Source organism: Phragmites australis, chromosome 5 (genome assembly GCF_958298935.1).
Source record: "Phragmites australis chromosome 5, lpPhrAust1.1, whole genome shotgun sequence".
In the NCBI taxonomy this organism is placed as follows: domain Eukaryota; kingdom Viridiplantae; phylum Streptophyta; class Magnoliopsida; order Poales; family Poaceae; genus Phragmites; species Phragmites australis.
In genome coordinates this window covers 36,107,353-36,251,531 of record NC_084925.1, presented here as the reverse complement: position 1 = coordinate 36,251,531, position 144,179 = coordinate 36,107,353, and the positions used below count along the sequence as shown (strand labels likewise).

Here is a 144,179-nt window from a genome sequence, read left to right as displayed (position 1 = left end):
AACCAACTCTACTTTGTAGAGTAGTACAATCTGTTTTTCTTACCAAAACAGATTGAAATACGATCCATAGTATAGTCGGTTTGTTACTGGAACCAGTTGTAATATTGTCCATATTTACAATCGGTTGTTCAAATCGACTAACTCTACTTTGTGAAGTTGTACAATCGGTTGCTTACCCAAACAGACTAAAATTCGATCCATAGTGTAGTTCGTTCGTTACCGGAACCAACCGTAATGATTTCTGTATTTCAATCGGTTGTTCATATCAATCGATTGTAATATGTGGAGTAGTAAAGTTGGTTCTTTATCGGAATCGGTTGTAACATTGTTCGTATTGCAGTCGATTGTTCATATCAATCGACTGTACTATTTTGAGTAGCACAGTAGGTTCATTACCTATTTTCACAGTAGACTTGTTACTGTTGTTATCATAGTCGACTTATAACCGATCTTGTCACAGTTGGCTTGTACCGTCATTTTCACAGTCAACTTATGACATTAACCAATTATAATAGGCTATTAGGACAATCGTTTCTTTGCCAGACGACCAGTTTCAGTCGGTTTGAGCTAAGGAACTGACTGCAATACCACAAAGTCATTTTTGTGGTAGTGAGTAGTGGAGTTTTTTTTTTTTTTTTTTTTTTTTTTTTTTTTTTTTTGCTTTGGAGATGGAGGCAAATACTCCAATACAGGAACCCAATCTTCCGATAATAATGTCATTGCGTGCTATTAAACTGCCTATCGCGCCATTTGCTAAGAAAATTACCAAGCAAACCATTCCTAAACTTTATGCCAATGTTCCAACAATTTATGCATGTAAACATTCTTGCGGGGACTACATGGTTTCGTGTGAAATTTTCGCAACATCCTTGTGAAACTCCTACGTCCAATGAATCCATAAAATTATCTAGTACATACAGCAAACTAGAAGTGGGAGGCATCCATGAATTGCATGAAATGGCTAGCTGCCAAATAAAAGCACGAATATTATGACATGGAGGGATTAACTAATAATAGAAGTAACATCTGTTCGCACTGCCGGCTTGGGTGATCTCCATCCACATTTTAAGCAACATGCATGGTTGCTGTCCACGATTTGTAATACAATTATGCAAAAAAATTATTTAAAGTTGGGATATATAGTCATTAACTATACATAACAAAAAGGAGGATACAATATTTTATACATGTTCAAGCATCCCTTATAATAATCACCATAAAACATGTTTCGTCTTTATTAATATTAGGAAAATACAATTAAAATGAAGATATATCTAAATCTAATTCTTAGGATTATGGTGAATTCTCTCGTATTCTAGATCCCGAAGTCATTGTCAGATGAATCTAATCGTGGTGCGGTCCTGTTGTGAATCTCAATAGATTTTTTCTGCTCCTATCCGACTAGACTTCGCTTCCCTTGGTTCAATGGCTATCTCTCACCTAGAATTCGATTGTCGGGCTTGAAATCAGATTGCCTTGTTTCACCCCACATTTTGGACGTACTTGTTCCCCTCCTTATATAGTTAGGATAGGGAGACATATTGTACTCAGAGTTTCCAAGTGTAACATTTCTGTATTATATTACTTCCAAATATTTAGAATTTTTTTTTCTAATCTGAGGATGGTTTCTGTGTAAAACACTATGAATTATCTAAAATATTAGCACATGCCTTGTTCTGCATCTCGCTCTACTTGGAATCTCTCTTTGACTCTTGTAACTAACCATGTCGCCTGGGAATCTATATTTCTAACCCATCATCCCAACACCTTGTGTGCGACTACCGTATTCCTTATTTTCCAGTGCCAAGGTGTGCTTTGGAAAAAGGACGTTCAGTGTTGGCGCCGTAGTACTAGTTTGCTTGATCTCTTTTTTCCTGATCACCTCCAAGAGAAGAACAAGCATACATGGAGATGCCAAAACACATGGAGGAAAAAGAACTTGCTTGATAAGAAGGGGAAGACGAGGAAAAATAGACAAAGCAAAACCATATTAGAAGCGAATAAATCAGATGTATGTTGTCAGAGAATAATTGCATTATGGTATTATATTGAGTACTACGTTTATCTGAATATTTTGATTTCCTTCTCTTGCCAGATACAAGAGGCTGGGAATTATGGTGTACAAGCACAACTTTTGTATTTGGCAATCCCATTCCGAAGCTTGTGTTCTAGACTTCTGTACTGATAACACTATTCTGGAGCTTGTCTTTTGGATGTTGTTACTTGAAAATCAATATGTGTGTTTAGTAATTTTTTAGAAGAAGTCGAGCTCATTATGCTCGAATTCTAGTTATTTTAGTCTCAGCAGTTCAGGTTTCAACTACTTCCGCTCTGCCAGACTGCGACACGCTCATGTAGAAAGCAAGGGAAGTAGGCTTATTGGGCTTCAGTGGGATTGGTTGGGACTCAAAGAATCGTAGTGAGCTTCTGTGTGATTGGATAGCTATAAAGTTAGAGGCAGGAGCAGCGTCCGATATAATGGACGGCTGATGGTAGCACCGACTGCACGCTATGCCCGACGTCAGAGGATCTGTCCATCGAGTAGCTCCTCCATCCCAGTAGAGGCGAAGTAGATCCGCAACGGGGCAAGAACTCGAGCGCGAGATGCACAATCACAACTCGGCTTTGAAACGAAAATATAGCTTAGATGAAACCGGGCACGCGAACTTGGATCCATAGCCATGTGTTCATAGGATGCTAAAACCGGAACCTAAAAGCTGTAACCGATTTGAACTCCTAAACATAGACGAGGAAGAAATCGAAGCCATATGCATTATCTCGGCCGGAACGAAGAAGGAATGAAAAGGAATCCAAATAACAATGCCTGGCAGTGGTATGTATTGGAGAAGTGATCGCACACAGGCTTTCCATTCAAACGTATGGAGAACTGAACGAGAGAGAGAGAGAGAGAGAGAGAGAGAGAGAGAGAGAGAGAGAGAGAGAGAGAGAGAGAGAGAGAGAGAGATCCAAGCCTCGAGGCTCCGCATTCAGAAACGTCACGGTGGAATTTTTATCCCCAAGTAACGACTAGAGAGCCACTTTATTCAGTTTCGGACAATCTCAATTGACAAAATTAAAGAAGCAGATAGCATATACAATACTAACATAATCATCAACGCGTGTTACCAAATCGTTTGTCACTATCATTATCACATAAAGGGCATTCGCAATTGTACTCAACAGATACTCCATCCTTCCATGTTTTTATCAAAGGATATCAAAGACATTAATTCAAAACTTGGAAAATTCTAATATAGCCAATATTGTAGGTGGCGTAAAAAGAGTAGTGCTGCAGATATTCATTGAGTTTACTACTCTACAAAAATCAATTCAGCCCAATAGCACGACATGAGCAGATCTTCCAGCATTTTATCACCTTCGAACAGACTGACCCATCTCTATATAAAACAAAGAAATAAAGCATACATCAGAAGAGTGGACATCTAACCAGAGTAATCATTATTCAATTATAAGTGTGAAACGTACAGTGTTGCATGTTAGCCCTGACAGTAGAAGAAGAGTTCTACAAGTTCGACTCTAAAGCATAAAATCTATGACTACAACGGTTGTAGCAGTAATAAGTGTGCATCGTTGCCCCAATATCCAAGCACCCACCTTAAGACATTGTGTAAATGTTTCACGTACCATCATTTTCATCTGACAAAAGAAGAATGATCATTGCGTAAACTACAACGGCACCAAGATTTATAGAACTTTTGTCGATTAAAATTTCAAGCAAGCATGTAACTGTCTGAAGATGCAAACAGGATAGTCTCAAACAAAAAATACTAAAGAGGAGAGAAAATTGCATAATGATAATTAAACATTGCACAGACATATAGATTTAAAAAAACCATCAACTATTGAGTAAAACATTGGAAAAAGAAGTAACTTTATTCCATGAAGCTATTAGTCATCAGAGGCTGCTAATAATTCTAGATAGTCTTCAGCTAAAATTTGACACGTTTAGGCACTCATTCTTGATGATTGTGTGAAGCAAAACAGCAAGCTCCAAGCAAAACCTTTCAAGAACTAGCAAAGTCATGTGCCTGCAGAAACCAAATGTCTTACTTAATTGACCTCAATTCACGAAAGAATATTTTTTTAATAATTGACCTCAATTCACGAAAAATATTCCTAAGCAAGTAAATGGATCGGGGTAAACCCAACACACCACACAAAGTTTCATCATGGGAACACAACTAGCAAATTATTAAGCCACAATGTTGTTCTATGCGCCATTATTTCATACGTAATCAATTAAACATAGCCAGGATCACATTTCGCTGTTAGAGCAGAGTAAACAATGCCTCCTTTTAGCACAGATCAAAAGGCAGCACCAGTTCATTCAAACATGGACAACACGTAACTAAATCAACCCGCGAATGAAAGAAAAATGCATGGAGACCGTTCTCACCCAAACGAAATCACAGACAAGAGCATAATCTTACGATGTTAAAGCCCGGGATAGGTGCGACAGAGGATACCCTGAGAGAGAGCGCTGCAGCTCCGGGATGCTGTGCTCAGCCGCGACGTCAGCCTCGCCGCCGCCACCGCGCTGTGCAGCGGCAGCAGCGACATTCCAGCGCAGCACCCGAGCTCCACCGGCAACCTGCAATCCAGCACAAGCCACCACCAGAAACTCATCCATCACAGGTCCAGCAACACTACCACTAATGCACCGACATCAAGAGAAGAGCGGAACGGCGACTGACACCTGGAGAAACACGGGGCGCGGCGGGCGGCGGTGCGGCCGGTGGGGACAGAGCGAGCGGCGGCCACCGAGCGGCTGGCGGCGGAGGCCACGCGGGCGGCGGCGCGGAAGCAGGTCGATGCCATCTCGCCGCGGGGTCGGGGGTAAGGAGAGGTGGAAGGGAGAGGAGGAGGAGGAGCTAGGTTTCTGCGTCGGGGAGAATGCGGTGGGGCGGCGGCGCCACGGGTTGGATCTGGATGGCTTCCTTTCCTTGGAGAAGGGGGTGGGAGTGTTGGGCCCTGGATCCCATTATAACGTGTCCTGTTAAGCATGATGGATGGGCCTAGGGGAACCTTGTTGGGAGTGTGTTTGGGCCTCTTCGAGTCCGGCATTTTTTGTTGGGCCTATGGGATCTTTCGTGGGCTGCAGCCTATCGCAACGGAGGAACCTTATGGTTCGACGTTTAGGGGATTTGCCTTCGGGCTCCGATCAATCTTTATGTTGCGGGACGTCAAGCGCCGGCGGTTTCAATCGGTGGTGGTGACCACGACCTTGCGGACCCTGTTGAAAATGACTCTGGAAGATTTGGATGTAAAATTTCTTTTTTACAGGATCTTTGTTGCAATATGAGGATGTATTGTGCTACTGTTTTAATATAATTTCATCTCTTCTAAAAAAACTTACAATTTCGACCGTATGAGAAAATACAGGATTTCCGATCCTAGCAGAAAAATGAGAGAAACTGATACTAAGTTTAAAGTGGGTAAACATAATTCCATATTATATCTTATAGATCTCTATAAAATTATGTGAAAAATCATATTCCATGAAAGTCATGTCTACGATTTAAAGAGAGATCTTTTCTATCATTCGAGATCCACGCCCCTCTTTTTTTTTCTTTTTTCTTTTTTGCATGTTCCAAAAAGCGCTGAAGCCCAAACTAAGCTGGTTAGGTTCATCAGTTGCGCACGGCGAAAAGAGATGGACTCGTCAGTCGTGGGAGTATTTGTTTATCCCATTATCTTGTTCCAGACTTGCGTGATGCCCTGGTACTCACTGCTGCAAAAGGCCCTCCCGTCTCCCACAAGCTTTTCTTCCTACAAAGCCGAACCTCCATGCAGCAGCAGAGCACGCCAGCTGCGAGTCTGTGACCGGCAAGAATATCTTCCAGCAATCGATCCCTGGCCTGATCGAGAGGCCGAGACGTGGCAGAGTCTACCGCGAGACCATCTAGAAATCAAGAGAACGACTAGCGGCAGCGGTATGATGGACTACGTTCCAGGGATCGATATCGCTGCTTGGAGCAGATGCATTGGCTTTTGGCACGGCCGGCCGGAAGCAGGCACCGCAGCGTGCAGTCAGGCCGCGAGCGCTCTCGTCGTTGGATTTAGCGGTCGGCAAATCGGGCGAAATCGACCGACATGCTCGTCATTATTAGTTTGTGTGCGCTGCATGCATCAACTAAATGAGGCGGTGCACCGCAGCACATGCTGTTACAGTAGCTGGCGGCGCGGCGCGGCGCCAAAGCCACACCCATCACCTGCATGCGCTGCGGGATTCAGTGGATCGGACCGCCGTGCGTGCGTGCTCATGCTACATCGATCGACCAGCCGGTGGCACATCGCTGTTCTCTCTCTATATATATAAACTACTATTTATTTATTGATTATATCGAGGGACAAATCTATCAAATTTTTTACCGTAGGATCAATTTAGAGATTCGTGAGGTCATCTTCTTCGGTGAGCTCCTCCCATCGGCGACGGTGAGATTAGTATTAGAGTTAGGGTTTCGTGGTTTCGAGATTTTAAGAGTTAAAGGCTATAGAGAGAGCTCCGAGGGAGACCGTCGACCCGACGATGATGGCAGGCGGTGGGTGGAACGGTGAGGCGGTGGGGGCACTATCCACCGTAGGTGACGGAGGACCGTCGGTTGGGCCGGCGATGGTGGCGGAGGCATCGGGATTGAAGAGGTTAGGGGTGATAGCGATCAAGGGAGGCGGATCCAACGACGATGGCGTCGTTAGAGCCGGGTGGAGAGGCGGTGGCAATGGGGGAGCACGGGGAGAAGCGGTGGCAACAGAGGAGGGAAATAGCAGCGAAGGAGAGCAGGCCGTGACGGTGAGACGAATGCGGTGGAGGTGACGCACAGGTCGGGCGGAGTGGATAAGTTTAAGTGGTGGGACGCTCGGGAGTAGTTAAACAGGTGAGGGGTGTTTGGGACCATTGGATGAGATCAAAGACTCAAAATTAGATAGATTTTATTTTTAAAAATCTGTTAATAGATAAATAGACACCGACGCGATAAACAGACAGAACAGAAGAAATGAAAAGCGAGTAACGTTACACCGACGCGCATGCATGCATGTTTCTCTCAGGTTATCAGGTATACTGCTACCGAATATCCATCGTCCATAAGCTCGATCGAGGCGTCTTCTCTAAGCAAGAGGATCGGAGGGGAACCCCTATAATCCTTCCCGTCCAAGGTTGTACGTACGTATTAAACACCGCGCGCGCAACCTTGCGTGCGTTGCATCTTAATTAAGTCCTCATGTTCGTGTATCATGCATGTGCAACCTGCTTGTCGATGGATTGTTGTTTTCGTCCTCCTGAAGGTACGTACGGGACTAAATAATGCCGAGCTGACGTGCCGTTGCTCCACTTCTTTGACGGAATTCCATTATGTACGATGCATGTGCCACTACTCCGATTATAAATACATATAGTTTTAAATAAGATAATCTTTAATATATAATTTTAATCACTATTTTTATATAATATATTTATAAAATTCATTAAATTCGTGATAATAAAAATAGTTTTTAAACTAAATATAAATATATAATTTTAAGATTTTCAAACTAAATATTTTGAAACGTATTGCTAGTTAAAGCCTTCAAAGTTTAATTCAATTTTTTTTAAAATAACATGTATTTATAACCGAATAAGTGTATAGAGAGAGTAGCATGGGCACGTCTATTTTGATTTCTCGATATCTCACAAGTAATGCATGCCTAGCTTGCAGATTGATCTCTCCAGTACTCACTCATGCTTACAGTTTATTCGATCAACAAGCGTTAGCACAGTTCAATAAATCACCAGATTAATCACTGGGTCCTGCTGAATGGTAAGTGTAACCGGCCCGGCGACTCGCGCCACGCCCTTTTTTCTTGCTCTACACGCGCCTATAGATGCGGGACACGTGGACCGTCTCCCGCCCTGCCTGTCTTCCCGGCCCCGCAACTCCACCAGCGACCTCACACCTGGGTGCCGGGGGGCCTCCGCCTCATCTCTTCCTCGATCGACATCTCGCTCTCGCGTCAGTATTTAAAACCTTCTTGTCCTTGCTCGACTCCAGCTCTTGCATTGCCACACTGTTGCTTCTTCCCCGGCCTCCGGCCGCCTGCTGCCTCTTCATTTCTCATACTAGCAGTACCCCACCTCTCTCCGACCAGCAGGCCGGCTACGTACACCATCCGTTCCACGTACGCGCGCGCGCGGCTCCATCATATCTATCGATGGCCGGCACCGTGTGCTCCATGTGCGGGGACGTCGGCTTCCCGGACAAACTCTTCCGCTGTGCCCGCTGCCGCCGCCGCTCCCAGCACTCGTACGTATGCACGCGCGCGAGAGCGCGGCCACCTTTTCCTGGGACCGAGTCCCAGTATTTGGTACGACGGCTAACCCTGTGTCGCTTGCATGCACGCAGCTACTGCACGAACTACTACGGCAACGCGGCCCCTGCGGAGGCTGGCGCCGGCGTCTGCGACTGGTGCCTCAGCGACGACGTGGGAGGGAAGAAGAGGCAGTTCTCTTCGGCGTCGGGATGCAGCAAGCAGCAGCAGCAGCAGCAGGCGGCAGAAGGCAGGAGCGAGCAGCAGCCGTTCCTCACCAACGGATGCGGCAAGGGTGCCGGCAAGGTCACCGGCGGCGAGCAGGAAGGAGGCCGGAGAGTCCGCAGGTACAAGCTCCTCAAGGACGTGATGTGCTAGCTAGGTGCTCTGTAAGATCCTGGTGAACGGTGGACCCCATGTGGCCGGCCGTGATGTACAAAGCAATGCTAATTAGACAGATAAACCTAGATCAGCTATCTAGCTCGATCGCTAGCGTGTTACTTCGATGCATGGTTCAAACCTTGCCCGGGGCGGACAAGGGTACAAACCCCGTTCAAATTCTTGTTTTCTAATAGATTTCAGGGGACTTAAGTCTCTTTCATGAAGTTGCAAAAGCCTAGACATCGGTATGCTTCTGTATCCCGATCTATCCTTATCTGTATGATTGTTTCTGTGTTATGAGGAGAGAGACTTTGGTTACGCATGTCAATAACGCTGCTGGCTGCTTCCGTGCTTTGTCGTAAGTTAACTAGAGAGTAGAGACTTTTTTCAATCACATGAGTGTTGTGTTTGAGTAATTGAATTGATTAGTATATATCTATTCGTCAAATGCACCTTGATCTAGCTTGCGTATCATGGTCAGCCGGCGCGAACGTCATTTGCTTTCGTAAGATCTCTCCTGGGAAACGATTTGTTCTTTTGACTAATCGGTCGATGTGACGATCGATGTTTAGGCCCTAATCAATCCACTCTCGATCACCTACTAAAGAAAAGATGGATATCTTAATTGAAACATAGGAGCGTTGCAGTAGAAGTACTAGTAAACCATGACATGAATATATATGATGTAAAGATTCTTTTATTCGAGAACAAGAATACTGCAATATTTCTGTCACACTGTTTCAGTACTTGTAGAGTATATGTGAAGTCCTCCACGCTGATGCAGTTTGGAAAGCTCTAGAAGACGATGCGTTGCATGCTACTCCAGCTCCCTTGCATCTGGTCGTACTTGTTCATGATTGTTGAACGGATGGAATCGAGAATTCTCGTACACAAAAACTTCTGCTGTAGTTGTGCCTTAACCTAGCTCGGATAATATCGCAGATCCGAGCTGTAAAGTGGCCAACACACCCCATGTTAAAGCATGTCGTCTGATGGCCCACTTCTGCTGTAGTTGTGGCTTAGCCTAGCTCGGATTCGCAGATCTTTGTGGGCGCTTGAAATTAACAACCCATCCATGGGCGCCACTCGCACTGTTTTCCTTGTCCATGAGTCCATCTGACAGGTCGTATGGTCAATAGTATCATGATAATAGTGGTCTAGGCTGTTCTTATGCACCATGGCATCCGGAATCAACGAACGGATTGTGCGCTGGGATGTAGGCCCTCGATCTCTGCAACTCCTTGCGGCCTTGATCGAGGTACGCACACGTGAAACCTTGTTTGATTAAGTACGGATTAGATATAATTAATCTCTTATTTTGTTAAGATGGGGACACGGAATTTAATTTCTCTCAGTCTGAATGATTGAGTTTAGTCCTTGCCAATCCAAAATTCCATATAAGGTCGATAAATGGGAACTGAACTAGTTTTAAGCAAATCATTGGCGATCTCGAATCGACTGAAATTACGAACTGGTCATCAACGATTCAACGCTCTTCACAATTGACGGATTTTTAAAAAGTGAGGATCATGCATGGTTCAAACCCCACTTGCTAGTTATTTGTCTTTCACCTTCGTTTCGCTGGATTCTGGTTCCATGATCTATGGTGTCCACATCTTTGAGACATATGATCTATAATCAGCTCGATTAGTAAAGTTTGTGTGCATGAGATCCGAGCAGGTCCGTCTCAGCTGGTGTTTGCAATGAAAGACTTAAAATTTGAGAATATATATAGGTACTTTTAGGATGGAAAGAGTCTATCCGATGCATGCACGCTATACATGACATGCGTACGTGTACCGTACCAAAGCATCTGGTCACAATAGGGCACCATCATGAGTTGACCCTACCATGTTTTACTATATTAAAAAAAACTATTTTTAGAGGTGGTTTATAATCTATTTTCACATACAGACTCGTCTGTGATCGAAGACTTGTAGAAATAGACGATTTCTACGAGCGTAAAATAGATCATCTGTGAAAATACATTTCTACATGTGGTTCACTTAAGAAACCGCTTGTAAAAATCGGTTTTTATAGACAGTTCCTTAAGTGAACCGCATGTAATAATCCGTTTATTACCCGAGGAACCTCACGGCCGCACCTTTGCAAGTCAACGGCCGCGTTATATTTTTGCATTGTTTTCCGTTTTTGCGTTTCATAGGAATCGAACCCACGACATCCCTTCCCTCTACTCTCGCGCGCGAACCGCCTTACCACCTCACCTATCAAGTAGCTGTGATTGGAATGGGATATTTTATTAGTTTAACATTTTATGCCGAAGGGAACCGCCTATATAAACCAATTTTTACAGGCGGTTCCTTAAATGAGCCACATGTGATAATTATTATGAACCGCCTTCAGTAAAACGGTCATAAATTTTGCATACAGACTTCGATTTAGACGTTTTTTTTTACTCTACGGACATCTACATAAAAATTTACATCCGTTTCTCCCTTACTTTGTCAGGTTCGGTGATTTTTTTAGGCCAAAAATGGATTCGAAGATTGAGTTCTCGCCCTTAAAAGTTTCTGCATTATTTTCAGAACGCGCGTTTGTGTACATAGCCATCATCCTTTATATCAAACTTGAGCAGAAATATACCATAGTTCATATTCTAGTGTTGCTGAGGTGAGTAAAAATAAATAAAATAAAAAAATATTTATGGTCGCGCTGACGCTTGATGACACTTGATACTATTGTTATAACTAGTACTTTTGTAAACATAGTCTTATCATTGATAGTGGTGGTCTTTGATATTCTTCTAGTTGATCTTGATGGAGATTTAAAGTTGGTAATATTCTTTATTTTCTCTAATTTTACTTGTATTAATAGGACTTATGGTAACAATAGCATATGTGTGATCAAAACTTATGTGTAAAACTTCAGTTGATTACCTTAAATAAAAAAAAATCAACTATAAAGTTGTAGATCTCGTCGAGAACTACAATTTTTATATAAAATTTGCTCCATTCAAGTTTGTATGAAAAAGTTATGAATTTTTTAAGATAAGCTAACATTCATTTTTATAATCGGTTCCTTATGTGAACCACATTTGAAAATAGCTCTCTATTTTCACAGGCAGTTCACATAAGCAACTGCATATAAAAATAACTATTACACAGTCGGTTTCTTATGTGAACTGTCTATGTTAATCATTCTATTTTCACATGTGATTTACATAAGAAATCGTCTGTGAAAATGATCCATTTTCACGTACGATTTCTTATATGAACCGACTGTTGAAATCGTATCATTTTCACATGCGGTTCGTATAAGAAACCACCTGAAAAAATAATCATTTTCAGATACAGTTACTTATATAAACCCCATATGAAAATGATATAATTTTCAAGTACGATTCACATAAAGAACCACATACAAAAATAATCTTTATACATGCGATTTCTTCTATCGTTTATCTTTAAAAATCACTCAGTCAGTTTATCATATAACTCGTTTATAAAAAGACACTCTAAGCGTCTTCAAAATAGTTTTCGTAGTAGGTTTACTACGAAGATCCAGTCCTTCGTAGATGCCATGTAGCCAAAAGATCAGGCACTGAGCGCAGGCCGGCCGGCGCGCTTTTCATGCCTCGAAATCGGCGATGCATGTGCTCCGGTCCGGGCATCATGTGTGGAGATGCGCTATTGCGGCACCCGGCCGGCCGGCCGGCGATGCCGTTCCGGCTGGCCCCGTCGTGGTTCATGCAACAACGCGCCAAAGAAGAGCACTCTCCACCGAACGAATGTTTGCTGCTGAAGCGTTGTACCGTACACAGAAGACGTTGCCCATGTTTGCTACTGAAACGTGCTTTTGATCAGGATCAAATATTCAGAACATCAGCAACGCAAATACGAGTAATTATTTCTCAGATTTCTTTAGTATAACAAACAGAAGAGATTTACAGCCCGTTCTCTTTAGAATCATCTTGTCGAAGATGAAGTGCGGACATGACGACGTTCGCATCTGCGCGGCCACCCACAAGCTGCTAGAACTCTCCAGCTATATCCGTCACTCGAAGACACCATCAGTCTATCAGGCAGATGCATGCATGCATGCACGGTTCATGCATGCATGCACGGTTCATGCATGTGCACGCGTACATGCACCAAGCCACTAATCAATACTATATACTAAGCAGGGAGGAATCGGTGCGCTCTCAGCACACCGAGCATTATAGCTCCTGTAGTCAATACTAGATACTATGTGGGCTTGTGCATCACAAGCGTCCGTACACGCTTTTGGACTCCTCTCTGCGGAGGGTATTGGGACGCACACACGATTACTTCGATACCTATGCTCGCTGCCATATACTCGGCAATGGCTAACTGATGCAAGAGTAATGCATGCTATGGTACATCAATCAACCAATCAAAACTGCTCATTGTATACATATATACATATATATATATATATATATATATATATATATATATATACATGTTCACTGTACATATATATATACACACACAAAATTATCCCATTCTAAAAAACAATAAAATATCTCGCTCATTTATTTCCTCATACATATACACCAGATAAAATCCAGTGTTTCCGTCCAGAAACTTTAGTTGCCGGCGGAAACTTTAGCCGCCAACAAAAAAACACAACCTCATTTTTAAATTAATACTTCTCTCATTTATTTCCTCATACACAATTATCCCATTCTAAAAAAACAACAAAATATCTCGCTCATTTATTTTCTCGTACACGTACGCCCAGATAAAATCCAGTATTTCCGTTCAAAAACTTTAGTTGCCGGCGGAAACTTTAGCCGCCAGCAAAAAAAACACAACCTCATTTTTAAATTAATACTTCTCTCATTTATTTCCTCATACACATGGGACCAGATAAAATCAATACTATATACTAAGCAGGGAGGAATCGGTGCGCTCTCAGCACACCAAGCATTGTCAATACTATATACTAAGCAGGGAGGAATCGGTGCGCTCTCAGCACACCGAGCATTATAGCTCCTGTAGTCAATACTAGATACTATGTGGGCTTGTGCATCACAAGCGTCCGTACACGCTTTTGGACTCCTCTCTGCGGAGGGTATTGGGACGCACACACGATTACTTCGATACCTATGCTCGCTGCCATATACTCGGCAATGGCTAACTGATGCAAGAGTAATGCATGCTATGGTACATCAATCAACCAATCAAAACTGCTCATTGTATACATATATACATATACATACATACATATATATATACATGTTCACTGTACATATATATATACACACACAAAATTATCCCATTCTAAAAACAATAAAATATCTCGCTCATTTATTTCCTCATACATATACGCCCAGATAAAATCCAGTGTTTCCGTCCAGAAACTTTAGTTGCCGGTGGAAACTTTAGCCGCCAACAAAAAAAAACACAACCTCATTTTTAAATTAATACTTCTCTCATTTATTTCCTCATACACAATTATCCCATTCTAAAAAAACAACAAAATATCTCGCTCATTTATTTTCTCGTACACGTACGCCCAGATAAAATCCAGTGTTTCCGTTCAGAAACTTTAGTTGCCGGCGGAAACTTTAGCCGCCAGCAAAAAAAAACACAACCTCATTTTTAAATTAATATTTCTCTCATTTATTTCCTCATACACATGGGACCAGATAAAATCAATACTTACTATATACTAAGCAGGGAGGAATCGGTGCGCTCTCAGCGCACCGAGCATTGTAGCTCCTGTAGTCAATACTATATACATGAGCCGGCGTTGGAACCCTTCTCCTGCTCGCGGCCGGCTGAGAAAGAATATGTGCTGCGTGCGGGAGAAGGGCCGGCGCCGAGTCTGTATAGCCCTCGGTCACGCCAAAGGGCTTAACGTGACTGGAGTCACGCCAGAGCGCCTGTATGCGCCTCTGTCGCGCTATTAAGCCTGGCGTGACTCCAGTCGCGCCACGCCCTCTGGCGTGACTCGGGCTGCCACGTCGGCACGGCCACGTGGCACGAGCCGGACCGCCCCCCGACGTGGCACGGGAGTCACACCAGAGTCTTTGGCGTGACGGTGTGGTGAGTCACGCCAAAGCCTTTGACACGACAAAAAGGGTCAGTTCCTGAAAATATAAGTCCCGGCAGACTATTATTAAAATATTAATTTAAAAAGGGCTAAAAAAATCCAAGATGGTTGAGGAGATAGGAAGGATTCGGTGCAGGCCCCGACGCCTCCCTTCTCCCTCTAGCTCTCACGTGGCGCACCATCCTGTCACATGCTGCCCCGCCTCCTCTTTCTCGGCCGCTGAAGCCAAGCCCAGCTGCAGCTTGCTCAGCTTGCTCCCCTTCCCTAGCTCTAACTCCGTCACCGCCTTGTATGTACATTTTGCTTTCTTTCGCACGGGAAGCGCAAGCCCTTGCTTGTTGTACTGAAACTGTACCGAACAGTTAGTTTTTCCATCTCTGCGGCATCAATGCATGGAGGTGATTGATACCTATGCACATGTCCTTGCAAAACGTGTCAGGGTCGCACTTGCACATGCACGCCCGTCAAGTAAACTCTCATTCATGCATGGGCTACACATTAGCGAGTGATTTACGAAATGTCTACGGTGACATCCATACATCACATCACTCTTAGAACTGGAAAAGAATATTAGTGTCAAAAGACCATGCATCTATTACATATATTAAAGGATTAATAATTGGAGTAATCCTAGGGTGTCAAGTACTATAGTTACTGTTTATATGGGTCTGCATATGTACCATATATGTACAGATACATATACATATATATATGTATATATATGTATATATACGTATGTGTGTATATACATATTCAAAATTTTAGAAAAATAGCGAAAGGATAGTCATATTGATAAATCGTCTGAAATAATCTAAAATGCATAGCAAAATATCTGGAACTAAAAAAATATGAAACAAACTTAGTTAGATTCGTGTTACTATCGTCTACATATTAAAATTATGTGCATACATAAGAGTAACAATGTTTTCCTCATAATTAAATGAATGTGTTAAATATTGATAAATTCATAAATAAATATTGAGATGTCTAAAAATAGTGAATCTAATTTTTTTAGTCTTTTTTTATCATGCTTTGTGCAAAAAAAATAGGTGCCACGTAGGTGTGCCAATCTGCATAGTACCTCTAGTATAGCCTAGGATTTCTCACCAAGGAATCAAGCACTGAACTGTTCAGTTGGGAGCGAAGCTGGCCAACTGGACCATGTTTACTTGGTCAGACCCGTCACTATAGGCACCACCTAGGTATGTCATGACCTGAAGCTAGGTGGGTCGGGCCAGCATGACACGCCTCGTCAGGTCATGCCTAGGCTGACACCATGGCGCGCTATGTCGACACAAGCACGTCACAGCGCGGTGATGTGCTGCTAGAGCGAAGTGTTGGTGATGGACCAAATCCTTGGTGAGCTCGACACCCACGCTGCCCTCCTCATCCTCCAGTTGAACAACGACATTGTAGGTGGCTGAAAAGACCGATAACGTCCTAAGACGGGGGTGAATTAGGACACTTAGAACTATTTCGGCTCCAAAAATAACACAATATAAACCTATATCAAATTCTATTCAAATGTGCTCTAGGTTTATCTAGTGTATCTACTCTACCAATCAAAGCGCTTCAACCTATTTAAGAAGATAAATTGTAAGAATGTAAATGTAGAAACGTAAATAAGATAGAGAGAGCAAACTCTGCACAAAGATTTTTCCCCCTGTGATATTAATGGTATGAATGTCACCCCTAGTCCACGGTAGAGCTCTACCAAGAATATGCTCCCAGTCAACACCCGGTCATGGCTATTGAGCCATCAAGTCACAAAGAAAAGTTCTCAATCTGGATGAGCCATCAAGCCACCAAGGTAAGACCTCACCACAAGCCTCTTTTCTGGTCCCTTGTCACCATGATCTCTTCGGAGCTTGAGCCACCAAGGTAAGGACCTCCACGTCCCTGTACACATGTCTTGGCGCCGCTCCACGCTAAGTCGGAGGGTCAACAAGCTTACTAGCGAGTCACCAAGACTATAATATGCAGGCGTACTAAGATGTACAAGCTTGGATCACTCCTTGATCGAATATCTATACAGCAATCACCCAGCAACATACTCTCTAGACCTATAAACACTAATCACTCTCTAATAGTATGCTTAATCATTTTGAATGATCACTTTAAGCATTTTGGTAATAGTACACTCTCACAAACTAGCCGTTGAAACCCCACTCAAGTCTCTATGAATACCAGATATTTTAGTGTATACTTTATCTCCATCACCGGACTATCTGGTAAGCTATCCTAAGCCATCTGAGCATCCTCTCTGTGTAAATTACTCCGATAAAAGTATCCGATGCACATCACTTCATCATCGGACTATCCGGTGAGTTGACTTTAGCCAACCGAACCAACGCAACCATCTCTAGAAATAATACTCCAATGTACACAACATCTATCCGGACCATCCGATGCGTTGAACTTTGTTCTGCCTCTTTGCACTGTTCATTATCCGGTGTGTGTAACACATTGATCACCGGACAATCTGATGCTTTGATCTTCAACTTCAATAGTTGTAATCTTCTTTGGACAAAATACTCCGGTGTGTATCTTCTCTGATCACCGGACCATCCAGTGAGGTTTTCAGACATCTCTCCCCTTTATCAAATATGCTCCGGTGAGTTCAACACCCAGAGCACCGGACAATCCGGTGAGGCAAATCTTTCCTGAAACTTCTCTAATTCAGTTTAACTTTATCCCGGCTACGGTGACTTCTTCATGTATTGTATCCATGAGATCTACTAACATATATTCTTAGCTAACATGTTAGTCCTATTAACTATATTATCATTAATCATTAAAATCACAGTCATAATCTAATAATCTAATAGATATTTTCTTATAACGACGACCACATAATGGTGCGTCCGCAGCGTGAGTAACATCTCGTACTTGGCGTCGACACGTTGTGTGAGGATGTAGTTCACTAGTGCCGCCGCGCTGTCGACCCGAAAGATGCAGTTGGTGACTAGCATATGTTTGTTCTCACTGAAGTACCGGTTGAGGCTCGTGTTCTCTATCACCACCACCAACTCGTACTCCAGCCTTCTCCCCGCCCGCAGCGACTGCACCGCCGTATCGCTGCCTGTCATGCCCGCGCTGCACCCCATCCTGACGACGTTGTATGACTTGACGTCGGGGCACATCTTGAACCAACACACGATCATGGACTCCAGCGACGACATCGGAGAGAACATGGAGCATGAGACGACGAGGATGCTGATGTCGCTCGGCTTGACATCAGACTTGGCGAGGAGTTGCACCATGACAGCGAAGAGGCCCTCCTCAGCCTCCTAGATGGCGAATGCTAGAGTCTTCTCGAACTTGCCGGAGAAGATGAAGGGTGTCGTGGAGGTTTCCTAGCCGCCCAGGCTGAACTTACGGTAGATGAGGCGCAGGAAGTCAGCGGCGGCATCAGAGTAGCGGCGACATCAAAGGCCGAAGTACTGGCGCACCTCCAGGTCGAATGATTGTTTCACAACTGGGCTGACTGTGCCATTAGGCCGTAACCATGCTTGAGCCGGATCTGCACGACGCAATCACACATGTGTCGTATCGTGGGTCATGCCTCTGGCACGTGAGCTGGTACGGTATGGTCCGTTAATTTAACTAGGCTTGACGGGCAGTAAAGTAAGGCCTATTTGGACAGGTCTGTTTGAGAGTGAGATTGGGTGCTGTCGAGCACCCACTTGCCCAATCTTGAATCTTTTTTTTTTGAAATAACATTATTTTATTAGAATTTTGGAAAATAATATTTAAAATAGAAAAGTCATAGAAATAGATGCTAGTCGGCACCGACTAGGCAACTATCGGCAATCGAAGTGCCGACTAGTCCCTTGTCGACAATCGGAAATCCAATATGCAATTCCCTAGAGATCTATCGGCACATCAATTGCCGACATGTCCTGTGTCTCGTAGATGATATTCAATGAAAAATTTATAAACTTTTCATATGATTTCAAGTGGAGATGATCTTTATATAAAAATTGCATCTACCGACTATATTTACAGCTTTGTTGTTGAACACTTTCTCATTTGAATCCGTTTAGATGAACAAAAGGTGGTTATAAATTTTAGATAAAAACTAGATCTTGACTTTCTAGCCATTTTCTGGGCATCTAAATGGATTCAAATGGAAAAGTGTTAAACGAGATATCATCTACATGTACAATTTTTATTTAAAGATCATCTTCATTTAAGATCATATACAAAAGTTATGAATTTTTCATTGAATGTCATCTGCGGGACAGAGGACATGTTGGTAGTTGGTGTATCGACATGCCTCCATATATGTGCTAAATGGGAGATTGGCACTCTGATTGCTGATAAGTAGCTAGTCGATAATTGAAGTGCCTACTATCAACCTATTTCTACAAATTTCTCATTTAAAATAACATTTTTTACAATTTTCAATAAAATAATATTATTAAAAAATTGATTCCGGGTGCCCTATCTCGTTAACGATCAGTCAGTACTGCTCCTGGCATAATTTCAAACAACAAAACCACTTCTCATCTTTCAAAGCATTTAATTAGAAACAAAGGGTGAAAAATGTCTTACGTGGATAAATATTTTGAAACAGATACTCCCAACACTATAACATACTACCTCCGTTTATATTTACTTATCACCAATAAATTATTGTAGCAATTTTGATTGTGCATTTTTTTAAAAAATATTATGAATACTTTAAAGTATACCATATTGATGAAGTATATTTATTGACGAAACTAATGATACAAAATTTTATATATCTATAAACTTTCTACAATAAATCATTGGTGAAATAAACGAAAACAAAGTTAGTATATTACAGAATTGAGGAAGCAGCGTTTCAAAGTTGAAGCACGGTTGAAAGAGATATATTGCAGAGTTTGGCAGATTTTTTAAAGGTATACACGCACCCCACACTCATACATACACATGTGCGTCCATATACACATTAGAATACAATTAAGAGGCATGAAAACTTTACTGTGCAAAAATGCATAGTAATATTAAACACGCTATTATATATATATATATAATAGCCTAACCTAAATTAATCCTAAACTCTATAACTAATGGGAAAAACCCGTGAACACGGGCGGGCTTGGGCGCACTTCGGCGCAGTCTCTGCGGAGTTTGACAGATAGCTCTAGAACTGTACGAGAGTGAGAGAACGCGGTACGGCTCTGCGTAGTTTCTCGTTTGGGCCAAATGCTTGTGAACTCCACACCATGGTAACCGCAGGCAGGCTCGAATTGTCATGACAGACCCTCTCGCTTGAGTCCAGATAACTGGGCTGATCAAACGGGCCGCAGTCAACACGGACTAGACCCGAGCTGCAAATTCGGGCCACAGGTAAACCATGCTCAGGATGATTACACTCGAGTTGTAGAATTATTCTGAGTTTTTTTTATATTTTTTCGAGTTTAAATTTAAATAAATAGATTCCCGGCGAAAAGAATTGCAAAAGTAGGCGCTCACCGCTCTCTCAGAGGGCTGCAGCCCTCTCAGAGGGCGGGTACGGGTGCTAACCGCCTCCTGAGAGGGCGGTAGGCCTAACTGCCCCCTCAGAGGGCGGCAAGAGGGGCTAACCGCCCTCTCAGGGGGCGGTTAGGCCCTGGGGGGCGGTTAGCCACTAGCCGCCCTCTAAGAGGGCGGTTAGGGGCTTTTTTCATGTAAAATTAATTTTTTTTCCATTTTATCCTATAAAAATGTATTATTTTTGTAATTGAAGAAAAAAAAAGAAGGGGTGTAAGGAAATTAAGAAATTAAATTTGGAGTAGGTTATGTAATAACGGGAGAAAAAAATCAGTAATTAGTAGTTGCAGCATTTTACGTGTGTATGGGGTGCGAACGAGGACAAACATAGTATTGAACACATGGTGAAAACATTACAATACATTGTAACCGCGACGACACGATGAGGAAACAAAGGTGGCATATACGGTTCGCACTAAGACCTTATTAGTACGCCGATCCTAATCATAAAATGCCTTAGGGAAGGAAAGTATGTCGGGTTACATTAGGTACTCTCTACTGCGTGCATCTAAGATACTTTCCCTTTCGGAGGGCATCGGGACTTGCCGCCTTAGCACGGCGGGCTCTCTCCCGCTTCCTTTCCCTCTCAGCCTCTCGAGCTTGAGCCACGGTACGGTCGTGCGCCGTCTTCCTCATGCACTCTTCTTCCTCCCGCTTGAGACGAAGTTCATCTTGTTGTTGCTCGTACTCCGGACGTGCGTACGCTTCCCTTCTCCACCTCATGTTCATGTCGACCCACAGCTTCTGTGAGTCATTTTTCTCATTGTCGAGCCACTGAATAAAATCACAGAGCGGTGGAGGGGACTGAACAAATGGAACAAGATGAGCTGTTAGTAAAAGAGGGTGCGTAATCGGAAGAGATGAGGCGGACATCTGTTACCGTACCGGTCGATAACCAGTTGTTGCATTGCGAGGCTTGTCATACTCGTAGTTGGCACACATGAAGAAGCGTAGTCCATAGGTGTACGAGATGTCCTGCGACTCGCGGAGCTTATAAAGGTCACCACAGAAGCACATTGGTGGTTCGAGACCTTCAGGTACAGTAGTCCCCCAATGTTTCTTTGGTGGGCTCGATGGAGCTGAGGAAGACATTGCACTTGAGAGATATGAGAAATGAGCGATGCTTCTCCGTAAGGAGGTTTGGCTACTTATAGTTGGGGGAGGCAGGGGCATTGGATTCGCTCTTAAAGAAAGGAATTAGGGCATGGGCGTAGCTGGCGGGAGGAGCATCGTATTCCATCTTGAAGAATGTGACAGTTTTGTCGTTGCTCATGGTCAGAGATTCCACGTTTATTGGTACCCGTGTTGTCATTTACTGATTTGAAAAAGCTGGGTAGTGTTGTCACATCTTGTTTAAAGCCTGCGGCAGGAGGCATGTGTTGTCAAGTCATGGTTAAAGTTTAGTGGTGTGGTCACTTGTTCATTGACCGTGTCTGAATATGAAATGCATTTACGAAATGCTAAGTCGACCATACAAAGTAAACGTGTCTTAATACATATGAGCACATCACGAAGCGAATACGCATATGTTAGTTAAAAAAAATGTAAAATGCTACTCATGCCTCCCTCGTTGCCGTCGTCCGTGCGCCCCATCGTGGTCCCGATGCCGCTGGTTAACCCTCACGTGACCCCTGGAGTAGGTGAGGGGGTCAGGTGGGACGACGTGTCTGGTAGGCCTAGTAGGGACCACCGGTGTCGAGGGCTCGTCGTGCGTGGGCTGGGTCCAAAGCGGTGCACTGGAAACCTGGGACCGCTGAAGGACGTCGTAGTCAGGTGTGCCCCCGAAGAAGTCACGGACGATGTCGTATGCGGTGTCGGGGCCAGCCTCATCCTCCTGACTAGGGTAGGAGGACTGTGAAGGCTCGGCAGGCGTCCATGTGTATTGGCTGGAGGGGCCTGTGAACAAATAATCACGTTAGATACGAACAATACGGTATTGAAAGTAGTAGTAAAAAATGTATAATTGTACCTGCGTGGTACGACGGTGCAGCAGAAGAAGGCCACGCTGACGTGCCGTAGTACGTTGCGGGGGGGGGGGGGGTAGGGTGTGGGACCGCCGAAGACGGACCGGCCTCGTCACCGAAGTAACCTGAGCACAGTTGTAACTTATTTTGCTGAAAGTACTAGAAATTAGGAAGAAGGGTTTCCGGAGTACCTGACAGTGGACGTACAGGGCTCAATCTGCGAGGCTGCGTCGAGACTTGTGCAGACGGACCTAATGAATGTTTAATAACAATAAGTAAAGGATATTGATCAATAATTTTCAAAAGTATAATTCGTACCATGTTGCTCGGACCCTCCAAGACGTGATAGAAGGGGTCGTGTGGGTGCCGACACTGAAGAACGTCGGTGCACGTCTGATGGCCGAGACGACTCGGCGTGTACACCACTCGTCCTGGGAGGCGGCCCTGCTATATCTGTGGTAGATCGGCAGGAGGTGAGTTTCAGGGCGCCCGTCGTCTTGTCGAAAACCCGTCTAATGAAGCTCGCAACATCCGACGCACTTAGGTGATGCCCTTGCCGGACGCGGTCCATGGTGGCAGCTGCATCCCTATTTACATCATAAATGATATCTGTCTGCAGATACGAACAATAGTGAACAATTAAAGTATACGGTTATGTTCATTCAATATGGAGTACGGACTTCAAAAAATGACTTACTGCTAAAGCGGTGTTCTCGTCCCAATGCACCGGGTATGTCTCCGTTGTCAATGCGATGTGGCCCCGGACATCATCAGGGGTGTAGGTGACACGAGTCCGCGTACGAGGTACGTACCACCGTAGGTACTCCCTAAAGTTTCCCTCGGTGTGGGGACGCGCCTCATCAACGACGTCTTGTAGCGCTTGGGCCCATGTTGCCACGTAAGGGGCCAAGCGGTCCGCCCAGAGGTGGCCAGCTGGCTGGCCTTTCCGCGTGTACCTGCATTGAAACCACGGTAAATGTAAGTCAAACTGAAACGAAGGTTGCTCAAACTAAAATTTATCAAATGTACCTATGGACGTGCAAGGGGACTGTACGGATGGGGACGAGTGGGAATGCCTGGTGACGGCCAAACTGCCGCATGACGTGCTGCGGTGAGTACTCTTCGACGTAGATGTCGAAGACAAGGGGCGCCTTGGTGAGCCAGTACTCCTTGTCACGGGTGCACAAGGGTGACAATCCCAACCCTGCACGTGTATGAACGGACGGAGTGTTATATGGCTCCCATACCACATCGTTAGGACGTAGCATGTCAAACTGGGTACGAAAATGCTCGTACGCGCTGCGAGGTTGCTCATGGTTCCAGTGTGGCTGAGTAACAAATATCAATACAGATATTTAGAGAGTAACATAGTACGAACAAAACTGTTAATGTAAATTACGTACCCGTCGACGACACCACAGCGAGGCCATTATCAGCGCGTCCTCGTCCATCTCGCCGTACCACTCCTCTGGGTACGGGGAGCGATCCACCACCGGCCTACCTATGACGAAATGCTCGTACGACCATAGATGAAGAAGAAGTGGACACCCGGCAAAAGTGGCTAGCGCCTCCTTTTTCGTGCATGCGTCGCAGAGCGCCCGATACGTCGCAGCAAGAACAACTGATGCCCAGCTGAACTGCGGTACATCCTCTGCATGCGCGTCCGCTATCGACCGGGCGTACGGCACAAGGGTCCTCGTAACCAGGTGGCCTTGGCCACTAGTGAACATCACCCACCCAAACAACCAAAGGAGGTAGGCCTCCAAATGTCTCGAGACCGCGTATGCGTTGGCTTGTGGGTGGATGTACGCCGACTGCATATATGACTGGTGTCAGAAATAATCATTACGATATAATTTGTTAGTAATCGATAGGTTGCATGTTACCGTACCTGGAACTGTAGGATCCACTTCTTCGTTGGCCCTCGTGCATCGGCTAAGAACTCAGGCACGTACGGGGGTGCATACGCTTTTCGCTCCACCGGCCCAAATCGCTGATGCATGTCGTTCATCCAGTCAGCCTGCATATCGATCACCCCAACCGCAGCTCATGCGCAAGGAAGGCCTAAGAGGTAGGAGACGTCCTGCAGGGTCGGGGTCATCTCTCCGCACGGTAGGTGGGCCTTCCTATTTGCCTTCTCCATATACTCACATAGCATCCGGCCATAAAGCATACGATTGTCCTCCATTACAACCTTAGCAGCTGCAAACCGATCAATGAAGTACTTGCAGGTGCTATGCAAAATGCCTTCTACAATTCCAACTAGTGGTAGGGACCTCATTCCTCGCATGACCCAGTTATAAACCTCTGCAAGGTTTGTAGTCATTACTCCATACCTGGCACCACCACTGTCGTACAGCAGAGCCCATTTTTCATTCGGCTCATTGCGTATCCACTGTGAAAAGCTCCTAATAGATGAGCCCGATCTCCTTACAATCTGCGGAGTATCGGTTGAGAGCCGACCGAGAGCTATTGGTTCCTCACGGTTAGGTGCGGCCTCCGCAGTTTGTTTAAGAGTCAGTTCATCAAGTCTTGCTCATAATGCATTGAACTTACGTTGCTGGTTCTGACTGCACAACTTCTTGAAGAGCTTCATTAACTCTTTATTTTTAAACTGTCTGTAGAAGTTCGCACCCATATGGTGCATGCACCACCTGCTTTTGAGATCTGGCCACTGTACTGGTACACCCCATCGCACGCTACCGTGTTGCATATCCAGCAAAGCCTGCAACAATCCTGCATGTCTATCATGAATGAGACACACATCTGGTCGGTCAAGAACAATTGCATGCTTCACCCGCTCTAGGAACCAATACCAGCTGTCCCCATTCTCACTCTCCACGAACGCAAACCCTAGTGGTAGCACTTGGTTGTTACCGTCGACCCCTATTGCAGACAATATCTGCCCTTTGTACTTTCCAGTTAGGAATGTTCCATCTAGGCATATGATGGGTCGGCAATATCTAAATACTTTGATAGTTGCACCGAATGCAAAGAAAGCACGCTGCAACACTCTTTTTTCGCTGTACTCCACATCAGTAGAGGGGTAATGCTTGATATCATAGTAGCTGCCTGGATTTCTTGCACAAATTGTGGCTAATTGACGAGGTAGATTGTGATACGAATCTTCATATGTACCGAACCTAATCTCAATAGCCTTTTGTTTCGCCCTCCATGCCTTCGCATAATTTATTGTGTACTGGAACCTTTGCTCAATAGCACGGATTATTGATCGTGGCTCATACATTAGGTTGTCCACAATCTCTCCGTACATAACATTTGCAATGAAAACAGAAGACAGGTTCCGATGGGCGAACTCTATTTCCTCAATATGACAATTATATTCCTTAACTATTGAGCAATGCCAATAGTCTGCCCATTTCCCTCTAAATGCGTGCACCCGCCAAGGGCACTCAGGAACTAAGCACTTCACATCGTACTCTCTTTTACTTGATTTAACAACCTTGAATTGCCTACGAAGAGACAACGACCAGAATTTCACAGCATCAATAACTACCTTTTTTAGGGTACATAGCACCCTGTGACACCTCATTCTCATGGTATGGACACGGTGTCTGGTCAGCCTCGCTAACCACCAACTTCGAAAATTCTTGATCCCGCCACTCTGCAGGAACTGCAGCATTACCCTCCTCATCAGAAGAATCCCCATCGGCAAGGCCTTCCTCCAACTCTTCATCCTCCAAATACATATCTTCAATGATGCTAGGGATGTGCTCTCCTTCATCAGCTACACCCATTGGCTGCAGGTCTGGAACATCACTAACCTCCTCTCTGGACCCTACATTAGCCGCCTCTGACTCATCTTCCACTGCCTCACTTGGTCCTGCTACTGCTTCTTCAGAGTTCACCTCATTTTGATCTTTCAGGTACGCCGCAGCTAATAAAACAAGCGGTATGCCACGTTCACAGCATATATCTACATACTGCCTCCAAGTTGATGTAGTTTCGATGGGAACAAGCTCACCAAAGTATCCATGACTAGCACGGCTCAGAACACCTTTCAACTTCAGCTCATATTGCTGCGGATCCAGTTGGAAAAACCGCATGAGCCATTTGTACACCCCCACAATAGTCCTCTCATTAGCCTTACTAAGCCCCTTCATAACATGGCAAAATCCAGAGAGATCTACACCGTTGGGACCGTACATAATTTCACCCTCACCATAATATATCTGAAAAATTAATTTATCTCACATTCCTGGAAACACCCGCAAACATAACACATGTTAAGACAACAAACTATATTTCTGATTATCGGATAAAATAGTTTTTAAATGCTACCCTAGGTTCGCAAATTATCATCTACTGTTGACTCATACGTCCGCATGTACAAGTAATATACTATAAACTATATACTACAAACAACATACTAAAAATAATATACTAAAAATAATATACTACAGGTAACAAATTGAAAATAATATACTAAAATAATATTCTATATTCAACTATTATCGTGCAATTTTCTAACTAAATTTTACAATTTTCTAAACCCTAGATCTAAATATCTAAAATCTATGTCATATACTACTACTGCACTAATTAACAACAATAAAAAGGATAAAAAGATTGACCTAATTTTTTTTCCAAATCTGCAGCCCAAATGCAGCAGGGCTTCGCCGATCTCTCTTCCTCCCCTCTCCTCTCCTCTCTTCTCCTCTCTCTTCTCAACTTTTCTTTTTTTCTGAATTTTATGGTTTTTTCTCCATTTTTCGGGGTTTTTATAGACTCAGGGCGCAGGGGGCCGGCGCGGGGTGGCGGGCGAGAGGAGCCCTTACCGCCCCCTGAGAGGGCGGTAAGGACCTCTACCCGCCCCCTCAGGGGGCGGTAAGCTGTGGGGCCCGGGCGGGAAGGCCTACCGCCATCTCGAGGGCGGTTAGCACCCGTACCCACCCTTTGAGAGGGCGGTGGGCGCCTACTTTTACAAATCTTTTCGCCGGGAATCTATTTATTTAAATTTAAATTTGAAAAAATATAAAAAAAACTCGAATTATTCTCCACCCTCGCCCAGCCGCGTTGGCCCAATCACGCACCAGGCTCACGCGAGCCTCACCACGTGGTTATGGAGCTTTTTTATTTTTATATTTTCCTATTAAAAATTTAAATAAATAGATTTCTCATAAAAAAAATTACAAAAATAGACAGCTACCGCTCTCTCATAAGACGGTTAGACCCTTACCGTCCTCTGAAAGAGCGGTAAGCAGTCCCACATACTCTTACCGCTCTTTCACGGGGGCGGATAGGCTTACAGCCCTTTGAAAGACGTTGAGCTACAGAACGTACATGAACAGTAAATTTAGGTGAACAATACTCTAAAGTTCAATTTCACTCCTAATTTCTCTATTCAAAACAGTGGTGTTCTATTGCTCCAAAAATCCTAAAACTTTTTGTATGTGTTACATAATCTATGTGCAATCCATTTTAATTGAATTCACTAATAATCTTGTGTAGAATTTAAACTAAAATTCTCAAAAAAGACTACTTTTATAACTTCTAGCAATTGTTAGGGCCTCAAATAAATTTTTAAAAATCTGGTAAATTCACTAATATTCTTATTATGTGATGTGATAATTTCTAAAATTATTTTCAGCCCTAGACTATATGGTAAAAAAGTGGATTCCTTTGTAATGCACCATTTATATGTATTTTTATAATTTCTTGTGATATTCTTCTTTTAACTTAATTTGAATTCAAACATATATAAACCTAGTGCTAAAAATAATTTTAGAAATTATCACATCACATAAGAAGAATATTAGTAAATTTTACCAGTTTTTTAGAAATTTATTTAAGGCGCTAACAATTGCTAGAAGTTATAAAAGTAGCCTTTTTTGGAGAATTTTAGTTTAAATTCTACATAGGATTTTTGGGTGAATTCAATTAAAATTGGTTGAACATGAACTATGGAACACGTACAAAAAGTTTTAGAATTTTTGGAGCAACAGAACATCACTGTTTTGAATAGAGAACCATTGTTCATAGAGATTTACTGTTTACGTAATGTAGCTTACCGCTCCTTCAGAGTGCTGTAAGCCTACCCACTATATGAAAGGACGGTAAGAGTCTGTGAGACTACTTTGTAATTTTTTCATGAGAAATCTATTTATTTAATTTTTTAATTAAAAAATATAAAAATAAAAAATTCCATGGTTGTGCCCAGCTCACACGGCCCCATGCCCATGTGCCTGACGTGTTCTTACATGTCACTCGTCCTGTATCACAGTGCTAAGTATTATGTAGTTTTCAGTCATTTTTCAGTAGTTCCTTCTCAATAGCGTTCAATAGTTTGTCAGTAATAGTTATTGTTCAGTAAATATTTAGTAATTTTTATGATTCAAATGTTTATAGTAGTTTGTTCAGTAGTCACGCTAAATAGTATTCAGTAGTTTTTCAATATATTAATAGTTTTAAGTTTTGAAAAATTGTTCAATAGTATCAGTAGTCGTCGCTATTTAAGTAGTGTCGGTAGTTCCAATTTATATTAAATTATCCAGTAGTATGTTATTAGTTGTCAGTAGCTTTTTCAATAGTGTCAGTAGTTGTTTAATAGTTTGAAGTCATAGCAAAATTGTCCAGTAGTTTATGTCAGTAGTATTAATAGTATCAGTAGTTTTTACTTAGTAGTTGTCAATAGTTTCAAATTATTCATTAGCTCCAGCAACTTTTTAGTACCTGATGCGAGCGGAGGAGGGGTAGGGTGCGTCGGTGGCACGTGAGCACGAAAACGGTGGTGACACATGGCGGGAGGGTGCGTGGGGGGCCCATGCAGCACCAGGGCACGCGTGGCGTGAGAGGGCGTGTGGGGCGAGGCTCACGCTGCGTGGGCGCGAGGGTGGGGCTTACAGGGGCGCGAGGGCGGGGCTTACGGGGACATGTGCAGGCTACGAGATGGGGGCGCACACTATCGTGTGGGCTAGGTTGGCGGGCGGGTGTGCTGCCGATGTGCTGGAGGAGGTTCGGTCGGGTTGTCCTAGGTCCTAGGCATAAAATAGTACTACTGTGTGTATTAACGTTTGAAAATTTTCTAACAAAAGGCTACCGTCATCCATTTGTCGCAAGAGAGCAAAGTCTTATCCGATGAACGGGTGACACCTTTTGTCCGATTAGAATAAAAAAATGGCAGTGACATGGTATGTGTCGCGTGTTCACTGAACAAGATCTTGCTGTCACCCGGTGAACGGACGGCACATTGGTCTCACCCAATGAACGAGCGGCAACAAGGTGTCAACCGTGCGCCAAATTTATTTATTTTTTTGCCAAAATAAGCATACGTGCGTCGCTATTTTTCCTTATTGATTTGTCCAGTGCCATTAGATATTTATGCGATATTTTAGATACCCGAATTTGACGAAAACGGAAAATTGAACACGATGATTTTAATGAGAACTGTGACATACACAGTAGCATGTATGGTACATAATCATTCTAATCTAAATAAATACCGTGTTTAAACCTAACATGTTTTGAGGAATTTAAACAACACAATCACAACATCTGGTCTATTGAGTGCAACGTGAGTATTTTATCTTTCTTGCCAGTTCTGATCCTGCCTCACGCGCCCGACGTGCCCTCTCGTGCTTTTTCTCCCTCTCCGCCTCACAGTCCTCCGTTATTATGCGGTTATGCTCCTCCCTCATCTTCTGCTTTTCCTCCTAAATGTGCTTGCGCGTAGCCTCCCTCATCTCATTGGTTTTCATCTCATGAAAGTATCTCCAAGCGACACTGTACTCAATGTGAAGGAGAAACACATCCGCTTTCGATTATTCAGTATCCAGTAACTGTAAGAAGTCACATAGTGGTGGTGACGACTGCAAGTAAAACCGGCGAGATCCCATGCCATCACCAGTTTTTAATTCTGCCCAGAGAGGCCCACAAGGTATCATCCGTTTATGGAGTGAGAGCTTGCTCTCGCCCGACAGATGGGCAACGGTAACCTATTAGTACAAATTTTTGAAACAACAGTATAATTTGCAAATATAAATAATTTGCTTAACAAAATAGTTCCTTCCCTAGATTTTTTATTTATATATTTTCTGTTTTTAAAATTAGTAGAAATGCACGACCATTTTTAAAAATTACAAAATATATTCTTCCCATCCGTTAAATGAACAGAAGATACTTATCATCCATTGAACATGCTATATGTACTTATCTCCCGTAGGAAATAGTATAATTTTGCAAAATATACTATTGAGAAAACATATCGTTCAGCCAGAGGGTGAGTTTTAAACATATCACCTGCTTAGTGGGATATGTTTATCTCAATAAAAAATAGTATAATTTTGCAAAATATAAAATAGCCAAAATAGAAAATATATAAATAAAAAATTCCTCCTCTCCCGCCCTCTGTCGTGGGCCACTGGGCTAGTTCTTAGCCTTCCATGCAAAAAGCGCCCCAGTAACTGCCGTTGTGGCTACGGGCTAAAAGCCCATCTTCATTGGCGCCCTGATTTGTGCTGTCCTCCTTTTTTTTGGTCTTTCGCGAGGGGTCCTCTTTGTTCCCCGTCCTTCCATCTCTGTGCTTCCTTGCTAGTGCTAGACATGTTCTAGTCTCCAAATAAAATAAAAGAAGTGCCCAAGCGACTACGCCCTGGACTTCTCTTCCAACTTGAGATCTATCACGAACTCTGGATCCATACATATCAACTGTGAAGAAGGCAGTATACTCACTAAGGGCAACTGAGCAAGTGAGATGAGACAGTCAGAGCCAAGGCTTCAGGCAACAGCAGTGGTGGCTGGCAGTCGTGCAAGAAATTCCAAATTCGCAACGCAAACGTGCTTTCTCAATCATTTGTGTAAATCGATAAGGTAAAGAACCATTGGAGCGTTGTTAATTGTTATACAATAGCATGGCATAGCAGAATGTGTCATCTGAATAATGCTGAGGGCATGACAGTAGGACAGGACACCTAATCTCTGAAAATTAGTGGCTGATCAGGGCCCAAAAGTGCTAACCACTGCACTACAAAAATGTGCCCGTTGCGAGTTAGTACAAATTGGCTGTTGTCACAAAAATAGTATGGCAACTTAGAAGATTCTCGCAGTTTTGTTAAGATTGTAAATTATGGTGACTTATGCATGACAAGAGCACAAACCTTACATATTTGGCGAGACTTTGACTTGAAGAAAAGATTAGAGGAAGGCTAAGATGCTAGCTAAAAAAGAAATAAAGGAAGAAAAAAAGAGGCAGAGCTAGCTTAATGCACTCCATGTTTGAACTTAGAATTCACAACTTGAAAGCTATGCTCCTAAAACAAAACTATTGGCGATGGTCGAAACTATGTAGTAAAGTTATCTTGTCATCAAGTTTTTTAAAAAAGCTTGCTGCAAAAAAAATTTAAAGATGGAAACCGCAAAATTCCACTTCTGCTATTGTACAATCATATTACTGTGCGTGAGATCATTGGCATGACATGTTTTAGCACCACTAGAACCCTCTTTGAAACCAAAAAGGGAAAATTCATATTTAATCGTTATACAGATTTAAAAAGAAACCAAAAGGATGGTCCTAATCATACGTGCTTATCTAATGAAGTCGTTGCCACAAATTACAGAACTATCATATTGTTGTGATGTTCAATTGTGGTACCTGACGCAAACACAATGGGTTTAGTATTCTTTCATTCACCGACTTCAAAATACAAAGGCAGAAAAGGCTGGTTGGACAGGCAGCCTGGGAAAAGTGCACTGATGACGATCGTTGCAAGTTCTCACCAGTGGACAGTGATCATTAGGCAGACTGCAGAACAAACCCTCTCGACTATATTCATGCACGGCCAGAAAAAGATTAAAAAAACTTTTGCTATGCATGTAAAACTAATTGCAACAGTCAATGCTAAAACTTTATATCAAGTTGCGCAGCAAAGAAAAGGGAAAACATCTTGTGTACACGGCACAGCTCATTAGCATTGTTTGTTCATTACTAAGAAAATCTCCAAGTATTTGCGAGAACAGAACTTCAAATGCAGCATTTAAGTGTTACATGAGATAACATACCCTCTAATGATGATCTTCAGTACTGCCAATTTGCCATTGCTTGGTGTATCCTCACATGGGCAGTTCACAATAACAAGAAGCATTTGAACAAAGCAAAGTGTGTCTGCCCGGGCGGGCAAGATCCAATCATGGAATAAGCTAATACTCTAAATGGAATTAAAATGTTCGTGGTGATTATCCACGCCGTCCAGGATACTCTAATCCACTACTTGAGGCCGGCCAATAAGAAGCTTAGCACGATGCCGCGTGTATAAAAGGGGCATAAGCTCAGTGAACTTCCTGCACCGGTGTAAACCATCAGCTCTCGTGTAGAGAAGAAAGAGTTCAGGGTAGCGCAAGGAATTAAACAAGCGAAAACAAGATGGTGAAGCTAGCATTCGGAACCGTCGGCGACTCCTTCAGCGCCACCTCCATCAAGGCCTACGTGGCCGAGTTCATCGCCACCCTCCTCTTCGTCTTCGCCGGCGTCGGTTCCGCCATCGCCTACGGTGGGTCAAGTTCCAGTTATCTTTCGCCGCGAGCGCTTGACTTGTGTACGTAGTTCAATGCATGCTAGTAAGCATGGACTTGGCGCGTGTACGTGCAGGGAAACTGACCAACGATGGCGCCCTTGACGCCGCCGGTCTGGTGGCGATCGCGCTCGCCCACGCGCTGGCGCTCTTCGTCGGCGTCTCCATCGCAGCCAACATCTCCGGAGGCCACCTCAACCCCGCCGTGACCTTCGGCCTCGCCGTCGGTGGCCACATCACCATCCTCACCGGGCTCTTCTACTGGGTCGCCCAGCTGCTCGGCGCCTCCATCGCATGCCTCCTCCTCAAGTTCGTCACCCACGGCAAGGCCATCCCGACGCACGGCATCACCGGCATCAGCGAGCTGGAGGGTGTGGTGTTCGAGATCATCATCACCTTCGCGCTCGTGTACACCGTGTACGCCACCGCCGCGGACCCCAAGAAGGGATCCCTGGGCACCATCGCGCCCATCGCCATCGGCTTCATCGTCGGCGCCAACATCCTCGCCGCGGGACCCTTCAGCGGCGGCTCCATGAACCCCGCCCGCTCCTTCGGCCCCGCCGTCGCCGCGGGCAACTTCGCCGGCAACTGGGTCTACTGGGTCGGACCGCTCATCGGTGGAGGCCTCGCCGGGCTCATCTACGGTGACGTGTTCATCGGCTCCTACCAGCCCGTCGCCGACCAGTACGCGTAAGGCGGATGGATTGAACCGAGTGCAACGACGCAGCGTGTCCATCTGTGTCGTTTGCTTTTCTCTTCGCCACGTGACATGGTCACGAATGTGTTTGTACGAATGATGTGTGGTGCATGGCGTTGTGTTCCCTTTCCGATTCTCTTTTGCAAGGGAAAAACTTGATTTACTTTCTCATTTCTTATCTATAGTATAAAATATAAGTTGATTCCTGCATTATATCCTCACATCTAATAAAAATCTTTAAAATTTAAATAATTTATCAACTTTTGCTATTCATCCTCGTTCTCTAACTTCCTCACTTCATTACCGGCTATGTATATAAGATTTATTTTACTAATAAAAATAAATAGAGAAATTAGCGGATAATCTTCTTCTTATTTTTTGGATATCATCTGAAATCAAAATACAGTATCGCTCCGGTGTATTCGTTCGCTAGTTTCGTTTATGTATAGATTTCTAGTTCCTTTGCGGTTTTCACTCTCGTGTAGCCCAAAATTGTGACGGTTACAACCGATTTGTGACAGAACAGAACTATGCGAGTAGCCGTTGGTAAACACCGTGCACACTTCTACTGCACGGGCGCGCCTCTTCTCCCTTTCAAAACAAGTGAGAGGGTTGAGACGCAGTGCTTCACGCCGTCAGGCATGAGGGTCTGCTTGAAGCCATGCTTCTCGCCGTCAGCGTTCCGGTCGTACCTCGCCGAGTTCATCTCCACGTTCCTCTTTGTGTTCGCCACCGTCGGCTCCGCCGTCTCTGCCTGTCCTTCGAACCCCCCTCCGATATTCATGAAGCCTTAACCACTCAACTACTCTTTCCTCACAAGTTACAGACTGCTCACCGTGTGTTTCTTGATTCTTGATGTGCCCTGCAGGTTTGCTCACGCCGGACGTCAAGTTTGACACCTCGTCCCTACTGGCCACCGCCATGGCCTAGGCGTGCGCGCTCTTCATCGATGTCTTCATCGCAGCCAACGTGTCCGGCGGCCTTGTCAACCCCGCTGTGACGTTCGCCTTCGCCATCGGATGTCACATTGACGTGCCGACCGCCGTCCTCTACTGGGCCACGCAGTTGCTCGGCGCCACCCTTGCTTGCCTCGTCGGCCACACCCTCTCCGTCGGCCAGGTAACGAAACTACCCATCCCATGCTCAAAGACATGACACTTGTCTAGTGAATCTTTCCACATTCGGCATGGAGTGTGATGACAACGAGGACCGAACATCCACACGCAGGCCGTGCCGATGACAAGGATCACCGTGGACATGACCAGGTTCGACGCGTCGATCCTGGAAGCCGTGACCACGTTCATGCTGGTGTACATGGTCCACACGGCGTGTGACCCTCAGGTCCGAGTAGGCGGCAGGGCCGTCACGGCGACAGGGTGCTGGCGATCGGGCTCGTGACGGGGGCGTGCGTGCTGGCCACAGGCTCGCTCACCAGTGCATCCATTAACCCTGCGCTTTCTTCGGGTCGGCGGTCGTCAGCGGGGACTTCAAGAACCAATGCTGCATATTGGATCGGCCCTATGGTCGGCGCGGTAGCCGTGGCGCTAGTGCACCAGCATGTCATGTACCCGGCCTCATCGCTGCCGGAGTCACGACTTGGGAACGTGGATACGGTGGTGGTGTAATTGAAGCTGCGACTGAACGAATAGTAGTGGGCTAGTGCCAATGTTGGGCTGGCATAGAAAATCTTTCCGTATCACACCAGCCTAGCCTCCTTCTTAGGAAGTGACATTTCTATGTTGAGCCCATGACTTACTAGGCCTTAGGGCTCATTGATGTAACTTAGTGACATGTTTATTGTGTGACTAAGTACCCATCCGCTATCAAATTCGGATGAATTCATGTTCATCAATAGTACGTGACGTCGTGAATAATGAACATTGTAGATTGTGATCTTATTTGTCACCAAGCCATGTTGTGGACCTTGATTAACACTTCGCCACGTCACAGCTATTTTTTGCGATAATGTGCTAGTACGATGACTTACCAAAATATCTTAGCATGATATGGTCCATCTCATTTACTTCTCAGTTTACCTTTTCCGAACAATTTGTATCTTGATTTGAATAATAGGACTTTGTCTCCTTCCTTGAACTCCTCCTTTGATGTGCTCACTATGATACACCTTTAGCCTCATTTCCTGAAACTCGCTGATTTGTATTCTTTGCTTTTTTGAGAGAGAGTGTATTCTTCGCTTTATCCTAGCTGCATCCAAATTTAGGTTCATCTCTTTGATTAACCAATATGATTTGCTCCAATTCTATTGGTAGTGACATGTCTTGTGGACTCTCTTGTATGCCCAAAACACGTAATTTACCAACAAAGCTATTGAATAGACCAACCAGTCTCTTGTCAATGCTATCGTTATTCTTATCATAGCATTTCTAATTAGGTTAAAGTCACCTCCCACCACCAGAGGCAGTGACACCATGTCACAAATATCCTCCAGTTCTTGAATGAAATCATTGGATAAGCTATGATCTGCTAGTTCATACATAATGATCAGTTTCCATCTCAAATCAGACATTCTCATCCTTACTGTGCCTTTAATAAAAAATAGAATATCTCACAATTCCTAGCTCTAGCAAATCCTCTTTAACACCAACCAAAATCTCCCTAGATTGTCCCTAGGCAGGGAGCATAGCCGAGACAAAAGTTTCATTCCCAGGAATCTCCCTAAGATCCTTGGCTGTGAAGTCCTTCTCCATAGTTTCTTGGATACCAATGATGTCACACTTATCTTAGAAAATGTAGTCTTTGATTTATTTTCTCCTAACTGCTTTCCCTTCCAAAGTAAAATTTTCATTTTTATTTTTTGGGGTGGTTGTCTCTCCACCTTCTAGTCAGAGGACCACTCCTTGTGACCTCACATACTTTCAGAAATGTAGATTCAACATCTCTGACTGAGTTATCAATGACCACCATGGTCAAATCCTACTCTAAATTATGTTCCATGGGAACCTCTTTTTCACTTTGTTTCTACAGATAAATTTTATAATTTGCTTCAACAATGGCAGCTCTAGCTAAATCCTCAGCCTTAAAGGCATCAACTGCACTACAATATTACCAACTTATATATCCGGAGCATCAATAACCTTAGCGATGCATTCATTAGAAGTATTATTCAGAAGAGTAAAGTGGTTGGGGTGTAGGAAGTACCTCCAGTCATGTTCTTCATCTGGACCCTCTTCATGACCTTGATATGGATAGATATGCCATCTCTAGGGATCCTAGAGCTGGCTCTAGGGCAAATAGGAGAAACTCGAAACAAGGATTGCTTGGGTAGCCACAAGGCTCTTCCTCTTTCCTAGCTTGCTTTTCTTGGCCTTAGAAATAGGAACCCATCCTTGGGTGCTTTCAAAGTTATTAGTTTTAGAACTGATCTATGAGAGGTTATCAAATTCCTCCTCTGCATCTCCTTGGGAACCCTCCATAGTGATCCCTTGGAGCTGAGCATTGACATCCAAGTTAACTGAAGGTCCACATATGGCTTGATCCACAAGTGAGGGGGAAGGGACTCCCCCTCCCCTTGATTTTTGGTGCCTCCCAGATAGGGATCTTTAGTGTTATCCCCTTGTCTCTCTTGTGGTCCAAAGGATTCAAGTGGCTCAGTTAACAATAAGCACTCCTCCTTAGAGTATGACAGTTCATGAACATGATTAAGGTCTAGTCCTTGGTGATCAAGAGGATCCTCCAAAGCAAGGTATTGGTCAGTCATCTGGGAGTCAGAGATCTTGACACCCATATCAAGAACAGCAGGCCCCCTGGTACCCCTTCCAGAATGATCTCACCATGAGATAGAAGCAGTCTTGTATCCCCTTCTCCAGCTACATCCATGTTAACTATTAGCGTTCCTTGGAAAAGATCAAAAGAAGCCAGTGGAATGATAACCTTACATGGTTTAGAGGTCACTAGGCCTCAGATAGAACTTGCTTGCCCTTTTCCATGGGCTTATGAGGCCTGGTAGAATTTTCTTGGTTTTATCTCCTCCCTCATTTGTATTAGTGTCTCCTAGGCTTGACTCCTCTTCAAACTCACTCATATCATCTCCATTTGAACCTTTATCGTCCTCATCATCTGGATTATCTGGCTTTGATGGGCTCTCTTTGGAGGATTTGTCATTGAAGTATTCCATGATATATTTGATCAAATGTCCTTCTCCATTGAAAAATATCTCTATGAAGTTCCTAATTTTGTGAGGATCTATGCAGATACCCTTAACTCTAACAGGGTCATCCTTCAATAACTCATCCACAACAACAGGTTCAACTATCAGAGAGGTGATTTCTTTAACAGACTCCACATATTTAGAGAAAGCATGTATACCATATATCTTAACCCATGTAGATTTGAGCACATGAGTGATATCTGGGTCCTTCCCATGCTTGCTAATTTTAACTTTCAACTTGTGTAGGGCCAGCTCTACCGAGTTAAACTTTGAGAAGGTGGCTAGGGATTCCTTGGTTAGGAAAACCACCATAAAATCATTACCAACTAATTTTCTCACTCTCTAGTCCCACTTGGGGTCTATGAGATGTTTTAGTTCAGCCTCTATCTTCTCTGTTATGGCCTCCCCTTTGAGGACAATCAGCAGGCCAGTAGAGCAAAAAATCTGAGACTTCTCCATAATTCATTGAATAAAAGCTAAAATTTTGGGTAGCAAAACCAAACATTTGAATCTTCCTAGCTTGTCCAGATCCAGTGGCACAATCAACTATCGTATGGTCAGATTACTCACACTTGCAGCACACTGGTTCATTGGTGTAGTTCACCTGATGGTGTCCTTCAATTTGACACCTGAAGCACCGGATCTTCTCAACATGTTTGATAGGTTTATCTTGCTTACATTTGTGATTTGGACGGGATGTTCCCTATTGAAGCTGTCCACTTCCCTGTCATTCTCTAGACGATCCATCATGTCTATTCTCCTGTCTATCGTGGTGGCCTCCATGGCCCATGTCAGATTTGGGTTTGCTGCCACCAAAGTCGCGTCCCCCATGGCCAGACGTTGTTCTTGTGTTTCCGAAACCCCCACCCCAGCCTCCATGGCCACGACAAGGGGGATCTACTCTTGGTGGTAATCGAGACCCCCCATGGTCATGTTGAGCGCCCATGCTCCATTGCAACTTGTGTCTCAGATCCTTCTCTCGCTGTATATCTCCCCTAAGAAGGTCGTCTTGTTCCCCCAATCTTCGTCTTGTCGTCGCTTGCCCCATGACTTCCCTGGATCTTGCTCAGACCACCTCGCCATGGATCCTAGCTTTTGGGATCCAAATCCAAGGGTGCAGTGTTGGAAGGTAAGAGTGGGCGTATATCATCCTTCTCATCCTTTTGGTATCCAAGAATGGCTCTGACGGCATAGTACTAGCATCACACATTATCTTGAATGGCAAAGTCCAATATGACGACTGAATGATAGGTGTGGAGATGAGGGATTCCTTTAGAGTATGGAAAGCTTGGAGTCATTCTTTATCAAATTCAAACTTGGCATCTTTTTGTAATAGCCTTGTCAAAGGTTTAGTGATTTGAGAAAAATCTTTGATGAATCTTCTGTAGAATTCAGGATGGCCAAGAAAACTTCTCAATGAATTAACATTAGTGGGTGGCAGCAACTTCTCATTTGTTTCAATTTTAGCTTTGGCTACTTCTATCCCTCTCTCAAGAACTGCGTGACCGAGCACAAGTCCTTCTCTTAACATGAAGTCACATTTTCCTAGTTTTGAGCAAGATCCATTTCTCCACACCTATGTGGTACCTTCTCTAAGTTTGCCAGACATGCATCAAAGCTTGTACCATAGACAGAGAAATTATTCATAAATGCATCAAAGCTCCTATCAAGGGCTAAGTTGAAATGAAGGAGAAGATGAGAGGAGAGATAAAACTGTCTATGATCTTATAGTTTGTGTAACACCCTGAATTTTAGCATGTAAAAATATAGCAAAATTCGCTCTAAATTAAAACTTTTTCTAATTATTAAGCTAGTATAAAATCAAGGAAGTATATATTTGATATGTATATACTTGTATGTATATATTCAAATATATTATTTTGGCTAAGTATTCCAAAGATCACTAAGTTAGTTCTAAATTAACCATTGCATAAATTGAGCATATGCATTTTGGTTTATTGTTCTTATGGTTCTTTGTGTGGCGATTCAAGTGTTGTATGCTTCTCAGTTCGAATCTATTCTAGTTTTTCTCGGTAATTTTCTAATCCAAATCAATTCGTAAAGATCGATCTTTCAATCCAACTCAAATCTATAATTCAATTATTCAATTGAGTTATCCCCATTTAATTTTGTTCGACTCGAACTGAATGTCTCTCAAATTCGAATCTCAATATTTATTCTTATCAGCTCAAATACAAATTGAATTCAATTCCTTTGAATTCAAGCCTCTCTCAAATACCGAGGTTTCCAGTTCAAACCTTTCTCCTAATTCAAATACCCTTATTGAATTAATGCCCAACTCAGATTCAAATACAATTCGAATCATTCGAGTTATAGTCCAATTCAATTTCTCAATTCATTGATTTATCCAAATTCCATTTCCATTCCAAGTCATTCTTTTGAATCATCACCGATTTTATATTCGAATGCATTCGTTTGAATCTTTGCAAATACAATTACAATTCATATACATACAAATTGTCACACATTTCAATTACAACAACATGCAATTCAAATACACAAATATCTCTTTCTCTCATCTCACTGTTGTCTCTCTCTCATCTCTCCTTCTCTCTCAGCCCATCCCTCGTCCTCTCTCTGTTCATCTGCGCCAGCCAAACCAGCCGCCTGTTTTCTCTAGCGTTCACACCTCTCCCATGCCTCTCTCTGTTCTCTCCTCTCTCTGCGCACACCGACCAAATCAACAGCCCATGCTCTGCACCGGCCTGCTTCCTGATCTCCACCGAGCAGCAAAAGCCAATCGGCCAAGCTCATCCTCCTCTCAAGCCTTCTCATGCAAGCAACCGACCACCACAAGCATACATACACCACACAGCAGCACATCTCTGCACCTGCACACACATGCATACGCACAGCGCAGCAGCAACAGCAGCTCGTCCTGCGCGCCGTCCTGGCCGCCGTCGTGCCGTCCTGCCGCTGGCTCACGTCATCGTCAGCGCGCCATCCACACGGTGAGCCTCTCCCTCTGCTCCTCCTCCCACGCCGTCGCGCCGCCGCCCCGACCTTCTCTCCGTGCCGCCGGCTCACACCGCCGTGCTGCACCCCGTCGCTCGCGCGTGCCGTCTTCGTGCCGTCGTGTCGCCTCGTCGCCGTGAGCCCCAACTGTCTCCGGTGAGCACCTCCTCTCTTCGCCCTGCTCCTCTCACCGAGCCGCCTCCATCTCCACCATGCTGATAGCAGCTCGGCCGTGCGCACCACGAGCATGTCGTCTCGTGCGCGCCGCGTATTGCCACCATCTGCGCCTCCGAGCCGTTCCTCGCGTGCCTCCCCAGCGTAGCCGCCCGCGCGCGTCGCTGCTCAGCCAAGGAGCCCGCCGGCCTCCACTTCTTCTCTCTCGGCCGCGCCGCGTTGCTAGCCTGCACCACCGCGTGCGCCGTTTCGCCTCCGGCCTCCTCTCTTCCTCCCACGGTCGCGCCACGCGCGCTGCCTCGCCGCGCCCAGCCGCGTCGCGCTGCGCACAGCCGCTGCCCGCGTGCGTCGTGCCGCCTCCTGCCTCGCCAACCCGCGCCTCCCGCCGCGCCGCGCATCCCGCGCCGCCCTGCGCCGCAGCTGGTCCACACGCCGCTCCCTCCGGCGTCACCGCCTCTCTTCTCCCGGCGCGCCGCCCCTCTCTCTCCATTCTGCGGTGAGTCTCACGCCCGCACAAGCCAAAGCCCGGCCGGCCTTATCCATTGCTCAAGCCGGCGTGTCCACACGTCCGGTCCACGGTGGACCACAGACCCGCGCCCAACATCGGCCCACGGACCATGAACCTATTCCACCCGATCCGGTCCACGGTGCACCTCCCTCACAACCCACTCCGGTTCACAGATCCATAGACCCAGTCCGCGAAATAGTGCTCCCTCTCTTTTTTTCCAGGAATTATCCTTTTAGGTAAATCTTCCGACGTCCGTAATTCATCCGTTTCAACTCCGATTTCAGCGATTCTTTCGCCAATGTTCCTCTAAAATCATAATCTACCTCCATGCCAAATCTTGTAAGTTTTGGAGTTCGTTTATTTTCTCATCCGGTATTTAATTCGTGTCGTCGTGTTTAATCTAGATTTAGATTTTCTTCTTTAATAAATAAAGTCGAGTTTAGATAATTCCATAAATGTGTTTGAGATATAATCATATTTAAGTTGCTTATATTAATCTCGCTTAAGTGTAGGTTAATCATCATATGAGTTAAAGGGTAGGTTTTAGATTAATCTTTTAATCAATGTTGCAATGTATTGTTATTTCATGTGATATTTCATGTGATGGCTTACAATTAATCTTAGCTCAATTAAGGTAATCAATTAACTCGTGTAAATGATAGATAAATAGATATTAGTCATTAGAATGTGATAGAATAATTTACACATTAATAGTTAATTAATTGAATAACCTTTTGATAATTAATTAATTAGATTCAAAGGATAGATTAACCTAATTAATTAATTGCTTGTATGCTTTTATGATAGCATTAGAGTATAACTTAATTAGTGCGGTAATTAAACAACACTAGGTAATTAAGGTTAGTTGCTAAACGACATGTTTTAGTGCTATAGATTAGAGTGTTTAATCTTTACACTTAACACTTATAATCGTTTAGAATTATACTTATGTATATATGTATACATGCTCGTATACATATAAACGTAAGTATTACAATATATTCATGCCTGTACACGTGCACTCACCTACACGTAGAATCTCTAGCTGTCGTCCTTCGATAGTTAATCTAATAAGAGTTTACCTAGTTAATCGTGATTTGTTCAGGTTTTCTCTTAAGTTGATAAAATAACTAGGTTATCAGCCTAGTCTAGCTTCGCTAGATTATTCCGTTATTCTCTGTGTATTAGTTTCGTATTGGTTAGAGTTGCTGATCGTCTTCCGCTAGGTTTAGCTTTTGTCGTTTTCTCCGTTGTTCTCCTTCCGCTTTGGTATTTCATTGGTTTTGTTTTGGTGTTCAATTGCTTAGTCGTTGTGCGCTTTTTATCGTTAATCTGCGTAGGCTCGAAGTCGAGGTTCTAAGCAAGAACGCGAGAAAGGAACTGAAGGCAAGGTCCAACGATGAAGAAGAATCCCGGGAAACTCAAGATACAAGACCAATCGTGAATTGACTCTTCAAGAAGGCAAGTCCTATTTCCTTGATCATATTGAACCTATGTTTTCGAATAATATACATGATCAACTAAAATCGGACTTATTATCACATGTGCTATATATTGCATTTCCTTCAAACTACTTGTAGTAGTTAACCCTATCAACACTGCCATGCCATACATGTCATCATCCAGAATACATATCACCCTAGGAATACCTGTTGTTAAATATATTAACGATGGACGACGTCTTGATATCTAGCATGCTTAGGATTGAATACATCTCCTCTGAGATGTCGCTTTTAAAATACGTCTCCTCGGAGATATTGCTTTTAAAACACTTCTCTTAGAGACCAATTTGCTATTATCAACAATAACTCATATACCATGATTCCTTGATGGTTGTGAATTCCGTGATGGTCGAGAAATCCTTGATGTCATGTGGGACATGGAAGGTGATGTGTAAAAATGGGTGAAAACTGTTTTGGCGCGGGCAGGTAGAGTGATCCTCCGGGGAGGATGCTCATGGGGGCTTGAGTTACATGATGGTATTCATTGCCCATGAAGATGCCTAGCCCGGCCGCTTAAGGACCGAGTCTTGCGCCGTCATGCTTAGTCACCCCGTGCAACCATGCGTCCTGTATGGGCAGGACTTGATTTTCCTTCACTAGACTGAGTTGGGCATCATACCAGGAGGCTGAGAGCAACGAGCAGCCAGGGGTCTATCTGTCCCGCTGTTTGGAGGTTCAGGGACCGGCTTAGGCTTAAAAATGGAGGCTGGCCTTCGGAACATGCAGCTCTGGAACTTGGCGTGTCTCGTGGAAAAGCCCGGCAGGAAAGGTGTTTGGAGAGTCTCGGTATGATTCGCTCCTCCGCTTGCAACGGTTGGAGGCTGAGCATATCGTATGGGTAAAGCTGTACAACCTCTGCAGAGTGTAAACCTATTCGAATAGCCGTGTCCACGGTCATGGACATGCAAAGCATTGACCTCACTTGAATAGACTCCGGGTGCGTGCGTCTTGATGTGTGAGTGTGTGGACTAGATGTCCGTGTGATGTGGTTCCTGGCTCGATCCGCCAGAAGCTGTGTGGTACTAGAGGTACACCAGATGTGATAAAAGGGACTGCGGAGTGAGGTATAGCCCCTCCCAGGACTGAAAACCCCCAGATGCAACTTGTTACCTTGGTTTTGGTTTTTAAAACTATTTCAACAGCTTTGCTACCAGGTCATCTTCTAATACGTTGGGGACTCGAGGTGATACTCAGTACCAACAGAAGATGCCTGCCTTTGTTTTCAAAAGCTTTGTTACATTTATTTCAAAAAGGTTAACGGTGGAGAATATAACTGGATATCTGCATAAAACCTGCTTTACGCTTAAAACTATGCCGTAAAGCCTTATCCTTGAAATATTTATTATGCATCTATCAACCCCTTTGAAGTAGTATAGGACTTGTTGAGTACCTTCCGTACTCAGTCTTGTTGCTTTCAGATTGTTGAGTTGGAGATCAACCTCAACCCAGATGAAGTCGAAGAGAAGAAGTCTAAGGTCGCGTCCGCACCCGAGTTGCCTGTGGCATTGGGTTGCATCGTCGTTTCGCTCCGCTGCGCTGTAGGCTCTTCTGCCTGGCTGGTCTGCTGTGGATTCCTGTCCATCGGACCATCTTTTCTCTTTTCAGGTATTTATTTTACTTATTTGTATTCGAAGTATGTATTTGATATCATTCTGTTGAATTCTGTGCGTATCAGCTACTTGATCCAGGGACTGATACAGAAGGCACAGGGGAACCCGGGTTCGGGGTCCTGACAGTTTGTGTGTTAAGTATTCAACTGGTCCAATTCCTTGATGTTTTTAGACATTTAGATTTAGTTTAATATTTATAATTAGGGCTAAATCTCGTCGAAAGCCCTATTGCCACTGAGGTTTAAGTTGCAAAGTTTTTTTAGACTGCACATAGTATAGATGTAATCGTTTTTTGGGTTCCTAAGTACAAATCCTAGAATGTGATGTACTAGAAAGTTTTAGACGAATTGATTATCTTCTCATAGAGTGATCAAACTATAAATTTGGGTAATATGTTGGGAGCTATTGAATTTTGAAATCTGGCTATTCGCATAATAGCAAAAAGATCATGCATTTACTTTGTGGCTCTATTTAACCATAGTAAACTCTAGAATTAAATTTTGTAGTGGATACTAAAGTTGTAGAAAATTCTGATTATATGTTTTTAATGTACTGATTTGTTGCTTTTTCTATTTTGTAAAAATATATATGAAAATAACAAGGATATTGTGCTGCAGTGGGCATATAAGTGTCGTGGGTTGTTTTGTGTTGCAATTTAGTTTAATATTCATAATACTTTCCAACTAGAAAAGATGGGATGTTAAATATATTAGTTTATGAACATACTTTTTCTCCTATCACTACATTTATTGGGTGCAAGATTTATATTTTATAGAATATGGACAACAAGTTAATGATATTGTTGATATAGTTTAGACTCTTAATTCATATTTGTCTCATATCTCTTGTCACAAATATATTTGTGTTTTGTTTAAAGTGTGGTGTAGTGATTATAGTAGCACCTCGGGTGCCTGTGAAGGTCCGAGGTGTTACAACAAAGAAGAAGAAGAACCTCCTCCACATGATACTAGGCAATGCGAAGTTCAGAAAAGATCCATATACACGATGCTCGGCTGCCTCGGAGACATGGAGAACTGCATGCAGTCTCTTGATTGCTCCCCCATGTTTCCCTGCATTTGTTGCAACATATTGAGTTACTACTATTTGTTTCTATCAAAAACTCTAGATGCGTTATCGATGTGACCATATGGTATGAGCGTGATTTAAGCCCTTATGGTAGAGGTGAACTTGATGCGTTATCAATGTGACCATATGGTATGAGCGTGTTTTAAGCCCTTATGGTAGAGGTGAACTTGATGCCTAGTTTGAGCACCCTCTTGTACGTGACATTCTTGAGCACGATGTTGTACGAGCGGGCTTCATTTGATAATATATCCGAAATGATCATTATTTGATCATATGTCCCACATGGACAACTTTATAACAAAGTTTATCTTTCACCTCTCTTACCCAATACGAAATTTTGTTACAAACTAGTCCATATGAGACAAAGGATGAAAAGGTGATCAACTTCGGACATATTATCAAATGTTGATCAACTTTGGAGCATATAATCAATTTTCCTTTTGCACATGTGATTTCAAGTTCATTGTTCAGTACCTCATATCACCGACAGAGGTGTCTTCAGATAACTTATCCCTCTCCATGATCGTCAGTTTGACCTTCACGAGCTCTTTGCATTCAGCATTTCAGAGCGGGAATTTGAACTTTTTGTTCCACCAAATCTTTTTACCTTTACCTAGAGGAAACTATCAATGGCAAAATTGTGATTCTATTAGAAGTATTGCTTAGCCATTGTATGACTATACATTCAAATTTCTTTTGATGAGTTATATGCTTGAATTTAGAACGCACATGGTGTGTGATTGCTGGTCATGATTTGGTTGGCACACTCAATGTCACCTAGTGTCCTTTCAATCTTGCAAAACAGAAAAACTGCACGATGAGCTTCCTCTTAATGTGCTTTGAAATTAAAATTTTTTGAAGCAGGATCGTTGCTATAGATGTCGTAGATGATGAGAATGTTTTAGGCCCTCGACGCTGACCAATAGAAGTTCCAAAACGCCGTCCCTAGTCTCCATTGTGGAAGGGCTTGAGAACAGAATGGAAGCAAGCAACATATATAAGACGCCTGTGAGAATTACTCATAAATGTTGCAGGGAGCCCTTAAACTCTTAAGAGTAATCAAACGCACTCAAGTACATTGAGGGGAAACTCCAAGCCCTTAATTAATGCACAACAATGCTTTTCGCTTAAGAGTACATGAGGAGTTTCAGCAATGCATTGAGAGAAACGCCAAACCCTTAATGCAAATCAAATTTTCTTAACCCCATTCTTACATGTGCTGACTTCTATTTTCGAAATGGGGAATACTTTATGTACAATTTAGAACCATCGTATAGCTATGTGATCTACCATCAAATATTCTAGGCCCTTTGATCCCTAGGTTGCGCAAGAATTGAACATGAAAAGTTTGGAGGGATTTGCATATTTGACGTGCCTTGATTTCAATTTTGCACCTTTACCAATAACAAGAATATAATTGCATATTTGCAACTAGAACTGCTGATGATCTATCAAGCATGGCTGCCACTGGACTAGGTTGTTTGGTTCGGTGCCCATAAAAATCTTACCAAATTTTAGCACGCCCACGAGATTTGGCCATTTAGTTGTTTCCAACTTTTGGCTTGCCCACCGGAATTTGGCGTTGCCAATGTAAAGTAAAAAACCAGCGCCGGGTGAGCAAAACCCTCACCCCGAATTGGAAGAAGCACAAGAGGATTTTGGTTTGGAGGTGGCAGCAGCTCAGTGGTTGCACTTAGTCCAAGGGCTAAAGCCCATTGGACCACGCACTACTAGTTGTCTGTCCCAATTGAGCTCACAAAAATCATATTTGGGCTTGTCAATTGTCCTGAACTAATAGAATAATTTTTTATTTTATATTTCGAAAATAAAAAATTGTAAAAATAGACGTATCTTTGAAAAATTACAGAACTAACATACTGTCACTTTTTCAACGGACGATAGGTTAAAAAACATATCGCACTTCCAACAAGTGACATGCTTAAAAATAAAAAAAATATTACACTCTAATACTTTAAAATTCAAAATACTATCAAAATAATTACGAAAATTCTAAAAAATTTGGTAGTGTAGAGAATACTAGATCAAACTCTAAAAAAGTTTTTACTCTGCACAGACCACAGGTCACAGCCCAACAATGGGCCATTTCAGCCCATGAGCCCAACCGCAATACCGGGTTCTTCCCGATCAACCCCGGCGTGCGGCGGGGCCACGCCTCCGCATGACGCACGAGCCGACGTCACTCCTCCCGGTCTGGGCGCGGACGCCAACGACGCGAAGGCCCAAGACCCGACGCCACCCGCTCCCCACTGCCGCAGCCGTAGGCACCATGGAGGAAGACCACCACCACAGGCCCTCCTCCTCGTCCTCGCCCGGCAGCCGCCGCTTCCTCTCCGGCCTCTGCGCCGCGGCGCTCCGCCGCAAACCCCTCGGCGCCCACTCCTCCGCCGCCGCCTCCGGCGAGGGCCTCGTGCGGCATCTCGGCGTCCTAGAGCTCGTACTGCTCGGGATCGGGGCGTCCATCGGCGCCGGCATCTTCGTCGTCACCGGCACCGTCGCCCGCGACGCCGGCCCAGGTTAATCCGACAGCCTCATACGGCTCCTCCTCTCAGTTGAATCGATGTTAGAAACTACTACTGCTCCTCTTCCACTTAGAGATTAGCGTTAATATAATTTGTAGTGAAGCATTAGGGAATTGCTCAATTGTTTGGCCCCTTCAAATGCTTCAATTGAGACGTCGCGCTATTTGCTCATGTAGCGTTTTCCCCTTTGTTTCGTTTCTGCTGAACTGAAACTAATACGAGTGGTTGAAACAGGCGTTACGATCAGTTTTGTTCTTGCTGGAGCTGCATGTGTGCTCAATGCCTTGTGTTATGCTGAACTCGCATCACGTTTCCCAGCTGTTGTTGGGGGAGCGTACTTGTACACGTATGCGGCGTTTAATGAGCTCACGGCCTTCTTGGTTTTCACTCAGTTGATGCTGGATTACCATATCGGGGCAGCAAGCATTGCCCGTAGCCTAGCAAGCTATTTTATCCAGTTCTTGGAGCTGGTTCCGTTCTTGAAGGGCCATATTCCAAGCTGGATAGGGCATGGGGAAGAGTTTTTTGGCGGTGTTGTATCAATTAATATATTGGCCCCAATTCTTCTCATCATCTTAACTGCAATTCTCTGCTATGGTGTCAAAGAATCATCAGCGGTGAACACGTTTATGACCACATTGAAGGTAAGACTGCTTATTAGGTGTTTTTCCGATAACATTGTTATTAGGTGTTCTATGATAAGAGTTTTTATGCTTGCACAGATGGCAATGGTTTTCACTATTAGGTTTTCTAAGTTTTTCATGATTTAGCTTTCATGTTTGGGAGGGTTTTTTCACTGTTTCGGACTGATGCAATGATGCACCTGTTTCCATAATGCAGATAGTCATTGTCATAGTCATTGTATTTGCCGGTGTGTTTGAGGTGGATGTATCAAACTGGTCACCATTTATGCCAAATGGTTTCAAAGCTGTAGTCACTGGAGCTACAGTAGTCTTTTTTGCATATGTTGGATTTGATGCAGTTGCTAATTCTGCCGAGGAAGCCAAAAGGCCACAGGTAATGTGGTAACTTCACATATTTATTACCTTGTCTTTTTGTGGCCATATTCTGTTTGCTTCATGGATACGACAGTATTCAGTTTCCATTCTTTTCACATAATTTATAGATTACGTCATTACGATAGTGCAAAATGCATTCTATCTTTTCTTTCTGCTCATAAATCAATTTTTTCAGAGGGACTTGCCCATCGGTATCCTAGGAAGCCTTCTAGCATGTGTGTTACTATATGTTGCTGTATGCTTGGTCATTACTGGAATGGTGCCATATACATTACTTGGTGAAGATGCTCCTTTGGCTGAGGCTTTTGCTGCTAAGGGGCTGAAATTTGTTACTGTATTGATCAGCATTGGAGCTGTTGCTGGACTTACTACAACACTTCTTGTTGGCCTGTATGTTCAGGTATTCATTCTAACTTGATTATGTATCGCTGATCAGACTGATTGGTTTTCCTCAATCAAATTGATCTACTTGTTGAACATTACCTTCTTCTGAATTGTAAACAGTCACGTTTGTATCTTGGGCTTGGAAGGGATGGGCTACTACCTTCAGTATTTGCTAAAGTGCACCCAACACGGCATACTCCTCTGCACTCTCAGATCTGGGTTGGTTGTGTTGCAGCAGTCATGGCAGGTCTCTTTAATGTGCATATGCTCTCTCATATTCTTTCCGTTGGCACTCTGGTACGAAAACTTCAGTAAATATTTCCAACTACAAGATCTCATTCTCATCATTCAGCAGTCGCATGTAACTACTAGTTTTTTCTTTCTTTCTGGGAGCAGACTGGTTATTCGGTTGTATCAGCTTGTGTGATCACGCTGAGATGGGATGACAAAGAAACTAGTCGTCGCTCCCTTGGAAGTATGTCAATATGGCAAGAGGGTGTTCTATGTCTTGTCATAGTTGCTCTTTGTGGTTTTGTAGCGGGACTTTGCTATCGGTTCAACTATTCTATTGCCTTTATGATAGTAGCTTTCCTGATAGCTGTTGCTGCCAGTTTTGCCCTCCAGTTTCGCCAGGTAAATTCTGTTTCTATCGGTCTTTCCCACTTATCAGATATTGCATACCCCCAATATAATCTCATATGAACCTGATGATCCATGGTTTCATGATCATTAATGGAGTGACTACATAAATCACACTATTTGTTTTGCTGTTTGAAACCATGGATAAAGATGTCATGTAAGTAAATGTTTAGATGCATGTATGTTCAGTTTCAACTTGTTGATACAGTTTTTTGTTCAAAATCTTGCCTGACATGCATTTCCAGGTCTATGGATCCGTGGATCCACCTCGCTTTTCTTGTCCTGGAGTTCCTATGGTTCCAATTGTCTCTGTTTTCTTCAACATGCTCCTGTTTGCTCAGGTTTGCACTTCTCTACTTGTTCGCTCTATTTGCTGGAATTCTTGGTTTAAAATTTCATTATGAAAATGTGTACTCCATCTATGGTGGTACCTTTATAACCTCTGTTTACTGCCGAATCCCCATGATTGATGGCAATATCACTTTATTTGGCAGCTACATGAAGAAGCGTGGTATAGATTTGTCATCCTTAGTCTCGTCGCTGTGGGAGTCTATGCCGGCTATGGTCAACACAACGCTGTTCCTTGGAGTTCGGACCACTCTGCTGTTGGTTACCATGGAGTTTCTTGTGAAGCTCCTTGAGCTATTGCAAGCCTTCGAGTTCATCTGAATACTGTGCCATAGCATCATCAGGGAAGCCGGGGCCTCGGAGGTTCTTCAAAAAAATATTGCTCAGAGCCCTGCACAGTGCATACTCTAGAGTTCCATACTGTACAAAGTGAATTTATCAGCCTGTAAAATAAGATGCTGTACACCATTCCATTCGCCGAGGACGATGCCAAGAGCATATACTTTTCCCCAAAAAGAAAACTAGGAACTGGGGAAGCATAATTTGTAGAAACTCATTGTCATGATGTCATCTATGACATATGCATATGTGCTGGAGAGTTCATATCTTACTTTTATTTTTATTTTTTTTTTAAAGGCACGGAGCTCATATCATAATTATGTTTTTCTTTTTGGAGGCGCCATCATCTTCCATCAAATGCTGTGCCGTCACGGCCTGGCGGCAGCTGCCTACCAATGCACAACGGGCGCCTACCTCTCACGAGTCACAAGTCTCTTCCACGACGGCTTCGACCGCGCCGCACCTGCCGCGGAACGCCCGGCCCCGACGAGGAAGCCGGCACGGCCTTGCATTCAATGGCTGGACGCACGGACACAGGCAGACAGAGCAGTGACGGCCATCATTGCAGCGGCACTTACTACACTAATTTTAACAACCAGCGAAGCAGGGCTCACTCTTAATGAATAGACAGCGCAGCGAGTCGTGCGAGGTAATCCACTCGGCTCCAGCTAGCCAGCGCTGACAGCCATTCCTACCACATGACCGCGCTCATGCGCGGCGCATCATTAACCCACACCCGACCCGGTGGCCGCACCTGCACCGGTGATCGGGCCGACCTTATAATTCCCTAAACCCTAAAAAAAAAAGAGACTCTTTTTGCTTTCTCTTTCTCTTTTCTTCTATTATTCTTTCTTTTTCGTGTGTAAAAATTGAGAGGGGAGAAGGAGAACTTGGGAGCTCTCACGTTCGCCTGGAGGGAAGGGCCTCGAGCCTCCTCTGTCCCATGATGGATCTAGAGGTAGGATTAGGGTCGGATCGAGTTGGCACGGCATGGCTTCTATATACCTTATACCGTCTCGTGTCGAGCAGACTCAGCCCGCTCAGCTCATCGGGTCGTGTCGTGCCAACATGGCAAGCTGACGACTAGATCCAAGGACGGTCCCTGGCACATCATGCCGCCGTCGTGTCGTACCGGTCCAGTCACAACCCTCGTATTTGTGAACTTGTATACAGTCGCTAATGCACGATTAGACACCGTCAAGGGTTCAATCTGGTTGTCACGATAAGCAAACATAATTGTTATGCTCGATAAATGGAGACACGCATAAACATAATTGGCAACAACCAGCAAACAAGCTTCCATCTGTTTGTGGACATATGTAGGACTCCCTTACCTTAATTGATCAGCGCCACAATGAGAGGCTTGGATAAAATGTTACGAGCCCAGTGACATACCGACTGTCGGTCACTTGTATTAGCTTGACCCATCGTCAATAAACAGTATGTTCCAATCACCAGCCAATAACTATACGAGAATCAGGCCCATTCGTACCGGACCGACCCAGACATAGCTCATTATTTGGGCCGGGTCAGGCCACCCACCGTGCCAAGACCCCGAACACAGCACAGCTCGCGTGTCTGTGTCGTACTGACCTAATCCAATTTTTCTCATGCCGTGCTATGCCATGGGCCATGCCAAATCGTCGTGCCATAGGCCGCTCTAATTCGGCCTGGCCCTAAGTCCCACCTCTAGATGGATCCGCCCCTGGTAGTAGCAGTAGCAGAGATACAGTTAAAATTGCTACCCGTTACACTGGTCACTACTAACTGCGAGGATGATCGATCATGATTCATGATTAAGGGGGTTTATTCCGAGTGTTTCAACACGCATCGAGCGATCATGATTCATGATTAAGGGAGTTTATTTCGAGTGTTACAACACGCACCAAGCCGAACTGGAGCGTGCATGTGCCGACAAGATCAGGCAGGCCTTACAGAGTTAAGAGAGGCCAATGCGGCCCTCGATTTGGAAGCTGGCTTCACCTGGGCAGCACTGGGACAAGCTTCTCGTTTGCGCTGAGATCGGGACCCACGGTATGGTCTCAGGCTGTGAATGAGATGCCGCATCTACAAGCTAAAATCCAAAATTAGACAACATACGCGATATATTTGCTGAAATAAATAACATATCATCATATTTACAACTTTAGCATTTGTATTTGACAGCTCATTTACCGAAAACTGACTTTTGGCACATCTTATGCCGAAAAAACACGAGTCTGACCATATTCGACACACAAGGTGCCGAATATGTCACTGTAGCCCATATTCAGCACCTCATATGCCGAAAATCAAGTGTATTCGACATATGAGGTGCCAATGCCATATTCGGTACACGAGGTGTCGAACATGGCTGGATCCATGTTTTTGGGGCGTACGGTGTACCAAAAGTTAGTTTTCGGTAAATGAGGTGTCAAATATGAATGCTAAAATTGTAAATACAATGATATGTTATCTATTTTGGCAAATACGGTCACGTATGTTGTCTAATTTTTTATTTTGCTCGTGTCTACCTGCTGAAAAATCAGTGTCTAGTACTGTTGTGTTGATCTCGAGCTAACTAACACTCTTTTCTTAAGAAAGTTTAACTCCACCACATGCCCTGATCGGGGGTGCCAAAATCAACTCGTGGTTTTGGTCCCCTGTGGGCTGTGGCCCAGCGCAGTATAAAAGGGGAGTCGGCCGTCTCATGCGAACCAACGATTGACTTAGATAGGTTTAGCCCTAACAAATCCTACTCGCCCGATTGATCTAGTGCTAGATGCTACGGGAAGGCCGACACCTCCCTTGGAGGACGACGACAGGCGATCTCCAGCACTCCATCATGACTTCAACGAGTTCCTTCACCACGCCAGCGTCCACTACGTCAACCTCATCATCAAGCCGGCGATCGACTACACCAAACCGACTGCATCCTCCACACCGATCAACCCTAGATGACATCTACGAACGTTGGTATGTCTACATGCTTCCACAATCAAGATGTGTTTGTTTTAGGGCTAATAGTGATCTAAGATGAACCTAAGTGCATTACAATGGTATCAAAGCTAAATTAGCTCCTAGTCAGACCTAATTAGACTTAATTAAGGCTTAGTCATGTTTAGATGATGCCAGTTTGTGAATACTTAGGCTCAGTCATGTTAATTAGCGGCAATTATGCCTAATTTTGCTTTGGTTCATGATTAATGTTGATGAACATCGTCCCATTTATGTTCAATTAGGTTCAGATTAATGTGAATTAGTCTCAAAGTAATGATGTTCTAGCACTTTATGCCTCGGATTAATGCAATTTCACACACACATGTTCATGAATTACGAGTTTAGGTTCGGATTATGTGTTTTTCATGTATGTTTGTGTGCTTGTGTGTTATTTTGGGACTCGGGGTTGAATTATTGGGCTTGGCCAGGGTCCTTTTGGTCTCAGGCAATAGCTAGAAGGAGGGGAATTTGGAGAAAACGAAAGAACCCTAATGAAAAACCTGAGGAAATTCCTCAAATTCCCAAATCCGAGCCCTTTCCCCCAATTCCGAAACCTTAAATCCGCAAATCCCCAAATTAGAACCCAAGAGAAAGCAAGAAAGGGGGGAGGACTTACGATTTTTTGCACTCTTCATCGCTATCACACCCGCCGGAGCCTCGTGCTCTTCTTCTCCGGCGGGATCTCCCCTCCTATCAAATGATCACATGTGGATCATCGGCTCGGATCTCCTCGCCTTGTCGTCATCTTCTTACGGGCGTTGTAGATCCATCGGAGTATGACTCTCTTTCACCGCACGTGCATGTCGCCTTCACGACACCTCCATAGATTGGCTTAACGGAGCTACGCGTGACCGTTGTCGCACGCGCGCGTCAACAAGCCAATTGTTGGCAGCATCTTCTTGCCTTCCTCCTCTTCTCTCTCGCCGGATCTAGCTCCGGCAACCCCTCACCTCTCATGGCGGCCGCCTCTCTCTCTCTCTCTCTCTCTCTCTCTCTCTCTCTCTCTCTCTCGTTGCAACCGCATTTTTTGAAGGGGAGGAGAAGGAATGGGGCTAGGGTTAGGGCAACCGGCATCGATCGGTGGGTTTTTGATCTGGCGAGAAGGACGGAGGACCGTCAGATCTGATCGGGCAACCGAGAGTTGTTGGGCTCGGGTGGTCGGGCTAGCAAGGTGATGTGGGCCAGGGCTCTCCTGGGCCAGCAGACGGTCGGTGGGTCTGCTAGGCCACGCTTGCGGGCCTAGCGCGTGTGAGATGCAATGGGCCGCCGCACTCAGGCACCAATATCGATGACCTCAGCCAAGGGATCCGCCTGGGCGAGAGAGCGAGACGGACCAGCAGAAGGCAGCCTTCTTTGAAAGGGTGTAAGCTTGATAGTTGTTGGCTCCAATCTTGCGAGCACCAACTTCGACCTCGCAAGCTCACCCGCGACAAATGTCGCCTCTAAAAGCACCATGGCAAGCAGATCCGGAGCCGGAGGCGACCCCGCCTCCACCAAGTCATCCAAGATCATTGACCCCTCCATCGATGAAGGAGGGAGTACACCATGGCCTCAGGGCCTGCCTATGTTACGGAGCAGAACACGAGACGGGATAGAGACGAATGGACTCTAGGCACTAAAGAAGGTAAGAAGGAAGGCGAGGGGGTGGATCGAAAGGTCATCAAACACTCATCCTTTAAAAGACCTCAGCGGCGCCCCAACCAGCGCGACATTCAAACCACTTGAAACTCGAGGGGGCACATAGAAGGAACCAAGAGTCCTTCAGGTCCAACGACAATCAATCTCTCTCTCTCTCTCTCTCTCTCTCTCTCTCTCTCTCTCTCTCTCTCTCTCTCTCTCTCTCTCTCTCTCTCTCTCTCTCTCTCTCTCTCTCTCTCGTACCCTCTTTTCTCTCTCAGGACACTTAAACCTCCTCACATGATGCAAAGTTCAGAGTTAAACTTTGAGGACTAACGGCGTCAACAACCACTCTTTGAGCAAACTACGTTTTCCCGGGACCCAAGTGGTGCGACCAGGCCAGACCACGCTCACGGGGAGGCTTAGGGGCTACTGTCGGTGTATTGAGTAAAGGGGTACCCTAGATAACGAGCCCCGCCGAGGACTTAACGACTAGAGGTGTATATTTCCCAAAAAAATGGTCAATCATGCGACCAGGATATGGCTCCAGCGACCAGTGTAACGCCTACGCGATCAGTCTCCATGCGCCATCGCATAAACTCACGACCATCCCCATTGATCGCAGGGCTAGATTTGACACAACATGTCCAAAGCATATTTATTGACATACACTCAAGTATTTTTCTTCCCCAAGCGTCAGCTCCAGTGGACAAAGTCATGGACGACGCAGAGGGGTATTGTCCTATCTCATAGCATTAAATGCTACGGGTGGAACGTTGCAGACCGGCACGACGGCGCACGACGGATGGGACTTCATCAGCAGCCTGACCAAGTAAGTGGATGGGGATGGCGCAGAAGGGCATTGTCCCGTCTTGTAGCATTGAATGTTGTGGAGTGGGACTTTGCAGGCTAGCACTACGGCACACAGCGACATGATATACAGAGCCTTCAGAGAAAATGGGCACGTCTTATCCTCCATAATGATGGTTTAGGTTAGATATTAGGATGAGCAGAGGTTTTCTGTTTAGACACATATGTAAGTTCTCCTCTTCCCTACTATATAAAGGGATGAGGGCCCCGTTTGTATGAGGCAGATAAAGTCTGGCAACCAGTTAGAACATCATATGTAATTAACTGAGATCCTCCATAATACACAGGACGTAGGGCTATTATCCTCCAGGAGGCCCGAATCTTTATATATCCCTGTGTCCCCAAGTTCACCGTCTACACACACATCTGGTTCCTGAAACACCGTTCACGCACCCACTGAGGTGCAACAATGTATGCTACAATATGCATAATAACAAGCTAAATGTGCAAGACATGCGAAATAATAGCAAACTTTGCGATCTAAACAACTTCAGAAATCTAACAGGAGGCTGGAGACTCCGGGTTGAACTCGAAACCTTCGGGTTATACTCCAGACGGGGGTTCTCTGCTGAATCTAAATCGAATTAACCTGGACCCTTCGGGTTAACCTGGACTATCCGGGTTGAGCAGATTATCCGGGTGAGGCTCTGAGCGAGGGTGCTCGGTTAAAAGAACTACGAATTACCTGGACCCTTCAGGTTTAACCCGGACTATCCAGGTTGGGCAGACTTGCACTTCTCGATGATCTGTCTCGGTTGATTTGACTCGTATGTTAAATATATCCTAAATAAACACATATAAACTATACAAAGGGTTCTATACTCAACTTGCGCCCAAAACCCTAACGATTTTTTTTAGCACAATTCATCGGGGTTTTCACTGGGCTACCCGGACTATCCGGCTTCTACCCGGACTATTCAGGGTTGTCCAGAGAGGTTGCTTCGAGGGGGAAAACTCAACCGATTTGATTTGCGAGCCTCTCCAAACCAAATGGAAACATGTTTAAGATAGTTCATAGAGTCTAGAACTCACTCACCAACTTAGCAACACGATTCCTAGAACAAAACTCATATGAATCCTCTCTTTTTGCTCCAAAGCTCAAGAACTCAAGAACTTCGCAAACTTAGCTCCAAACTCGAAATCGACCCACCAATTCACACAGTCTTGCTAAAGGAAGCCTAACAGACTTACCCACGGTGCTTGTGGAGGTTGGTGACCACCAGGTGATGAAGGAAACGAAGAAATCACCCGGGAAGAGGAGTCCAACCGTGGTTCCTCGTGCTTCAAGCAAAAATACCAAGAATGGCTCGAATCCTTCGGGAAAATGAAAATGAATTAGATGGATGAGGAGCTTAGGAGCTAGTGATCGCGTGAATACCACATGTCTACCTCGATTCGGCTTCTAGAGGGAGGAATCGAGAGAGAAAGAGAGAGAGCTTGAGAGAGAGAGAGTGAGCTCTCTCCTTGTCCAGTTGGAAATGGGAGGGAGTGAGAGCGAGCATGGTGGGAGTGAGGGAGTGGGTGGGAGCCGCTACCCCAAGAGGATATGGGGTTGTTGGCCACCTATGTGGCTCCACATGCTAGAGAAAGAAGCCTGTTTCAATTGCGAATTCATTTCTTTCGCTCTCGAATTTCATTCTCTCATCCGATTGACTTAAAACCAAGTGCTCTAATGCTCTAAAACAAAATTACTCAAAATTAAACCTAATGCTTATGAAGCATGATTAGGCTTCATTATGTAACTATGGCTTTGGGACGTGACAAATCACAACCTCAGAAAAAGCTAAGACATACTTGGCATCCGTGGGGGAACAATTTAAAGGCACCTCCAAGGTTTCTGTCAGTATATTGATTCAGAAGCTTCTCAACACTAAGTACAATTTTGGGTCTGACGGTAAAAGAGAACACATCATGATGATAACAGACATGGCTGCTAAACTCAAGGGCATGAACATACAAATATTTGAGGGTTTCTTGACCACTTCATTATGACATCTCTTTCTCTTGAGTTTACTCCTTTTAAGATAAACTACAACACTCAGAAGGAGAAGTGGAGTATAAGTGACTTGATCGCGATGTGCGTCCAAGAGGAAGAGAGGGTGAAGGCTGAAAGGAAAGACCTTGTGAATCAAGTTAGCAGCCCTAACAATAAAAGAAAAATTCAAGAGGATTTTAAGTCTAAGAAGATTTTGCATTTCTTTGCTAAGTACGATAGGGCAACGCAGAGGGTGCCCAAGGCACCTGCTCCTGTCTCTCAAGAACCTAAGGATGATGGATGCCATTTCTGCCACAAGAAGGACCACTGCCAAAAAGATTGTGTTGGTTTCCTGAAGTGGCTCATAAAAGAGGGTAATGGTTTAATATCATTCATTGATGAATCTCTTTATGGTGATTTTTTCCTTAATTCATGGTCGATTGACTCAAGTGCTACCGCGCATGTTACCAACTCCTTACAGGGATTTCTTACCGTGAGAACATTAGGAAGGGGGGAGCAAAGTCTTAGAGTGTCCAATGGAAATGAAGATGAAGTTGAGGCTATCGGATCCCTTCCATTAATTCTTGATAGTGGCTTCACTCTTAGACTGAATAGTGTAGTTTATGTTCCTTTCATGAGGAGGAATCTTATTTTAGTTTTGATGTAAGATGATGATAATTTTTATTGTAATTTTGGAGACAATAAATGCATTCTTAAGTTTAATTCAGATGTTATTGGCCTTTCCATTCGACAAGACAAACCTTATATGCTTCCTCTTAATGAATCTTCTGTGTCTATGAATGTCTGTGATGTAAGCCATAAGAGAAAGAGAAATACAATAAATGAGACTTCTTCGAAACTGTGGCATTGTCGTTTAGGCCACATTTCGAGAGGGGTAATGGAGCATCTCATTAAGGAAGAGATTCTTCAACCCTTAGACTTCTCCGACTCTGACCACTGCATAGATTGCATTAAAAGAAAATACGGTAAGTAAATAAAGAAGGGGGCTACTCGGAGCATAGGATTATTAGAATTAATTCATACAAACATATGTGGTCCTTTTCCTGTGACATCGGTGGATAGTTTTGATTCATTCATTAAAGCCACTGATGATTTCTCCTATTACAGTTATATCTACCCCATTAAAGATCGATATGAGTCTCTTGATAAATTTAAGGTATTTAAGACTAAGGTAGAAAATCAGCACATCCTAACGATTGAAGTAGTGAGATCGAATCGCGGGGGAGAGTATTATAGGAGACATGACCCTTACAGGCAAACCCCTGGTCCCTTTGCTAGATTTCTTCAGGAAAATAGCATAGTACCCTAATATTCTACACCTGATGAAACTTAGCAGAATGGGGTAGCTGAGAGACGCAACCACACGCTAATGGATATGGTGCGAAGTATGCTCAGCTATTCTAGTTTACCAGTTGGACTATAGATGAAGGCACTTAAGATAGCCGCACATATTCCCTAGTAAATCAATTCCAAAAACACCTTACGTATTATGGATTAGGAGAAAGACCTCTTTGAAGTATTTGCGTGTGTGGGGTTGTGCAACTAAAGCTAAAGTCTTTAATCCACATATTGAGAAATTAGATCCTAAGACAGTTAGTTGTTGACGTCTCTGAAATTAGTGCACCCCCTGTTGAGGTCTCTGAAATTTCTAACGATGCACCTAACAATGAGCCTCATCAGTCCCCTGCAGTACCTAGTCCTGGTCCTACGATGCTCAATGTCCTGATTAGGAGATCATAGCATGACATAAGACATGTCACTCAAACGATTACATTATCTACATGAATAAGGATGTTAATGACATAGGAAGGATAGAAGATCCTAACTCGTATAAAGATGCCATGATGAGTGACCATTAGCTTGAGTGGATTAATGTCATGAAGGACGAATTAAAGTCTATGAGCGATAATGATGTATGAGACCTAGTAGAAATCTCTGACGAAGCCAAAATAGTAGTCTGTAAATAGGTCTACAAAACAAAGCATGACTCTAAGGGGAACATCGAAAGGTTCAAAGCGAGGCTTATAGTTAAAGGTTTCTCGCAAAGAGAAGGGATTGATTATAATGGAACTTTCTCTCCTGTATCAAGTAAAGATTCCTTCAGAATAATTATTGCGCTTGTAGCATATTATGATTTAGAGCTACATCAGATAGACGTAAAGACGACATTCCTTAATGATGACTTGGAAGAAAATGTTTACATGGCTCAATCGAAAGGTTTTATCATGAAAGGCAATGAACATTTGGGATGTCGCCTTAAGAAATATATTTATGGTCTAAAGCAAGCGTGTAGGCAGTGGTATCTCAAGTTTGATAAAGTCATTAGAAATTTTGGCAAAAAAATAAAGTTGATAATAGCATTTATGTAAAGTTTAAAGGAGAAAAATTCACCATCTTAGTTCTTTATATGGATGATATCTTATTAGCCAGCAGCGATAAGGATATGTTGTTTGAGATTAAGAGATTTATGTCCTCTAATTTCAATATGAAGGATCTCGGTGAAGCCTCTTACGTTTTTGGCATTGAAATTCACCGAGATCGGTCCAAAGGAGTATTAGGTTTGTCTCAAAAAGCATACATTGATAGAGTACTAAAGAAATACAATATGTATAAGTGCTCTGCTACGCCTGCTCCTATTGTTAAGGGTGATAAGTTTGGGACATATCAATGTACGAGGAACCAATACGAAGCTGATCAGATAAAGTTAGTTCCTTTTGCTTCAGTTGTCGGAAGCATTATGTATGCTCAAGTTTGTACGCGCCCTGACTTAGCTTTTGTTACCAGGATGTTTTGCATATATCAGTCAAATTTGGGACCGAACCACTGGAAAGCCGTTAATAAAGTCTTTCGCTATTTGCAAGGCACTAAGAACTAAATGCTCATATTTAGAAAATCTAATAACCTCGAAGTTATTGGTTATTCGGATGCAGATTTTGTGGGGTATGTGGATACTAAGAAATCTACATCAGGTTATATCTTCACTCTCGCTGGAGGAGCTATCTCGTGCAAAAGCTCCAAATAGACACTTACAATTATCATCAACGATGCAAGCTGAGTATGTAGCATGTTATGAGGCCACCGGACAGGCTGTATGGTTAAAGAACGTTATCCTGGGATTAAGAGTGGTTGACAGTATTTCAAAGCTACTTACATTATACTGCGATAATCAACCCGCAATTTTCTATACGAATAACAACAAGTCGAGTAGTGCTGTCAAACACATCGAGATTAAGTTTTTATATTGTGAAAGACAGAATCCACGATCAAACAATAAGTGTCAAGCATATAAGTACTAAGTTAATGATTACAGATCTGCTCACTAAAGGCTTACCACCCTATATCTTTTGTGATCATGTTGCTGGCATGGGGTTATTGGAAAGCCTATGATTTTGGATTAAGATGACCATAAAAAAAAATAACTCCCATTAAGCATAATGAGCTTCCATTTCAAGATAGAGTGATATACTATAGGTATTAGGGTTTCAATGGTATTTAATTAGCCACTGTAATACTTTACCTTGGTGTATTGTTTCATCGAGAGTGAACTTATGATGTTAGCCTTATGATCAAGGGGGAGAATGTTGGTGTTGATCTTGGGCTAACTAATGCATGTTTCCTAAGGGAGTTTAACTCCACTACACGCCCTGATCGGGGGCGCCAAAACCAACTCGTGGTTTTGGTCCCCTGTGGCCCAACGCAATATAAAAGGGGGGAACCAGTTGTCTCATATGAACCAACGATTAGCTGAGATAGATTTAGCCCCAACAAACCCTACTCGCCTAATCGATCTAGTACTAGAGGCCACGAGGAGGCCGACGCCTCCCTTGTAGGACAACGATCGGCGATCTCCGACACTCCACCGCGACTTCAATGAGTTCCTTCACCACGCTGGGCGTCCACTATGTCAACCTCATCATCAAGCCGGCAATCGACTACACCAACGTATACCGACCGCATCCTCCTCACCGATCAACTCTAGATGACATCTCCGAACGCCGGTATGTCTATATGCTTCCGCAATCAAGATGTGTCTATTTTAGAGCTAATAATGATCTAAGATGAACCTAAGTGCATTACAAGTACACCACTTCACGGACGTGATTCTGACTAGAGGCGGATGATAAGTTCCAAGATTTTTGTTGATGTTTTGAGCTATTTTGTACTAATGTTTCAGCTATTTAGGACATGTTTTGCAAGGCTTTGTCCAAAAAAATTTAAAATTAGATATTTCTAGTTATAGAAATTTATGGACTTAGAGTTATGGGTACACTGAGTATATTTATGTGAGCTATTTTGTTCCTATTTAGTCTAAAAATATAGACTAAAATTATTTAATTTTAGCTTATAAATATAAGATTTGATATGAAGCTAGGAGCTAGAACTTTACTAAACAACGTCTTAGAATCAGTAATGTTAGAGCTGTTTTAATTTCTGACACAAAGGTGGAGGATTACTATCGCCAGCATTTTTTCCCCTCTCCGTAGCTGCTGGATGCATTTGGATTATAGGGCAATCGTTTTTTGTCACCTACCGGATGGCGATGGCCAAAACACCATCATACCAAATGTTCTTGTCCAAATGCCATCTGAGCACTGTTCAACCTATGTTTACCGTTGTGTACAGTAAGTTTTCTGTTGTGAACAATAATCATGAGCTAAAGAAAGGCGTAAAAAATGTGTTGATTTTTTTACATGCTCTATAATTCATAACTAACCCATTTTTACTGGATTTACCTAAAAATCTTATGTACAATTCAAACTAAAATTCTTCAAAAGATGCTACTTTTGCAACTTATAGTAATTTTTAAGTCATCACAAAAATTTCAAAAAATCTAAGAAAATTCACTAATATACCTCTAATGTGATTTAATAATTTATAAAGTTATCTCTCACCCTAGATTATAAGGTGAAAAAGTGAGTTACTTTGTTATGCTCATTTGAGTATTTTATAAATTATTAAATCATATTAGAGGAATATTAGTGAATTTTTTCAGATTTTTTAAATTTTTGTGAGGAATTAAAAATTGCTAGAAGTTGCAAATGTAGCACTTTTTGAAGAATTTTAGTTTGAATTGTACACAAGATTTTTAGATGAATCCAGTTAAAATGAGTTTTTTATAAATTATAGAGCATGTAAAAAAATCGACATATTTTTTACACCTTTTTTACTCATAATTACTGTTTACAACGGAAAATTTACAATGCGCAACGCTAAACAGGAGTTAAACAGTGCCGAGTGGCATTTGGGAATATTTGGTAGGGTGGTGTTTTAGCTGTCGCCATCAGGTGGGTGGTAAAAAAAAACGCCCCTTAGATTATAGGCCAATAATGCAGGCTTGGTAGTGGAGCAGGTTGCAGTTGCGCTACCAGCAGGTCAGAAACAGGAGCGATTATAGGCCAATAAGCTGGATGTCTGTCTTGAGTCAAATGTCAGGCAAAGAAAAGAATCTAGCATAGCTTCTGACCTAGGTGTAACACACTAACACGGCCGGATGTATGCTTGTCTGTGTCAACGAAAGAAAAGCGATTGATTTGAGGCCTCGAATAAGAAATTTAGGCTCCAGCAGGATGCTTGGCGAGATGCCACTACGCCCGGGCTACAGAAAGGGCGGATCTCCATTACTTGGTTACAGGGGATCAGAGTGAATTATTGTTACTGATAAGGACAAATCACCAACTCTGAAAGGACCAAAATAGGCAAGGAGCCGAAGGCACCACTCGCTTTGGTTGTCAGTATGTAGGAGTACCACAGAGGCACATGCACTGGGAGTCTGGGAATATCACAATGCCGACAATAACTTCGTGTTACACGCATCCGGAAGCAAACATTCCGCTCACATAGAGATGTTGCTGCATGGGAACACAACAGATACCTTTTCACCAACACTCTATTACAAATCTTCAGGGGCCCTTTGTGATCAATTGTACATTTTTCAGATTCAGGTAAAGACACAAGAAGAAACATAATCTACTAGTCATACGCCGAAAGCAGTCCCAGTATAGTTCCAGATGAGTTCCTCTGCATATTTCAGTGAAGACTGTACAGGTTCCTGGATGTGAAACGTGTATCCATTCCTCAAATGCCCAGCACAAATTCTGTGATTCATTTAGCTTGGGGGACTTGTAATGGCAGGGTGCTTCAAAGTTCAAAGTATCAACGGTATGCTGCTATAATGCAATAATGCTGATTAGATAGCAAGTTGGCAAACCTACTCACATTCATTTATCTTGCTATCTCCTCAAGCCTCTTGAGTATATACTTCGTGTTGGGTCTCAATGATGGTGACGGGCTACAGCAAGCAGTTGCCAACTCGAAGAATGCATTCAGATTCTTCTCCTTTCCTGACTTCTTGCATTGCTTGACAAGGTCGGAGCTGAATGCATCAGATATCTTCCTCTCAAGAACCAAGTTTTTGAAGGAGACAGGCAAAAGTATGTCCCGAGGGTTTGGCCGGCTGTCATCCGTGGACAACTTTTGAGCAAGCATCTCAAGCAGAACAACCCCCAAGCTGTAGATGTCATTCTCTCTCGTGGCGTCCCTCATCTTCATTAGCTCAGGTGCTTTGTACCCCTGCGCTGCAGATGTATCAAGCATCTCCTGGGCAGCGTTAGGATTAAGCAGAAGGTAGAGGCCGTAGTCCGATATCTTGCACTCATAATTAGCATCAAGAAGAATGTTGCTTGTCTTGAGGTTGCCATGAACAATCGGTTTCTCCAGATCTGTATGCAGGTGATCCAATCCCTTGACAATTCCAAGAGAAAGCTTGCAAATTATATTCCACCTCTGCGACTCAGCAATTCCTTCTGTATGTGATGGCAACAAAGAAATTAGCCACCATCACAGTTAATACCAAAAATATTCTAAACACAACTTCATTTAGAAATCTATATGTGATAGCAACAAAGAAGTTAGCCACCATCACAGTTAATACCAAAAATATTCTAAACACAACTTCATTTATCATCTATTTTGTTCAAAGCGTCGGTTGATTTTACAAGTAAGCTAGATCATAGAACGTCATATTCAATTGAAGATTGTGATTCAACAACTCATGCAAATGAGAAAGAAGCACGAAGTGCAAACCGTTTAAGAGTACACTATCGCTCATACAAATGCAGTGGGTTTTGCTTCAAAAAATAACATATGTGCGCACTTTGCTTTAGTTAGGAGACAAAATCCATCTATTTAAAGAGTCTTTGCCCAAAACTCCAATAGGTTATTGGAAAATACGTAAAACTAATTGTTCCCTAACTATTATGATTTGCTAAGCGTGAACTATTGAATTAACAATCTTAACAAACATCAGGAGTCAGGACCATGGCACCAGGACTCATTCGAAGTTTGAAGCTGATAACCAAGCAGAAAAGGTCTTCACAAAAGTTGATTTGAGCTAGTGGCCCTAGTGATCTGCTTTCATCTTTAAATTATTTTAGCAATGTCATCACACTTTAGCCTTTATGGAAATAAATATCGACAGATGTGCTACATAACTCCATTATTTCCATGCCCTCAGGTCTCATGTGCATATATAACATCGCCAAAGCATGAAATTTAACAAAGCAGATTAAACTTATCACCGATTCTCAGGGCCATTTTAAATTCACTTCAGTTAACCGTTTTCAATTTACCTCTGTTAAACCAAACTTTGAAAAGACATTTCTACTCACTAAAAACCAGTAATTCCTGCTTGAATGCAAAAACAATTACACTTTGATCATGCAAAATATATACTGAAAGAAAAACTATATACAGAATGGGCAGAGTGAAGAGAACAGTAAGTGCCCTAGCATTTTGTAATAGTTTAAGCGAAACCAACATGCATCGAAGACTTCAAGCCTGATGCTGCTGCAATGCACATTGCTATGCTGTTCATACCCCAACAATTGGTGTGTATGTGTCGAAGTGTTGTGGAATACATGTCTAAGATCTTCTTGCTAAGATTTCAGACTCTATTCGTATCAATCGAAAATATGTCTACCCAATGACCCCCGTAATCCAACCAGATGTAAAGCGACAACTATGACGCCTCATCTTTCAAATGAAGTTAAAAAGTGCTAAAAACGCAAATGTAAACGTGAGGAAGAAGAAGCCTCCGCGTTTATTAGCGCAATGCAACTAACCTTGCATGAACCGGTGGAGAGAGCCGGCGGCGTAGAAGGGGTGCACGAGCAGCTTCTCCCCTCTCGGCCCGACGTACACCGCGCGGAGCGGCACGAGGTTTGGGTGGCTCACCGCGCCGATCCGTCGTGCGGCAGCGGACGCCTCCTCGGCTCCCACGGCGCACGCCGGGCGCACGAACCGGAGCAGCACGGCGGCCTCCCCGGACCGCATGGTGGCGCGGTACAGCGTGCTGTGCGCGGACTTGGCCACCACCTCCCCTGGCGCCTCGAGGATTGCCGCCACCGACAGCGCCTCCCCGCCGGGGAACTTCACGAGCGCGTCGGCCCCGCCGTGGTACCCGCCGAAACCGCCGCCCTGCGGGCCCACCCCGAGTCGCTCGGCGATGGGGCCGAGGTACGGCAGCGCGCCGAGGCGGTCGGCGATCGGGGCGAAGTACGGCAGCACGGTGCTTCCGCTAGGCGTGCGCCGGCGGAGGCAGGCCGGCAGGCGGAACGGGAGGCGGTCCAGGCGCAGCCCGCGGAGGCGCGGGCGGAGGTAGCGGTAGAGCAGGTAGGCGAACAGGATGCCGACGATGGGGAGCAGGATGGAATTGCTCCGCCCCTTGCGCATCGGCTCCTGCCCCGGTGTAGCCGCCTCCGCTGCCCCCGCCATCTCCATGGCGCGCGCGCCCGGTTCTTGGGATAAATAGAAGCGAGGGAATGAAGCCGACGGTGGTGGCGGCCGGGCTCTCAGGTCAGGTTCGTGGCGACGCTAGCCAGGCAAGCTCCCTGCTTTGCCGTGCTCCGCTCAGTTGCGTACTTGCTTTTCTCCTCGGGTGGAGGGAAACGACAGGAGAAGTGGTGAGCTACGGAGGAGGGTGGGCTTGGGAGAGATTCTTCGTCTCGGGGCTTTTATCGTTGTGTGCGAAAATTCTACTACCTCCATTTCATAATATTTATTCACATTTACCATTACTTACAAACAAAAAATATTAAAATCGAATAAAAAAATATAGTGAGATGACCATACTACCTTTAATAAATACAAGAATGAGAGTAAATAACTCATCAGCGTTAGAATAAATACATGCATACACTAAAGGGCATAAAAGGAAAATAGAGCATAAAGCATCCTTGTTACCGCAATGGACAAACAATTTGAGACAGATACTCCCGAGGTTATAGACAAATATTACGAAACGGATGGAGTAGTTGCATAATTGTTCATTTGTATTGGAATTTATATTGAAGATATATGTAAAAAAAATCTATATGTTAAGATATCTTTGACAAATTATCTATATGTTAAGTAAAAAATTAATAAAAAATCATCAACTCACCAGTGGGATTCGGCGAGACGATGATTTAGGAGCTGATTCGATGAGTCGATGATAGGCTCTCTTCGGTGGCGGGCATGGCGACCACCGCCGGCAACTGTTCCGCTCTCTTCGGCAGCTCAACGCGAGCGAGCAACACAAAGTTCTCTCTCACTCACGACACTGGTAGGTTCCCTCCATTTATGCGGCTTCATTCTCGCCGTGCGTCCGCGTGTGATGCCGCGTGGCGTAACGCACACATTTTTCCTGGTATTCTGAATCATGCACCAATGGGCTAGAGTCATGGACTGCCATGGGATGGGGCACACCTGCACGTGGGTCCAGTTGGAGCGAGGGCAATTTCAGGTTTCCACCATGGGCAGGTGAAATCGTGACCAACTATATCTCTCTAACTCTAATTCCCCTCCAGTCGTGTCGCTTCCTCCCAATCCCACGCTTTGGCGATGGCTTAGGCATTTCTGGAAACCAAGTTCACCAGATCCATCTTCGGTTTGGTACGGAACCATCACGGGAGATACGAGGTTGTTCTCCTTCACCTCGGATCTGTGTGGTTGCTCCGGTTGTGATGGCGGGACGCCAAAACTAGGGTGGTTGTAGAGATGGGTTTGGGTCCAACAGGTTTGGGTGTGGCGTGGGATGCACTCTGACCCGAGGCGGGTTTGGGCAAAGTGATGGAAGATCTTGGCGGCAAATAGGCTTGCGGATGGATCCTCAACTTCTTCATGATTCTACGAAGGTTGACCAGGCTATGGAAGCGGGTTCGGGGTCACAGGCCCCAGATCCGTGGGGCGTTGCGGTTGTTGAAGCGAATCGTGGCCATTTGGATCACCGTGCGGAGATGCGGTTCGAAAGATCTGTGAATCCTCAGCAAGGAGAAGGGATTCAAGAGATTCATGATCCATCTGCTTCAAAGACTGTTGGATCTTATGTAAGTGCCTTTGTTTCATCTCATGCTGTGAATACGGGTGCTTCTGCTTCTTATCTGAAGGGAGATTGGGGGACGAGTTCTGAGGTTGGGGCATGTTTTACTGTGGTTCTTTTGAACATTTGGCTAGAGATTGCACTAGATCTATTCGATGCTTTAGATGTGGGCGTGATGGTCATTGATCTAGGATGTGTCCTGAGAGGCATCCATGAGAGTTTGTTGTCTCTATGTGTGAAACTCAATGTGCTGAGCAGATTTTCTTTTTCATAGAAAATATCCCAAATGCTAATGCTATTAAAGAAAGATATAGTTTGGCCATGATTATTGTAGTAAAGGGAATAGCATTGAGCAGGAATTACAGGATATCTTTGGAAATTCTTGGAGGCGTCATGCCAAAAAATGGTCTGATAATCAATTTAGCATGTGATTTCCAAATGCAAAAAAAAAAAAATTGAGGAATGGTCCCATTTTACTTCATGGGTATGCAAAGGGCTAATGTTGAGATAAAAGTTTTGAACTGGAACCCTGCTGTTGGGGCCAAGGGTGCACTGCAGGTTTCTTGGTTCAGAGTAAGGAGGATCCCTCATGAAAGCATATTTGAACCGGTGTTGGCTTATGTTAGGTCTTCGGTGGGAATTACTCTGGAAATCGATAAAGCTAGTACATATAAATAGGAATATGTAAGGCCTAAAATTGGATATAGGGACATTAAAAAGTACCTACTATGGTCGAAGGTTGTCTTGCTATGCCTAATGGGTTTTTCTTTTATAACTTGTTTTTTAAAAAAGAAGTTAATGAAGATGAACATAAAATCAGAGAGTCTATTGTTATTCCTGCTGCTTCTGGCAAAAATTCTCCTCCTGCGAAGCCTGACATTGGTGAGAGAACTCCCAAAAAGACAAAGCTCGATTCTAGAAAAGATGCAATCATCCTTATGTGGTAACTAGTGGAGGAAAAACTTATCTCAATAGTGCTACTTCTTTGAAACTCCTTTCCAATTAAGATCAATCTGCTCCTTCTAAATTTCACTCCCATGAGCTATTGCATCCTACTATGGGGGTAAAATGAAAGTACAGTCTAATGCTGGTATATATGAAGTGGATTTTGAAGGGGATAATAATTAGTGACAAAGAAACGAAAACGAAGAAAGTATTAAATGTGAGAAATAGACATACACCGTCCTTGTGCCGGTTATGATTGCATTTTCTCTGTGCCAGTGAGAATGCGCGAAAGGGTGGCTTCCTCGGCGTCCTTCGCCTTTTTGTTTCTTTCTTTTTCTTTGATGACTTGGCGTTTTCCACTTGGAGATTAGCTTAAGGAGTAGGTGTTGAGTGGCCACAATTCGCTATGCCTGTGCAAGTGTCCATGGCCACTTTTTCCCGTTGAAATTTGGTGGCAGGGGGCTGGCAAGGAACAGCACGGTGGCTGGCGGCAGCGGCAGTTGGGGGTACGGCGTGACGGGACCGAACCCAGGGACAGAAGGTATCCTATTTCCATCGCGACGTACGTTGGCTTCGGGATTCTGGTGCTGCAAAACAAGACGCACGCAGATGGACGGCGAGGGGGAAGGGACCAGGACCGGTCCCGGCGTTGGTTGGCTGCTCAGCCGGCCGGGCCTCTTCGGCGGACGGAACATGGCTGTGCGGGCGTTTTTGGCACGCTGCATTTGGACCGAGGTTGTTGGATCACGGATCGATGGTCCAAACATAGCTTTGGGTACCATAAGCCGTAGCCAATGCATGTGAGTTAGGCCTCGTTTGGACCTCCAGAGGCTGATTCTCGATCGAATCAGAGAAACTCTACTAAACAATCCATTTTCCCATAGCTCCCAAAAATCTGCTTCCCCGTGAATCCCCCTCGCATTATATACCTGCCCTCCGAGTTGGTGGGTATTTACCCACGTTTGCCACTGCATCAAGATCCTCTCACGCAGGACACAGTTCCTCTTACTTCACTCGATAAGGTCAGGGAGGAATTGTTTTATGAATGGATGAACAGTGTATCTGACGTCAAACACTGTAGTAGCAGCAGTGTAGCAACAGTTCACAACAATGTACATTAAATATGGTTTGTTTATCACATATCAACAGTTCGCAGTTCGTTGAAGTCACCTAACTTCAGACGATCTCATTCCCTCGCGCATGCCACTCCCATCCGCAGAGCCCATCCCGCTGCCGCTCGCTCTTGGGGGGCGAGGCAATTAGGGTTCCTCACCTCACCGGCCGCCACCGTCACACGCTGGCCGTCGCCACCGCTCGGAGTTCTTCTCTTCGCTCGATCCGTTCCCTAGTGCCGTCGAACTGGAGCTCGTCGGTGCCGCATCAAAGCCCGGACGTCCTCCTCTATTCCTAGTCACGTCCAGATCTCCTCCAGTCCCAGCCGCCACCTCAAGTCCTCCTCTCGTAAGTGAGCAGTGCCGGCTCAAGATTTGCTTTCCCAACTTTGATTTTGCATCTTCCTGTGTATCTAGATAATGATTTTGCCGATATGTGCGGCGCTGTGCTTGGTCGATCCAAAAACAGTGAATTGTTAATTCTTGTCCGATGCAAATACATTGAATGGTTGTGAGATGTGAATGCATAAACACTGAATGGGTTGTGAAATGTGAGCGCAAAAACCCTGAATATGTATGTTTTCTGAATGTGCGCGCATGTTTTCTCAGCTCACATTGTCCTATGAAATTTTCTCTGAATATGTATGATGCAGCAAGCCAATCTTTATATATTCCTGTAATTGTTGAATTAACCTAATCTTTATGGATTTTCTTTGATGATTCTGAATCCATGTACAACTGACTATGCATCTATATGTATACAGTATAATTGCAATGCTCAAGTGTTCAGCTAATGTTGTGCGCATTTTTCCCTCCTTTTAATTGGCGATTTGGGGGTGCAATTTAGGATACCTGTATACTGTATAATTGTAATGCTTAAGTGTTCAGATTAATGGATGTTATTATTGCACGAATAGAAGGGTACAATGGTCAATTTAGCCACCATCCTCTCTTACACTAGCCAAACAATTCGAGATTCTAATTCATCGTAGAAATATTTTTGGAGTTAATCTAAATTACTTTCCGGACAAATCTGGATTGGGAGCCCTACCAAATAGGCCTTAATAGTGGGCACTCTCGTGCATTGAAGTCTCTAATGGTGGCTTAAATTGACGGAGTGATTCAGTTAGTGCTTCTGTACTGGAGTACCACACCGTCGAGATCTTCGTTGTTAATGGATTCCTCGAGGACAATTCGTCCTTTATTTAGCCTCTCGTTGTAATGGACTTAACCGATTCTAGTAAAAATAATGTCCTGCTTGTCTTTTGATTTTGACGGCTGTCTTCGTTGCCGATGAGTGATGACATACTCTCGTCGAACAAGCTCCATCCTTGCTTTCGTAACCCCATTCGCAGTTTCACTGGAACAGACGTGCTTACACAACTCAGTGAAGACGTACGTACCAGAAGACAGCAATTTCAGCTGTTTTTTGACAAACGTTCCATGCTTTTGCACGCCGATGGACAGAAAATGTGCCTTCCACGCTGTTGCTGGAAGGTCTTATTCTTCTCTAGCGGGACAACTTCGAATGATACACAGAGGCACAGCGTTCATTGATGCGTCGGAACCTACCATTATAGAAAGGCAAAATTCTACTAGCTCATGCATTTCACTAGCTTTGCGGATGTATTAGCTATCAAAATCGTTTATTTACGTTAAGATTCGTGCTGAAAAAATAGATAAATAAAAATTATAATGTAATTTTTTTAGATAAAGAAAATATTTTCGGACTTTTGCATCCTCCGATGCATACAACCCCATAATGTTTATTACAAAGTTTCGACCTGAACGATTAAAATAACAAAAGGAAAATATTTACATACTACAAAGCAAATAGACTCTTGTTCATTATTACATAGTCTCATTATAAGAATTATCCGCATAATCTATAATTAAGCCGTCACCCATACTTGATGAACATATCCATAGCCACCACCTCCAATATGTGGGACGCACTCAAGAAGACCTCTAGAACCACAACTAATAAGTTGCTCTGAAAATTGCCTGCATTAAGGATATATTAAGAATATGATTAAAAATTATATCATTTCAGCATAGTTATATTGACTAAAAGATGACTGTTACCCTAACTAACATCTTTTTCTTAGTTTTCATTCTCATTATAATGTAAATAAGAGAATCAATAGATTGATATTGAGAGATGAACGAACCAGATGACTTAGGTGTCCACACCCTGAACGGGTTGCCTTTCCCTGCCATTATATCTTACTTTCAGCAGTGACACATGATAGATAAATCTAGAATAAGCACCCACGCTTGGCCCAAATAAGTCTCTAAATCGGAATTTGGTGGTATGTGGATGCGTTTTCTTCAGACATTCATTCCATCGGTATGTGCATGCATCTGAAAATTGTACGGAACAAGTTTGCACTTGTGTGCGTTGTGCGGACTGTTCATGCGAGATAGGAAAATTTTCCTCCAGGACAATTGTTGTTCATGCTAACGCCTAACTACGGGCTACGGCACAAGTTTTCTAGCAGATATACGAAAAGGACTGCAAAAATGCACTGAAAGATCAACGCTGTTTTCCATTCAGGTACACCTTGTTTCCGGCTCCAAGTTGCGTCGAAGCACCAAAAAATAATAAAGTGATACAGGAAACATGATGCTACAGATGAACGAACGGATGAACAAATTACTACTGCACTCTGCATTCGTAATGGTATGTATGTAATGGGTGCTCGGCAGAGCATGCGTGTTCGATCCATGCATGCATGCCATGGCCGGCTAAACTCTCTGCAGCCTGATCTGCTCCCTGAACTTCGCGATGAACTCGTCGGCCTTCCTGTCCACCTCCTCCTCCCCCTCCGGCGCCGCCTTCGTCGCCAGCTTCAAAAGCTCTTCATCAAAAGAAGTGTCGTCGTCGTAGCGGTCACCGTCGTTGTGATCATTGACGCAAGCAGTGAAGTCGCCACGGAACGACCTTTCTGACGACAGGGTCGTCATCTCATCCAACCCATCAGCCTCCTCATCCCAGTCGGTGACCTCGCCGTCTTCGCTTAGGTCGCGGGGCACCGAAAGATGGTAACCCGAGAAGCCCCTCGACTTGGTGGTGCTGTGGGCAAAGAACGGCGGTGACTGTGGCTGTGAGCACGGAGAAAGGCCCAGGTCGACGTCAAGAACAGAGGGCGGCGAAGGTGCGGCGCGCGCGCCCCAGAACCCTGACGATGACGCGGAGCTGTCCGTCTCTTCAGAAACGCCATCATTGGCATCGCCGGTTTCGGACTCTTGCGACGCAGGCTTCAGCCTCCGCACCGGCAAGGAGAGCGGCCTCTCCCTTGCGCGTTCCTGGCCGTCGTCACCTGGCGCCGCGTTGTGATCTGCAACCATGACGAGGGCGTCGTCGGGGTGGTACCGCGCGTTCCACGCCAGGGAGCCGTCCTTGGTGGCATTGCCGTCGCCGTCGCCGCCGCCGCCGCCGGCTTTGTCGACGCCGCCGTTCCTCTGGGCGAAGACGCCGTAGGAGATGACAAGGCCGAGGAGGAAGAGGCGAGGCACCTCCCACACCGCCTGGGCCAGCGAAGGCACCAGGGCGAGGAGGCCAACGGCGGCGGCGAGCAGCACGGTCACGGACACGGACACGAGGCCGGGAGGAATTGTCCTCGCTCTCGCGGAGACGTGGCTGGTTGTTTGCGTGGGGCTCGGGGTTACGCCGGCCATTGCGCACGGGGAGAGGGAGATGTTTGTGCACGCGTCCGGTTCTTGGGTTGGTTTTGGGACCGCCGTGCTTTGCTCTAACCTAGCTACTGACCTCGCCGTTGCTGCTGCTTCGGATTCCTTGCTTTGTCGCGAGGAGAAGCACGGGGGCCGAGACAAGACTTGGCTGCAAAGCAACAGTGGAGCAGGAGGGAAGACGATGATGACGCTGTGGTTTGAAAGGCTGCTGGCCGCGTGGTCACTTTGACACCCGGATCAAACCAGATGATGAACGACATGCCATGCAGGTATAATTAAATAGAGTACATGATGGTCTTCTTTCGTTTTTCTCGTTAAGAACTGTATCCGTCCAGCTAGCAGCTGTGTGCCTGCGTCTATAACAAAAGACGACGATATGCTCTCGAGAGCAGCGAACAAAGAAAGATGCAGTGGCACAAAGCCACGAACACGACGGCACGCGGCAGGGGCCCGCCCCGCCGATTCCTCTGGCACAGAAACACACTTGGCCGCAAAGGCACAAGGCACCGACACCCTCAGTCTGACCGTCACGCCGGTCGCTTTGTCTTGCTCCGGCGGACATCTGCCACCGGTGGCAATGATTTCTCCGTTCCTCCTCGGCGCCTGCAGCTATCTCGGGCGGTCGGGCCTCATCATTCTCCATCACTCCACATCAACACGAGTCTCTGAGTATGCATGCGTCTGTCTAGCTGATGCACCAACTACCTCCTTGACGCAAGTGTACTGGAGAAAATGATGATCTATTTCAACAGCATGAAAATAGTTTTTGATAGAATATGTGCGGTTTATGATGCACCAACTACCTCCTTGACGCAAATACCGATCTCATTGTTTGTTTCCAGATGTGCGGGTTTTCTGCCAAGCTGTGGTGGCCTGGGCGATCTGGAAAGTTGGGAACAAGATGGCAATTGAAAAGAAATTCATTCGCAGTCCTTCTGAATTCTGATGTGCTATACAAAATTATTTTCTTTATGCAGAAATGTCGAATTCTTCTTCGTGCGCCTGAACAAGCCTAGCTAGATGAAATGATGCTGAAGCTGAAGATATGGTTTGCGAATTTTGCCAAGAAGTGTCGGGAGGAAGATGTAGAAACTAGCTTTATATGTCAAGCGTTTGTCTGGATGATCTTTTAAAACTAGCTTTTAGAGTTCTTTCTTATCTTGTTGGTTGTTCTAGTTGATATTCTTTCTTAGCGTGTTCTAGATGATATTTAGACTTTTGTCATGGTTATGGTAGGCCGGTAACACCAGTATGGTCATGTCAGAAATAATAATCCCACTATCAGCAGTTTCTCATGTGCATGAAGTGGTGAACATGCCGATCAAAAAGAAGCCAGCACCAGCCACTATCAGCAGTTTTTCATGTGCATGAAGTGGTGGACATGCCGATCAAAAAGAAGCTTGCTGAATGTTGTGGCATCATGCCATGAGGGATACGCTGACTTTAGCAACTGGAAGCCCTGCCCAAGGAAGCTCTGTCGACGCAAATGGTGCCAATGTGTAGGCGTATGTGTTATGGGGATTAGTCGCTCTCTATGTGGAACCCTGTACCTCGTATCTGCATGTTTATTTCCGGCTTTGCATGTAGGGTCTCATGTTTTAGTGCCTGCATGGCTGCATCTGTGTTGTCTGTATTCCTTAGTTATTTCTTAGCTCAGGTCAGAGTGTCAGTCCCTATGTCTGTCGTGTCACGGCACTTTGTTTCAGTCTTCTTTCGAGTATTCTTATCACATATGCCAGAAATATCTCTGCCTTTCTCTTGGAAAGAAATAGCAAATGCTATCATAAGGGCACCAAACAACAAGAGTCCTGGACCAGATGGCTTAACAAATGAGCTCTTGAAATGTTTCATTGACTGCCTCAGGCCTTACTTGCTGCAGTTATTTAGCAGCCTGCATGCAGATATTGATTTATCCGGAGTAAACGTGTCTTACATCACTTTAATTCCGAAAACGGACTGTCTTGAAGATCTAAAGAACTACAAACCTATTTCCCTGCTTCACAGTGTGCCTAAGTGTAATACCAAATGTCAAAAAAAGAAGAAGAATGTGTTGACCATGTGAACTAAATAGTTAGCTTTTTAACTCGCCGGTGGTGGTTGTGGGGGAGCGCGTGGTGGCGAAGCTCAGGGGCTACTTCGAGCTCGCCATCGTGTCGCTCGCCGTCTTTCGGTCACGCTGTCGTCGGAGGACACGCCGAGTCACCGCTGCTGCTCGGTCATAGGCGCCTAACCCCGTCGTTCTGGTGAATCGGCGCAGCGTTCCGGCTTTCCGAGGACAACGTGCTAAGACTCCACAGACTCGATGCGCTTGTCGTCATCTGCCTCTTTTTTCCGAGAGCACGCCTTAGCGTGTTTTTCATTAAGAGGGAAAGAGAAGAGTCTGATGCAAAGTTCCTAAGCGATGTTGCGCAGGCAGCTGCTGGGCAAGCAGCCATTACATGAAGTATGAAAAACAGGCTATGAGGACTAAGCAATACATAACGAAGGCGAGTGACTACGACGGGACGAGTTCTAGCAGACGCCTATTACCAGCGCGAACCCAGCAGCATCCTTCGTCCAAGACGGACCTGCTCAAAGCTTCCGGCAAGGATGTCATATGATTAAACACTCGCCGATTACGCTCCTTCCAAATTCCCCATCCGCCAAGGATCACAAGAGTGTCAAAACCATGTCTCACTTCCTTCGGCAGACGCTTGCGGTTTGGAATCCACCAGTCCACAAGCTCTGAGCCAGGCGACGGGGTGAGGTGCTGAAGGTTGGCCGGCCTGAGAAGACAAAGCCAGACTTCCCGATTGAACACACAGCCGAGTAGGAGATGGTGAATGGTTTCAGATTCCTGGTTACAGAGGGAACAAGGGCCGCCGTTCCTCAGCCTGTGCCTCTGAAGACGATCATTAGTCCAACATCTCCCATAGAGCGCAAGCCAGAAGAAAAACTTGCATTTTGCCGGAGCTTTAGTCTTCCAAAGTTGTTTTGCCCCAGGCAACACCGTTTGGCCATGGAAGAAAGCCTGGTAAGCTGAGGATGAAGAGTACCGCCGATCGGACGACCACTTCCAGATGAAACTATCCGTAGCATCGGACAATTGGACTTGATCCACCATGTCCCAAACCCGAAGGTATTCGACCAAAACAGGCATCGAGAGGGAGCCTTTGATATCTCGAACCCACCTACGGTCGGTCAGGCTGTCTGCCACCGTCCGAAGCCGCACGACATGCTTGGAGACAGCCAGGAACAAGTTAGGTGCCAAAGACTGAATCGACAAGCCCGAGAGCCATCTGTCGGTCCAAAACATGGCAGAGGAACCGTTGCCGACCTCGACCGAGAGTGAAGCCTCGAACATAGCCTGGACGACACGTTCCGTGGACGAGGGCAGGGAGACCCAAGTTCTTGAAACATCCACATGTCGCAGCCATTCCCAATGCAAGCGTAGGGCGAAGCCAAGAAAAGAGAGATTGAGGAGGCCCAGCCCCCCGAACGACAACGGCCGACAAACCGAAGGCCATGAAGCCTAGCAGTGCCCACCTGAAACGTAGTCGGAGCCGCGCCAGAGAAAAGCTCGCCGAATTTTGTCAATCGCTTGAATGGCCCAAGGAGGGAAGCAGGTTGCAATGGACAGATGCACAGGGGTCGCCGAAAGGGTCACCTTGGCGAGTACCAGGCGACCGGTCGTGAGCAGGCCAGATTTCCATGTGGGAAACCTATCGGCCACGGCGTCCACAATAGGCTGGATATCGCACTTCCTCAGCCTGGATAATGCCAGCGGGATGCCCAGGTACTTAATCGGGAATTCGGCAACCTGGCAAGGGAAGAAAGTAGTGGCAGTTGAGATGTCTTCGCCCCGGCACCGAATCGGTGAAATTTGACATTTGCTCAAGTTAGTGTGAAGACCGGATGTTGCTGCGAAGACATCGAGGATAGCTTTGAATAGCACCAGGTCTTGCGAGGACATCTGCCTCTTCAAGTTTGGGATCGATGTTTCATTGTTTACTCAGTGGTTGCTCCAACAAATGATACGAGTGAAGGGCCAAACCGCACCAGCAGATCAAGTTCTATGGAATTTCTCACGGTTACCAATGTGGCTAGGGGATCTAAGAGACTTTGGGTACATTCTGCATGCCTTTGAATTATATCCTTTTTATGTGATATTTTTACTTCATAAGGAATGCAAAGAAATCACTAGGAGAAGAATTGAACGCTTGAACGTATAACAGCAAATGACCTGAGCAATACACCATTTTAGTTTGAGGAAGTGCCAAATGTCCAGATCACGGAACTTACGGGTGTTATGCTGATCATTTCTTCTCAAAGCACTATCAGTCATACCAATCATACCAGATAGTGCATAATATAGGAAACATTGAGGCACTGCAGCAAAACTCGGAGTCTTCGTTGCTGCATTTCTACGAATGGTGTTCTTCACCATCCCTGTGACAGCCGTGCAGGGGATAGTGCAATTTAAGAAGATTAAAAGGTGATTTCCAACAGCGAGAGCTGTGAATCTTATACCAGGTTGTATTGCCAACAGTCAAAAGGAAATTAAGGCCTGTAACATGGTGTTCTACTTCTTGATTGGAAATGTTTTCTTCCTCAGTATTCTTACGGATCTCTGCTCGATTAGATAAGAGAATCCTTTACACACCCAAAGGATATCCCTAACCGTCTTGCAAGTGCTGTTTCTGCAGTCAGATTTCTTCATCACATGCTTTTTGACCAACGACATGTCAGGGTTTTCGTTGGAGGTTCTTCAGTTTGGTTTGCTATCATGGCAATTCTTAAAGGCGCATTCAGTTGGACATAGTGATGAGCCATATCTTTATAGATGGCTTCCCTTACTACAAAGTTTGTACATCAATCAGGTGTTGTCGCTTCGGGATGCATCTAGTGCCTACCCTCATCCCAATAAAAGGTAAGTACCGTAGGGGTGTAACTAATGTTATGTTTAAATTTATGTCTTATATCATTTTAGCTAATTAAAATGGAGTACACCAAATTAAGAGGAATGGTTTGTTTACTTTTGGTTTCACACTTGTACTTTTCGGTGGTCGATGATTATACTCATGTTGATTCGCTTATGCTTGTGCTAATCTTTATTGATTCTAATACATATATTGTTGTCATGAGGTGAAGTATGTCAACTGGTTGTATTTATGACTTATTCCATAATATATGGTGCACTTGTATTGATGTATGATATTGTGTGCGTGTTTATATGTATATGTATATGCATCGTGTTGCAATCATACCATTTCATGAGCATTATTTATGCTTTTGTATATATCTGAAATCGGTGATGATTAGATGTTATGGGAATGTCTTTAAATTTCGTTGTCATATGCATGCATATCATATGAAGATAAAGTCCGGTCATCGTTATCGTGCCGCAACTCGTACCGGTACATGGAGTTGCATAAGAGGTTGGCATCGTCCAACATTAAACTCTCAAATGAAGTTGCATCATGACATTTATACATTCCCATACCGTTTGAAAAATATGAAACCCTGGAGAATTAATACTATGATATATGGACATTGTGGATGTTCGTTTGGCAATTGCCATGTCGAGAGGTTGTACACCTTGTTTGATTTTTTTTAATACAACTGTGAATTGTCTTTGTTTAAAGATATTACGGAAGACAATATTAGCGAATATTGCACTATATGGAAGAGTACCTTTTAATTTTCCATGTCGTGGCCTATTTTCGAGAGTAAGCTTTTACTTTCAAGTCACTTTTTATTTAAACTACAGGTGAGATGTGTATACATTTATAGTCGTTACTTGCTGAGTTTATCTCATTCCGTTGATTCTTTTTACTGGTATGCCTAGACCGTTCTAACGAGCATAATGGGCTGGAGATTAGAATGTTGCACGCACCGCAATGTTAATAATCTAGTTTATGTTGCACAAACTCGATTTGGTAGTGCTGTGTTCTTGCTTGTTATAAACTTGCTTAAAAGAAGAATTATTCTCGTTTGCGGTGTACAGAGTTGTATGGTGAGATGGTGTCGTGAAGGGTTTCAGTTATTGTTGTTCTTTTTATATTTAAATGTTATATTGTCATGGCTATTTCGGTTTGACAGTTAAACTTTAAAATACAAAGGAGGTGTAAAAAAATTGAATTTTAGCTAAAATAAGCTTTAGTCGCAAAAACACGGCGTTACACTAAGCTTGTGAGCAAACTCACAAACAGGGTTCGGTCAAAGATAAAATACCTGGTGGAGTCGATGCAGTCTGGCTTCCTCCCAAAACGATCCATCTCTGAAAACTTGCTGCTGGCATCGGAGCTTGTACAATGCGCACAGAAACGCAAAAAGCCGATGATAGTACTGAAATTGGATTTCCAGAAAGCCTTTGACACTATCGACCGGAGATGCCTACAACAGGTCATGATGCAACGGGGTTTTCCAACTAAATGGTTCCACTGGATTGAAATGTTGTTGAACACCGGTAAAGCACAGATGCTGCTAAACGGCAACACTGGTGATCCAATTCAATACAAGCGTGGTGTTCGTCAAGGGATCCGCTATCCCCATATTTATTTTATCCTGGTGGTTGATGTTTCTACAGTAAATTATCCGAGAAGCCTCAGACGCATGCCTACTGGCTACTGCTACATCCATTAGTAGACAATGCAGCCTGCCCAACGTTGCAGTACGCGGAGGATACGCCGATCCTGCTAAAGGGAGAGGTTGAACAGGCAATACTGCTGAAAGAAATAGTTAATGCCTTCTCTGAATCTCTGATTACTCAGGACTCAGGATAAACTATCAGAACAGTACATTTGTGCCGATCAATATGCCTGAAAATAATGCAAGTGTGGCTACTTCAATTCTAGGATGCACGACCAGTGAACTTCCATGTACATACCTCGGTCTACCTCTCTCCCTGCACAAAGTATCACACAAAATGCTGCTACCACTCATCCAACGAATTGACAGACGACTGCCGGGTTGGATGGCAGGATTGTTATCAAGAGCTGGTCGCTTGACAATGATTGAGGCAGTAATGACAGCAATTCCAACATACTTCATGGCATGTATCAAATGGCCGGAGAAATCTATTGATGCAATTGATAATCTACCATGAGCTTTCCTATGGAAAGTTTAGCAATAAACCAAAGGAATCAACTATCTGGTGGCATGGGACTTTGTCCTTCAACCTAAAAGACAGGGAGGCTTAGGAATCAAGGATCTCAAACTACATAACAGAGCTATGATCTGCAAATTGGTCAGTAAAATCCTTTCCCACTCAGAAGAGCCTTGCTTTGAGTGGATTTCTCAAAACTATTTTATTGGTGACATACCAGCACACTGCATTAGTTTAGCAACTCCAGTTTGGCGCATGCTTCATGAGCAACTGCAGACTGTACAATACTACATGCACCCTGGACCGGCTTAAAAGATTGCGTTTTCGATTGACAAATGGTTACTTCAGGGTCGACTCTCGCTCGTCTTCCCAGTGATCTTCTCCTTTGCAATTGACCCGCACTGCACAGTTGCATCGCAACATGACGGACAGCCGTGGTCCTTACATCTGCACCCGAACCTCTCCAACCAAGCAGAACCTGAGCTATTCAACAGCTACTCACCCTTCTGCATGACTTACAGCCGATACCCTCAGCACCAGACAACAGAGCCATGGCCATCAATCACAAAACACCAACAACATCTCAGGTTTACAGCCTGGTCGCAATGCGAGGAATCCAATGGGCACCAAATGACATCGTGTGGAACAAAATGTCGCCAAAGCGACAGCGCGTTTTCCTTCGGTTGGCTTTCTGGGACAGCGGCTAAACACAAACGAAAACAGGACTCGCGAAGATTGGACACCTGACCAATTCTGCCGAAGGCGCCCAGCAGTTGAATCAACAACACACATTATGCTAAGATGCGAGGTCGCCTCCCAGATATGAGCTAGGCTAAACTCAATCTAGACAAGGGAGCTACGGAGGCATCGTCATCGCTACAATTCGCAACCAACTCTGCGGAGCACCTGAACCAGTCACTCAAACAAACATGGCCGGTTTGCTTTGCAGCTTGTATATTTGAATTGTGGTCTGCTCGGAATTCAGACATATTTGAGGGCACCACGATGACGCTTGCAGAAACTCTGCGGAAGATCGAGGAAGACATCTTGTTGTGGAGCAACAGAGCTAAACCGACGCTATCGAGTGCACTCGCAACTAGGGCAGACAAGTTCAACTCAACAGAATGACAAGAGAGACGTTGCCTAATCTCTTCACCTTCTTTCCTTGATGTTTTTGTATTTGTATCTCTTTCTTTACAACTTTGTATCTTTTGCAATTGCCTGCCGATTGTCAATGAAAATATAAGGTAGATAATACTCCACCTTCTTGCTCAAAATAAAAGCTAGTGAAATACTTCTTTAAAAAAACATACTTAAACCACCTTATATTTGTCTACAAACTTCGTATCTAATGTGGAGCTAGGAGGTAGCTTTGGTTCAACTGGTTTCGTATACTGGAAGGGTGAATTTTCTATTTCACGCATGCATCCCACGCCAAAAAAAAAAAAAAAACCAAGAAAACGAAAGCTGACGGAATGGTACAATCGGGAATGGTGAAAACTGTGGATACTAGTAGTATCTGATCCGATTTTTTTTCTCTCCCTAAGTTCAGCGCTCAAAATTCGATTGGTTTCAGATGATGGATGTGAACACCCATCTTCTCCGCTGGCTGGTTTTCTCTAACAAGATTCTCCATCTCCTTAGTTTAAAAGGAGGTCGATGGGTGGCAAGCAGGCCTAATGGAGAAGGCGGGTGTAGGGGTGGGAGGCAGGGATATCACTAGTCGCAGGTGGCGGAGGACCATGATTTGAGTAAAATGTAAGAAAATTAGTCAGATTTACATATATATATATAAGTATAACTAATTTTCCCACAATTTATTTATGGGTGTGGTGACGGCCGACCAACCATAATGGGCCTGATTCTGTGGTTCTTCCTGGTCAGGCCCAACCTGGTTCTCCCTCCAAATTCCCACACCCGCACAGCCTGTGGGCTGTCACCTGTGCGTCCCTCCAAGCTCTTCCCGTCCCACCGTCCGTCGCAAAAATTCAAAAAAGATTGCGCTTTCACTGCGCTGATCCGCTCCAAGGAAGCCGCCGCCACCTCCCCGACCGAACCCATGGCTTCCGCCAAGGAAACTTACCGCGCCGAGCTCCGCGCCGCCGCCCGCCAACTCGGCGAGCGCTGCCTCTATTCCGCAGCTAAATGGTACGCCCCCTCAGACCCCCTCAAACCCTAAACCCCTAACCCTAACATGCCCCTTCCCTTCGGCAGGGCGGCTGAGCTGCTCGTCGGCGTCGAGCCAGACGCGGCCCCGGCCCTGTCGGCCGTGATGGACTCCCCTTCCTCGTCCGCGGCCTCCGGCAGGCGGCTGCTGCACCTGCACCGCAGCGGGGGGTCCAGCTTCCGCCACCGCCCCCGCCCCGGTGGAGGCAGTTCCGAGGCCGGGACCCCGCTCGGCAGCGTGTCGTACGTTAGCACGCCCATCCTGGACGACGACGCGTTCGATGCGGGGGGCGACAAGTACCTGCTTGCCAAGACCTACTTCGACTGCCGCGAGTACCGCCGCGCCGCGCACGTGTTGCAAAAGCAGGTCGGGCGTAAGGCCGTGTTCCTGCGATGCTACGCGCTCTACATGGTGAGATGGGATCCACTTGTCTTCTCTCTTGCCGTGTTTATTTTCTCGCTGTGTCTGCAGATCTGGGATAGGGCGAGTGATATTTGATGAAATGCCTCAGTAGAGCTGCTGCATAGGTGGTGAGCTTTGGGTAGAGATGTGATTACCAATGGATCAATTGACACTTGTGGGCTTTTTAGGCGCGATGGGTGTGGATGTGTTTTACTGGCACAACGCCTGATTAGCTTACCTTGTTATGAGAATGGAGTAATTAGTAACATCTGATTTAAGGCCTCTTTGGTAGAGCTCCAAGAATTCTTAGAACTGGTTATCTCTAGCTCTAATAATTCGTGGAGCTGGAGCTGTGGATACATCAAGGGTGTTTAGGTGAGTCATCTTGTTTTCATTTTAGACTAAAAGTACAGGCTTAATCCACTTTATTTTGGCGTACAAACTCCAGATCTGAGGTGGAGATGGGATTTGGAGCTTTGCCAAACAGGGCCTTATTGTGGTTTTACTTAAAAAAAGAAGCAAACAGAGTTGGATTGCTGGAATACCAAGAGCCATCGCAACTTGCAACTTGCAAGTATGGATTCTGTTTGGTGTTTTGTGCTACTTCAGAGGATTAAATGGTGACATCTGTAAAACCTCAAGTCCTTTATTTTACATAGCTGATAGCTCTTGCATTGTTCTTTGTTGATCAGAGGTCAGCTTTCTAAATATCAGGAAGATGCTTGACTAACGACTCCTCTTTTACTTGCATTGGATGGATATATTACATGCAAGAAGGTGTTTGCACCAAGTACCAAGTATGGTAGTTTGTTGTAATCCTGCATGGTAGTGTTATGTTGACAGAGCTGTATCTATATATAAGGTGAACATAGATAATAGTGAGTAGTCACCGTTTTCTTGTTTTAATGATGAGGGCTGCAAACAAAAGCCCCATAAATCATAAATGGCTGGTCTTTACTATTTTTATTCAATTTTGAAACATGGGTACAAAAATAAGTCACGCCACTGTATTAGATTCTGGCTAAATCACTTGCGACTGCTAAAATGGAAATGCTTTATGTTTTTTGTTTTGCGCTGTTATCAATCATATGCAGATGCATGTTGTGAGCTACTATTTGTTGAAATGCTTCCAGCTGGCTGGCAATGGAGGATTTATTCGAATGTGAAGAATTATAATAATCACAAGCTAAAACTCCATTATATGTACCTATGTTCGATTTTAATTGTCTAGTTAGGTTTTTTTGACTGAATATGCATGATTTTTTTTTTATTGAATATGCATGATTTGGGATTATATGCTTAAATATGCTCCAGTGTCTTACTTGTGTGGTAGCATTAGTAAGATTGTCTGCAAAACTCCATAACTTGACCTGTTAATCTGTTACAGGATTTCTGTGTGCAATAAAGTGTTTTCCCCCTTCTCTGACTCTCTGTACACTCTATTATAGATAAGACAGACTATTTCCCACTGGTCTCCGGTTTAATTAATAATCTGAGAGTCCTTATGAGCACAGTTGTTTGCTCTGCAATTTTAGGCCGGAGAGAAGCGGAAAGAGGAGGAGATGATAGAGCTTGAAGGATCTCTGGGCAAGAGTAATGCTGTTAATCAGGAACTAGTTGCATTGGAGAGAGAGCTCTCAACACATCGGAGAGCTGGCTCCATTGACTCATTTGGACTGTATTTGTATGGCATCGTTCTGCGTGATAAAGGATGTGAAGGTCTAGCTAGAACGATTTTGGTAGAATCTGTCAACAGCTACCCTTGGAACTGGAGTGCTTGGTCAGAGTTACAATCTTTATGCACTAGAAGTGACATTCTGAACAATTTAAATCTCAAGAATCACTGGATGAAAGACTTTTTCCTTGCTAGTGCATATCTGGAACTAAAGATGCATGAAGAAGCTCTGAAAAGATATGAACGCTTGATGGGGGTCTTTCGCTGCAGTGGCTACATTCAAGCTCAAATAGCAACAGTGCAGTATAATATGAGGGACCTAGATGAAGCTGAAATGATTTTCGAAGAACTACTCAGGACAGATCCTTTTCGTGTGGATTCCATGGATATTTACTCAAATTTACTATATGCAAAAGAAACCTTGACTGCTTTGAGTTTCCTTGCGCACAGGGTATTTTTGACAGATAAATACCGCGCGGAATCGTGCTGCATAATTGCAAATTACTACAGTCTGAAGGGACAGCATGAGAAATCAGTTGTGTACTTTCAAAGGGCACTAAAGCTTAACCGAAAGTACCTCTCAGCTTGGACTCTTATGGGACATGAGTTTGTTGAACTGAAAAATACCCCTGCTGCAATTGATGCTTACAGAAGAGCTGTTGATATTAATCCTAGAGATTACCGTGCTTGGTATGGTCTTGGTCAGATCTATGAGATGATGGGAATGCCATTTTACGCACTTTATTACTTCCGGAAATCATCTTACTTGCAACCTAATGATGCTCGTCTTTGGATTGCCATGGCTCAGTGCTACGAAAGTGATCCACTTCAAATGATCGAAGAAGCCATCAAGTGCTATGAGAGGGCTGCAAATAGCAATGACAATGAAGGAATAGCACTTCGCCAACTAGCAAAGTTACATGGCATGCTGGGGCAATCCGAGGAAGCTGCATTTTACTATAAGAAGGATTTAGAGAGAATGGAGGTTGAGGAAAGGCAAGGCCAGAATATTGTTGAAGCTCTGCTTTTCCTTGCTAAACATTACAAGAGCATAGGCAGGTTCGAGGAAGCAGAGCATTATTGTACAAGGCTCTTGGATTACACTGGTCCAGTAAGTTCTTTATGCATATTAATTTTCTTAAAAGAGTGAAATATTACATGCATGTAAAGCCAAGTCTGGACACTAACATTAGCTAAAGACGAATTGAGTGAATTGCATACTAATCTGCAGCCCAAACCAACTTTTGGACCTAGTTAACTACCAGTAACTTATTGTTATGTTAAACAACACAAGTTTACTCAAACCACATTTAGTACTACAGGGTTTACAAGTGAAACAAAGGCATCTCATGATTCTGTTTGACTGATAAATGATCTCTGCTTACTTCTTCCATGATTCTGATTTATCACTGTCCTCGTATGCTGATGTGCGCTCAATATTTGCAGGAGAAGGAGACTGCTAAAAATATGTTACAAGGGCTAAAAAGAGCACAGTCGGGGTTTCCATCAATGGATATTGATCACTTTGCACTGTAAAGTTGACATTCAGATAAGTCGGGGTTGAAAAATTTGGACAACGAGTGTAAATGTACAAGATAACCTTGCTTATTTACTATCTCCATCTTGCATGCAAGGAGGGACAATACATTTCGGTTTTCAAGAAAACAGCTATATGAGAAGACTACTCATGAACAAGGGGAGTTGGTCGTTACTCACCCGACACATGACTAATGGAAAGAACTCTATTGAGCGCACCTGATGAAGTCATTTCTCATCTCTCAAGCGGGGTTATTTCCAAGCTTCCTTGACCCTTCAAAGCGTCATGCTCAACGTTTGTATCCTTGCTATGCGACTCCATATTGCTGGAGATGATGACCTTGTGCGCATGATGCTTGCTTCTAGTTGCTGGAGCTTTGCAACAAGGAGAACTAGGCGCCTGCATGGTGCGAAGATGAGCGTCATTGGAATGATCCAGATCCCTAATTCAAGTATCAGCATAGCTGCCTAGCTTCTGTGAGGCTTCTAAATTTCTCTGGGTTTTCTTCACCAGACAGCTCTGGTTTGTGTTTACCCCATGGTTGCTTGCATATATAAGCGTCTTTGGAAGACTTGCCTTGTCCGCATTCTGCATGCTAAATTATTGCTTATCGTCACAGTAGTCACTGTTGGCATTCTACAAAATTAATCATTCCGTTTTTTTTATTGGAGACGGTAGGGCAACGATGTACTTCGCATTTCTGCAAGGGTAATTTCGATAGGCCCACATGATGTAACCTATCGGAATAAAGTTCGCCACGGTGATGACGCATGTGTAGTAAACATGCCCTTAGGTTGATTGTCTAAATTACATAAGGGCATGTATGTGATTTTGGTGATTAATGATAATATAGTCAATAAAACTAATATGTTTGTCAAGTATATGCTTCAGTAGGTCTCATGGATGCAACAAAAGAGAAGTCACCGAAGCCGGAATAAAGAAAGGAATGAATTGGACTTGTTCCATGAATTTTGATGTGATCAAATGGGTTGGATTTTTGTATAATTTTGTAGAGTTCTTCACAAGCTTTCAATAGAGCCCAAGATCATCAAAATCGGAGTTTGGAGCGAAAAGTTATGCCCAAAATACAAAACGCAGTTGTGCTGAAATTTGCCTCACCGGATTATCCGGTGCTCACAATGAATTTTGATGTGATCAAATGGGATGGATTTTTGTATAATCTTGTAGATCTATTCACAAGCTTTCAATAGAGCCCAAGATCATCAAAATCGGAGTTCGGAGCGAAAAGTTATGCCCAAAATACAGTTGTGCTGAAATTTGCCTCACAGGATAATCCGGTGATCAAAATCAACATAACTCCGGTGCTCAAATCAACATAAGTCTGGTGCCTCACAGGATAATCCGGTGCTCACAAAATGAACTCACCGGACTAATTTTTGCAGAGAGCTCCAAAATGAACTTATGGGCATAGGATAATCCGGTGCTTTTGTCCGGTGTTAACTAACTCATCACAGGATAATCCGGTGCTCACAAAATGAACTCACCGGACTAATTTTTGCAGAGAGCTCCAAAATGAACTTATGGGCATAGGATAATCCGGTGCTTTTGTCCGGTGTTAACTAACTCATCACAGGATAATCCGGTGCTCACAGTTGAGTTTGAGTGGGTTCCAACGGCTAGTTTCTCTGATGTACTCACAGGATAATCCGGTGCTTGTACTACTATCATCACAGGATTATCCGGTGCTCACAATTTTCTGAGCCGTTGGGGCAACGGCTAGTTGGCGGGTTTGAGGCTATAAATACTCCTCCACTCAGTCATTTGAAGGTGCTGGAGTCCAGAGAAGTTCATGTACACTTGAGAAGACATCCAAGCCACCAAAGTGCTTAAGTGATCAAATCCAAGGCGATTAAGCACACCATTAGAGAGTGATTAGTGCTTGTAGGCCTAGAGAGAGTGTAGCTAGTTGATAGCTGCATAGAGAGTGGATCAAGGAGTGATCCTAACTTGTACCAAGTGGTACGCCGGCACATTCGAGTCTTGGTGACTCGCCGGTAAGCTTGTTGACCCTCCGACTTGGTGTGGAGAGGCGGCAAGGTATTTGTGCGGGGACGCAGAGACCCTTGCCTTTGTGGCTCAAGCTCCGAAGTGATCACGGCGGCGAGAAACCGGAAGAGAGGCTAGTGGTGAGACCTTGCCTTGGTGGTTTGGTGGCTCATCCGGGTAGAGGCCTTGTCTTTGTGACTTGGTGGTTCAAAGGCCGTGACCGGGTGCCGACCGGGAGCATATCCTTTGTGGAGCTCCAACGTGGATTAGGGGTGGCATTCATGCCATCGAAACCACGGGATAAAAATCCTTGTGCCGAGTTTGTTTTCTCTACCCTCTTTACACTTCCGCATTTACATTCTTGCAATTTACCTTACTAGATAGGTTGCAAGTTTCCTTAATCGGTAGAGTAGACACGCTAGATAAATCTAGAGCACATTTAGATAGAAATTGATATAGGTTTATCTTGTGTTATTTTTTGAGCCGGTTTAGTTCTAAGTGTCCTAATTCACCCCCCCTCTTAGGACGTCACCGATCCTTACAGCATGGTGCAAATAATTCGTTTTCGTGATGATGCATGGTGCAAGTTGATCTTCAGTCTGAAACATCGAAATGTACCTGTGGTTCCTTCCCGATATAATCCTTTTTTGAGAGGATTGATGCTTCCCTATCGGTAACATTCCTTTCCTTGACATGCACTCTTTGCCGGTTTAATCACTACCACCCGATCGGCGCGCACGTTGCTCCTTTTGCTTTGTAGCGGTTGGTGGAGTCTATTATTGAACTGCCGCGTCATCTTCTTTTCCGTTTGGAGATGCTGCATTAGTACACTGAATGAGATTGTCGGTTGTTCAGGACAGACGAGCTTAATTTGATTTCTTATTAAGTTACAGGTTAATAAGAGCTCTTTTATGTACCCTTAAATGAATATTGACCCTTCATTTCTTTTGATCAAACGGTTTAGATTAGTTAGGATTTTATCTACTCTACCTTGCAATTCACGGGAGTAGTATCAAACTAGGGAAGGCGGTTGAGTAATTTACGGCACAAACTGAGGTAATTCTCATCTACAAGGTACTATGGTAATTTGTGGCACAAACTAGAAAAGGATGCTGAGTAATTTACGTTTGGCCCTTCCTTAATCTATACCGGTCCTTAATTTTCACCAGCCCTTAAAGAAGGAACGAGACACAAACCCCTAATCAACAAAAGCTTATCTCGTCGATCATGTTTCCATCTATGGTGTACAGTCTCGCGCCATGGAATTAGCTTGTGACCACGAACCACGGCCCATGGCCTTGCAAGCCTACTAACCGACGCTGTCACCTACGGAACCGAGCCACTGTCATCTGCTCGTACAAAGGCCGGTTGGTCCTCCGGATCTGCTCGTACAAGGCCGGCGAGGGCGGCGGCGGTGACCCAGTTGTCCGTTTGATGCACGTCTCGATCAACTATCAAAGCCACGTAAGCTGGAGCTCAGTGGCTTGCTTAAGCTCGATTCGAGTTGGCTTGTTAATAGATAAAATTTATAATTTTTCTTCTTTGTTTCTAATTAAATGTATAAATTAGTTATAATTTTTCTTCTCTATTCCTAATTAAACATATAAATTATTAAAAAAGGATAATAGGCTCATGAGCTTCAAACTAGACTCGAGATTAGCTAGTTTAGGCTCGTGAGCTTTGAGCAGGCTCGAGTTCAGCTCAAATCTCAAACGAGTCAATATCAAATGGAGTTTTTAGCAAAGTCAAGTTCTAATAACTCGCGAGTATCGAACCTTTTTTTACACCCTTAAAGCCACGCCCGCATAGCTCATGTCGTCCAAGCATGTACTCGTAGTCCTCGTGCAAGTCGACGGCAAACTGTGCTGTGCATGCAACCTCTTTTATATATTAAAGGAAAGTAAAAAATATCCCTAAAAACTGAACGGTGAAATCTCGTGGCGGAAAACGAGTTTGCGCCTGCTGGCCTTCGCTGCGTTCTGAAAGATTGCTCAAGTGGTGCGAGGTTTGTTGAGCAAGCGGCTCAGTGGACTCGTAGCTTCTTTTTTTTTTTGCAGTAAATGCAGGAGAGAGATGAGCATACTATTTAAGCCGGCGTTATCCTGCCAACAAAATTTAGGTCATATTTATTTTTTATTCTGATTATAAATTATAATTTTAAAAATAAAAGAAAAAATAAACGGCTAAAATATAAAAGCTGATTTTTATAATCTCAAATCAAATTATATTATAAAATTTCACAATACACAATCTAACGAGAATAGCTTCCACAAACTCTATAAAATAGATTGAATTATCACAATTAATAAAACAGGCCCTTATACATCTGTCCTCAGTTGTCCGACATGCTTACACTACACGTTCTTGCGTTTGTCCTCGGATCTCTGTTGCTTAAGCCCAGAGTTTCACCATTACTTGACGCCTGGGTTTACAGGTCGGACTAGATCAATCCATCCTCTTCGTATGATGGCGGTAGACTCGATGGGACTGCAAGTTCCGATCACATTAATTACAGTTCACTACTAGTACTACATAGCTATCACGAGGCAGGAAAGAGAATAAATTGATAATTTATCACTTAAAAAATTAATATTTGATTATAATACTACTCATATTAATAAAATGCCGATCTATCTGGGTATTTTTGGAAAACCTTCGTGGCAAGCTTTATTATCTTTAAATAATAGTTACATCGTTTACCAAAATAGGGATAAAAAAGTTCGGTGGTTCCGCAAGCCACACATTTGGTTAGGATACGCTACAACACTTAGCTAATTCTTGAGCTGCCATATGCCCTTCCCTAGGATAGAATTAAAAAAAATCCTATCAAAACCTCCCGCTACAATATAGCAATCTTTATATATTGGTGCAGCAGCGGAGACTGAGAAACTACTCGCCTGCATAGTATTAATCGCCTCCAAACAATCTGATTGAGCAATCAACTTGTTACATCCTACTCTGATGGCCAAGTCCAAGCCATCCCGTAGTGCCAGAGCCTCTGCAGTCGCCGCATCATAGATATGAGTGATCTTTCGATTTGGTGCTGCAATGAAGGTTCCATGATCGTCTCTTATTAAAGCTCCAGTTCCCTTGAGAAACTCTCTGCATCAAAGCCAGCATCCGTGCAGCTGGTGGTTTAGACCATGTATTTTGTTTTTTCGTTGTCGATTTTTGCACAGCTTGCCAATAGTTTGTCGTCAAGATACGGATAACCATCGTCGTCCGCTGTGGTGACTGAATCTGCTCTCCATGGACCACCTGTCTCCGCTCCCACCAGATGTACTAGATGGCCACAAGGATCAGCTCATGAACTCCAATCTTATCAAGAAGCGGCGTTGCACGCCGGGCGTCACATATAATGTGTTCCAGTGCAGCAGAACCCACACGCTCCATATCTCGGGCCTGCTTGATGAGGTCTAATACTCCCAACTCTTCTCAGATTGCAGCTGAAAGTGCATCTAGACCCCTATGTGGGTTTTAGATAATTCATGGCAAAAGATTAAGGGACTAATGTGTTTATTGAGGTTATGAACACGTTTTAGTCTCATTGGAGAAGTTAAACGACATTGGCATCCCTCAAAAGGAAAAGAGAAGCGGCATGTAGTTACTCATTAGGTTTAAATTGTTTTTATTTTCGAACTTGAGTTTAGGAATGTTGTTCTATCAAGAGGGATGCATTTAGGTTGACTTGAAGATGTCTCAGTGCTCAAATGGCTCTTTTAGACCAAATATGAGAGACACAATCACTCCACAGACACCAGGAAAGTTTTAGTGTTTGTTCACACCCGGAGTGTCCAGGCTGACCCAGAGTCTCCGGGCTGCCGGAACCTCAGAGTAAGGCTCCGGGCAGGGTGCTTGAGTAGAACCTAAGTGCTAAACCCAGAGTCTCCGGATTGTTCCGGATACTCCGGATTCTGGTTAGTGGCCCAGAGTCTTTGGGTTAAACTCCGAGTCAATCTTTCTATTTGGGCTTGAGTGCCCAACCCGGAGTACCCGAGTAAACTCGGATACTCCGGGATATGGTGAAGGTCGGACCCTCCGGATAGGGCTTCGAATAGAGGTCTCTATAGAGCTTTCGAAGGCTAACTCGGATACTCCAGGTCAGTACAAAAAGTACTGTAACAGCTAGTTTTGGGGGGCTGGGTTTAAATACCCCCTCCCCCCTCTCATTCATTGCTGCTGAACCAACTCGAAACAAAAAACTTTATAGTCTCTTTAGATCCCTCCCACCCCTTTAGTGCATTAACTCTAGCAAGGATTTAAGAGTGTGGGTTGGAAAGTGAGATTGAGTGCTAGTGAGCTTAAATCCATCTTTTGAGCACTTGAATTCTTCAAGCCATCGACTCGCATTCATTACTCTTGGAGCTCTGAGCTCCTAGACGGTTAAGCGTCACCCGGAGAGCACCCAAGCTTGTGGAGTGCCTTAGGAAGTTTGTGAAGGTCGTCCTCGCCTCCGCAAGGGAAGAGGAAGGTTGAGTAAGCCCCGAGCTCAATCTTTGTGGTCGCTCAGTGAGGATAAGGGTTGAGAGAGATCTGACTCTTTGTGAGCACCTCAATGGAGACATAGGATCGTTGGATCCAAACTTTGGGAAATAAATACTTGTCTTCTTTACCTTCTTGCATACTTTCTTGTTCTAGTTGATCTTTTAGGCGATTTGCCACAATCTACTTGTTTGTGAGTTTGTGACCGCAAGTGGTTGTTGAAAAGAAGTTCATACATCAATTATAATCTGTGGTAACCCGTAGACTCAACTAAATTCGCTTAAATATTCATAGTTTTCAATTTTCTGTTATTTCTAGACTATTCGGGTTCACCCAGAGTATCCGGATCCTGTATAACCTGGAGTCTCCGGATTAACCCGGAGTATCCGGATCCTATAATCCACTGTGAAGTTTTAAATTTTAAGAAATTCCTATTCACTTACTCCAGGCGACATCATGTAGGAAAGTGCCATCAAAATAGCTATGTATTGTTGTTTGTTGGCTGATCACAAGTGATAAAAATATCTTATATGTCCAACAATCCATCTCCCAAAGATCTTCATCGAATCTCATCTCCAAAATCTGCCTCAGCCTTTCTCCAGAACCAGGAGGGTCCGGCCTAGCCCGAAATATCTGGATTTTGAAGGCCCTTAGCCTCTGCTGGCTCTGTTGAGTTAACAGAACCCGGAGTCTCTGGGTCCACCCGAATACTCTAGATTCTATCACTCAACCCTGGAGTGCTTGGGTTCCCCTCAGGGAGAGCTTCTTGGTTTGGAGTTTAAATCCAACCTGGAGTCTCTGGGTTATCCAGTCTATAACGTCTACCCTGAGAGAATACCTCTTCATTGCATCTTTTCAACTCCTCTCTCCTCCTTCCACCGTGGTGATCCTCCCCTCCAGCGATCTCAAGCCTCGACCGTGGGATTCCAAAGTTCTGCACCTAGAGACTTCCTCCGGTGCTCGGATTCTCTGGCCTACCCTCTGAATCGTCTTCGAGCGCCTCGTTAAACCTAAAGGTATATCTCGAGTTTGATCCACCCGATCTCTCAATACCATGCTTTAGAGTCAAATCCCTTTGGTAAAGATGCTCTATTTCCTTCCTAGATTCACATATCTTAAGGACTTGCAAATACATTAGACACGTCCTTCTTAACTTAAGTTTTTGCCCTGGGGTCGGGCAACCTAGAGTCTCCGGGTTGACCTAGATATTCTGGGTTGTCCAGAAGTTGCCTATCCAGTTTCTGTTCCTCAATTCTTTCTTGAGCAAATCTTCTCGTATCTCAAGCATATCTTTCATGTGTATCTGAAGACCTTTTAAGATGGGAGGAGATCATTTTGTTGGTCATGCATTTCATCAGAGAACAAAAGCCAGGCATGATCCGCTAGCACAAAGTGATGCTCCTTCGCAGGAAATTGAGGGCAGTGGCAGTAACAACGGTAGTGGCAGCCGAACAAAAGCCAGGCATGATCCGCTAGCACAAAGTGATGCTCCTTCGCAGGAAATTAAGGGCAGTGGCAGTAACAATGGTAGTGGCAGCCGTGGTGGGCATGGTCACGTTCATAAGGCTGTTCGAAAGGTATTGATCTCATCTTGAGGTATTCACATTAATGAGCCAGCACCAACCATGAATGTGCCTCACCATGAATGTGCCTCGTGGCAAAACAAAGATGCAAGCAATGAGAGGGAGGGGAAAAGGAAAGGCTATGGCCTCCGGTTCAAGGACTCAAAGGTAAGATGATATTGAAGAGGAACAAGAGGAGCAAGAGAAAAATCCTGTTTTGGACCCTTTGAAGCTTCATAGGCCCTACAGTACATATGCAGGAAACCAGATGCCTAGAGTGGTAGTTGATTACATGAAGAAATCAAGCAAGTACAAGAGAGATAGATATGAAGATCTTTTTTTATATGAGAAGAATGCGTCAGATCATCATTTTTTCAAGCTAATTTTTATGAGATGGTGATCCTCAGAAAGAAGAAGCTAGTCACTCCAATCCAGTGGATAGATTGATATTACATGGCAAATAAGGATGATCCTACTTTCAATGAAGTAATTTCAGCTTGTGAGGACAAGAGGGTCAAAAACATCATGGGTCTAATGTGTGATTAGAGTGTGAAAGTCATAACGCAGTTCTATGCCACTCTTTACTATGACCATGAGGAAAACAAAACCATATTTTGGATGATCGAAGGAGAGCAATACAAGATCTTATATCAGACTTTTGCTCGCCTGCTTGGATTTGATATCTGTGACACGAGCAAGACAAAGATTCATGTTGAAGAACAACTCTCCGCCAAAGATATGGATTTTATGTATGAAAATCATGGTGAAGTGACATATGGCTCAACCAAAAGCATGAGGCATTTTTACAAGTTTCTAAATTCCTTGTTCCGTCTCACTTTAAATCCTAAAAGTGATGATGCCTTTACGGTTTAAGGTATATCAAGAAATTTACTTGCTAGGATGTCGAATGAAGGTGATCCATTTAGTGTGGTGAATTTTCTTTGGGAGAAAATTCACATTACCTCCTACACACTTAGCAAGAGTTGTGCCTATACACCATACATCATATACATGATTGAAAAGGTCAAAAGGAAAAACTTCTTCAAGGAAGTGGAGCCCTATATGATGAGGTTAGTGAGCTCCAAGTCAACGTCATCTATTTCACCATCGCCTCCTTTGGCTCTTCCAAGATCAGCTCCTAGTGAAGCACAAAGGGCAGCACCAAGACGAACATCTTCCTCATGTGGCTCTCCATCTTTTATCAAGAATGCACTCAATGCCATTTTTAATGTCTGCACTCATAATGCCATGAAGATAAAGAGCACAAAGACAAGACCAATATGAGGTTGAGGAAGATTGAGGAGAGGCAAAAGGCTATTTATGCTAATTTGAGGATTGAGCCTCCTTGCTCTCTAATCTCCTCTGAAGAAGAAGTAAGTGAGCTCGAAGCCTGTGAACTTGGTATGATGAGGCCCAAGATTCTACAGGAGGTGCTGAAACTTCGCATGCTCAAGGAGAAGAAGAAGATACCGAAGAAGAGGAAGAAGACTTGAAGGCGCCAAGGAAAGCACTCCTGAAGAGGATGATGGTAGCGGCAGTGGAGATGGGGATGAGGACTATGAAGAAGGCAGCGAGTAGATATTAGTCTTTACTTATCTTTCTTTTTAGTGCTTGATGCCAAAGGGGGAGAGAAATTCTTGAGTTAGCTTAGCATTGTGTGTTCTGCTTCAACCCAGAGTGTCCGAGTTCTGAGCATGTTGTCTCCAGTTCAAAACTCTTGATCTTTATCAATTCCGTTGGACATGTAAGACTTTTATAATAATGTGTGATGAACTATGTGTGTGCTTGTCAACTGGAACAATGAGAGGAGCTCCCGTGTCAATCACTTGCATTGCATTTTGATGAACCTCATTTTGAGGAATTCACAGGCTATTGTTCTATTGTTCTCTCGAATCGCTCTTAGATCTTATTTCTCCAATCTTGGGTTAGGGAAGAAGGTCTCCTTTTTTCTTTCTTTAGAGTTTGATTATTTAACGCCAGATCGAATCGTGTCCAACAGTAACGGTTTGTGTGGGATAGGGTAATTATGGAACTTTGACCAAAGATTGACCTCTGTAGTTGATCTTTAAATTTGTAAGACTCTATCCATGTTAGTATGATGCTTATGACATTCTATGGTGTAATATTTGTTTCTCTCTTTCTTTATGTGATATATCATGTCATGCGCATCACGTAGTGTCATATTCACTCATACTAGTAGCACCCCACGGATGCTAAGATATAGGGGGAGCTCTTGCAAAATTCTTTTAAATATGTGCATTTAATCTCAAAATTTTAATTATTATCAATGCACATATTTAGGGAGAGCTTACATGTATCTTAGAATTCAAAATTCTTTATTTCAATTATCCTTTGTAAGCTTTAATCGTGTTGTCATTAATCACCAAAAGGGGGAGATTGAAAGTGCATCTAGGCCCCCTATATGGATTTTGGATAATTGATGATAAAAGATTAAGGGACTAACATGTTTTGAGGTTATAAATAGGTTTTAGTCCTATTAGAGAAGTTAAACAACGTTGGCGTCCCTTAAAAGGAAAAGAGAAGTGGCATGTAGTTACTCGTTAGGTTTAAATTATTTTTATTTTTGAACTTGAGTTTAGGAATGTCGTTCTATCAAGAGGGATATATTTAGGTTGATTTGAAGATGTCTCAGTGCTTAAATGACTCTTTTAGACCAAATATGAGAGACACAATCACCCCATGAACACCGAAAAATTTTTAGTATTCGTTTGCATCCGGAGTGTCCAGGCTCACCCGGAGTCTCTAGGTTGCCGGAACCTTAGGGTAAGGCTCCATGGAGGGTGCTCGGGTAGAACCTAAGTGCTGAACCTGGAGTCTCTGGTTGTTCCAGATACTCTGGATTCTGGTCAGTGGCTCGGAGTCCCCAGGTTAAACTCTGAGTCAAATTTTCTGTTTGGGCTTAAATGCTCAACCCGATATATGGTGAAGGTCCAGACCTTTTGGATAGGGCTCCGAACAGAGGTCTCTGTGGAGCTTTTGAAGGCCAACCCGGATACTCCAGGTTAGTACAAAAAGTACTGTAACAGCTAGTTTTTGGAGACTCGATTTAAATATCCTCTTCACTCTCTCATTCATTGATGCTGAACCAACTTGAAACAAAAGACTTTATAGCCTCTTTAGAACCCTCCCACTCCTCTAGTGTATGAACTCTAGCAAGGATTTGAGAGTGTGGGTTGAAAAGTGAGATTGAGTGCTAGTGAGCTTAAATCTATCTTTTGAGCACTTGAGTTCTTCACCAAGCCGTCGATTCGCATTCGTTACTTGGAGCTCCGAGCTCCTAGACGGTTAGACGTCATTCGGAGAGCACCAAAGCTTGTGAAGTGCCTCGGGAAGTTTGTGAAGGTCATCCTCGCCTCTGCAAGGGAAGAGGAAGGTTGAGTAAGCCCTGAGCTCGATCTTTGTGGTCGCTCAGTGAGGATAAGAATTGAGATAGATCCGACTCTTTATGAGCACCTCAACGGAGACATAGGATTGTTGGATCTAAACTTTGGGAAATAAATACTTGTCTTCTTTAGCTTCTCGCATACTTTCTTGTTCTAGTTGATCTTTTGAGCGATTTACACTAATCTACTTTTTTTTGACCGCAAGTGGTTGTTGTAAAGAAGTTCATACATCAATTAGAACATGTGGTAACTCATAGACTCAACTAGATTTGCTTAAATATTCATAGTTTTTAATTTCTTGTTATTTCCGGACTACCCGGGTTCACCCGAAGTATTCGGATCCTGTACAACCCGGAGTCTCCGGATTAACCTGGAGTATCTGGACTCTGTAATCCGCTGTGAAGTTTTAAATTTAAGGAAATAACTATTCACCCCCTCTAGGTGACATCACGTACATTCAGCAGTAGCATGCTTGCACATAAATAGCAAGTGCCTAATGTCTTCACATTCGTCTCGACACAAGGGGCAATGGCCAGAACACGGGACGTGACGATTAGCAAGCACTCCCATGCACGGCACAAGCCCGAGTAAAACTCTTCATCCAAATATCTTAATCTTTGGTCGCACCCCCATTTTCAAAGCTTGTCCCAAACGGGTGTGAAACCTGAACTTCTTGGATGGCCTTCCCTCCCGCTTGTTCTGAACTTATGATCCTAGGCTACATGGTACGCTGATCGGACAGTAAAGAGACCAGATTCCGTTTGTTGCCAAGCAACAAAATACTCCATACCATGTCTTGCTATTGGGATAGATAGTATTCGCTCCACATCCAGTAGTGAAACAACATCTTTGCTTAGCTGTTCATCCCAATCTCCAGAGATGGGATCGATTAATTCATTCACTGTGGTCAGGAAAACTCCCCTTCGCGGTGTTAGGACTTTCCTTGTTTTGCTTATAGGAATCCATGGATCATACCATATATTTATCTGGGTTCCATCGCCAACCCACCAGATATTTGCTTCTTTAAACGTTTCAATTCTTGCCGAGATGCTTTGCCGAGTAAAGCTCAAACCACTTTTCAATTTAGCATTCAGGATTCTACCATCCAAGTAGTACTTGGAACGAAGCACCTGGGCACAAAATGATTCTGGGTTCTGCATCAATCTCCAGCACTGCTTGGCAAGCATAGCCAAATTGAAACAATGGAGGTCTCAAAACCCCAATCCACCTCTTTGCTTCGGTATACACAATCTCCACCAAGCCATCCAATGCATTTTTTTGGGGTCCTCATCATCACCCCACCAGAAACCTGAGATGGCATCAGAAATTCCTTTACAAATGTTTTTCGGAATATTGAATACTGACATCGCGTAAGCTGGTGTTGCTTGAGCAACCGCCTTCATTAAAACCTCCTTTCCTCCTAGAGATAACATTTTCTCCTTCCTCCCCTCAACTCTTTTAACCACTCTGTCCACTAAGAACTGGAAGCAATCACTCCTGTCGGCTCCAACCATAGATGGGTGGCCTAGATATTTATCATGTAAGGACTCTGTCATAACATTAAGTTCAGAACACACTTCCATCCTGTTATCCACCATAGTATTAGGACTGAAGTCTATACTAAATTTAGCAACTCTCACTTGTTGGCTCGAGCTTGCACAATACTGATCAAGAATATGCTTCAAGGTCGTGCCATTCTCCCCATTTGCTTTCATCAAAATAAAAGAATCATCAACAAATAGCAAATGGGAGACCGGTGGGGCATCTCTACAAACTTTTACACCCACCAAATTGCCCACCTCCTCCTCATAGTTTAATAAGCTCGAGAAACCCTCTGCACATAAGAGTAAGAGGTAGGGAGATAATGGATCTCCCTGACGTAGGCCTCTAGCTGGTGAAAAAACATCCGTCTCAACAGAGTTAAATCTTATAGAATATTTGACAGATGTAACACATACCATAACCAAATCAATCCATTGTTCCACAAAACTGAGTGCCGGTATAGTTTTCCTTAGAAAACACCACTCAATCCGATCATAGGCCTTGTGCATATCTAGTTTCACTGCACAGAGACCTTGCTTTCATGTCTTCTTCTTAATTGCATGTATGCATTCATACGCAATCAACACATTATCTGTTTCAGCCTTCCCGGAACAAAGGCACTTTGCATCTCTCCTATGATATCCGGAAGAATCACCTTAAGACGATTTGTCAACATCTTTGATATGATCTTGTAAATTACATTACAAAGACTGATAGGACGAAATTGGGTTACCTTATCTGGCGAGTCAATTTTTGGAATAAGCATTATAGTTGTACTATTCCAACCATCTGGAATGCTTCGAGAGTTGATAGCAGTCAGAACTTCCTCTGTAATATCATCTCCAATCATATCCCAAAAATGTTTGTAGAACACCGCATGTAGACCATCCAGTCTCGGGGCTTTTAGGTCCCCAATTTGGGAGAGGGCCTCTTTAACATCTTCTCTGGTAAATGCCGCTAACAAACCATCATCAATTGGCCTAGTGACTTTCCTTTTTACCTTGCCAATCACTTCATCACCTGGATCCCGGACCTCTGCAGTAAACAATCCAGAGAAGTAAGATTTGATCAACACTCCAAGCTGATTATAACCTTCAACATGATTCCCATTGTCATCCACCAAGAACTTAATGGTATTCTTCTTCTTTGAAAGTAACGATGAGTTAAACGAAATAACTTTTGGTGGTAAAAAAAAATCAATTGGCTCAAAGACGCTACTGCAAGTACAGTTCACAGTTCAGTACTACCAAAGTACTACCCTGGACGCGCCTTGCCGGCGAGCCATCGAACGGCCAGTACAACTCCGATCGTGATCATCTTCTTCGAATTGGCACGTGTGGCGCCATCCAAGGCCTGTGCCTTGTTGTCACACGACACGGTGACACGCACGCCGCACGGTGCCCATGTGATGGCTGGGTTTTTTGCATGTCTTCGTGCTGGTACTTACAGAGGGGCAGTCACGACTCCAGAGACGGCGCAACAGCCGTTGGATCAGAGGATGTATGACTGAATCAGATTATAAAAAACTTTTATAAAATTTAATCTTATAAAATTTATTTTCTATCGTGGGATGTAGCGGCCAGCGGTGGTCTCTTGTGGCTCTGGGCCTTTTGGCGAGACCGGGTGCGGTGCGGGCAGTGGCAAGCAAATTCTCCAGGTTCCTTTCACGCCTCGATATGGCTGCCGCACGCTATTGCAGCCCGAGTGCCTTGCCCGGTATCGGCCGATCTGCTGCCCCATGTTCCTGACGTACTCTAGGGGAGACTGCCAATCACGATCGAACGAGAGACGTCAGAAGGAGCTCACCCGCAACAACTTCATGTCGTGGCGGAGCAAACCGGTGGCGCACCGCGTCCATTCATGACGTATCCGTTTGATCAGCGGACAGCGGCCTACGACGCCCCACGTACATGGCTACCTCCCACGCGTATGAACGCTTCGTCGATTCACAAGCTCATGTGTGCGCATGCACGAGCACGATGACGGGAATTTCAGGCCCAGAATTTTAGCCCAGCGCGATAGGCACGGGCTTTTTCGCCCTGAAACGAGCGGATCCTTCTTCTCCAGCCCAGTTAGAGGCTACCCTGAAATCTACTTAGCCCTAGTTGATTTTCTGCAAGTAAGATGGACCAGTCTAGAATGACCCATTGAATTTTTTTTATGTTTTGAAAATAAAAAATTGCAAAACTAAACATTCGTTAATTTTTTTTAAAAAAAATAGACTATTGTCATCCGTTGAGACGGCGATAGCAATGTGTCGTCTTTCCAACATACAACACTTTTTAAAAAATAAATATGTCCCTCTTCCAACAAGTGACATATTAAAAAATAAAAAACACTATGTTTCAATGCTCTCAAAATTCAAAAAACTATCAAAATAGTAATTATTTTTTTTAAAAAAATAATATATCATAGAGGATGCTATAATCTACTCCCTCTGGTTACAAATGTAGGTCGTTTTAGCCTTCTCAACTATTCTTTAAATATAAATCATTCTCGAACTTCTATGTATTTTTTCTCTTTTGTTCCCGTCTTGCCCTTGTTTAATAAATGCTACCAGTTTCACAAATAAATAAGTTATCTTTTCCAATGCAAAATAAATAAAGGGCAACAAGATTATTTGATCTAATTTCTTAATCCTTGTGCACAAGTTTAAAACGATCTACATTTGTAATCGGTAGGAGTATATCTTAAATTTTTTTAACTTAAACAATTACTTTTACATTTAAAAAAAGATATATTTTATTATACACAATCCGATGTACAATGAAACATGTTTTTTTTTGTCTCTCATTGTAAAAGATTATTGTTTTTAGAGAGATAGATTATAGCATCACTATAACATATTTATTTTTAATTTTTTATGACTATTTTGATTGTGTTTTAAAATTTTAAAGCAATAGAACGCAGTTTTTTTTAATCTATCAAGCGATTTTTTTGCATTTTTTAAAACGACATATAGTTTTTGCAATTTTTCGATTTTCGAAATATAAAAATAGAAACAATTTTGAACCATTTGCATCCCTTTGTTCCCCAACTCTTAGGCTACGTCTAACAATTTTTCTTCGGAAACGAAAATCCTATTGTGAAAAGATTTTTTTTTCTTCAGCGCTCTAACGATTTTTATTTCTGGTTTTTTTCACGACAGGATTCCCAAATCATTCATTAAGATGTGATTCTCTTCCTTTTACTTTACAATTATCTTTGAAGGAAAGTTATTAAAGAAAAAAGAAAATAAATAAAATGTGAATGAAAAAGAAAATCAGAAAAAAAATGAAATGAATGCAATATTGGAGATGTATAGCCTCTACGCGCCGAACAAGCCTCTACCTAGAGTTCTAGATCCAGGCTCCGTCCGCCTCCCCGCCGCAAGTCCGCCTCTCTTCCTCCTCTTGTCGTCGTCCTCGCTCCCCTCACCTAGAGCCTGGACCGGCGTGCAGTGGATATCCATCCGTGCTTGGACTGCCTTCTTCTTTAGCTGGTAAGGAAACCCTAGCTTTGTTGGACGCATCGTTCTTTTTGTTCTGCGGAATCCTTTGTGCGCTGTGAGTCCTGAAACCAAATCTTTCGTCCTGATATGGATACGTCAATCCATCTAGTGTGTTGCGGATTTATAATCTGTGCGGCGGAGTACTGATAGCAGTTCGTTAGAGTTTTTTGGGTTCAACCGACCCCCTATGCCCCTCTTTAGGTCCGCCCGTGCTTTAGTTCGAAGATGTCGTGATTGTTTTTCCCTCCAACGAATTAGTACGGGGGGAGAAAGTCCTTGTATCTCTTGCTGTTCCTTGTTTCTAGGAAGGCGATGTTTTTTTAGGTTTTGTGCTGTAGATGCCTTCTTGAAAAACTATTGGAATTTACTACCACTTGATTTGATTCGAGTTTTCCCTGTACCAGTTTCATAGAAAGCTCCATTATCAGCCATGTTTGGACGCATGCCAAAGAAGAGCAACAACACCAAGTATTACGAGGTTCTCGGTGTATCTAAGACCGCAAGCCAGGATGAGCTGAAGAAAGCATACAGGAAGGCTGCAATAAAAAATCACCCTGATAAGGGTGGAGACCCTGAGAAGGTTTGTCTGTGGACAATGTTCTGTATTATTAGCTATTTAGCTTAATTTTTTCAGTTATAGGTTGTGTTCTCATCGTAAGTTTTTGTTGCTGCTTTGGACAGTTTAAAGAATTGTCTCAAGCTTATGAGGTTCTTAGCGACCCGGAAAAGAGGGAGATCTATGACCAGTATGGAGAAGATGCACTGAAAGAAGGAATGGGAGGAGGCAGCAGCAGCAGCAATTTCCATAGCCCGTTCGATATATTTGAGCAACTTTTTGCGGGTGCTGGTGCCTTTGGGGGTAATTGGGGTGTTGTTTGTACTTTGTTGCTTCCTGCTTCCTTTTGAGAAAAAGAATGGCATGCTTATATATATATTTTTGGTTAACAGGAGGTACCTCAAGAGGACGCAGACAAAAGCGTGGTGAAGATGTGGTGCACACTATGAAGGTTTCTTTAGAAGATCTGTATAATGGGACAACCAAAAAACTATCTTTATCACGGAATGCTTTGTGCGCAAAATGCAAGGGGTAGGTTTTTGTTTGGATTCAATTAATAAATTATGTTTCCTTGATACGAGTTGTTGAGTTCAAATTTGTGGCGAATGCTGTAATAATACTTACAAGGACTATGATGACTAACTGTTCAAATTTTGAGCGAACGCTATATCTATTAGTTATAAGAATGAATATGGCAACTAACTGTGCAGAGTTTAGTGGGGTAATTTTTGTTGGCTTTACCGTAGAATTTGTCCGCACTGCTTATTTATATACTGGCCTTTTTAATTTTGAGTATCAAAATGACCATTCCAGATTCTCTTTTTGCAAATTAGTTTTTGGTCAAATGTTGATGCAACACCAATTTTCACGGACGTGTTTGTGCAGTATCACTCAGAACTTAATCTGATGTTTGGACATTAACATTTAGCAATACTATACACACAATAAAATGAGTTTCATTGAAAGGTGTTAGGTAGCTTATCGCATGTAAGGTCTGGCTTTGTCTTACAAGAAGAGGCCCACTTTTGCATTTGTAGATGTATTGCACTTATGTGTTGTTCTGTTAAACTTGCTTCTGTCCAGCTGTGGTTGCTGAAAGAAGCAGTCTTGTCGGTTCTGACTAATAGTAATAGGACTGCGAGTGGTGTTTTCTATGGTCTTTGCAACAATTCTTCTTTTGAGCTTACAGCCTGTCAATTGCTCCTCTGTTAGATGATGTGGTCTTAAACTTCTATATTCAAGTTACTCTCCATGGTAATCTTAATTTTTATTTGTCTATCATAAAATTTTCAATGGTAATTTGGGATTGGCCATGGTGATTGTCTTGAAGTCATGTAATGATCAATGTAGAGTGTGATTCGGATAGAACCGCGGTAGATTCTTGTTCCTCTTGCCCTCACCCCAAAAATCCTAGTTTGTCACACTAAACTATATGTTGCACCCTAGTTTGTAATTTTTTTTTAAAGAACATTGACAGAAATTTGGCAAAGGTGGTACTTAATCCTAGTCAGCAAAACATCACTCATACTTATTGTTTGCACGTATGAACACTTAAGGGCCTGTAATACTTGTGATGTTGTCATATCTCATATGTGTTTCATTTCACCTTCATTGTATACATCATGGTTGTACTGTTGCATTGTATCTAAGCATAAGTGTGTACAATTGGACTTTTCCTCCTGCAACTCATGCAGGTTTTTAATGCAGTGGATATTCCTCGGCTAATTGATGCAAATATTAAGTGCAAATCTCACCTCTTGTGGTGCAATCAGTCTTTGATTTGGGCTCCAAACCGACATGATAAATTCTAGGGGGGGGGGGGGGGGATGTAGTCGATTGAGTGTTTCTATTTTGCTCTCTGAAATTTCGATTCAGACTTATATTGTGAAAATGTGCTATAGGAGAAAAAAGCTACGGTTGTGAATCTTAACATCTTTACTTCTCTTATCCCTTATATTTTGTTTTACCATTTGTCAGAATTTTATCATTATTTTGTTTTGCCATTTTGCCATTATCCCTTAACTTGAAATTTGCTCCATCGGTAGAGTAAATCAAGAAGCACATCGTGTTTGCGCGATTGCACCCTAAAGGGTGATTGCATTTGATATCTATCCTCAAATGAAATCGAAGCTTTTACTTGTATTTGTAGCTCCTGCTCTGTGACAAGATCCAGCCTTTTGCCCTCTTTTTTCTCACTGTTCCCGGTTGTTTGTTGTACCTTCAGGAAAGGATCCAAGAGTGGGGCAACAGGAACTTGCCATGGTTGTCATGGTGCTGGAATGAGGACAATAACAAGACAGATAGGCCTTGGCATGATCCAACAGATGAATACTGTTTGCCCTGAATGCAAAGGATCAGGTATGCTGCTGTTGCATCTTCCCTTCAAAATATTGTCCTTCTGAATTTGTCTTATGGTTGTATTGGTTCAGGTGAGATCATAAGTGAAAGGGATAAATGCCCAAGCTGTAAAGGAAGCAAAGTAGCCCAGGAGAAGAAGGTCTTGGAGGTTCATGTGGAGAAAGGAATGCAACATGGCCAAAAGATCGTATTCCAGGGTGAAGCTGATGAAGCTGTGAGTCTTTGTCACACACATGCACACACGTATCTGCATTTGTGCATCCACTCAGCACTTTCATGTTCTCACTATATCTATCTAATGTTAGAAATTCTTGCTTTTCAGCCTGATACGGTGACAGGAGACATAGTTTTTGTTTTACAACTTAAAGATCATCCAAAATTTAAGAGGAAGTATGATGACCTATATATTGAACACACAATCTCTCTCACCGAGGCTCTGTGTGGCTTCCAGTTTGTTCTGACTCATCTTGATGGCCGGCAGCTTCTAATCAAATCCAATCCTGGGGAGGTTATAAAACCTGGTATGATTCCCTGTTATGGATTTGCCTTTTTTTCTTTGTGCTGTTTGCCTTTGAGTTTGACTATCCTATCAAATCAATTGATCTCTGTTCTGAACATATTTATATTATGTTTTGTTTGAATAGGACAACACAAAGCCATAAATGATGAGGGCATGCCTCAACATGGCCGTCCTTTCATGAAGGGTCGTCTGTTTGTTGAATTTAACGTTGAGTTTCCTGAGCCTGGTACACTCAACCCTGGCCAATGTCGATCACTTGAGAAGATTCTTCCACCGAAGCTGGGGAGCCAACTGTCGGACATGGAGCTCGATCAGTGTGAGGAGACCACCCTGCACGATGTCAACATAGAAGAGGAGATGAGGCGCAGGCAGCAGCAGAAGCGACAGGAAGCATATGATGAAGACAAGGAGGATGCTGAACCAAGGGTACAATGTGCCCAGCAGTAAGATCAGGGATAATTGAAACGTTGCCAAACGTTTTCCGTAACGTTTGGTTATCTCATTTTTTTTTGCAGAATTTAAACCATTTTGAACTTCAAACATCTAGTTAGCAAGCAGAGTCCAAAAAAGAGCTCATAATGGTATAGTCGTGCTGTGACCATTACTCGCAGTACCCACCTGAATTCGGAACCCAGGTCGTTCAGATATGATTTGCTGAGCACACCTGTGCCATGCACATCTGCCGTAGTTGGCTCCATTCCATTGTTCTCTCTCTCTCTCTCTCTCTCTCTCTCTCTCTCTCTCTCTCTCTTTTTGCGAGGATTTCCATTGTTCATTCTATTTACTCGCCTGAAGTATCTGATGTACGGTGTACTACTATTATTCTGCTGTGTGATGCCTGGCGTTGTTGGCCCTGGATTGTTACATCCTCCTGTTTTGTACTTTAAATAGAAACATAGAAATACTTGGACATTGCATGGAGTTAAGAGCGGAACCTGGATTTGTCTGGTTGAGGCGTTTGTACCTGTTTTTGATGACTATGGCTGCATGACAATTGTGTCGCCCAGGAGAATGGCGGGCCCGTCATAATATTATGGTACTGTGTGTTTGCACTGTTATCAATCTGCCAGCTTCTAGAACATCGCCGATCTTTTCCGCTGCTTTCGGGCCAATCTCGCTGCATCTGATTAGGGATGAAAACGGAACGGGAAAATTCCGTCCCGTTCCGGTACTGTATCTTGTTTTTTTCCGACCGTTTTTGTATTTTTGGATCTTATTCGAAAACGGGACGAAAACGGTATAGGTCTGACGAAAACGGTACCGAAAACGGTTTGAGCTATTTTCGTCCGTTTTGTTATTTTCCCCTTTTTATACGGAATATTCCCGTTTTTCTTCCGTTTTTCCTTCGCGGGATAAAGTCTGAATACATCAATCCTAGCCCACTAAGACCCATGTGTTGATGGCCTGTTAGCTAGAAAGAAGCAAGGCAAGATATTTTTATTTACCTGTTGTTTTATTTAACTTTTTTGTTTCATAGTATATATCTGGTAACTTTTGCTAACAGATCAATTAGGTGAAGTAACTAGGAAATAATTAATAATTAGGTCATGTTTACCCTTATTAATAGATACTTTAATGATTAACCACTCATTCTCTCTCACACAGCCTTGGAAGCATGGCTCGTGGTTGGAAAAAATGCGATGGCTACACTTTATTTTGTAGTGGACTTGCATTGCAAAAGGATAATCCTCAAGAAAATGTACATGTACTAAAACAGATGGAGTGTTATCATCACATTGTTTTCTGACTTAAGGTCTTAAGGACTCAGCTATGTTGTTCAGATTCAGGCATTGCAAGCTGAAGCACACAGGCCTAACAATCCTCTTTTCTTTTATTAAGAGAAAATGATATCTTATTCATTATGCTAATAGCATATCTGTGCCTACCTGTATATGATCCCATTGGCAGAAACTCTTATGAATCCAGTGTGCTTACTGGCTTCTGCAAGACCGCAAACCTTGCTCTTTGCGTTGGTGGTGTTGATTTTTCTTTTTAATTAGTTCAGTTGAATTAATCTAAATATCAAGAGATGGATATGATGAATGATGCTGATGAGTGATGAGCTGTCGGCTACGTGAAAAAATATTTGTCTATGTGTTTTGCACTTTTGCTATCCTATATTCCTATTAGGTTATTATTGTGACTATGTTGTATCGGTATGTGAATTTATCTATTTGTGACTCATATGTCATTATGTGAACGAACACGGTTGAATGTGGTGTACTAGTGTGACAGTATTCAAACATCTAGTGTATGAAAATTGATTGGTTATGTCCGGTTCGGTTCCCGACCGATACCGATATGTTTCCGTTCGGATTAATTCGTTTTCGACATCCCGATATTCCCGAGTTCGTACCCGTTTTCGACTTTCCCGTTTTCGATTCCGTTTTCGAGATAAAATGTAAAAGTGAAAACGGTTAAAGGATTTTCCCGACCGTTCCCGTCCGTTTTCAACCCTACATCTGATGCGTTTTCTTGTGTCAGCGGTCGAATACGACGGGCGGGCGGACTGTTGATTCGGCTCGACCTTTTGCACAACTTTTGCATGCCAAACACTTGCAGCTTGCTCGGTAGAAGCGACCCAGGCAAGCCTCAGGTGGACCTGGGGACATGTTGCAGGGCCAAAGCGTAAACCCCAAACGGGTTGCGTTAGGCGAGGACCGTTGAATCCAATAATCAATCCATATTGTAAGATGTTCAACGTTCTATTTCTATGCCTTTTAACTCTGATGAATCTTCTGAACCAACACGTTCACAACCCTGTCGACCTTACACGCGCTTAAAGGCCAGTGATTCCGATGTACTTTTTTTAAGTAAAAATCTAAATAGAGGTAACAAACGAATCATCGTATTTATTGAAATAGATAATATATCGATATATTTATAAATCTAGCACATGTATTTAATCTCAAACACAAAAAATCGATTCTAAGACTTGAGATACCGAAAACTCTTGTAACTGCTGCCCTGTGAAAATCATCTATCCTCTATAATTTTTATCCTACTGCTGCTGAAAAAACTTAGGAAAACCACCGTGAGCCATGACAATAATTTCAAGCTATATGATTAAATAAGTAGGTAAATAAAAAATTAAAATATATTACAAGCTTCATAGTTCAATAAGTATGTGAATAACAAATAAGAATATATTACAAGCTTTGTGATTCAATAAATAGGTGAATAACAAGCTTCATGGTTCAATAAAAAAATATTGTAGGTGATATCTATACCAAACGATATATTACAAAATAAGTAGTACAACTAATAGGTGAATAAAAATTTAGAATACAAACTGTGATTACGAATAACTTCAAATAACAAACTAAAATGCAACAACTCTAATACACTGCAGTTCGATAGTGGCCAGATAATTTACTGCCGGGTCGGGCACGTCCTCCTGTCATGGTCAGGTTATTTGCGAAGTTTGCACTTGCGTGGGCTGTCAACAGCATCTTTTCATCCATGTCACCTTACAGCCTTGTGGTTCTAGGCCTTTCAGGATCTATGCGTCGTGCTCGGGGATAAGGTACCCACTTAGGCTGCTCAATCGCTTTGTAGCTGTTTTTGATGTTAAAGAACTACATCTTTGGGATCCATATGCTCCTCAATACATCGATTGTGAAGTACAGTGCTACATACTATGATCCATCATTGCTGCCCATAGCCATGCAAGCGGCTAAGACATGCGAGCACGGGATATGATGTAGTTTTGACTTATTGCATATGCACTTCACCTCGTGAGCCCCAAGTTGATATTGCTACACGGTGTCCCCTGCGTTATACCTTAAAGCATACCTACGGTGCACATGACCTCGAACTCATTATTGGCTAGGTCGTAGATCCTCACTACGTGAAAAAGCTCAAAAGTGACGGGTCATAATTGCCATGGGTGACGGGTCTCGCACTCGTCATTCCGAACGCGTCATTGATGCCCGGTCATAAGTGACGGGTAAGAACTCATCACCAATGAGGTCATTGGTGATGGATCAAAATTGAACCCGTCACTTATAACCTTCATAAGTGATGGGTCACAGTTATGACCCGTCACTTATTACATGTCATAAGTGACGGGTCATAGTTATGACTCATCTCTTATAATTGATGAACGGTTTTTGCGTTTTCTGGATACGAAAAAGTCAAAAAAAAAATATTTTTCACCGAGCCAACCTTTTCACCGAGCCAACCTAACTCAGAGCCATCACCATTCACCATGTGTCCCTTGCTATTTTTCAAGCTGTTTTCATAATGTGCATACTGTAAGAATTGAACTCATGACCTACCCTTGCACACGTCTCAGCCTTACCACTTCACCCTCGCTTGCGTTCTGAAGGGAACAGGATATTTATCCTTTTAACTTTTTACCGAAGGTCATAAGTGATGAGTCATAATTGTGACCTATCACTTTTGACTTGTAATAAGTGATAGGTAACAGTTATGATCCATCACTTTTGAGCTTTGTACAATAGACATACAAACTAGTTGATTCATAGTGTCTTCAATTAAACGGGTATAACTTTTGCATACAGACTTCTATTTTGACATTTTTTATTGTACGAACATATACAGAAAAAGTTACATTTGTTTTCCCCCGAACTAGTCAGGTTCGACAATTTTTTCGAGGCCAAAAACAGCTTGAAACATTGAGTTCTCGCCTTGAAAGTTTTTGCACTATTTTTGGAACGCGCGTTTGTATTCATAGCCGTCATCCCTGATCAAATTGAGAATAAATATACAATGGTTCTTGTTTTAGTGTTTGTGAGATGAGAAAAAAATAAGAGAAAAATAAAATAAAAATAAAAAATTGTAAATACACTACTATAAATCAAATTGCTTTAGAAAAATGATATTTTTTACCATTTTACTACACATTTTATGGTTTGCAAATAAATGCAAATTTTACTATTGGACACAAAAATTATATAGTTATTATTTTTAATTAATACTAGCTAGATTTATAATTGATACATTATGAAGCATATATTAGACATGTCACAACTACCCAAAAAAACTGATGAGTTGATGAGCTAGTACATATAATATTTCATGAAACTGATTGACTAATATATCTAATGATTGACTAATTAAGACTCCTTCATCTGTTCTCATGGGTCAAAACTTGTTATTAATGACGGGTCAAAACATGACCCGTCACTAATAACTCTCTTAGATAACCCGTCACTTATGACTGGTCTAGAATGATCCGTCACTGATGAAGAGTCATAAGTGATCGGTCACAACTTGATCCGTCACTTATGACTAGCTTATGATGACTCGTCACTTTTAACATAAGTGATGGGTCATATATGACACGTTACTAATTTTGTGTCTTATTTGTCTATTTTTCACATAGTGCCTCATCCGATGAAAGTTTGCCTTATTCCTCCTTCTAGATATGATTTCCTCCAACTTAGGTACGAATCGCATGCTGCAATTTATAGCAGCATTACCACGATCTTGAATGTAGTCCGCCGTTCTATAGAATATGAGCTCAATGATGGCACACAACGGGAAGCCCTGTACTCCCTTTAAGATATTATTGAACGCCTTCGCTATGTGTCATGATGCTATACCTAACATGTGATACAATAATATGATTCGTATAAGAAAGGGTATAATATGATCATTTAAATTTATGTTCTAACTTGGCACCGTGAATGTCATGGATTAGGGCCTAACTCTCCACCGACTTTCCCGCTATCCACTGGCTAACGATAGTTTGTACCTCAATCATTTGTATTCGCAGATGATCCTCCTGTGCTTGTAGATCTACCATCATCTTGCGAGTGGTCTCATTTAACTCTCTCTATATCTCATTGAACTTTGCCTGCTGGTTCTGCAGACACAACCCTTTGAATCTCTTTACAAGAGACTTACTGTTGTACCTTGTGTATAGGTTCGCTCCCAAGTGTCGTATGCACCATCTTCTCTCCACATCAGGCCATTCAATGAAGTTATTTGTGCTATCATGTAGCACGTTCAACTAATGTAGAAGACCCTTGTTGCGATCTGAGATGATACAAACTCGTTCCCTGTTTCCCATGACACATGTCCTCACCAAAGTGAGGAACCACAACCAGCTATCATTGTTTTCACTCTCGACCATTGTAAAGGCGAGATGAATGATTTGATTATTTGCATCCCCTGCTATCGCTGTCATAAGGGTACCATGATACTTGCCGCTTAGAAATATGGCATCCACACATCCAACCAGTCTGTAATGTCTGAAAGCTTCGATGCATTATCCAAAAGACCAGAATAACCTAATGAGGTATCAGTTAGTGGTACTGTGTGACCCATTCTCTAGCTTGATTAGCTCATCCACCATGGCCCACTGAGTCCCTAGATTCATCATGATAATCTTCTACAGTAGCATCGGAGCGTAGTTGTAAGACTCATCGAAGCTTCTAAATAGCATTTTCAACGCCTTCTGCTTCGCTCGCCACGTGGTCTGTTAATTGATCAGTATACCCGTCTTAGTTTGCACCTCTTCCATAATGGATTTTGGCAACAAATAAATGTCCGTACCGACAAGAGTGATGAGAATTTGGGCTATGAACCTCGTATCAATGGTGTGGCTCACATTCCTAATAGCCTCTTCGCTGCATGTATGTGGGGTGTGTCTACTGATCACAAAATAGTTATCATATTTCGGCATATGTGCTTGTACGAAGTAAGCACAATACGGGTGCTTGATACACCTGACCTCATATTTCGTAGTGTTAGACCGGGTGCACTTATGGTCCTTTCTTATCATTATAGCATAGTTGCTAATAAAGTGGATGACCTCCTCATTCTTATGAAACTATTACGTGACTTGAATGTCGTTATTCCGTTATCCCCAGTTAGATAAGGTGTTATACTCAACAATGACACAATCCAGCAGCCCAGAACCACGAAAGTACCAGATCGCAGGCATCAGGTCATCGTTGTCAGCAGCTTCTTCATCCCCGTTACCACCGGCTTCATCATCCATGCATCCTTCATCTACCTCAAAAAGGTCCACTCTACCTCCCTCTTTATCGAAACTGTCCTCCCCGACATGCCCTCCATCCTCTTCATGCATCACTTGCTGGCCTGATCCTACCACAACAGTCACTACTTCACCTTGCCACAGTCATGGCACTATATTTACGTACACTCCCACATCAAATTTCTCCTCCAATGCCTTACGTGAGTACAAAGTCCATGCGTTGTTCCTTCTCATCTCGAATAACGTATGGACAACGACTGAACTGTTTGGAACAAGCCGTGGCCGCACACCCTCCAGGATAACAGTATTGGATTGCTGTTTCACAAGTAAAAGGCTCATAACATATGATTTCAGGCCATCCAGGTTATTAGGTACCTTAACTGAACTCTCCATGTGTTGGTAGTTCTGAATTGTTATGTGCCTCCTGTGCAAAACTTCGAGATGTTTTCCGTAATAAATATGAAAAGTCATACCGTATTTGCTAAACAAAGTACATCTAATAAAATAACTACTTAGATGTATATAGGATACACAACTAATTATGTCACTTGATAAATAATAAATAAATTAACAATACAAATTAAATAGTACTATACTTAACAATGCTAAATATTTAAGTAATTAAAAATGCTAATTAAATCATAAATATTGAATTCAAATGAAATATGTACACCATATTTACTCTTTCAGAAGTCAGAAGCATCAGCATACCACTCTTAACTCGTGTGATCATATCTTTTTTACGGTGAATACTACTATACCTATAGTTCTTAGCAAATTTCAGTGCTCACATTTGACAATTCACTATTAAACTATTCATAGATTTCTTTATGTTGAGTGAGCTGAAGAGAGAAAGTGACTAGTCTATGGTGAATAGAAGACAATAAAAATATTTGTCTATTTGACTTTATAACTGCTTCTTTTTTTAACTAAGGGCATAAGTTCTTGTGCGTGTCACTATTTTAATAGATTGAATTAAAATACTAATTAAACGGACACACACCACTATTAATTAAAAAATCAATTTGACAATTTTTGGTGCATTTTGATTTTAATCAAATCTTTTTGTCCAACCTAAGTTTTTTAAATCTTCCTGAAAATTATTCTTTATCATTTATCCTTTCTTTTTCTTTCTTTTTCTCTCATTGCATTGACACCCTACTTCCACCAATAAAGAAATGCATGCACTAGGCCACCACCTTACGCCACTACTAGCACAAAGTGCCACCACTAGTTCATCATGTTATTAAACTAATTAAAAATCTAATTACACTGACTAATCAAATTTACGCTAATTACTATTATACAATCTACTTACTCTGACTAAGTAAATAATTACTATTATACAAATTCACGCTAATTACTATTATACAAATTCACGCTAATTACTACTACACTGACTAAGCAAATAATCAAATTCATATAATCAAACTAAAGCAAATAATTATACAAATGTAATTAAACAGATTAAATAATCTACTTACTCTAATTACTATTATTGCTACAAGTATTAATTAAATATATAATTTAAGTACTTACTGTAACTCGCGTTACTGCTCCTCCTCGTCTTGGGCTGATTTTCCTCTCCTCACGCTATTGCTACTCCTCACTTCGCGCTGCTTCTCCTCTCCTCTCCTCCCTTGCTCGCACTGTCCGTCTGTTCTTTGGTCGTGCTGTGGCTCTTTATAGGGAAACACGACAGCGCGCTCGCATTTTACAGCGAAATATGACAGCGTTTGGGTTTAAAAAGCTGGTAAAAGAGAAACGACACGACATGACGTGACCGATTGCATCGAAAGCACTAACCGGCGCGACGTGAACGAGGCCGGTCTGTATTCGGCAGCTAAGGTGCCGAATACGGTAAACATTGTCGTATTTGGCACCTCAGGTGTCGAATACAGTAGTATTCGATACCTTAGATACCGAAATCGATTTTTTGATGTTTTAGTGCTAAATACAGGTGCTATATTTACAAATACACCGATATATTATCTATTTTAGCAAATACGATAATGTTTGTTGCATATATTTAGATTTTTGCCACTTTTCTATGGGCAGTTGCTTCTCAAAACTCCTTAGGCCTGACTTTAGAAGGGAAAAAAAAACATTTGGCCGGAGGCTTGTACAATCTGAGTACAGAATTCGTAGGACTAGACGGTCACCATTTCATTATAATCTGACCAATCTTTATATTCCTGACTGGAGGCTTCTCTGAAAGGTCTATGGTGATTTTTAGATGAGATGTTCTAAACAAGAAAATACTTAAAAGTTTCCAAAAATAAACTAGCCCTTAATCGGTACAACATTATTATGATTAGTTATCCACAGCCGTTGGATTGTACTTATTCGAATCCTACCGAAAGGCTAAAACAATAATGTAACAGCCGTACATTGGTAAGGCCTAGGGAGTTAATGCAATCGGCTAAGTGGCGATTGGCAAGGAGAGTCCTAATTAAATACTATCGTAATTAATAGGAACAATACTAGCTTAATATTGGCAGTACGGCACATTAAGTCATAATAATGTTTTCGACCATATAGAAATTAAGTCATCCATATCTGCTTTGTTTTAACTTTGCAGTATGTGATGTGTCCCAGTACACATCGAGAATAAAATTAGAGGTATAACCTTGTCGCGAGGATACATCTTGATCACTTAATCACCTATATATATACATCTACTATTCCTCTTAGAATTTAATCTTAAAAAAATATTCCACCAATAACTCAAACCAACTAAGCATACTTCCATTATACCGGTTGAAGATGAAATATGAGGATCAAGCACAACACGCCATGTATTGAGTCCATGCTCCGGCAACATCGACTTAAAGAAATACTCATATGCAACCAAAAAAATAGATTAATGATATGGGCCCTCTCAAAATAGAAGAATAAATGAAAATTACAAAGAAAAAAAACAAAAATGAACATTCCAGAGGACGGTTGCGCGCACACTGATCTTGTAAACCAGTCCGATCTCACCGTTCACACGAATCACCCCTCGTCCAAAAAAATTAGCCTAGACTGAGTTGTTGAGTTGCCAAAGTATCAAGACAGTTTTTCCATTTGATCCAGAGGACTGGTCCAATAAGTTCGGCTCCACCCGGCCATGGCTGGTAGTGGCAGCGTTCTGCAACGCACAAGCCCGCGCTATTTAAACCAACCCGGCAGATCTCTACTTCGCGCACCGCTCCGTCCAATCCGTGCGCTGATACCTCCTGTGAGAGCCATGGAAGCTCACGCGATCCATGCGCTCAACACGTCTTCCTCCTCCAACGCCGGCTTATGTGTCATCAATGGCGCGCAAGAGCTTTCCAAGAACGGCAAGCCCAAACACATGAAGCGCGAGAGAACCGCGTCCCCGCCTTCTCCCGGTAGCCCACCGCCTGATGCCATCGACGGCGGCGGCGAGGAGGGCAGCAACAGCAGCAAGAAGGGGAGCGCCGGGAGGCACCCGTCGTACCGCGGCGTGCGGCGCCGGAGCTGGGGCAAGTGGGTGTCGGAGATCCGGGAGCCGCGCAAGAAGTCGCGCATCTGGCTCGGCACGTTCCCGACCGCGGAGATGGCCGCGCGCGCCCACGACGTTGCCGCGCTCGCCATCAAGGGACGCGCGGCGCACCTCAACTTCCCGCACCTCGCGCACGAGCTCCCCCGCCCGGCGTCCACCTCCCCCGCTGACATCCAGGCAGCGGTCGCCAAGGCAGTCGCTGCCGATGTAGAGCAATGCGAGACCTCCCCTGCTGCCGAGATTTCATCGTCATCGGCTGCCAGTTCGGAGGAGGCCGCGGCCGGCCATAGCGAGGAGAACGCGCTGTTCGACTTGCCCGACCTTCTGCTCGACCTTCGGGACGGCCTCTGGTCGTCACCCCTCTGGACGGCGGCTTCAGCGGCGGCCGAAGAGTACGACAGCGCCGGCGACACGGTCGGCTTGCACGAGCCGTTCCTGTGGGCCGATGATCAGTGCTGATTGGACGCTGCCGCGCAGGTGTCCCCGGACTAGCCGTTCCGTTCGGACGCGCCGGCCGTGACCGGACAGTGGTTGGCTGCAACAAACGCAGACGACCAACACCACGTGGCATGCTTCATGATTAATTTGGCGAAAGATTAAGTTGGGAGTGAAGATATTACTACGACATATATACACTTGAGTGCCTTCTTCTTATGATAATCGTATTGTGTATTGTAATGTCGAAAATGTGTGATGCAATAATGATCTGCTTGCGACCTCTACATCTCAAATGCCACCCATTTTACTGTGCAATATGATATTGGAGAATCAATCCTCGCTGTATAACATACCACAACGTGTGATAGGCACAAATGGTGACCTCGCCCTTGAGACTGGAGTGTATAAACACAACCAAGTACCCTTGAGACTAAGGTCCCAAACAAGTACCCTCCCGTCACAAATAAAATATTTAGGATAAGATCTGGTGCTCATATTTTTAAAATTTTGACTATCAATAAATTTTAAATATATAGTTTAGAAATAGGAAAAATCATATGGGTAGATTTGTTTTAAAAAAATACTATCATAATCACATATACTTATTAACTTTAATAATAAATTTTATTAAAAGTAGTGATCAAAGTTACCACATTGGAGACCTTATCATAACCAAAAAATTAAGTATTTTTTTACCAAAGGGAGTATTACTTTGGACCTTATCGTTGTCACCAAAATATAACTTTGATCGAAAAAGAAGAAGAGGAAAAAATTGCAATGGATTTAAGGCGAGAACTTGTTCTTAGGTAAATCAATTGAAAGATGCTTCTCTAGTGTCCCATAGAAGTTTTCCATCTTCCATACGAAAACTATTTCTTTTGTGGTATACTTGAACAAAATATGATGCTTGCATAAAAATATTTTTGGATACAAATCCACCAACGCAATCTCTGTTTGGTTGATCTAAATATTCCTAAGACATCGTTAGTTAAAGTCAAACTAGTTTATTGGTACAGTTTAGCTGGGATCACACTGGAATACTATATCTACCCTGTCCATTTACTCTTAAGCTTGGTTATTATCCCACTACTAACCGACGTTCGTCACTCCTAGCTACCTATAGTTTTTACTAACCAATAATCTAAGCCACAATTTAATTATGGGCGCGACAATTTGACGGTGTTAAGTTTTTTCCATTTTCTTCGGTCGATGGCTGTGCCAATCCAACGGTTCATAGCCTTTCTTCTTTCTCTGGCTGAAGTGTCACTGTGGTCTTTCTCTCTCTTTATTTGATTAAAGCAGAATGAATCTTCCCCGCCCTGTCCTCCCTCTGCCTGTCTCCGGCGTTGGATCCATCGCTGCAACCCACCTCCGTCCGGTACTCCATTTGTCTCCACTGCCTGCCGCCGTTGTCAGGCCAGCCTACCGCCTGAGCATCCCTGTAAGGTTGGGAACACCCCCAGACCCCAAAACCCCACTCACCTAACAGTAAATCCTGAAGGGAAGGACGGCAGCACACGTCGACAGAATATTTTCACGTTTTCAGTCGCTTGTGCTCTAGGAAAAGTGTTTAATTATCGGTTGCAAATAAGGGCCTTACATAAGAGCGAGGGGCAACATGTACTCCATATTAGTCTCCAGATTACTCTACCAGATCTAAAGAATGATTTGATAACAGTAACTTTTCTAACGGAATTCAGTGATAAGCATATTCATTCAAAAAAAATAGACGGGAGCTCTAACATCCACTTTAGTTTAAACTCCCTCTCATTACAAATATATGTTATTTTCGACCTGTGCTCAAGATTAAGAAAAATAGATCAACCGATGCTGATACTGTTTATTTATACTGTATTGCAAAAATGACTCATTTATTAGTGAGAGTGAAAGCCTTTACATAGCAATAGCAAAGAAGGAAGAAAAGAGAAAAAATGCTTAAAAGTTTTATGATGACTTATATTTAGAAGATACGAGTAGTTGGCAAACATAAAACATACTATATTTGCAATTGGAGTTTGCAATTGGAGTGAGTATCACGTAACACTTGAAATTAAGCTCAACTGTGTACACAGCCAAACATGTGTTACACTGTGACGGAAGTCAAGGAAAGGGTATAGCCGACAACTTTTCTGTGTGAGAACACACATCAGCTAGCATTTTAATCGTGTGAGAACGCGCTATGAATTAAAGATTCAAGAGCTGGAGGATCCAACGCTGTGGAGTTTTGTGCTCACATCCGGCCGGCGATCCCCGGACCCACCTGTCTCTGTCTGATTTGGGCGATCGAAGGATCAGCCGTCCGGGTGGTATTCACGGTAGGTGAGACGTAGCGTGCGTGCCATTCGCTAGCTGGATCAATTACTCAATCGCGTTTGAGTTAGCTGCAAATTATTTTGGGCCTGGACCATCCAATCGGCCGCTGCATGCACTACCTTGCAGTGATGAGTGATCTGGCTCTGGCTCTAGCTACAGGAGAATGTCGTTTCCTACATCTGATGACCTGAGCTCGATCATGATCGAGCTCAGCTGCGCCTGAGATCCATATGTTAAGTTTATGATGCATTTTGATGCCTGCATGTATTGGCCCCTGGTGATTAAGAAGATTATCTGGCCATGACTTGCCAATTGCCATGCCTCGTCTTCTTTTGCTTTAGACCAATCTGTATGCAAAAGCACAAGCCACAGGATGTAAGGTGTGCACATTTTTTTCTGAACATAGAGTGTGCTAATTAAATAAGGCTATTAAATAATGCTGACACGTACAAACCTACGTACATGGCCAGAAATAAGGCTATTAATTTCGAGCTCTAATCTGGTCGTTAATTAGTCCCACTGCAAATTAACCTTCGCGTTCTCATAGTGTAATGGTATCTACCTAATATTTTCTATTTCTGAACAACATTCTCCTGTAGCTGCCCCTGATATTAAAAAGAAGTGAATAACCTGACGGGTACGACAGGGGAAAGGAGACCGGCTGAGGTAGAAAAAAGGAAAAAGAAAAGAAGGGGGTCTACGAGAAAGCTATTCTCTCATGATTAGACAGCGCGCTCCCGCCAAGTCTTAAATGCGGAAGGAAATTCTGTGAGACCCGGTCTCACAGAAAGACCCTCATCTCTACGTGACACGTATCCTGTACTTCTCTCACATATATTCAATCAGACCGTTAGATCCAGAACGAACGGTGTAGATCAGGATCTTACGGAGACCTTTCTGCAGAGGGTCTCATATAATTTTTTCCCCCAAATGCCCGCCTCATCCTTGATTTGGGCGCGCAACAAAGAGCGCGGGCAGCTCGGTTCTCTCGAAGTTCTGGCGTTGTCCTCCTTCCAGGTTTCCCAGCAGATCAGAATAACTAGGAACCTTAACCCCATTTTTGGTTGTGTTTGGGCTGCCAGCTATGTCTGACCGCCAATGGTGAATTGAGGAGGTGCGTGGCCAGGAGACTGGCACAAAGGTTGTGACACCCACTCCGCCAGTATAGACCAGACGTACACTGTAAATATGCATTTGGCAAACAGGTGGTGACAAGTCTCGAGTTGCTTTCTGCATAGCAGGCAATAATATGGATTATGGGGCCACCCTCTGGTGGGCAATCTATCTGAGGCCATGCTGTTGCTGCTCATTAAGCCGATCCTTGCAACTTAGCTTTCGGCACTTTGATGGAAAACACACTACTACTACTACCTGCCAAGACGAGCTTTCAGACTGTTACCCCGCTTGGACGCTTCTGCGAATATGCTTGCTTTACTACGCGCATGAATGACTAATTACACCATTAGTTAACTCGTGCTGGTCCTAGTTTATATTAAGCAAGGCACACGAGGGGGTTATCTTAAGGTTCCAAATTAAGCGTTCAGGTGAGTCTAGGGCTAGCTAACGGCAGCTTTAGCTAGCAAAGGCGCTCAACGATGCGCTTTGGTCGGATTAAACAGCGGAGGTGGTGAGTTTTTATATGCAAATCACGAGGCTCCTTTTTTTTTTTTCTTCCGGCAGCTCGCCGATCGATGATCTGGGCTACATGTATCCATGTCGAGCGCGTAGTTTTCTATACTAGAAGCGTTTAATGGCGATACGACCGCAGTTTTAATTCGTATCTCAAAATACGGGATCTGCTCAGGGAATCCGCCCAGTGTTTCTGTACTTGTTACTCCATTCTTAATCAATGTTGCAGAATGTAGACTGCATACGCATATACACATGCAAATGCTCCAGTTGCACATTTGCGATTCATACTAGATAAGGTTATATAGTTCAGATGTATTTTCTTTTCTTCTTTTTTTGAATTAGTTCAGATGTATTTAGGTTGTTCAATTTTCAGGATCTATGCTCGCAAATGCTCCAGTTGCACATTTGCGATTGCTTAATTGGCTGTCAGGTCGGCTGCACTCTTTTTAGAATTTGTTTAGTGCTCAATTCCCATTCAGATCGCAGATTGCAATGTATCTTCTCATAATTTCTGAAGGCTTTTCAGAAATCACTGAGGGGAGATGCTTTTTTTTTTTTTTTTTTTTTTTGCTTGCAGGGGTCAGCTATCCAGCTTGGCATCTGAATTTTGATGAGGTATACCTCCATCTAATTGGATAAATATAGGTGTGTGGTGGTTTCTTTAAAAGAGGATGTAGATGTGCTACCTTATAGTTTTTCTTTTAAGATTATTGCTGTCAATGCACATAATTGAAGTTCGTCTTAATAACTCTGTACACAGCCAACTAATCTCCCCTCAAAATCTATTGTTTACCTTTAATATCTACTCCCTCCAGTCCAAAATAAATATCGTTTTGGGTTCACTACTACGAAAGCTATTTTTTGAAACACTCATGTTTTATTTCTACAGACGATTCATAGGACAAACCGTCTGATTAGTAGGTTACGGCACCGTGAGGTTCTAGACCGCCTATAAAAATTAACTTCTACATACGGTTCTTTATGTGAACGGCCTGTGAAAATAGCTCTATTTCTACAGGCGGTTCACATAAGGAACCATCTGTGAAAATAAAGCATTTTCACAGGCAGTTCCTTATATGAACCGCTTATGATAATAGAGTCATTAACAGTGCCTTCCAATGGGGAGCTCCATTCAGACGAAGAGCTCACTGATGGACGCAGATTTTGAAAACAGAGGGGGGGGGGATTTTGTTTTGAATTCTTTAGAGGAGCCATCTAAATTAAGGGTATCTCATCCCTAACTAGCATCTTTTTGAAGTTTAGTTTAGATTTAAGGTTTAATTAGGGTTTAGATGTGATCTAGAGATGCTCATGGTTCTAGCCATTTAGATCATCGAATTAGCTACAATTCGTGACCAATATTGATTCAGTTGTGTAGATTCGCATAATTCTAGCATTATATTTTAAAACTGTAGCTAAAATTTGATGTTTTTTAGCCTCTATGAGGTTTTATCATGAATATGGATTTTTTTAGATAGATCTAGATCTAGAGGAAGAGGAAGGCAGAGAGTAATGACTCCACATTATTTTGAGCCATAAATTTGTGCCAATGTAGATTCAATTGCTTAGACATATTATAATCATAACAAGCCTATTTTTCCTTTTTAAATCTTTTTTATTCTGATTTTTAATTAATTAATTCATCTAATTTTGTGGTTGAAGTTAAAGATGAACAGAACATGGATGGACGATGCACCAAGACATGGAGAAATATACATCAAATGACTCTTTGCTTTTATTGAAGCTGCCGAGAAGGACGCTTTGATAAGAAGACAAATGAAATATATTCTCCATGTTCTGACTGCAAGAACAAAAAATTATGAAACAAGTCAAGCATAATTAAATCACACTTGATCTTGAGAGGTTTTATCAAGGATTACACATGTTGGTCCAATCATGATGAATAACGTACAAGCGAACCAAACGATGACATCACTGCTGATCAAGTGGATGGTGATGATGAGGGAGTCAAAGGCGACATTGATGTTATGATGGATGATGATACTGATTTTGATTTAGAGGAAATGTTACACTATGCAGAACCGCATGTTTTAAGGGACATGAGAGGTTTAGATAATTTTGAGGCGTTACAGAAGGCATCGAATGAACCTTTGTATACGGTGTTGCATTCAGTGCTTAAACTTCAGTGCTCAAAAGTATACGGTGTTGCATTCAGTGCTCAAAGGGCTGTGCCATACGGTGTTGCATTCAGTGCTTAAACTTCTAAGGTTGAAGGCCAGCAATAGATAGTCCGATAAGAGTTTCTTGGATCTGTTGAGTCTCTTGGCAACCATACTTTTGAAATTCTCACCACCACTTATTAGGCGAAGAAGCTTATTTGCCTGTTATCATTGGATGTGCAAAAAACACACATGTGACCGAACCATTGTATCCTCTACCGTAAAGAATATGAAGCCTTGGATAGATGCCTAGTGTGCAATGTGAGTCGGTACAAGAGGAATGATGATTCTGAGGACGAAGATGCTTCCACTAACGTGAAGAAGAAGAAGAAGAGTAATACTGGTCGTGACGAAGAAGACACTTCTTCCAATGCGGAGAAGAAGAGAAGAAGTCCTGCCATGGTGATGTGGTACCAGCCAGTGATCTCTCGCTTGCAACATTTGTACTCTAACCCTAGGGACTCTGAATTGATGCGTTGGCATTTTGATAAGCACAATAAGGATGGAACTAAGCTTTGACACCCGCTGATGCTAGCCAATGGAGAAAGTTCGATACCATGTATCCAGATTTCGCTGAAGAACCAAGGAATGCAAGGTTCGCATTGAGTACCGATGGAATAAATCCTTTCGGTGACATAAGCACCTCACATAGCACTTGGCCAGTGGTCCTGACCATCTACAACCTTCCTCCATGGCTATGCATGAAGCGGAAGTACCTTATGCTGTCCATTCTTATCCAAGGACTGAAACAACCTGACAACGATATATATGTGTTTCTGGAACCATTGATGGAAGATATGGCGAAACAGTGGAACGATGGGGTCTGGGTGTGGAATGAGTTTCGACAATAGTACTTCATGCTAAAAGCCATAATTCTCGTTACCTTCAAGGATATGTAGTGTGCTTGGATGAAACCGCACCTATGTGCCTTCTGTACTCATAGAAGATAGTGTACACGCGACACCGATGGTTCTTACTTAAAACTCACAAATACCGCAAGGTGAAGAAACATTTTGATAACATGATTGAGGAAGGTACTAGCCCAAAATCTTGTAGCGGGGCACTAATGTTTGAAATGGTCAAGAGCATCAATGTTGTTTTTGGGAAGTTACAACAGGGAAAAAAGAGGAAGAAAAGTCAGACACCGACTGACATGCTGTGGAAGAAGATGAAAATTTTCTTAAAGTATTTGCCCTACTGGAAGGACTTAGACGTTCACCACAACATTGATATCATGCACGTTGAAAGGAATGTGTGTGATAGCATCATTGGCCTCTTACTAGACATATTGGGCAAGCCAAAGGATGTAATCAAGTCACGTAAGGACTTGGTGCATTTTAAAATCAGGTCAGAGCTACACCTAGAAGACAGACCAAATGAGAAACATTATCTTCCCTCAGCTAGCTACTCTCCAACACCTGAGTAGAAAAATACACTGTGCAAGTGCTTACGTGGGGTGAGAGTCCCGACTGGTTACTCATCCAATATCAAAAGGCTAGTCTCGATGAAAGATTTGAAGCTAATTGGCATGAAGTCTCACGATTGTCATATGATGATGATACAAATGCTCCTTATTGCAATCAGGGGTATCAAGCTAGTATAAATAAAGGTGTTCATCACATGGTTGTGTCACTTCTTCAACGCAATTGCTCAGAAGATGATCGATACTGAAAAACTAGGTGCTCTACATAGTTACTTGGTAGAGACTCTGTGTTAACTTGAGATGTGCTTCCCTTGATCCTTTTTCGATGCCATGGTACATGTCTTGGTTCACATCATCAATGAGATAATTGCTTAGGTCCTGTATTCTTACATCAGATGTATGCGTTTGAGCAGTACATGGGCTATGTACGGAATTGTGCTCACCCGGATGGTTCCATGATCGAGGGCTACTGTGAGGAACCGTCCAAATAGTATTCTAATTAATCATTAAGTCGATCATTACAACAGTTCTTTCTTTGACAGATGTTGCAGGATAAACGCTCTTTGAATGGGTTAGTACCTTCCTTAATCATGACCTCAACGATTAATCAGAATATCTCTTTGGTAGTCCTTACACGTGTTTTGTGCCTAAGATTGAAACACATGCCTTTACAATATGGAACATCATAACAAAGCTTAAGGACAAGAGAGTAATTAACATTATATTACAAGTTCTTAAGCATTCATCAATTTAATACAATTTACAGCAAAAGAGAGCTATGAGGAGACTAAAACCTACTCAATCCTAACCAACAAAAGAAACTACATAGCAGAAACAAAAGCTAAAGATAACAAAAAGTGGATGAAGCCATATGCCCTTAGGTTTCACCCTAAACGTGCAACCTCCGAGAGTAGGATGCACTACTCATTCCCGCCACTCGCATCGGTGGGCGTGAAGTAGCAAAAAACTAACTCCTTCTCACCTGTAAAACCTGTAGAGCAGCTAAGTACAAAAGTACGAAGGAGGATGCATTGGGACGTTAAGAAGAATACGACCACATGGTTAAGTAAATTCATATGCGAAGCAAATTTGACAAACATGTTTGAGCATCTAAACTTGACCAAAGTAATAAACTAGTCCATAAACATCAATTGAACATAATGTTAAAAGAACCATAGTAGTAACATCTATAACGAACCATCTTAACATCTCAACCATACCAAACTACATTCGTAACTCTACGACTGCTGCAAATGGATAAAAACATGCTCGTGATCGAGAGCACGGCATTTCAAAATATTTTTACACCCTACAGGAGGTACTCCTTTACCTACACGACTTGAGGACCATACGCATGATCACATAGGTCCCTACAAGGGGTACTCATGTCAACCTTTTCCAATAAACCCCGACCGTTTGATCATGCGCCAATAGGTGTGGGGGTCATCTAGAACTACTCCCGGAGTAAACTAGATATCCCAATCGGCCTCATACCTGACACCATCGACCCGCACGCCAAAAAGCCACATCTACAAAGGAATCGGCTTATCGTTCGCATATACGACATGTAGTAAGCACGGAAAGTGCTAAACCCAACTGTAACAATTTAAATGATGCAAGCGGTCTACTATGTCTGGGTCCCTCTCCCGACCTACCCAGGGGAACTCCACATCCGAGCAGGACAAACACCCCTAGCATAACCCACATCTCACCTTATCCGCCTCACTCATCCAATTGACACTATCAACCCATCATTCTGATAATTGTACAAGTAGTTAAAGCCTATGCTCGTGAATGATGAAACATTTCATCGCTCGACTTCTACTGAGTACCTAAGCACTTGCTAAGCATCACGAATAACATTTTAAGTTAGACAACATCATATTAAACCTAGGTTATAAGGATACAGATTAATAATTATTGAAGATAGGAGAATTAATATATCAACATAGATTCTACCCATCATAAACCCGATATCAACTCGAACTCATGCATAACATACAAAAAATGAAATTTATCACATATGACGCATACGATCCAAATTAATAGGAGAAGTATACCATTAGGTGTTTGCCTTATGTTACCTGCGCAACACTCGCAAAACTCCAGCAGATTGGCATCGCCTTCAACCACTATCGCGACACGCTCTGGTTCTTCGTTCACTAAAGAAGAATGGGTGCAATGATGATAATGAATGAAATGCACAATATATGCTACAATATGCATAATGACAAGCTAAAGGTGTAAGACATACGGAGGAACAACAAACCTTGCGATCTAAACAACGCTGGAAAAATAACAGAAGGCCAGAGACTCCGGGTTGAACTCGGAGTATCCGGGTTCCGGAACATCCGGGCGAACCTCTGAGCAAGGGCTCCCGGTTAGCCATTTTTTAAATAATCTGGAACCTCCGGGTGAGTCCAGATACTCCGGATTAGGCCGGACACTCCGTGCGAGGCTCTGAGTGAGGCTCTTGGCTATTTACCCAGACCCTCCGGGTCGAGTCCGGATACTCCGGGTTGGGCTAGACACTCTAGGTTGATCTAGACTATCTGGGTTCTGGCCGAATTGAGTTCTTAAATGTTTTTCCCGACCGATTCAACTCGCATGCTAAATCTATTCCACCAAAATATGGATATATACTATACAAAGGGTTCTAAACTCGAATTGCACCCTAAATCATCATAGTTCTTGAGGACAATTTAATATGGTTTTTTCTAGGTTTACCCGGAGTATCCGAGTCAATCCAGATTATCTGAGTTGTTTAGAGAGGCTACTTCAAGGGGGAAATATCGATCGATTTGATTTGTGAGCTTATAGAGTTTATAGAGTCTAGAACTCACTCACCAATCTAGCAACATGATTCTTAACTCAAAACTCACCCAAATCCTCATTTTAGCTCAAACTTAAGAATGCAAGAACTTTGCAACCGAAGCTTCAAACTTGGGATTCATCTAACCAAAATGTGCATCTATGCCATGGGAGCCTAGGAGACTCACCAAAGATATTTTGCCGAACTTAGGGGCCATCGGTTGACGGAGGAAAAGCTCAGAAAGAGGAAGAACGCCGATGCTCCTTGTGCTTCAACCAAGAACACCAAAAGACATCAAAACCGGCTCGAATCCTTTGAGAAAACGAAAATAAATTGGATGGATGGATAGCTCATGAGCTCATGATCGCGTGAGTACCACATGCATGAGACGGGGAGAGGGAGCTTGAGAGGGAGGGAGAGAGGGAGCTCCTTGCTTGGCCAGTTGAGGAGAGAGGGAACACAGGAGTGGAGTGAGGGAGCTGGGGGAGTGGTCGGGCTACTGTCCATAGAGAGGGAGAGATGGGTGGTGGGGCCACATGTGGGGCCAACATGTTAGAGAAAAAGGTCTATTTTAACTGCGAATTCCATTCTCTTTTGTCCCAAAATTCTTTCTCTTGTCCGATTAACTTTAAATGAATTTCACTAGCATTCCGTAATAAATTGCCTCAAAACTAATCATGACGCTTATGATGCATAATTAGACTTAATCATGCAATTATGATTTGGGACGTGACAACTACAGTACCGAGGAAGTCGTTGAGTGTTGCATCGATTACATAAAAGATGCTAAACCGATTGTTGTACCAATATATCGACATGAGGGGAGATTGTCTGGGAGAGGGACCAAAGGAAAGAAAATATTCATTGATCATGACTACAAAGCAGTGGAAGAAGCATATTTTACCATCTTGCAGTAGCTCCAGATAGTGGCGCCATACGTCGAGCAACACCTGAATGAGCTTCACATGGAAAATCAAGGCCGCTCATATGATTGGATCTTGAAAGAGCACAAGCGTCACTTCACCATATGATTCAAAAACCAAAACATTCCAGATGGTGAATTCGTAGATGAAAAAAATGGAAAAATATTGGTTTGTGGCCCATCAAGTTTAGTTACGTCATGGCAAACGTATGATATTAGTGGTTACATGTTTTATACTAAAGCAAATGATAAGAAGAGCACAATCTAAAAACAATGGCGTTCGAATAGAAGCCTATGACACAACAGGAGAAAAGATCACCTACTATGGGTTCATAGATGGAATTTAGGAACTCAACTATGGAGTGAACCTATAGGTCCCTATCTTTCGGTGCAAATGGGTTCACAACTACAGATTCACAACTGTCGACCTTAGTATTGCAGGCCATAAAGATGATCCGTGGGTACTTGCTGATTGCATGGCACATGTTTTCTATATAATCGACCCCATGAATGAAAAGAAGCAGATAGTTGTTGCCGACAAATAAAGAATTATCATAGTTGAAAATGTAGAGTATAAGGAAGAATACAATTAGTTTGATGACATGCCACCTTTCAGAGATCCAAAAAAGATAAGACTTGTAGAAGAAACCCTCGATAGATCAAACTTATGGAGGATGAGGAAGAAACCCTTGATGGTGTAAAAAAAAACAGTTAAAGGAAAATAGTGCCATGTTATGTAACTTAGTTTTCAATATGACATTCATGTTATGTAACTTAATTTCCAATGTGACATTCATATTATGTCACTTAATTTCCAATGTGGTATTCATGTTGTGTAACTTAATTTCCAATGTGATTATTAATTCCCAAAAGTGACAAAAATGATAATAATTAATAGAATTGTCTAACACATTTTATTTAAAATCATTTCTATAAGCGGTTCGTTAAGAAAACCACTTGTGGAAATGCATTTCCACAGATAGTTCATTAAGTAAAAGTAAACCACATGTGGAAGTAAAAGTAAACCTCATGTGGAAATGATTTCCACATGTGGTTTACTTAACAAACCGCTTGTGGAAATGTTTTCTATATATAGGTTGGCACGCGGCCCCGAAAGCGTAGCCTATTGACGAACACCCACAATGTTGTCAGGCTGCCTCAAAACCCTAGCATCTGCCTCCTCCAACTCTGACTGCCTCCGACCCCGACTTCGGCCGCCTCCTCCCTGACCAGTGCTCCTCCCTGACGACGACTGCCGAATCCCCAGTACGCTCCTCCCCGGTGCCGGCCGCCTCCTCCCCCGACTCCAGTCGGCTTCTCCCTATCCTGCACTCATCCCGACTTGGCTGCCTCCTCCCTGGCCCGCGCTGCCAGGCTTGTGCTCCTTTATGACTCCAACCGCCTCCTCCTCGACTTCGGCCACCTCCTCCCTGATGACGACTACTGAAGTCATGGTGAGTAGCCATCCCCCTCCCAATCGAACCATCGTATCCGATGCTCTAACCGAACCGTGTGATGCCCCTCCCTTCTTCTCTGTGTGATGCCAACCATTGTGCCGCTGTGATGCTCAGCCATCATGCTGCTATCATGTCACATTGTGCATTCATATATCACATTTGCTCATATTTTTTTGCCTAAATTGATGGATATCTGTCACTTTGTTCCTAGTGTGCTAGAAAGGTTAGATTATACAAACTTGAACAGAATGGAGGCTAAACTAGCAAAACTAAATTATAGTGGATTCATTGCAGAAATTTGATGGCCTTATGGGCTTACATTGGTTTCTTTCTCGTAGTAAGCTGTGGAGATTATTCTCTAGTTTATTGCTTTGTATGTTTTATTTGTTTCAAAATGCAGTGAGAATGGCATGTAGATATAAAATTACTAACATGGAGTTGTTCTAGGCACAACTATTTGGATTACCAAGCTTGTTTTTATCCTGTTTGGATTTTTTCGATGGTGATATGCAATCTAATTATTCCTTGGGAAAGATTTATTTGTTTTCTACGTTTCAACTACCTGGTTGAGTTTAAATTGTATAGACTTTGTACATTTGTCCTATTGATATGCCTAAAAGAAACTCTCAAATGCTCTGAGATATGCAAAGCCACTGTTTGTTTGCTGCAATGTATGGTTATGAGCTTAGCAGCAAGTTCAACAGACAAAAATAGAGATGAGTTTATACATTAGAGGATAGAACACTGTGATATATGTCATTTGGCCACCGAGTTGTACTTGCATGAGGTCATCTAAGGCAGCAGATAGTATTTATAGTTCCAATACAAATAACTAGGAAGAAGCACTAGGAATAGTATCCCTTTTGTAGTTCTGTTAGAAAATATTACCTACAAACTTTGAGTTGTAGATACACAATAATTGTATGCATGCAACAGTGCATTGCTTATGTTACTTTGGGTCAAACACTTGCAATTTGATAAAGCTCATTATTTGTAAAAGGAAAAAATATAGTTTACATCCTTCCGTTTTGCAATTCATATTCAAGCAATACCTTGGAAGATGGTTTCTTAGACAATAACAAATGTTTGGTCTACAGAAATTCAGAGTCCATTTGGTTATGTTTGTATGTATATGATTGGAAATCATATTCAAGTTGTACCCTTTCTAGTAAGCTGTGGAGATCTTTTTTCTAGTAAGCTGTGGAGATTCTTCTCTACTTTATTACAGAAATTTAATGTTAATGTCATGGATTATACTATGATGTATTGTGACCAGGCTTGAGGGCTATCTAGTTTATTGCTTTGTAAAGATATGCCTTTTTGTTAGATCAGTGGGCATGATCTATTTATAAACATAGGCAGATTGAAGTTAAAACTTTTCATCGCTGGCACAAAGATTGTTGTTTTAGATCAAATTCATCGCTGGCACAAAGATTGATTGTTGGGTTTAGTTAGTGGATCTCCATTTAGATGTGCTCATGAAAAGTTTAAAACACATACCTTGATTCTTTTTCTTTCCTCTAAAATAATATTACTCATTGCAATTTGATCTTTATTGCATCTTGCTTCACAATGGCATATTTGAACGAGAAATTTCATTGATGAACTATTGCATACTTGTCAATTTTTTCTAGGCAACAATAATCCAGTTTTCAATTAAATACCATGGGGTAGAAGAGAATAGTAATCCCTAAGAAACCAGAAGCAAGCAGGAGGTTGAATGGGAGCCTAAGCCCCCCTAAGAAACTAGAAACATAGAAGATGCTCGCAATAGAGGCTTACATAGAAACCGCTCACAATAGAGGGCGCCCCAATACAGAGGACGCTCGCAATAGAGGCCTCCCTGGCACAGAGAACGCTCACAATAGAGGGCGCCCAAGCACAAGATGGGGCAGATGAAAGTAGGAGATTGGATAGGAGCCCAAGCCTGCACCATTCATCCACCTCTGACAACAGCAAAAACTCAGGTTTGTATCATAGCCCGAGCCCTGTTCCATGTGATTAGGAGAGTCGACGTCGGGAAAGTGACAACGACTATGATCCCGTCAAAGAGGTATTTAGTTGAGTTAATGCATTTTATACTTCTTAAATGGAGGAATAATTTTTATTTATATCAACTCTCCTTTTTTTCTCTCTAGAGGGTGAGGGTGTAAAGATCTTCATGTCGATCATTAGCGCCACGGCCTTTCTACGCCACAACCTTCACGCTCCCTCTGTGCCTGAAACTTCCGGTCCCTCTGGAGGTACGCTGAAATAAAGACGGGGCGAGTGAAGCAGAAACAAGTTGTCATCCGACACTTATACAATAATGCAAATCGGTGTTGAAGGAGAGCCTATTGCACCTCGTGAGGCCTGTGCCAAATTCTGCATAGATTGTGGATTTCTTATCAAGGAGTACGTCCCAATCACTATAACTGATTGGTGGTTGCTACCGGATGAGACGAAGGAGTTCCTATAGGTAACATTGCAGAGAACCATCCGATTCCCCTCAGGAACAGAGGAAGCTGCCAAATAGAATGCAATGAAAACTATGGGAAAGAGCTTCCGGGGCTAGAAGTGTGAGCTGAATAAGGACTTCGTGAAGAAGAACTTAGTACCCTTTAGTAAATATGAAAAGATTACGCTAGACCAATGGGCAGAGTTTGTTAGGCAGAAGACCACACCTGAGGTCATCAAACTGGGTGAATTGTTCAAGCACCTTGTAAAGAAGAACAAGTACCACAATCACCTGGGCTTGTCTGAGTATGCCCAAAAATTTCTGAATGGAGGAGGCAAGAAGAAGAGGCTGCTCGGGCTAGGAAACACAACCCTTTGGAAAATTGCGATGAGCAAAGCAGGAACTAGGTTTACGCTCGGTCAGAATGAACCGAGTCGCGGACATAGCTTCAAAAGCCTTGAGACCATAGAAGTGACCCAAACCATTCAAGGGATTGATAACAAAGGGTCTCTAGAGCCCGACATGGAGAATGACCTGCTTACTAAGGCACTGGGGAACAAGGAACACCCAGGTCATACTTGTGGCATCAGATCAAAAGTGGGCTGGAAGCATGGGTTCCTAGACGCCGCGGGCCAGTTTAAGACCCGTAATAGATATAAGAAGATCCTAGTAGAAGAGATACAAGAATACTTTAAGGTCTAGTTCATGAAAATATAGAATGAAAAGGAGAAGAAAAGGGTGACATTAATGATGATAGAGCAACCAACCAGCCCAGGCTTTTGGAGCAGCGTCGGATCCAAATAAGTTGATAACAAAAGATATCTGGTGGATGATATCACAGAGGCTACCCCTTGCATTCTACATGTTCTGGTTGTCAAGGGAGACTTCACTATCGTGGCTATCATGGGCCAGGCTATTCCAGGCCGTGTGTTTCACAATCAAGATATTCCCGGCCGGTTACGCCAATGTACAAGTGGACTTGGTACAACCACTTTTCATGAAGTAGAAGCTAGACATTAGCACACCTGAGGGTATCGAGATTCTCGATGAGGCAGTTGGCAACCTCATTCTGTGGCCCAAATGAGATATCACCTTTAGCCATCAGAAGTCATAATCGCCAGCATCCGAGTCACCCCCGGGCCCAGCATCACTTCCTCAGGCACCTCGACCCTATAGCCAAGCCTCTCTGCCTTAGACACCTTCACCCCCGCACCCAGTATCTTTGCCTCTTGCATCTTCGCATCGTGCTTCACGATCTGTGACTCTGTCACATCCGCCTCCAGCGTCTGCAACTTTGGCATCTCTGCCTCTAGCGTCTGTGCCTTCAGCACATTCACCTGAGCATCGAAGAGTCCCTATTATGGTTACCCCACACGAAAAGACTCTAACATCACCAACGAAGAAGTGGCATCTGTCCTCAAAAGCAAAGGCATCATCTGCTCAGGAATCTCTAGCGAAGGGCGATCTCACGAAAGAGACCGACAAAACATTAAGTACCCCTTAGTTGGATTTCTTACCTGCACTGGATGTTCCTGAGCAATATGAGAATGGCAAGCCACTTCTGCCATTATTTCAACTCCAAGAAGGTCCATGAGAGATGAGGAGACTCCATGATTGGTACATGAGGGTATGCCGCGCGGGGTTCTCCATAATCACTGCTTCTGTCCCTGCTAACGTTTCTCTAAGCAGAGACTCCTATCGTATGGTGGATTTTAAGGACAAACACGCTTTGTTTCACCGCGACAAACTCGACATCAATATCATAAGCGTGTGGTGCCTATAAGTGCCTACAATCTACCTCTACGTTCATATATCTACCAATGTATGCTATAGAAGCTAATGACTAGTGACTTGTTCTGTAGGATGCAATTTAACGATACAGAAAAGTTGAAGTTACCGGTCGGTTTCATTAATCTGCAACGAATTTTCTAGCCCAACTTGATCATGAAGTTGAGAACTGATGACCCCTAGATTAAGGGGAAGAGTAACAAGGAGAAAGCAAAGGTCATAAGAGAAATGACCAAAATACGCAGGCTTGAAATCTCATCCTACATAGGTAGGGCTATGCTAGAATGCAAGACAAGGACTACATTATAGCTCCCTACAACTTTAATTAAGTGTGATACATCAAGAATCTAACATAAGTATTCAATTTAATTGGTCGATCAAGAATCTAACATAAAGATTTATGTAGCGACCACTTTATTTGTATAATGCTGATGCCGAAGTCGATCAGACTCATGGTCCTTGACTCAGCTGATCTCCCCCAATAATCCTACCAAAACCTTCTTGACGTTATAAAGAGGTAAAGAAAATTCTCATACATAAAATTCTTATAAATCATTTATGAATTGATAATTACTTATTGGTATTCGAATATGGCCTACAAGTGGTACGTAACGAAAGGTGGGATAAACAATATCGCCAAGCCGGATATGATGGCCGTCCGTACACACTTTATGGTAATAACACATCTCTAATGCTTGTATCTTTGATACCGTTCTTTGTGGATATTATGTTTGCGAGTTTCTTAGAGTAAACGGGAGATACAAAACGAACCCCAATGACGGAAGTCATCAATGCGCTTACACATTCTTATTTGGTTCTATTTCTATTGTCAGTAGTATTTTAACTCTTTTAGTTGTGTTTTCATTTCAGGCACATATGATCAAACATACCAACACCTCTCTCACAGACAAAGATATCCAAAATGTCCAACGCGACATGTGCCGGTTCATTATGCACGAAGTCATCCACAAGAGTGGCATATTCTTTGATTTTGGAGGTGAATTAGCTAGCCATATGAGGCTTTGTGAGTGGGAGAGGAAAGACTCTTAGCAATGTTGGCTTGTGATGTAAAAATATTGTACTTGTGAATATTATTGTATTTATGTTAAATATTGGACTTGTGTTGATTCAAATGTTGTTAAAATATGTGATGTTTGAAATCTATCTTAAAAATATGTTGAAATCTGGAGAAAATAAAATATATGCTCATTATTAGTTTTTGAATGAAATACATACTATAGACGGGTCCTTATGTCATCCACAGTTAGAAGTCCATCTATCTATATACGGACGCTAAAGCATGTCGTATGTAAAAACTATTTCCATAGGAGGTTCCTTAATAGAACCACATGTGAAATCCATTTCTATAGGTAGTCTATTTTACACATGTGGAAATCGTTCATTTTCACAGGCTTTCGATCATAGGCGGTTGCGCTAAACGCATACGTAAACCAGTTACGAACCGCCTCTACAAATAGTTTTTGTAGTACTGGTTACGTGTAGTCAATTGTTTCAAACTTTATGTAAAAATTACTTGTTATGTATTGAGTTTGGATACTTAAAAATGATACGGATAGATTTATCTTAAAAAAAATACTTTTATAATAGTACACTTTTGATATGTTTTATTAATATATTATAACAATGAGTAGTAGCCAAAGTTGTATTTTAATGATCGTATCGATACCTAAAATGACACCTATTTCGTACTTGAGGGAGTATGCTTGAGACCTTAGTGCATAATACGAATGTTTTTCTGAACTGATACGACATCAAATGCTCTTATACAATAAGTTCATTTAACAATGCAATGGATGTGCATATATATGGTTCTTGTAATTTAGTGGTGCTTAATGTGATATTCTAGGATTATATGGTTTCTTGGTTATTTTTCTACGGGAAGTTTATTGCCAACTTATTGTCTGCACAAAGACATTGCTGCAACAACATCTAGAGTTTACGTGTCTGGTCTCATCCAGATGATTTTTAGATAGTTCAAACTTTTAGAAAGCCATAATAATGGAATGTCAATCCCATAAGTGCATGACATGTACTCTAGGTTGATGATTTGAACAAGGATGTGGGTTCTTATCCTGTAGAATCCATTGTGAATTTAAACTCAATAGGTTTTATTTTATTGGATCCAGGATGAAAGAATCGAATGGCCTAAGAGGGGGTGAATTGGGCTATTAAATTACTCTCACCGAATTCTAGAACAAGTAACAACCTTAGCATAGATGAATTAAATTATGACTACACGATCAAACTAGATGAAAGCATGAAAAACAAGCAAGTTAGAACATAAAATAAATGTGGAAAGTAAAACTCGCAGGTAAGTAAAATGCTCAAATGTTAATACGAGAAAGTAAGAAGATAGACAAAAGAACGCTAATTTTTTTGAGGTATCGAGGAGTTGGCACTCCACTCTAGTCCTCGTTGGAGCATCCACAAAGGATATCACTCTCCATTGAGTCACAAAATCTCAAGTGCTCACTCATGATTGCTACTTCTCCATCTTCGAATTGACAAGCATCAAGCCAAACACATAGCTCTTCTCGAGGCTTCCACAAGAACTCCAAGAGCTCACCGAGACACCGAGGAAAGTACTTAATGTCCTATAAATCCGAGTCACTGTTGTTGTCAAAGATGGCATAAGGGAGCTCTACCTCAGCCTCTGTTAGGACCTGGTCCTCAGCTGCTGCTCTCCCCCTCTCCCCAACTAGGATTTGCTCCTGGGCATGAACCATGGTACGCTAACCATGATGTCTGTCTATACGAGTACTAGGGATATACTCCTGAAACCCAGTAGGAGAATCCCCGTAGGCCTCGAGGAACTCAGGATACCTGATCGTGTGAACCAGCATATGTGAAATAAAGTGCACATACGGCTACTGTCTAGCCAGAGACATCCCTCTGCTATGTCATCATTAATCTCACAAAGAATCAGATCCACTCTATCAAAATGCTAGTGAGTGAGGATAGAGAGGATCAACCACTACTACAAACTGGTTATAGCCTCTCTGTATTCAATCCTCGGCAACAAGTTATGTCTCATGGCTAAGTGAATGGCCTTCACCTCAGGTGTCAACATGTATAGCAGTCTTAGCGATCCTGGAGTGAACGATTGCCTAAACAGTGGCCTGATCTCCTCATCAAAGGGAAAGACACCACTAGCGAGAGGACGACGAGGGGGCTCAGCATTCGGATGAACGACCTCATGAAGAAACCTAGAACTCGCCTAAACCTCCAGAAACTCAAGTATCCTGTTCTTGTATAATCTGATCTACTCTCCTTGGAACATGAACTCGATGAAGTTCCTCGCTGGTGCAACCCACACTGTGACGTAGAAGACTCTGACCCACTCCTCAACATATCTATTCACACCTGTAAGCACAGCTGTAAGACCCGGGATGGTGTCCAAATGCTGCCTCACATCCACTCCCCCTGCAGCCAACTGATATATAGTGCTAGTTGAGCATTCTGTGCATGCTCAACTTGACCTTCTTCCTGAGATAAGAGAGGAAGAAGCTCTTAATCGTGACAATTTGATTGGAATTGCAACACATTATATTAAATTTGCACTCAATTGATCGAAATTTGAGGTAAATTTGCTAGAGAATTGTTCTAGGGTTTGCAAAAATTGAGGAACCGACCGAATATGTGCTCACCACCACGAAATTGAGAGAGAAGATGGCAATGAGGGAGGAGCTCGATGGACAGTGGCATTGGACAGTGGCGGTGGCAGCTCTAGGCGCGTTGACGGTGGCTTAGGGCGGCGCGACTGCTGTGGTGGAGCGACAGAGCAGGGGCGGTGACATGTGGAGCTATGCGGTGACAGCTGGAGCTAGGCGGCGGACCTCATCGACGGTAGGAGGCACGACGGCCGTGAGGCAGGCGATGGTAAGAGAGGTACGTGTGGCAGCGCAGATCAAATTAGAGAGAGAGAGAGAGAGAGAGAGAGAGAGAGAGAGAGAGAGAGAGAGAGAGAGAGAGAGAGAGAGAGAGTCAGCCAAGAACGAATGCTTATATGACAGGTGGGTCCCGTAAAAATTTCAAGCACCGAAAGGACCGGTGAAGCTTAGGTATAGCACCAGACAAATATTTGCAGAGAGCATGTCAAACTTCAGTCGAAACCAAACTTAACCAACGGATGCTCCGATGATAATATATTGAACACCGGACAGGCCCACCAAACAACCTCTTAGAGAATTTTCAGTTCTAAACATTGGATTCTCTGGTAATACTGCACTGAGCAACGGATAGATCAACCGAATTGAATTTGAGACCTTCTGATTTTTTTGCCACTGATTGAACACTGGAAGGTTCGGTCTAGAACACTTTGCCAACACCAGACCTTTTTCAGAGTGAAATTCCATTTGCAAACACCAGATTAACCACTGATTCTAAATTGATCATCGGACACATGCACAAGACCATTATCAGGGATAAGCTGAACTGACTACTAGAAGCGCTGAGCACCGGATGATCTGATGAGAAGAAAGAAAGGATCAACAGACTATCTGGTAAGAAGAGAAAGATTCTACTGAACTAAAATCTCTAACTAAGTCCAAACTTGGAACAAACACACAACAAAAACACATGTTTGGACTAGTTTGAGTGAAATCCTTATCCTCTCAAATACTCATTTGTAAATAGTTGACAAAGAGGCTATAGCATACATAATTTTTCAAATGGCAATAATAACCAAATAAAAAGAGGGAGAAAACTTCAAGAAAATGTATGAGCCATATTACCTATGACTTAAAGATTAAGATTTTAAATTTGTAAGGACATGACTCAATAGGCATTGAACACTTACGTCTTTCTAATCACACTTATAGAGGTGTAAGTTCACATTTAAAGTGAACAACATTTTCAAAGAGTGATATCCTCCTTTGTGATCTCTATACCGCTAATGCACATGCAATGCATAACAAGTGTATGAAAGTAAACATAAGTGCAAGCTATATGACATGTGAATGCATAACATAAAATAAATCTATCTTGTTATATTACTTCCCTTCTCAAGCTTCTTCGAGGTGAACTCAACATCATGCATTGAGTGAAACTAGGAGGCTACCAACTCAAGCAAAACCCATGTTTACAAGTATCTTGAGAAGGTTAGACAAGCACCTATCATGAAAAGCATCTATATAACAAGACATCACATGACGTTTGAAGCATCTATCACGTTCAACTCACTTCACAATCTACAAAAAGTGGTTTCATGTAGAGGTTTTGTGAAGATATCTGCTAATTGATTTTCCAACCTTACACTACCAAGAGAAATATCATTTTTAACCACATCATCTCTAAGGAAGTGATGACAGATATCAATGTGCTTTGTGCGAGAGTGTTGAAGTGTTGAACAGGATTGTTTGTAATTTTTATGGCACTCTCATTGTCACAAAGGAGTAGAACATTCTCTAGACGAACACCAAAGTTAACAAGGTTTGCTTTATATAAAGGATTTGAGCACAACATGTTCCGGCGGCTATGTATTCGGTGTCCGTGGTGGACAAAGGCTACAAAATTTTGCTTTTTGGAGGACCAAGAGACTAGGGAGCACCCTAGCGAGTAGCACACACATGAAGTACTCTTACAATCAACACGACATCCGGCAAAGTCAGAATCCGAGTAACCCAAGAGTAAGAAACTAGCACCTTTGGGAGACCACAAGCTTATGCTAGGTATATGCTTTAGGTATGTAAGGATCCTCTTAATCGCGTTAAGATATGATTCCTTAGGATTGGTTTGAAAGCGAGAGGACATGCATACACTAAATATAATATCAGGCCTAAATACAGTAAGATAAAGAAATGATCCAATCATAGAACGATAAATATTTTGGTCAACCAGTTTACCCGTTTTATCCAAGTCGAGATGTCAGTAGGCATGTGGGTCTTGATTGGCTTACAATCATCCATCTTGAACTTCTTAAGGATATCCCTCGTATACTTTTCTTGATGGATGAATATATTCCTTCAATTGTTTGATTTGAAATCTAAGGAAGTAGTTGAGCTTGCCAATCATCGATATCTCAAACTCCCTAGACATTATGTCACCAAATTTCATACGAAACTCTTTGTTAGTTCAACCAAATATTATATCATCAACATAAATTTGATACAAGAAAAGCTCATTGTTGATGATCTTTGTGAACAATATAGTATCCACCCTCTCAATCTTGAATCCTTAGTTGATGAGAAAGTCATGTAGGCGTTCATACTAAGCTCTTGAGGCTTACTTGAGTCCATAAAACGTCTTGTACAACCTATAGACATGATTAGAATATGTAGAATCTTCAAAACTGGGGATTGCTCAACATAAACAAGTTTATTAATGAATCCATTTAAAAATGCACTCTTCATACCCATTTGATAAATCTTGATATTATGATATGAAGCAAATGCAAGAAGAATACAGATGGATTCAAGCCTTGCCACGAGAGCGAATGTTTCACCAAAGTCCAAACCTTCAACTTATGCAAAGCCTTGCGCGACTAGTCATATCTTGTTGCGTACCACCACACCATATTCATCTTGCTTATTGTGGAAGACCCACTTGGTTCCAATCATATTCTTGTTTTGAGGCCTCTCTTCAAGTATTCATACTTCTTTGAGGGTAAAGTTGTTGAGTTCTTCTTACATAGCAATTATCCAATCTAGATCTTTAAGAGCCTCATCTACATGTGTGGGTTCCAAACAAAAGATAAACGGGTAATGTTCACAAAATAAAATATATTGATGAGAGCGAGTTCCTACTCTCCTAGATGGACTCCCAATGATCAAGTCAATTAGGTGATCCTTAGAAATATGCATTTGCTTCACTTGTGATTCTTGAGATGTATTTTGTGGTGGTCCAACATCTTGAGCTTGAGCTTGAGCTTCCTCTTGAGAGATATGAACGTTTTGTGATGGAAGTGGTTGATCATCTTTCTCATCATCTTGATCAACTTGGGGTGCCAAGGAGGTGTGTGGAGTAGAAGTAGAAGTAGAAGGTACATCTTCATCATCCTCCTTAGGCTTGATATCCCTAATCGCCATACTCTTCATCATATCTCTCAAGGGTTCATCATCTACATCATCACAAGAAATACCTTCTCCTCCGGAGCTATCAGATTCATCAAACTCCACATCATAAGTTTCTTCAACAAAACTGGTGGCATTGTTAAATACTCGATATACTTTGGAGTTGAATGCATAACCAACAAGAAAATTAATATCACAATATTTTTCCAACTTGCCTAGGTGTTCTCTTTTCTTATAGATAAAACACTTACACCCGAGCACCTGAAAGTAGGAGATATTAGCTTCCCTTCCAATGAGAAGCTCGTATGACATCTTCTTCAAAAGTTGGTGGAGATACACTTGGTTAGATGCATGACATGCTGTGTTGATTGCTTCGGCCCAAAACTTCTTCGGCGTATCATACTCATCCAACATTGCTCTTGCAAGAGTGATCAAGGTCTTGTTTTTCCTTTCCACTACGTTATTTTGTTAAAGTGTTTAGCTTGATGAAAACTCATGCTTGATGCCTCTATCATCACAATGATCTTCAATTTGAGTGTTCTTGAACTCCGTGCCGTTGTCACTCCGGATCTTCACAATTGTGCTCTTAAACTAATTTTGATTTCTTTTTGTGAACTTCTTTAAGATCCCAACGATCTTTCTCTTTGAAGGGTTGCGGGTAGGCTACGCTAGCACAAAATAAATTTTCTCTACCGCATTCAACCAGGAAGCCATGCGAGTAGGGGATCATGAATCGTTACCACTTGACGAGCAGTGCAGCGGAAGAAGAGTTGGAGCAGACCAATCCAACGTCGTGCGCGTCAAGTAGTCGATCGTCAACCTCGTCCCGAGCACGTCCCGAGCACCTTCCGAGTACTCGCGGGTACGTCCCGAGTACTCCCGAGCAGATCAGCACCGCAATAGTAGCAGCGCCTCCACGGTATCCACACGTACAAGGATGGAATCGCCGTGCGCCGGTGTGCTAGCACCGCGCGCCCGGCTAGGGTTTCGAAGGGAGTTCGGGAATAGGAGGCGGCTAGGGTTTCTAAAGAACACCATGCGCCTTGGCCCCTGCCTATTCTTATATAGAGCACGCTAATGGGCCTTTAATCAACATTAAAGCCCATTAGCAGATCCAATCCGCAAACTCGATCGTCTCTAGGGCATATTACCAACAATCTCCCACTTGCACTAGAGTCAGCACAAGTTTTATATTCCATCCCCTTAAGTGTGTGACCCGTTAGGTTCATGTGTAAACGGCCGCTATCCGGAAACCCTTTTTCGAATTGCAAGTCAATAGCGGTACCTAGCAGGACATATTGACTCCCGAATGCACACAAAGATCATATCGGCTGAACCTTGATATACTCATGCACCAATCCCTTTACCACACGATACCAGTCAAGCTCAAGGCGAGATTCGTGCCACCCTTGTGATAGCTCGACCATTCACTCGATCAAGTAGTGGATTCACCATGATTAACTCTTTAATCACATTGGCATGGCCATGCACTTTCCAATCCAACTACCTCGAGGGGCCCAGAGATATCTCTCCCGTTATTTAGGAGGGGTAAATTCCATCTTGATCACTCACATCCCACGACATGTTTCATAACATACCCGAAAGCAACCTTTATAACTACCCAGTTACGGAATAGCGTTTGGAAGTCCCTAAGTGTGTTACTACACATTCTGGAATCAATGATGATCTCAAGTCAAAGGATTCTGTAGGTACACCATTTGAGATAACAACTGATGGCACATTAAAAATAACAATCCCAGCAGTATCTCAGGGTGGGTCTATCCAACATCATGTTCTCTACCATGTGTCCACATTACTGATTTGATATCTCCATATCTATGATCCGTGAAACATGATCATCATTCAGTCAAATGTGCTAATCTATAAATCATTATTGTCCCACACAATGATATGAGATTAGGGACTATTTAGAATAACATCATAAAAACAAAGAGTTTCACAAACAAGTCACATACTTGCTGATCAATGTAAATGATAATTATTCATGGAACCAGATAACAATTATCCAAAAGTACATTAGCATAGACAGAACACATTCTCTCACATGCACTAGAGTCTATCCCGCAAGTATCTAATACCCATAGAGCTCAAGTGTGCCTCATGCTTGGGCTGTGGGAGAGGCTTCGTCAACGGATCAGCAATATTCGAATCCG

At 43.1% G+C, this 144,179-nt stretch overlaps 9 protein-coding genes and 1 pseudogene across 16 annotated transcripts; 7 read left to right on the top strand and 3 right to left on the bottom strand.

Annotated features, from left to right (window-relative positions):
• Nucleotides 1-3,093: 3,093 nt before the first annotated feature.
• Nucleotides 3,094-4,978, bottom strand: LOC133919453 (protein NUCLEAR FUSION DEFECTIVE 6, mitochondrial-like). Of its 7 annotated transcripts, XM_062363849.1 has the most exons (4): nucleotides 4,718-4,978; nucleotides 4,488-4,612; nucleotides 3,616-3,657; nucleotides 3,094-3,398 (listed from the first exon to the last, which is right to left on the bottom strand). In XM_062363849.1, the coding sequence occupies exons 1-3, from the start codon at nucleotides 4,837-4,839 to the stop codon at nucleotides 3,638-3,640; spliced, it is 267 nt and encodes an 88-aa protein (XP_062219833.1). In that variant the 5' UTR covers nucleotides 4,840-4,978; the 3' UTR covers nucleotides 3,094-3,398; nucleotides 3,616-3,637. The 7 variants fall into 7 exon arrangements, with proteins under 7 accessions (XP_062219833.1, XP_062219827.1, XP_062219830.1 ...); XM_062363843.1 differs by lacking the exon at nucleotides 3,616-3,657 and having other exon boundaries at nucleotides 4,452-4,612; XM_062363846.1 differs by lacking the exon at nucleotides 3,616-3,657.
• Nucleotides 4,979-8,041: 3,063 nt separating this feature from the next.
• Nucleotides 8,042-8,983, top strand: LOC133917630 (uncharacterized). The gene is made up of 2 exons (XM_062361508.1): nucleotides 8,042-8,300; nucleotides 8,400-8,983. The coding sequence occupies exons 1-2, from the start codon at nucleotides 8,209-8,211 to the stop codon at nucleotides 8,680-8,682; spliced, it is 375 nt and encodes a 124-aa protein (XP_062217492.1). The 5' UTR covers nucleotides 8,042-8,208; the 3' UTR covers nucleotides 8,683-8,983.
• A 23,472-nt stretch (nucleotides 8,984-32,455) lies between these two features.
• LOC133917629 (probable aquaporin TIP2-1) lies at nucleotides 32,456-33,562 on the top strand. Its single transcript, XM_062361507.1, has 2 exons — nucleotides 32,456-32,719; nucleotides 32,818-33,562. Exons 1-2 carry the CDS (start codon nucleotides 32,593-32,595, stop codon nucleotides 33,432-33,434), a joined length of 744 nt encoding a protein of 247 aa, XP_062217491.1. The 5' UTR covers nucleotides 32,456-32,592; the 3' UTR covers nucleotides 33,435-33,562.
• Nucleotides 33,563-34,078: 516 nt separating this feature from the next.
• Nucleotides 34,079-35,062, top strand: LOC133917628 (probable aquaporin TIP5-1; annotated as a pseudogene).
• Nucleotides 35,063-47,616: 12,554 nt separating this feature from the next.
• Nucleotides 47,617-51,001, top strand: LOC133919452 (cationic amino acid transporter 9, chloroplastic-like). The gene is made up of 8 exons (XM_062363842.1): nucleotides 47,617-47,995; nucleotides 48,236-48,645; nucleotides 48,842-49,018; nucleotides 49,196-49,420; nucleotides 49,525-49,701; nucleotides 49,801-50,037; nucleotides 50,289-50,384; nucleotides 50,538-51,001. The coding sequence occupies exons 1-8, from the start codon at nucleotides 47,641-47,643 to the stop codon at nucleotides 50,682-50,684; spliced, it is 1,824 nt and encodes a 607-aa protein (XP_062219826.1). The 5' UTR covers nucleotides 47,617-47,640; the 3' UTR covers nucleotides 50,685-51,001.
• A 12,968-nt stretch (nucleotides 51,002-63,969) lies between these two features.
• On the bottom strand, nucleotides 63,970-67,189 carry LOC133919451 (putative kinase-like protein TMKL1). Of its 2 annotated transcripts, none has more exons than XM_062363839.1 (2): nucleotides 66,313-67,189; nucleotides 63,970-64,995 (listed from the first exon to the last, which is right to left on the bottom strand). In XM_062363839.1, exons 1-2 carry the CDS (start codon nucleotides 66,968-66,970, stop codon nucleotides 64,415-64,417), a joined length of 1,239 nt encoding a protein of 412 aa, XP_062219823.1. In that variant the 5' UTR covers nucleotides 66,971-67,189; the 3' UTR covers nucleotides 63,970-64,414. The 2 variants fall into 2 exon arrangements, with proteins under 2 accessions (XP_062219823.1, XP_062219824.1); XM_062363840.1 differs by having other exon boundaries at nucleotides 63,970-64,992.
• A 5,946-nt stretch (nucleotides 67,190-73,135) lies between these two features.
• On the bottom strand, nucleotides 73,136-74,646 carry LOC133917627 (uncharacterized). Its single transcript, XM_062361506.1, has one exon. It carries the CDS (start codon nucleotides 74,285-74,287, stop codon nucleotides 73,355-73,357), a length of 933 nt encoding a protein of 310 aa, XP_062217490.1. The 5' UTR covers nucleotides 74,288-74,646; the 3' UTR covers nucleotides 73,136-73,354.
• An 8,701-nt stretch (nucleotides 74,647-83,347) lies between these two features.
• Nucleotides 83,348-87,937, top strand: LOC133919450 (anaphase-promoting complex subunit 8-like). The gene is made up of 4 exons (XM_062363838.1): nucleotides 83,348-83,537; nucleotides 83,604-83,967; nucleotides 85,494-86,744; nucleotides 87,080-87,937. Exons 1-4 carry the CDS (start codon nucleotides 83,449-83,451, stop codon nucleotides 87,167-87,169), a joined length of 1,794 nt encoding a protein of 597 aa, XP_062219822.1. The 5' UTR covers nucleotides 83,348-83,448; the 3' UTR covers nucleotides 87,170-87,937.
• A 15,543-nt stretch (nucleotides 87,938-103,480) lies between these two features.
• LOC133919449 (chaperone protein dnaJ A6-like) lies at nucleotides 103,481-107,955 on the top strand. Its single transcript, XM_062363836.1, has 8 exons — nucleotides 103,481-103,648; nucleotides 104,062-104,237; nucleotides 104,339-104,516; nucleotides 104,606-104,744; nucleotides 106,438-106,571; nucleotides 106,643-106,785; nucleotides 106,894-107,092; nucleotides 107,216-107,955. Exons 2-8 carry the CDS (start codon nucleotides 104,088-104,090, stop codon nucleotides 107,536-107,538), a joined length of 1,266 nt encoding a protein of 421 aa, XP_062219820.1. The 5' UTR covers nucleotides 103,481-103,648; nucleotides 104,062-104,087; the 3' UTR covers nucleotides 107,539-107,955.
• A 9,169-nt stretch (nucleotides 107,956-117,124) lies between these two features.
• Nucleotides 117,125-118,316, top strand: LOC133917626 (ethylene-responsive transcription factor ERF039-like). The gene has a single exon (XM_062361505.1). It carries the CDS (start codon nucleotides 117,174-117,176, stop codon nucleotides 118,029-118,031), a length of 858 nt encoding a protein of 285 aa, XP_062217489.1. The 5' UTR covers nucleotides 117,125-117,173; the 3' UTR covers nucleotides 118,032-118,316.
• Nucleotides 118,317-144,179: the final 25,863 nt, after the last annotated feature.

Bases quoted from the DNA above. Each gene is read 5' to 3' on its own strand.
- LOC133919452 (XM_062363842.1), top strand. From the start codon at position 47,641: ATGACGCACGAGCCGACGTCACTCCTCCCGGTCTGGGCGCGGACGCCA. The intron at 50,038-50,288 runs GTAAATTCTGTT...ATGCATTTCCAG, and splicing joins TTGCCCTCCAGTTTCGCCAG to GTCTATGGATCCGTGGATCC. The intron at 50,385-50,537 runs GTTTGCACTTCT...TTTATTTGGCAG, and splicing joins ACATGCTCCTGTTTGCTCAG to CTACATGAAGAAGCGTGGTA.
- LOC133919451 (XM_062363839.1), bottom strand. From the start codon at position 66,970: ATGGAGATGGCGGGGGCAGCGGAGGCGGCTACACCGGGGCAGGAGCCG. The intron at 64,996-66,312 runs GTTAGTTGCATT...CATCACATACAG, and splicing joins TCTCCACCGGTTCATGCAAG to AAGGAATTGCTGAGTCGCAG.
- LOC133917627 (XM_062361506.1), bottom strand. From the start codon at position 74,287: ATGGCCGGCGTAACCCCGAGCCCCACGCAAACAACCAGCCACGTCTCC.
- LOC133917626 (XM_062361505.1), top strand. From the start codon at position 117,174: ATGGCTGGTAGTGGCAGCGTTCTGCAACGCACAAGCCCGCGCTATTTA.
- LOC133917630 (XM_062361508.1), top strand. From the start codon at position 8,209: ATGGCCGGCACCGTGTGCTCCATGTGCGGGGACGTCGGCTTCCCGGAC. The intron at 8,301-8,399 runs GTACGTATGCAC...GCATGCACGCAG, and splicing joins CGCCGCCGCTCCCAGCACTC to CTACTGCACGAACTACTACG.
- LOC133917629 (XM_062361507.1), top strand. From the start codon at position 32,593: ATGGTGAAGCTAGCATTCGGAACCGTCGGCGACTCCTTCAGCGCCACC. The intron at 32,720-32,817 runs GTGGGTCAAGTT...GTGTACGTGCAG, and splicing joins CGGTTCCGCCATCGCCTACG to GGAAACTGACCAACGATGGC.
- LOC133919449 (XM_062363836.1), top strand. From the start codon at position 104,088: ATGTTTGGACGCATGCCAAAGAAGAGCAACAACACCAAGTATTACGAG. The intron at 104,238-104,338 runs GTTTGTCTGTGG...TGCTTTGGACAG, and splicing joins AGGGTGGAGACCCTGAGAAG to TTTAAAGAATTGTCTCAAGC. The intron at 106,786-106,893 runs GTGAGTCTTTGT...CTTGCTTTTCAG, and splicing joins AGGGTGAAGCTGATGAAGCT to CCTGATACGGTGACAGGAGA.
- LOC133919450 (XM_062363838.1), top strand. From the start codon at position 83,449: ATGGCTTCCGCCAAGGAAACTTACCGCGCCGAGCTCCGCGCCGCCGCC. The intron at 83,538-83,603 runs GTACGCCCCCTC...TCCCTTCGGCAG, and splicing joins CTCTATTCCGCAGCTAAATG to GGCGGCTGAGCTGCTCGTCG. The intron at 86,745-87,079 runs GTAAGTTCTTTA...CAATATTTGCAG, and splicing joins TCTTGGATTACACTGGTCCA to GAGAAGGAGACTGCTAAAAA.
- LOC133919453 (XM_062363843.1), bottom strand. From the start codon at position 4,839: ATGGCATCGACCTGCTTCCGCGCCGCCGCCCGCGTGGCCTCCGCCGCC. The intron at 4,613-4,717 runs GTGTCAGTCGCC...GCTGGATTGCAG, and splicing joins CGCGCCCCGTGTTTCTCCAG to GTTGCCGGTGGAGCTCGGGT.